This window comes from Staurois parvus, unplaced genomic scaffold, assembly GCF_062004578.1.
Source record: "Staurois parvus isolate SC_StPar_1 unplaced genomic scaffold, SC_StPar_1.0 ptg000006l, whole genome shotgun sequence".
Classification (NCBI taxonomy): Eukaryota; Metazoa; Chordata; class Amphibia; order Anura; family Ranidae; genus Staurois; species Staurois parvus.
This window is the reverse complement of record NW_028317802.1, coordinates 12,748,107-12,892,285: the sequence shown is the minus strand read 5'-3', so window position 1 is coordinate 12,892,285 and position 144,179 is coordinate 12,748,107. Positions and strand designations below refer to the sequence as shown.

Sequence of the window (144,179 nt, the reverse complement as noted above, 5' to 3'; positions counted from 1 at the left end):
GAGAGACTCTAGACTTGGCAGCAGCATGAGGAGGCGGTATATAGGGGCCCATGGCAGATTAGGGGCCTGGCAGCAGCTATGTGAGGCCCGTAATCTGCCTGCACCCTATGTCAAAAAATTAAACACACCAGCAGTGTGAAGAGACCTGAAAGTGGCACATGGCAGCAGAGTGTGGCGATGGAGACAGCAGCAATGGGAGGCCGTACAGGGACCATGACAGACTCTGGACTTGGCAGCAGCATGAGGAGGCGGTATATAGGGGCCCATGGCAGATTAGGGGCCTGGCAGCAGCTATGTGAGGCCCGTAATCTGCCTGCACCCTATGTCAAAAAATTTAACACACCAGCAGTGTGAAGAGACCTGAAAGTGGCACATGGCAGCAGAGTGTGGCGATGGAGACAGCAGCAATGGGAGGCCGTACAGGGACCATGACAGACTCTGGACTTGGCAGCAGCATGAGGAGGCGGTATATAGGGGCCCATGGCAGATTAGGGGCCTGGCAGCAGCTATGTGAGGCCCGTAATCTGCCTGCACCCTATGTCAAAAAATTTAACACACCAGCAGTGTGAAGAGACCTGAAAGTGGCACATGGCAGCAGAGTGTGGCGATGGAGACAGCAGCAATGGGAGGCCGTACAGGGACCCATGAGAGACTCTAGACTTGGCAGCAGCATGAGGAGGCGGTATATAGGGGCCCATGGCAGATTAGGGGCCTGGCAGCAGCTATGTGAGGCCCGTAATCTGCCTGCACCCTATGTCAAAAAATTAAACACACCAGCAGTGTGAAGAGACCTGAAAGTGGCACATGGCAGCAGAGTGTGGCGATGGAGACAGCAGCAATGGGAGGCCGTACAGGGACCCATGAGAGACTCTAGACTTGGCAGCAGCATGAGGAGGCGGTATATAGGGGCCCATGGCAGATTAGGGGCCTGGCAGCAGCTATGTGAGGCCCGTAATCTGCCTGCACCCTATGTCAAAAAATTAAACACACCAGCAGTGTGAAGAGACCTGAAAGTGGCACATGGCAGCAGAGTGTGGCGATGGAGACAGCAGCAATGGGAGGCCGTACAGGGACCATGACAGACTCTGGACTTGGCAGCAGCATGAGGAGGCGGTATATAGGGGCCCATGGCAGATTAGGGGCCTGGCAGCAGCTATGTGAGGCCCGTAATCTGCCTGCACCCTATGTCAAAAAATTTAACACACCAGCAGTGTGAAGAGACCTGAAAGTGGCACATGGCAGCAGAGTGTGGCGATGGAGACAGCAGCAATGGGAGGCCGTACAGGGACCCATGAGAGACTCTAGACTTGGCAGCAGCATGAGGAGGCGGTATATAGGGGCCCATGGCAGATTAGGGGCCTGGCAGCAGCTATGTGAGGCCCGTAATCTGCCTGCACCCTATGTCAAAAAATTAAACACACCAGCAGTGTGAAGAGACCTGAAAGTGGCACATGGCAGCAGAGTGTGGCGATGGAGACAGCAGCAATGGGAGGCCGTACAGGGACCATGACAGACTCTGGACTTGGCAGCAGCATGAGGAGGCGGTATATAGGGGCCCATGGCAGATTAGGGGCCTGGCAGCAGCTATGTGAGGCCCGTAATCTGCCTGCACCCTATGTCAAAAAATTAAACACACCAGCAGTGTGAAGAGACCTGAAAGTGGCACATGGCAGAGTGTGGCGATGGAGACAGCAGCAATGGGAGGCCGTACAGGGACCATGACAGACTCTGGACTTGGCAGCAGCATGAGGAGGCGGTATATAGGGGCCCATGGCAGATTAGGGGCCTGGCAGCAGCTATGTGAGGCCCGTAATCTGCCTGCACCCTATGTCAAAAAATTTAACACACCAGCAGTGTGAAGAGACCTGAAAGTGGCACATGGCAGCAGAGTGTGGCGATGGAGACAGCAGCAATGGGAGGCCGTACAGGGACCATGACAGACTCTGGACTTGGCAGCAGCATGAGGAGGCGGTATATAGGGGCCCATGGCAGATTAGGGGCCTGGCAGCAGCTATGTGAGGCCCGTAATCTGCCTGCACCCTATGTCAAAAAATTTAACACACCAGCAGTGTGAAGAGACCTGAAAGTGGCACATGGCAGCAGAGTGTGGCGATGGAGACAGCAGCAATGGGAGGCCGTACAGGGACCATGACAGACTCTGGACTTGGCAGCAGCATGAGGAGGCGGTATATAGGGGCCCATGGCAGATTAGGGGCCTGGCAGCAGCTATGTGAGGCCCGTAATCTGCCTGCACCCTATGTCAAAAAATTTAACACACCAGCAGTGTGAAGAGACCTGAAAGTGGCACATGGCAGCAGAGTGTGGCGATGGAGACAGCAGCAATGGGAGGCCGTACAGGGACCCATGAGAGACTCTAGACTTGGCAGCAGCATGAGGAGGCGGTATATAGGGGCCCATGGCAGATTAGGGGCCTGGCAGCAGCTATGTGAGGCCCGTAATCTGCCAGCACCCTATGTCAAAAAATTTAACACACCAGCAGTGTGAAGAGACCTGAAAGTGGCACATGGCATGAGAGACTCTGGACCTGGCAGCAGCAGGAGGAGGCGGTATAGGGGCCCATGGCTGATTAGGGGCCTGGCAGCAGCTATGTGAGGCCCGTTATCTTGCAGCACCCTATGTCAAAAAATTTAACACACCAGCAGTGTGAAGAGACCTGAAAGTGGCACATGGCAGCAGAGTGTGGCGATGGAGACAGCAGCAATGGGAGGCCGTACAGGGACCCATGAGAGACTCTGGACCTGGCAGCAGCAGGAGGAGGTGGTATATAGGGGCCCATGGCAGATTAGGGGCCTGGCAGCAGCTATGTGAGGCCCGTAATCTGCCTGCACCCTATGTCAAAAAATTTAACACACCAGCAGTGTGAAGAGACCTGAAAGTGGCACATGGCAGCAGAGTGTGGCGATGGAGACAGCAGCAATGGGAGGCCGTACAGGGACCATGACAGACTCTGGACTTGGCAGCAGCATGAGGAGGCGGTATATAGGGGCCCATGGCAGATTAGGGGCCTGGCAGCAGCTATGGGAGGCCCGTAATCTGCCAGCACCCTATGTCAAAAAATTTAACACACCAGCAGTGTGAAGAGACCTGAAAGTGGCACATGGCATGAGAGACTCTGGACCTGGCAGCAGCAGGAGGAGGCGGTATAGGGGCCCATGGCTGATTAGGGGCCTGGCAGCAGCTATGTGAGGCCCGTTATCTTGCAGCACCCTATGTCAAAAAATTTAACACACCAGCAGTGTGAAGAGACCTGAAAGTGGCACATGGCAGCAGAGTGTGGCGATGGAGACAGCAGCAATGGGAGGCCGTACAGGGACCCATGAGAGACTCTGGACCTGGCAGCAGCAGGAGGAGGTGGTATATAGGGGCCCATGGCAGATTAGGGGCCTGGCAGCAGCTATGTGAGGCCCGTAATCTGCCTGCACCCTATGTCAAAAAATTTAACACACCAGCAGTGTGAAGAGACCTGAAAGTGGCACATGGCAGCAGAGTGTGGCGATGGAGACAGCAGCAATGGGAGGCCGTACAGGGACCCATGAGAGACTCTGGACCTGGCAGCAGCAGGAGGAGGTGGTATATAGGGGCCTATGGCAGATTAGGGGCCTGGCAGCAGCTATAGGAGGCCCGTAATCTGCCAGCACCCTATGTCAAAAAATTCAACACACCAGCAGTGTGAGGAGACCTGAAAGTGGCACATGTTTGAGGCATGATTCATGGCGGATTTAGTCAGTTGTGTCAGGAACTGGTGGTTTGAAATCCAGACTAATCCACGCCTGATTCATTTTCACAAACGTGAGTCTCTCCACACTTTGGGTGGACAGTCGTGTCCTCCGCGGAGTTACAATACCTCCTGCCGCACTAAACACGCGCTCCGATGCCACGCTACTGGCCGGGCATGACAGCCTTTCAAGGGCAAATTCAGCTAGTTGGGGCCAAAGGTCAAGTTTCGTTGCCCAGTAGTCAAGGGGATTGTCTACCTCGGTTGGCAGGGTGCTGTCCAAGTAGGCCCAAGCCTGTTGTTTGAGCTCCTGCTCCAGGTCCACCTGATGCTGCTGCTGCTGCTGCGGCTGGTTAGTAGTTTCCTCACTGCGCTGGTGAAGAAAGCTACTCATCATCGACTGCAGACTGAGGCAGCCGCTGCTGGTGGAGCTGCCACTGCTCCTACCACCCCACCCCTCCCCTGCTGCCATGCCAGCGGAACGCGAGCGCACAGGGCCCACAGTGTCTGAGGATGGACGATGGCGCACAAAGGCAGAGACCAACTGACTACATAGGTGGTTTTTATAGTACGTAATTTTGGCCTCCCTCTCAGCAGGTGTGAAAAAGGCCACCATTTTGGACCGGTAGCGAGGGTCCAACAAGGTGGACAGCCAAAAGTCATCCCTCTGTCTGATGGTTATTATTCGGCTGTCGCTACGCAAGCAACCGAGCATGCTATGGGCCATTTGTGCCAAGGAATGCGAGGGACTCCCTGCCTCCATCTCCACAGCATACTGCCACGGTGCGTCTGGGTCCTCTGTCTCCTCCTCCTCCTCCTCTACCAGATGCTCCTGCTCCTCCACTCCTGTCCGCTGAGTGGAAAAACCACCCATTTCACTCAATAATTCCTGAGCACAAATGTCCTCCTCTACCTCCTCCTCTTCTTCCTGTCCTGCCCCCACAGGGGTCATGTGGCGTTGAGATCTGTGCGCCACGTCTACCGCACCCTGACCAGCCATTGTTAACAGCATTTGTTCCAGGACGTGCAACAGAGGAATGACGTCGTTCATCCCATAGTCCTGCCGACTCACGAATAGCGTGGCCTCCTCAAAGGGCCTGAGCAAGCGGCAGGTGTCACGCATGAGCTGCCAATGGCTGACATCTAAGTTACACAGGGGAGTACCTTTATCCGCTTGTAACATCAGGAAATCGGTGATGGCCTTTCGCTGCTCGTAAAGGCGGTCTAACATGTGTAGGGTTGAATTCCACCTTGTTGCAACGTCGCAGATCAGGCGATGCTGTGGAATTCCGTTCTGCCGCTGCAGCTCAATGAGGGTGTTCTTTGCGGTGTAGGAATGGCTGAAATGCATGCACAGTTTACGTGACATTTTAAGGATGTCTTGCAGTGGGATGGTGGATTTTAGGAACCGCTTGACAACCAGATTGAACACGTGAGCCATGCATGGCGCATGGCACAACCTTCCTTGACGCAGAGCAGACACCATGTTCTTTCCGTTGTCAGTCAACATGGTTCCGATTTTTAGTTTGCGCGGAGACAGCCATCTGTCGATTTCTCTGTTCATTACACTCAGCAGTTCCTCCCCTGTGTGACTACGTTCGCCAAGGCATACCAGGTGCAGCACAGCGTGACACCGTTGCGCCCTGCACATGTGATATGCCGGTCGGGTAATGGGACTTGGCACGGGGGTGGCGGCTGAGGACACGGCGGAAAAAGAGGTGGTAGAGGCGGACATGCTTGCTGGACCAAGGACGTGCAAACGTGGAGGCAAAAGCGTCGTGACCTGTCCAAGTTGCTGGTGCGGCTGTGCCGGCACCACGTTCACCCAGTGGGCCGTAAATGACATGTACTGTCCCTGACCGTAGTTACAGCTCCACACGTCGGCGCTGCCGTGCACTTTGGCAGAGACCGACATGCTCAAAGACTGGCCCACCATCTCTTCTACATGTGAATGCAGGGCTGGCACTGCCTTTTGGGCAAAGAAATGACGGCTTGGCACTCTCCACCGCGGCGCGGCACAAGCCATCATTTCTCGGAAAGGTGCTGAGTCCACCAGTTGGAAAGGGAGGGACTGCAGCACCAGCAACTTGGACAGGAGGACGTTCAGCTTTTGCACCGTCGGGTGCGTGCTCGCAAACTGTTGTCTCTTGGATACGGATTCCAAGAAAGACTGTTGACGGAATCCGAGAAGAGGAGTAGCAGGAGAAGGAGCATCTGAACGAGCGGAAGATGCCAATGAGCGACAACTCCCCTCAGCAGAGGTGTTGGAGCCTTGACTGGCTGATAGAGGGCGATTGACGACGTCGGGTGACGGAGCAAGTAACGGAGCGGGTGATGGAGCGGGGGCTGGGGCAGGCAGAACCGCCGTATGTTTATCACGGTTTTCCCAGGCCACCGAATGGTGACGCTGCATATGCTGACGCAACGCTGTAGTCCCAACATGGGCCCCCTGGCCACGCTTGCATTTCTGGCCACATAGTCGACATACGGCTACGTTTACTTCCTCGGGCGGCTTGAGGAAAAATTGCCACACCACCGAGTAGGAAACTTTGCCCCCGCTACTCTTCACTGGCTGACTGCTACTTCCTCCGTGCGCACCGGCACCACTACTGGCCGTGGTGGTAGGCTGCAGTGGAGCTGGTGCTCTACTCCGTGGACGTTTGGCTCCACTGACACTGATGCGACCCTGCTGCTGTCTCCTGGGCAACCCACCGACTGTTTTGCTCGCTGCCAAGCTGCCACCCTCTTCTCCTGATGATGCGGAAGAAATTGCCTGATGACGACGAGGCTGCCAAGTGCGATCAACCTCCTCATCATCAAGTAGGGTCTCCGCCTCACTACTAGCCCCCTCGGCTGCGTCTGGGTCAGGAGACAGACCTGTCTCTAGACCGGCTACCGAGCCACTCTCCTCGCCAGTACTTGTTCGCTTGGCTGCTGAAAAGGCCGATGTCTCCCCCCGTTCCTGACCGCCCTCTGTTAGCTCTTCCTCACTGTACAGTGGGGCTGAGCCCACAGCATGCGATACTTCGCTTGGTGAGGGAACAGCAAAGGACAGGGGCAGGTAGAGGACACGTGATTTCAGTGGGCTTGGTCCCGGGCCATGCCAACTAACGGTTGTGTCTGACGTACCCACCGACCGTTGGCTGTAGGTGTCAGAGGTGACCTGGGAAGAGGAAGACGACCGAGCCAACCAATCAATGACGGCAGGGTTGTCGGTGGAGACACGACCGCTGGATGACACCGGGAGCACTGGCCTCTGGCTGCGAATACTGCTGCCTCGACCCCTTCCTCTGCTGCCACGTCTGCTCGCTCCTAAAACATTGCCTCCTCTGCCACTCCTCTGCATGTTGTCTGACATACTATTTAATTCAACGATTAGGTGTCCCTGAGTAACAATTCTCTGGCACTCAGTAACAATTCTGTCTGTCCCTGAGTATGAATTCTGTGGCCCTGAGTAACAATTCTGTGTCTGTGCGAGTAACAATTCTGTGTCTGTGCGAGTAACAATTCTGTGTCTGTGCAAGTAACAATTTTGTGTCTGTGCGAGTAACAATTCTCTGGCACTCAGTAACAATTCTGTCTGTCCCTGAGTAACAATTCTCTGGCACTCAGTAACAATTCTGTCTGTCCCTGAGTAACAATTCTCTGGCACTCAGTAACAATTCTGTCTGTCCCTGAGTAACAATTCTCTGGCACTCAGTAACAATTCTGTCTGTCCCTGAGTAACAATTCTCTGGCACTCAGTAACAATTCTGTCTGTCCCTGAGTAACAATTCTCTGGCACTCAGTAACAATTCTGTCTGTCCCTGAGTAACAATTCTCTGGCACTCAGTAACAATTCTGTCTGTCCCTGAGTATGAATTCTGTGGCCCTGAGTAACAATTCTGTGTCTGCGCGAGTAACAATTCTGTGTCTGTGCAAGTAACAATTTTGTGTCTGTGCGAGTAACAATTCTCTGGCACTCAGTAACAATTCTGTCTGTCCCTGAGTATGAATTCTGTGGCCCTGAGTAACAATTCTGTCTCTGTGCGAGTAACAATTCTGTGTCTGTGCAAGTAACAATTTTGTGTCTGTGAGAGTAACAATTCTCTGGCACTCAGTAACAATTCTGTCTGTCCCTGAGTAACAATTCTCTGGCACTCAGTAACAATTCTGTCTGTCCCTGAGTATGAATTCTGTGGCCCTGAGTAACAATTGTGTGTCTGTGCAAGTAACAATTCTGTGTCTGTGCAAGTAACAATTTTGTGTCTGTGAGAGTAACAATTCTCTGGCACTCAGTAACAATTCTGTCTGTCCCTGAGTAACAATTCTCTGGCACTCAGTAACAATTCTGTCTGTCCCTGAGTAACAATTCTGTCTGTCCCTGAGTATGAATTCTGTGGCCCTGAGTAAGAATTCTCTGGCACTCAGTAACAATTCTGTCTGTCCCTGAGTATGAATTCTGTGGCCCTGAGTAACAATTGTGTGTCTGTGCAAGTAACAATTCTGTGTCTGTGCAAGTAACAATTTTGTGTCTGTGAGAGTAACAATTCTCTGGCACTCAGTAACAATTCTGTCTGTCCCTGAGTAACAATTCTCTGGCACTCAGTAACAATTCTGTCTGTCCCTGAGTATGAATTCTGTGGCCCTGAGTAACAATTCTGTCTCTGTGCGAGTAACAATTCTGTGTCTGTGCAAGTAACAATTTTGTGTCTGTGAGAGTAACAATTCTCTGGCACTCAGTAACAATTCTGTCTGTCCCTGAGTAAGAATTCTCTGGCACTCAGTAACAATTCTGTCTGTCCCTGAGTAACAATTCTCTGGCACTCAGTAACAATTCTGTCTGTCCCTGAGTAACAATTCTGTCTGTCCCTGAGTATGAATTCTGTGGCCCTGAGTAAGAATTCTCTGGCACTCAGTAACAATTCTGTCTGTCCCTGAGTATGAATTCTGTGGCCCTGAGTAACAATTGTGTGTCTGTGCAAGTAACAATTCTGTGTCTGTGCAAGTAACAATTTTGTGTCTGTGAGAGTAACAATTCTCTGGCACTCAGTAACAATTCTGTCTGTCCCTGAGTAACAATTCTCTGGCACTCAGTAACAATTCTGTCTGTCCCTGAGTATGAATTCTGTGGCCCTGAGTAACAATTCTGTCTCTGTGCGAGTAACAATTCTGTGTCTGTGCAAGTAACAATTTTGTGTCTGTGAGAGTAACAATTCTCTGGCACTCAGTAACAATTCTGTCTGTCCCTGAGTAAGAATTCTCTGGCACTCAGTAACAATTCTGTCTGTCCCTGAGTAACAATTCTCTGGCACTCAGTAACAATTCTGTCTGTCCCTGAGTAACAATTCTGTCTGTCCCTGAGTATGAATTCTGTGGCCCTGAGTAAGAATTCTCTGGCACTCAGTAACAATTCTGTCTGTCCCTGAGTATGAATTCTGTGGCCCTGAGTAACAATTGTGTGTCTGTGCAAGTAACAATTCTGTGTCTGTGCAAGTAACAATTTTGTGTCTGTGAGAGTAACAATTCTCTGGCACTCAGTAACAATTCTGTCTGTCCCTGAGTAACAATTCTCTGGCACTCAGTAACAATTCTGTCTGTCCCTGAGTATGAATTCTGTGGCCCTGAGTAACAATTCTGTCTCTGTGCGAGTAACAATTCTGTGTCTGTGCAAGTAACAATTTTGTGTCTGTGAGAGTAACAATTCTCTGGCACTCAGTAACAATTCTGTCTGTCCCTGAGTAAGAATTCTCTGGCACTCAGTAACAATTCTGTCTGTCCCTGAGTAACAATTCTCTGGCACTCAGTAACAATTCTGTCTGTCCCTGAGTATGAATTCTGTGGCCCTGAGTAACAATTCTGTGTCTGTGCGAGTAACAATTCTGTGTCTGTGCAAGTAACAATTTTGTGTCTGTGCGAGTAACAATTCTCTGGCACTCAGTAACAATTCTGTCTGTCCCTGAGTAACAATTCTCTGGCACTCAGTAACAATTCTGTCTGTCCCTGAGTATGAATTCTGTGGCCCTGAGTAACAATTCTGTGTCTGTGCGAGTAACAATTCTGTGTCTGTGCAAGTAACAATTTTGTGTCTGTGCGAGTAACAATTCTCTGGCACTCAGTAACAATTCTGTCTGTCCCTGAGTAACAATTCTCTGGCACTCAGTAACAATTCTGTCTGTCCCTGAGTAACAATTCTCTGGCACTCAGTAACAATTCTGTCTGTCCCTGAGTAACAATTCTCTGGCGCTCAGTAACAATTCTGTCTGTCCCTGAGTATGAATTCTGTGGCCCTGAGTAACAATTCTGTGTCTGTGCGAGTAACAATTCTGTGTCTGTGCAAGTAACAATTTTGTGTCTGTGCGAGTAACAATTCTCTGGCACTCAGTAACAATTCTGTCTGTCCCTGAGTAACAATTCTCTGGCACTCAGTAACAATTCTGTCTGTCCCTGAGTAACAATTCTCTGGCACTCAGTAACAATTCTGTCTGTCCCTGAGTATGAATTCTGTGGCCCTGAGTAACAATTCTGTGTCTGCGCGAGTAACAATTCTGTGTCTGTGCAAGTAACAATTTTGTGTCTGTGCGAGTAACAATTCTCTGGCACTCAGTAACAATTCTGTCTGTCCCTGAGTAACAATTCTCTGGCACTCAGTAACAATTCTGTCTGTCCCTGAGTAACAATTCTCTGGCACTCAGTAACAATTCTGTCTGTCCCTGAGTAACAATTCTCTGGCACTCAGTAACAATTCTGTCTGTCCCTGAGTAACAATTCTCTGGCACTCAGTAACAATTCTGTCTGTCCCTGAGTAACAATTCTCTGGCACTCAGTAACAATTCTGTCTGTCCCTGAGTAACAATTCTCTGGCACTCAGTAACAATTCTGTCTGTCCCTGAGTAACAATTCTGTCTGTCCCTGAGAATGAATTCTGTGGCCCTGAGTAAGAATTCTCTGGCACTCAGTAACAATTCTGTCTGTCCCTGAGTAACAATTCTCTGGCACTCAGTAACAATTCTGTCTGTCCCTGAGTAAAAATTCTGTGGCCCTAATAACGTTTCTGTGGCCCTAAGTAACAATTCTCTGGCACTGAGTAACAATTCTGTCTGTCCCTGAGTATGAATTCTGTGGCCCTAACTAGCGTTTCTTTGTCCCTAAATAACGATTCTGTGGCCCTCATTAACAAGTCTGTGTCCCTGAGTAATGGTTCTCTGTCCCTAAGTAACTTCTCTCTGTCCCCAATTCTCGTTTCTGTGGCCCTAACTCTGTCCCTGTCCCTAGTACAGAGCGGTCTGCCTCTGTTCAATGACTGCAGGCAAATGAAGATTTCCAAAATGGCCGCTATATATACCTCGACCATTACACAGTGCTGGCTGGCTGGCTGCTGATTGGCTGATGCGATCACATGTCGTTGAGGAATGCATTATGGGGCAGCGCGCCTTGTCTGCGCGCCTTCCCCGACATCCCCGCTCCGTCGCCGCACATGTCAGCCGCCATTTTCTGAAAAATTTCGATTCGCGCGTCCGAATTAGGCTGTTTTTCGGATTCGGCACGAATCGAAATTTTTCCGATATTCGACTCGAATTCCACTTCGGATACTTTGATTCGCTCATCTCTAGTCACCAGTGTAGTACAGCATCACCATATAACTGGTGCGGTGGTGATCAGGGACACTGACTGGTGACAGTACGAACATAAAAAAAATTATAATTTTTTTTATTTTATTTTTATTTTTAATTACATTTTTTTCTCCTTTTTTACAATTTTCTTGTCATATTACACTATGACCAAAGTTGTATAAAGAATAGGTACACGTTTTGCCCCTGTGCAGTAAGTTAATTCCATTCTCCCCCCTCCGCAGATGCAAACTTACCAAGATCTGATTACAGGGATTGTGTACTTACCATGCCACAAGATCTGTCTCCTGTCCACAACACACAGAAAAGCACTATAAAAGTCCATGGGGTCCATCTCCCTGCATCTTATTGCTGTTTGGCAGCCCTCAGAAAACAGAGCAAATGGCAAAGCACTCATTTAAAGTCTCAATAGTAGAGGAAATGGAGAGGGTTGCTTTTTGTTCCAGTAGAACAGGGGTGTCAAATTAAATTTCATGGCGGGCCACATCAGCATTATGGTTGCTCTCAAAGGGCCAGTTGTACCTGTAAAACTAGACACCCCACCCTCCCCTACATCACAGTACACCCCCCTTACCTGCTGCTGCCAGTTAGAAGTTGGAGGAGGAGCTGGGAAGCAGAAGGTGCAGAGTCTGGGGGAGAATCAAAGGGCTGGAGTCTGCTGAATGCCTAGAACAGGGAAGTTAGAAATGAAGGGGTTTTGCTGCTACACAGAGAAGTGCAGGATCTGTATGAGTTCTTTCCTCCTCTCTGTTGCCAACTGCTGAGACCAGGCGTGGGGGATTGCAGAGATGAGCCTCTCTCGTGCATGAAGAAGTGTAGGATTTGGCGGAGGAGTTCTGTCCTCCTCCCTTCTGCCGACAGCTGAGACAAGGTGGAAAAATAAAGGAGTTAGGGAAAATAACTCACAATTGCTATCCTGGTGGAACATTTTCTTTATGACCTACTCAGCTTTGCAAGAGGAGTAAAAGCTTCAGTGAATCTCCAAATCTGGGGGTTCTGAGCCACTGGTTGTCTGCTGGGATGAATATCAAGGATATGGAGTCTGGTATGACACTACCACAGCAGCTGTTGGTGGATGATCATGTAGGATAGTGAACAAATCATCAGCTTCAGTGCCTTAGTCCACCAGAATAGGAGACAGATGTCCTACTTCCTATTAGGCCTACGTAGTATGTTTGGGGGTACAGTTGCTACTGTCTGTGAACTGTGTATTTTGATTTGCCAAGAGACCAGCCTTCAAGAGGCAGATCATATATATACAGTGGGGATCGAAAGTTTGGGCACCCCAGCTAAAAATTTGTATTAATGTGCATAAAGAAGCCAAGGAAAGATGGAAAAATCTCCAAAAGGCATCAAATTACAGATTAGACATTCTTATAATATGTCAACAAAAGTTAGATTTTATTTCCACCATTTACACTTTTAAAATAACAGAAAACAAAAAAATGGCGTCTGCAAAAGTTTGGGCACCCTGCAGAATTTATAGCATGCACTGCACCCTTTGCCAAGCTGAGACCTGCCAGTGTCATGGATTGTTCTCAATCATCGTCTGGGAAGACCAGGTGATGTCAATCTCAAAGGTTTTAAATGCCCAGACTCATCTGACCTTGCCCCAACAATTAGCACCATGGGTTCTTCTAAGCAGTTGTCTGGAAAACTGAAACTGAAAATAGTTGACGCTCACAAAGCTGGAGAAGGCTATAAGAAGATAGCAAAGCGTTTTCAGATGTCAAAATCCTCTGTTCGGAATGTAATTAAGAAATGGCAGTCATCAGGAACAGTGGAAGTTAAAGCAAGATCTGGAAGACCAAGAAAAATATCAGACAGAACAGCTGGCAGGATTGTGAGAAAAACAATTCAAAACCCATGTTTGACTGCACGATCCCTCCAGAAAGATCTGGCAGACACTGGAGTTGTGGTACACTATTCCACTATAAAGAGATACTTGTACAAATATGGTCTTCATGGAAGAGTCATCAGAAGAAAACCTCTTCTACGTCCTCACCACAAAAATCATCGTTTGAACTTTGTAAATGAACATATAGACAAGCCTGATGCATTTTGGAAATAAGTTCTGTGGACTGATGGGGTTAAAATTGAACTTTTTGGCCAGAATGAGCAAAGGTACGTTTGGAGAAGAAGGGGCACGGAATTTAATGAAAAGAACCTCTGTCCAACTGTTAAGCATGGGGTTGGATCAATCATGCTTTGGGGTTGTGTTGCAGCCAGTGGCACAGGGAACATCTCACGAGTAGAAGAAAAAATGGATTCAATAAAATTTCAGCAAATTTTGGATGGTAACTTGATGCCATCTGTGAAAAAGCTGAAGTTAAAGAGAGGATGGCTTCTACAAATGGATAATGATCTTAAACATACCTTGAAATCCACGGGGGATTACATCAAGAGGCGTAAACTGAAGGTTTTGCCATGGCCTTCACAATCTCCTGACCTCAACATAATTGAAAATCTATGGATAGACCTTAAAAGAGCAGTGCGTGACAGACAGCCCAGAAATCTCAAAGAACTGGAAGACTTTTGTAAGGAAGAATGGGCAAAGATACCTCAAACAAGAATTGAAAGACTCTTGGCTGGCTACAAAAAGCGTTTACAAGCTGTGATACTTGCCAAAGGGGGCAGTACAAGATATTAACTCTGCAGGGTGCCCAAACTTTTGCAGACGCCATTTTTTTGTTTTCTGTTATTTTGAAAGTGTAAATGATGGAAATAAAACCTAACTTTTGTTGACATATTATAAGAATGTCTAATCTGTAATTTGATGCCTTTTGGAGATTTTTCCATCTTTCCTTGGCTTCTTTATGCACATTAATACAAACGTTTAGCTGGGGTGCCCAAACTTTCGATCCCCACTGTATGTATATATATATATATATATATATATATATATATATATATATATAGTTCTTCAGTTAACGCTGGGGGAAATGCCAGTTGTAGAAATACCGTATTTGCCGGCGTATAAGACGACTGGGCGTATAAGACGACCCCCCTACTTTTCCTGCTAAAATTTAGTGTTTGAGCTATACTCGCCGTATAAGACTACCCCTCTTCCAATGCACACCAGTGGCAGGAATAGTGCCCCATCATTGGTATCAGTGGCAGGAATAGTGCCCCATCATTGGTATCAGTGGCAGGAATAGTGCCCCATCATTGGTATCAGTGGCAGGAATAGTGCCCCATCATTGGTATCAGTGGCAGGAATAGTGCCCCATCATTGGCATTAGTGGCAGGAATAGTGCCCCATCATTAGTATCAGTGGGGGGAATAGTGCCCCATCATTGGTATCAGTGGCAGGAATAGTGCCCCATCATTAGTATCAGTGGGGGGAATAGTGCCCCATCATTGGTATCAGTGGGGGGAATAGTGCCCCATCATTGGTGTCAGTGGGAGGAATGGTGTCCCAACATTGGTGTCAGTGGGAGGAATGGTGTCCCATCATTGGTGTCAGTGGGGGGTGGAATAGTGCCCCATCATTGGTGTCAGTGGGGGGGGGGAATAGTGCCCCATCGTTGATGTCAGTGGGGGGGAGGAATAGTGCCCCATCGTTGGTGTCAGTGGGGGGGAGGAATAGTGCCCCATCGTTGGTGTCAGTGGGGGGGAGGAATAGTGCCCCATCGTTGGTGTCAGTGGGGGGGAGGAATAGTGCCCCATCGTTGGTGTCAGTGGGAGGAATAGTGCCCCATCATTGGTATCAGTGGGAGGAATAGTGCTCCATCATTGGTATCAGTGACACCAATGATGGGGCACTATTCCTCCCACTGACACTTGCTGACCCTGTTCTCGTATGGTGCTGCTGCAGCCAGCATATGTGGTTGCAGCAGCACCTCTACACTGACCACTTACCTGCTGGTCCTGCACTCGATTTTCGCGGGGCCGCTCGGCTCCACCCCCTCGCCGGTGATTGGCCGCCTGTGTGCCTTTCCTGAGCTACAGTTCTGGCGGCCAATCACTGGTGAGGAGGCGGAGCCGAGCAGCCGCACGAACATCCAGTGGCCGAACTGAAGGCGCAGCCGCGCTTCCTGGACCGGATCGTCGTGGGACCGGAACCAGGTAAGAAACAGCCGCTGCCCACCCCTGTACTTAGTGTCCCTTCCATTGGGGGAAGGGGGCGGGCGGCGGCGGCAACGCGCCGCCCCCCTAAAAAGTGTCAGTATGCCGTATACCGGCGTATAAGACGACCCCCGACTTTTGAGAAGATTTTTAAGGGGTAAAAAGTCGTCTTATACGCCGGCAAATACGGTAACTCATTTTTTATTCTTGACTAATCTACACTGGCTACTGATTTTTACCTGAAGTTTACACTTATTTGAATGTTGTATTTCATTGCTTTGTTTTGCTCTCTAAAGCACTGTTGCATCTGTCAAACCACTACATCTAGTTTGTATTTTAAAGGCAAATTTGTCTTTATTAGGTTTTCATATAAAATTTTACAGAACGAAAGAAAGATTGAGTACATATATATGTGATCAAACATAAATCTCGAGCGTGGAGATGATCCAAAAGAATAATTATGATGTACTATACTCAACAGTAAAGTCAAAGGATCAACATCAGCTGTCAAAGAGATGGCGAAGACATATTTCCTAGGGATTCATCCCTGAATGAGACACAAGAGACATCGTAGTACATCTCAGCATAATTCACTGAACAAAACAAGACTGAGAGAAAAGATAAATGAATAAAGAATGGAAAGAAAGAAGCAAGCACCAGGAATAGGAAAGGATGGAGGACCCAATGAATCATATCCAAAGCATGGGTGGTGGAGCTAAACAGACAGCTTCAGGTCCATTGGTCCCAATAGACGAGGCCCAGACCTAGTGAGACATAACAGGAGCACACAATTCCCGATGGGTTGAGGAGGAGGAGAAATGGAGCCAGACCGACCACAGTAAATTGTATTTATCATAGGTGTCATTGGCAAACGCCAACATTTCCTCCATTCACATGATATCATTAATTGCAGAAACCCACAAAGGCGGTGGGGCGTTTTCCAAAAGAGGGATATGAATTGGCGAGCCGCAGACAGGAAGAAATGTAATAAACACTTTAAACACTTCTTCTCTGCCGCCATCTCAGGTGAAGGGGTCAAGGACTCACCATAGATTTTGTTATATATATATATATATATATATATCTCAAAGGCTTAAAGCCTATAAGCTTGTGTCAGGTCGCAATCCCACCAGATGTGTAACTTCCTGCCTACCGCTTCATTACAGCGCCAGCAGAGACTGGATATAGAAGAAAATATCTTATGAAGGGAGAAGAGATCCCTATATCATCGAGAGAGGAGCTTAAAATTCTTTTCCTGCAAGTAACAGGAAATAGAAGATTTATGTGCGAAGTGGAACAACGTAGTCCATACCTCGACCGATATGTCTCTACCAAGGTCCCGTGACCATGCCCCAGTAAAGGGAGGGAGTTCAGAGTGAAATGCAATGTGCAGTACCGTGTAAAGGGAAGCTAAAACATGTCTTGGAGGTTCAGAGAGGGAACACAGTCGCTCAAACTCAGAAAGTGAACGATGAGTGTGAGAAGTGGAATGTAAGTGTTTACAAAATGAAGATAAATGTAAAGCAGTCAGCCAGTCCCTGGGGCCTTCTGGAAGGAGTGGAAGACCTGTCTGGGGGTGAACAAAATCATGAGGCACCGGCCATGAAACACAGGCAAAGGGACAGATAACAGAGGATCCTGTCCCTTGCGGGAAGGCAGGATTATCAAATAGAGATGATAGCGGGGAAGGATCAGAGGATAAGAGTGCAATGAGACCATGTTTATACCACAAAAGTAACACCGCCACAGTCAGTGGAGATAGACCAGAGAGACGCTGAAAGTCATGGCCATAACCCCAGGGCAGGGCACGAAGATCAAACTGAGATAGATCTTGTTCTACCACGCAAGATGCTTTACGAAAGGGTCTGGGGAACCAATCAAGCAGCAAAGCCAACAACGCGGCTCTATAGTACAACTCAAAGTCAGGCAAACCCATTCCTCCCCTAAACTTCGGATAAGTAAGCAGCTTATACTTTAACCTTGAAAATCCTTGATGCCAAATAAATCTGATCAATAGAAAGGTAAAAACTCCTGGGTACAAAGACAGGAATAGTCTGGAAAACATATAGTAGCTTTGGTAAAGTGTCCATCTTAAGGGTATTAATGTGACTAAACTAGGGCAGAGATGAGGCACCCCAGGAGGCCAAATCTTTACGTAAACGAGAAAGTAGGGGCAAATAATTAAGTGAGTAAAGAGCAGTGAGATCGTAAGAGATCAAAACCCCAAGATAAGAAATAGCCTTGAAAAGAGAAATTAGAGTGAAGGTGTGATAACACACGGTCGGGTAGAGAAATATTCAATGCCTCCGTTTTGGAATTATTAAGTTTAAAGTTACTAAACAAACCAAACCTGTAGAACTCATGAAGTAAACTAGGGAGTGAGATGACTGTTGTATATAAACAAGAAGGTCATCTGCATAGAGAGAAAGTGTATGATGTGGGGAAGGGGTGCGGATGCCCATAATAGAATCGTTAGCTCCAACAGCCTTCGCAAGGTGTTCCATGACCAAAACAAAAAGTAGGGGAGAAAGAGGGCACCCCTGCCTAGCACTGTTCGATATAGAAAAGGACGAGGAAACCGTGCCGTTCACAAAGACTGATGCTGTGGGGTGGGAATAAAGGGACATGATCTTAGTGATAAACTGCAAACCCAAACCTATTTGCTCCAGGGTAAGGCGTAAAAAAAAATGCCAATCAACTCAATCAAACGCCTTTTCAGCATCGAACGAAAGAAGGCAAGCCTTTAAACCGTGTTGTTTGCTATAAGAGATAAGGTGGATTGTTTTGGTAGTATTAGCTCTAGTTTCTCGACCGGGCACTAAACCAACCTGATCATAATGTATCAAAGCTGGGAGAAAGGGTGAAAGACAGTTTGCCATAAGTTTCGCAAATAGCTTAACATCCAGGTTAAGCAGAGAGATCGGGCGATAGCTACTGCAGAGGGAGGGATCCTTGCCTGGTTTAAGGATGACTGAGATATTGGAGGGTAGAAAGGTTGGAGAGGACAGATGAGAGTCATCAATAACATTAAAGGCTTGGGCTAAAAGCGGGGCCAGCTGGGCAGTGAATGTTTTGTAAAATCTTGGGGTAAACCCATCTGGGCCTGGGCACTTACCAGTTTAAGGGCCCTGATTGCTCCGAGAACCTCTGGAACACAAAAGGGCTCCTCGAGATCCAAAGAGTCTTGTGCATCAAGGACCGGTAACACTGTCTCAGCGATATATCGGGACATAGCCGGGAGACAGGAAGCTGTAGGAACAGCAGCGTTCACAGAGGACAAATTATAGAGTTGAGAATAATAGCGTTCAAAAGCAGAGGAGATTCCTTTGTTATGGAAGATTTTGGTTTTATCAGGCGCCTGAATATGCTGGATCGGGCAACGGGACTAGTTTGTGTTTTACTCTTTGCTGAGTGTGAAAAGGGTTACAACTTGAAATGTTTGCACTTGATGTAAGTGGTGCATTTTTAGGCTACATAGCTAGGGATTATTTGCCTCTATTTTTAGGCTACTGGACCTGGACTGCAAATGCTCATATTTCCTAGTTCTGGATTAATATGGACAGTACAACTATTTTTAACAGGCATCAATGAATATGGGTGCTAATAAAGGGCTCACAGCCCTGGGGTTGTGGCTGCCACTAATTATTACATTTTCTGTACATTTTCTGTATGTGCCAATAATTTCATGTCACTGGCCCTTTAAGAATTCAGAGTACCTGTCACATGGTTTATCTTGTCATCTTGGAGTCCCGCGGGAAACACATGCTTTTCTGGAAGATTCTATGTGACCAGCATTATAAAAGAATGCTATCATCGGCTCTGCGTGCAGTCCCATCTGCACCACAGCCACGCTACTGCCGGGTGCCCTTCCTTGGGCCCAGGCCCGGACTGACCATAGGGCACACTTGGCCGCCAGGCTTGAGATAACTGGGCAAGAGGTAAGCGGCGACTGCAGTCTGGGCAGTCTCTAAGCGGTTTTCATATGAATGTTTTAAGATTGTTTTTAATAAAGTTATTTATTTATATATGCATTAATAAATCAATAAATAACACCATATTTATTACATGTTATTTATTTATCTAGATTTGATTTTAGCCACTTGCCCTCCAGAGGATTTACCCTCCTTTCTGACCAAGCCATGTTTTGCGATACACCGCTGCATTACTTTAACTGACAATTGCGCGGTCATGCAACATTGCACCCAAATGAAATGTATGTCCTTTTTCCCACAAATGGAGCTTTCTTTCAGTGGTATTTGATCGCCTCTGTGTTTTTTGTGCTATGAACAAAAAAAGACCAACAATTTTGAAAAAAAAACTATATTTTGGACTTTTTGCTATAAAACATATGCAGTAAAATTTAAAAAATCAAATGTCGTCATAAATTTAGGCCAAAATGTATTCTGCTACGTCTTTGCTAACAGAAATCCCAATACATGTATGTTAACTGTTTTACGTAAAAGTTATAGCATCTACACATGGCAGTATAGATACTGGAATTTTTCTTTTTTTTATACTAGTAAAGGAGGCGATCAGCGATGTATAGCGGGACTGGGGTGAGAATTCTGACTATGGGGGGAGGGGGGGACTGACCAAAAATATGTGTGTGTAACTTGCGAGCCACTGAAATACTCCTCTGGATTGCTAACATTTATCACATACTCAAACTGTGTAAAAAAGACCATAGAACTAAAAAATGTTCCGCTCCCAATCTCTAACAAACTTATAAATTAGTGACTTCAAATTATATATCCATGAAAAACAAACAATATACCATACATAAATAAATGAATATCAAGTTAAATGTGATGTGAATCAAGTAAAATAAAAAACAGTCCCATTAATCAAATAATAGTCCAAAAAAGGGATTTGTGATGACGTGATCCAAACACACCAATTGTGACTTTTTGTGAATCCTTAAAGCATTAAAGATGTGCGCTCACCTCCTTACAAGCCTAACAGATAGGCTTAATACACTTTTTGTTTACATACATGGAACCTGCTAGAATTTGCTGCAGTATGGAATGGATGTTGGATACCTCCTATGTACTCCACAATGCTTCTCTCCTTATACACTCGTTATCTTTCAGCTGCTCAGCATGCTCTGCTCACTCCTCTTAGATGTTCCTCAGTGTCATGAAGCAAAAAAGAAATGTAGACATAGTGCTTTATCCTTATAAGACTTGCCTTTATTTAAATGCTCAATATATGCACTCACATTGAATAAAATTAAAAAGCGCTTTGGTATTAAAAAATCCTTTGCCTGTGTGTGCCCCGCACAGCGTGTATACTCGCCGTATGCTCTCTGGTGCCGAGTGACGTCGTAGCCCCACCCCACTGTTTTTTATTTTATTTGATTCACATCACATTTAACTTGATATTCATTTATTGATATTCTAAGAGGAGTGAGCAGGGGATCCTGAGCAGCTGAAGGAGGATTACATAGGCGGTATCCAACATCCATTCCATGCTGCAACTAATTCTAGCAGGTTCCATGTATGTGAACAAAAAGTGTATTAAGCCTATCTGTTAGGCTTGTAAAGAGGTGAGCGCACATCTTTAATGATTTAAGGATTCACGGAAAGTCACAATTGGTGTTTTTGAATCACGTCATCACAAATCCCTTTTTTTGGACTATTATTTGAGTAATGGGACTGTTTTTTTATTTTATTAGATTCACATCACATTTAACTTGATAGTCATTTATTTATGTATGGTATTTTGTTTGTTTTTCCTGGATATATAATTTGAAGTCACTAATTTATAAGTTTGTTAGAGATTGGGAGCGCAACATTTTTTAGTTATATGGGGGAAACTGACTGTCACTGACATCCCCAGTGACACTAATACAGTGATCAGTGCTAATAAAAAGCACTGACACTGTACTAATGACACTGGGCAGGAAGGGGTTAATATCTGGGGCGATCAAAGGGTTAACTGTGTGCTCTGTGTGTTTTACTGTGTGCTGTGTCTTGTAAGCATGCTGCTTTGTACTGCTCTGCTATGCATGCTGGAGCTGACAGGGAGAGAGATTTGTATTATTTACATACAGACCTTCCCCCTGTCAGTGTTCCTCGACGATCACCCGGTGATCGACAACTGTAGCCGCCAATGGTGGCGCAGATAAGGCGTGCATGCAGTGCACTTGCCCCCCACCCAGAAATACAAAATCACATATATATATATGTGATTTTGCGCAGCCCCGCCACCCTGTAGCAGTAGTTCTGCTATAGGCTGGTCGGGAAGCAATGAATTTATTAAAGAGGTATTCTACTGTGCAGCCTACGATCCCATGAATGATTCATGCCTAAGGTACATACAATAGTTTTTGCTGATGTTGACCATTTGGAGGTAGCATAATTGCTTAGAGGTGATTAATTTGCCTTGCAGCACTACAGCCCATGGTTCAAATCCCAACAAGTACATTACACATTTGGAGTTTGTATGCTGCATGTCAGTTACATGGCTCCTGTCTAAATTGATTCAGTATGCATGCATGTGAGTTAGTGATCTTACATTATAAGCTTCTTGAGAGCAGGAACTAATGAGAATGTGCAGATTGTAAATCACTGCATTAATTGACAGCACTATATAATTAAAATCAATAAAACCTGTCCTTGGGTAAATACACTGGTTGTATAACTAAAGAACATAAATAAAAATCAAAGAAAAGCATATCAGGCAAAATAAATGATAAAAAATATAATATAAAATTGCGACGCTAATTAAAAACATATAATCATAAAGTCCAATTAATCAGAAAAATTCCAATTATAATGTCCCAAGCGAAGTTCCCATGATCCACCATCACCAAAACACCCAAATGGCTCAGCCTCTTACCAGAAGTTCTGACCGAAACACATCGGTCAATATATACGCTGCTCAAATGAGGGATGAATATTTGCAGATAATGAAACTGGCAATCCTCACCAAGATAGATTTCAATCTTCCTCTCAAAAGAACTTTACAGGCCCTGAAAGAAGACTCCCATCCAGTATTTAGATGAGGATTAAGAGAAGAAGACCACTCATAGTGTAGTAATTCTAAAATAAAATCACCCAGTTTATTACAAGTTACTCGTACATTGTATTGGATAGTTACCAGCATTTGAACTAAGTTTCCAACCAGGAAAATTGCCACCGTCCCTCCAAACGTGTTGATGTCACACGCTGAAGCTCCACCTGACACGTTTCGTCATCCAATTGATGTCTGACGTCCTGTCACCATTTTGCGTACTGCCACCTATGCTACAATTTTTTACAGGTCTTGCTGAGATCCTTAGATGGTCACTGATGATGTAATCCCTGTACATGCACACAGAGTAGAAAAAGGATGTACAATGCACAGCACATGCACCATGCAGTGTACTGAGAAGACAAAACAAAATCACCAGCAGCCATGGATTGATCTAAGTGTCATCTTCAAAGAGGCTGCATTATTGGAGGCTCAAAGAAAAGATAAGCTTCCCAAGTGAGGTATTACAGATTAAAGTGTCATTAAACCCACATAATAAAAAACTATCAATAAAATCTGTATTAAATGCTGTTTATACGCACTAGGTCACTATGGGATTTGTTTTCTGTATTCTGCAAAAATCTGATTGATCCTGCTGTTCTCTATCTCCACCTTCTGTCCATGTTCCAACGCAGTTGGGGATTTTGCAGAGCAGTGTTGGCAGCTACTGCACATGCTCAGCTTTCAATGAGTTTCTATGCTGAGCCTATCACATCCGAGCAACTCATGTGACTATAGAGTCACACATGTAAATGACAGCCCACTCTCTCCCTCCTCCTCTGTGTCCACTAACCAGCTAAACACAATGGGGTGGGATATTACATCTTGATTAATGGAGTCTTCTCCTCCCTGTTATTCTAAGACACAAGCTGGTGGGGCGTGATACAGCTGGAGACAGAAATCCGCCCACCCGATGTTATTGCTAAAAAATTATAAAGATTTGATTTCAAGTATATATTTGTATGATGATTTTAAACAGTTTATTGATATTATGTATTTTTACTCTGTATTCCAAAGGCTGTTTTTTTTTTGCATTATTTTGAACATGTGACCAGCAGCAGAGGACTAGAAGCTCCTCCTGCTTAAGTTTCCCTGCAGACAGGCAAGAAAGAGCTGGGTCACGTGACAGCTGTATATCAATAAGGAAAAAGGTATTTAACATTCAGAACATTTTAGATTCTCTGTTTCCACTTGCACAATTCTTCCCACAAACCACGAACATTTTTTGCGGTACGGCGCTGCATTACTTTAACTGACAATTGCACGGTCATGCAACACTGCACCAAATGAAATTTATGTCCATTTTCCCGCAAATTGAGCTTTCTTTTGGTGGGATTTGATCGCTTGTGCGGTTTTTATTTTTTGCTCTATGAACAAAAAAAGACCGACAATTTTGAAAAAAAAAAACTATATTTTTGACTTTTTGCTATTAAACATGTCCAGTAAAAAAATAAAAAACATCAAATTTGATCATAAATTTACACCAAAATGTATTCTGCTACAAGTTTTTGCTAAAAAAAATCCCAATACATGTAAATGAATATTTACGTGAAAATTATAGCGTTTACAAATGGGGGTATATATACTGGAATTTTTTTTTTATTTACTGGGGGACTGAGGCGGACATTCTGACACTGGGGGGAACTGACTTGGTGTCACTGATATCCCCAGTGACACTAATACAGTGATTAGTGCTAAAAAAAAAAGCATTAACACTGTACTAATTGCACTGGGCAGGAAGGGGTTAACATGAAGGGCGATCAAAGGGTTAACTGTGTGCTGGGAGTGTTTTACTATCGGGCGGTGTCTGTGCACTTCACTGTAATCATACTGCTCTGGATGGCTGTGCAGAGCAGTGTACCCGAGCTGACAGGGAGAACTGCTAGTAAACAAAACAGTGCTCCTCCCCATCTGAGTAATTATCGTCCGACACTCGGTGATTGACAGCCGTGGTCGTGAATGGCGGAGCCTACCCGGAAATGCATAATCACGTATATATATATGGAATTTTGCACACCTGTGCCACCCTGTAGCAGTATTTCTGTTATAGGGTGGACAGGAAGCGGTTAAGATTTATTCCTCTCTGTTATTTTATTCACTAATCATCTCGAGAATAATATGCTATGTTTTCAATACAACCATGCACATCCAAAGGTTTTCAGAAGGATTTAGTACTGGCCTTTAAGATATGTATAATATTTTATGTTGCTGTGACAAATAGATATACTTTTTAATGGTTAGAATGTTTTTTGTCCTTAAAGTGGTAATAAACCGCATTCATTATAAAAAAAAACGTCCCCTGCGAGATAAAGGCATAATGTGCTAGTATGCATTGCACACTAGCACATTATGTAAAACCTACCTTAAAATGAAGCCCTCCAGTGGCGTTCTGTCACCGCTGTAGAGGCCTAAACCTTCACCCGTCTTCCTTCCGGGTTCACAAGCTCTGGCCACAGAGCTGTCTGACAGGCCAGGCCACAATGACATCACTCTGTGCATGCGCGGGGAGTCCCAGGCCATGGCACACAGCTCTGAAGGGCGCATGCGCCAGAATAAATGAAAAAAGAATATCTCCTAAACAGTGCACATTTAGGAGATATTCATTTTACATACAGTTAAGCTTTATTATAAGCTTACCTGTAGGTAAAATTTAAAAACAGAGTTTACAACCACTTTAAGTCCTAAAATATAAAAGCAGGCATAGCTGGACAGGAAGATAGATATATTTGCATCCCAACAAACACAGATTCAAATTCACTAATAAACACCTATCTATAAAATGTTAAATGTTTTCAAAACTAAATCAATGTTCAATGTAGTAGTCTGCTTGTGAAAAAAAAAAAGTTACCAACTGCTGCAAATGAGTACTTGTCTACACAAGCCCCTACTATATTTTGCCTTCAAAACCCTTCACAACGCACATCCACACCTACTGAATATTTCTGACCTCATCCATAAATATTCCTCAAACCACCCTCTGTTCCTTCAAAGACCTATAAATGTTCTAACAACTATATTTTTATTCCATGCATTAACAACATTTTTTTCCCATGCAAAGCTACAGGTTTTCTCTCAGACAACCCCCATTCTGTGGAATTCTCTTTCAGTGCAGTTTCAAGTAAAGCTCCATTTTGTTTTTCATATTTTTTTTTTATCTCTTTGGTCTTTGCCAGTTTCTTTTACTCCCACCCACGTTGATGATAATGTGGCTCCTTACATGCTAGTATAGTAAACAAAATTAAAACACAGACTACTGTATAGCACTGTGCTACCAATCCTGTGTATGCACACCTAGTGCAATAGCCGGTGAATCATATTGAATACACATTTCTGGTGCTACAACAAGATGTATAAAATAAAATATCCCAGCCAGAGTGATGGGTGTGCATGCCTGTTATTGGCAGATCACATGCACCCAGAGCTCTCAGAGTTGCCTGAAGACTTTTTGCACAGAAGACATTCATATCCCAGGAGTCTGCAGAAAGTGCAGTACGTCATTCTTGCGTAGGCAAGAAAGGTGTGAGGGGAAGAAAAAGACAAAAAAGGTTTTTGACCTACCTGTAAAATCCCTATTTTGCAATGCAGTACAGGACATACAATGTGTATTCAGAAAACATGGTTATATGCAGGTTACCTTCAGGTGATTGAACATTGGCAAAAAATGTGCTAGGTTTGCCCCTAATGCATACGCATATAACCCTACCCACTCCATGAGACTCTAGAGCAGTGGTCACTAAATGGTGGACCGCGGTCTGGAACCGGACCGAGGGACAGTCCAGTCCGGACCATACCCACGCCACTGCCGGGTGCCCTCCCTTGGGCCCAGGCCATAGGGCACACTGGGCTGCCAGGCTTAAGATGACTGGGCAGGAGGTAAGCGGCGACCGCGGTCTGGGCTGTGCTAATACAGACCGCGTCTGTCTCTTTGCTGGACTGATCTGTCTCTTTGCCTAGTTGGGTCCAGCAAAGAGACATCCCAATCCAGCAAAGAGATATCCCATCTTTGCTATATATTTGCTGTGTTGTTAGGGGAGCTGTTTTGTGTTAGGGGCGCTGTTAGGTTAAGGGGCGCTGTGTTGTGTTAGGGGTGCTGTGCTGTGTCTTTGGGGTGCTGTGTTGTGTTAGGAGACGCTGTGTTTTGTTAAGGGGTGCTGTGATGTAAATGGGGGCAGTGATGTGAAGGGAAAAGAGGACACTGTGGGACTTCTTTAAAGAGGGGACTGTGATGTATAAGGGACTACAGTGTGAAAGGTACGCTAAAGATCATAATGTACCGGGGGACTGTGATGTATTTCACTAACGAGATTCGGACGTCTGCTGTAAGGAAATTTTGCTGACCGGACCTCCGTAAATTTTAATTCAAGACCCCTGCTCCAGAGGGACCTTTGTCATGTACTGTACTCCAAGATAAGGGATTTGCAGGTAAGTAAAAATTCATATTACCTTAATTGCACAGTACAGAACACAGGACTGCAACACCAAAGCTTGCATCTTTGGAAAGCAGGAGACCAGTGGTGGCCTTGCAAATCTGGGATACATATGATTTATGCTAAAAAGCCAAAAGACACCAATTGATGAAATGAGCTCAGATGGGTAATGGAGGAAACCTTTCCTTAAAGTGTAAGTTTTGGATAGAGTGGAGAGGGATTAGAACACCTGTCAGTTTTTATTACTGTCTGTGCCCCTATTAGGAAGATTAGCCCTCTTTATTTGCCCTGTTTACCATAATCATCAAAAGTGAAAGTAAAAGAAAATCCCAAATTTTGGGTTCACACTGGAACAGTAGCAGAAATCTTCTAATGGTTCTAATAGTTCTGGTGACCCTGGTGACACCCCAGGATTTCTTCACTTTGGAATGATTTTCTCTCACTTTCTGTTTTGGCTATGGGACTGAAAGTGAATGGAAATCTCTCCTATGTGGCACAGATGACAAAAAAAACCTGACAGGTGTTATAACCCTTCCTTACTCTATCCAAAATGAACAAAAACAAAGATGGACTCAGTTTAGAGAACAAAGGCCATGGCTGCAAAATAGATCCTGAAAGCCTGACATGTAGGCAGTGTAACGCAATTTCCGTGTCATGTTTTGGGGCAGGATAAAACAGGAAATGGCTTTTTACAAGAAATCGCTGCCAACTGAGAAACACCCCTAATAGACGTAATGGCGACCAGGAGGCAACTTTAAATATGAGAGGTCCTAGTTGAGATGACAAGGAGACACGGGAGGTCGATATTGGGGATTTATATGACCAAGTCCCTGAAGAAAAGTCTTGATAAATATTTGCGAGAGAAGAGGCTTCAGGAAAAGAATGAACAAGGCAGAGATTTCTCTTGAGTATACTCAAGGCCAGACTCTGGTCAACACCAGATAGAAGAAAGGGTGAAATACAAGTGATTTAATATTCCTTAGAGTTCAGCTATTTGTCTTCACACCAAGCAAAGTAAGCCTTCCATGTGTGATAGGAAGTCTTGTGGCAGTTGGATTTTCTTGATCTGAGTAAGGTGGGAATAACAGGGTCATAAATATCCCTATCCTTTAGGGTTTCAACAACTATGCCATTAAAGCTTACAATTAAGAAATAGGATAGAAAATCAGTCTTTGAGCAGTAAGTGTGGTCTGTTTGGAAGAGGAAAAACCTTGTCCATCAGAAGTCTGGGATTGTCTGTGAACCACGTTATTCTGGGCCAATTTGGTGCATTGAGAATCTCCGGGATCCTGTCCTCCTCTATCTTGCGCAGCAGTCAAGAAAGAATGTTTATCAAAAGGAAGGCATTAACCAGCTTAAACTGAGTCCACAAAATCACCAAAGCATCTACTGCAAAGGCTAGAGGATCCCTGGTCTTAGCTATGAATGTGTTCACCTTGTTGGTGAACCTGATAGCCAGGATGTCCACACCTGGCTTTCCGCACTTTTGACAGATTTTGAAAGATTTTAGGGTGCATAGATCACTGCCCTGGAGTCTAGGTGTTGGAAGCCTAGGGATTGCACTTGCCAATTGTTCACTCCAGGGACGTGGATAGCCGAGAAAACTGGAATATGAGCTTCTGCATCAGTCATTCCTTTTAGGGCACCTTGACTCTGGAGACCCCTTGACATTTCATATAGGTAATAACTTTTAATGACCATATTGTATTTATTCGAATAATGTTTCCGACACTCTGCTTTTGTGTTCAACAGAGTTAAAACATTGCTGCTGATTTTTGTTTGTACTCGGTGGCTGGTGCATTTCACTGCAGTGACCAACAATAGTCAGCCAGCACTGATGGATTCCAGTTGCCCTAATACCATTTTTCCATTGTAGCAATGCCATGATTTCTGGAAAACATCCATATCAAATATCAAAAACCTTCACCTGCTTTGTTCATAAATTTCACAAAATGTTTCAACAGTCCAAGTTTTATGTTAAAGCGGAGTTCCACCTAAAAGTCAGCAGCTACAAAAACTGTAGCTGCTGACTCTTAAAATACAGACACTTACCTGTCCCTCAGTCCAGCGGTGGTTTCACCGGCATCTTCAGTGTGGGACAGCTTACGACTTCACAGCCAGTTGCCCACTGCGCATGCATGAGAAGCACTGCGCTTTGTGAATGGCCTGTAGTCTTATGGGACCTGTCACATGTCTCAGAAGACTATGGGGAGGGAGGGGGGAGGACAACTTCCGCTTCCGTTAACCTAGGTGTTCGCAGCGGAAGTGGGAGCGGGTACCTGTCAAATTTGGGTACCCCCCCGCTCCCCAAAGGTGCCAATCCTCAATGGGGAGCGGGGGACAAAGGCTTAAAGTGGAACTTCCCCTTTTGGGTGGAGCTCAGCTTTAAGCACAGGCAAAAATATCTGGTTCATGTGCCACGTTTTTCTGTCCTGGAACCGAATTCCCATTTATTTTTAATGTGATATAAATCTCTTGTATGGCTGTTCTATTTACATATGTAACAACAGTAGTTGGTATAGTTGCATTCCAAGCAGCAGAGTGACCACTTTTAGATCTCAGATATTCCACGTGTACTTGGTGTACCAGATGTGCTTCAACAACAGTTCCATATTTCTTTCATGTGTGCAGCATAGTCATGTGATATTGAAAATTGCAAAAACAGAATATTTCTATAAAACAGTACACGATAGGTTAAATTGCAGGTTCTTCTTGATTGACAGCATATACAATATTCCAAAAAGTGCTCAGTGAGCAAAATGTTTGGTATCCAGAGTAATCTGATGGCTCTCAGTTCCAGAATGTTGATGGGATGTTTCAGATTCTGTGGGGATGAGGTCCCCTGCACAGTCAAAGAATTTTACACTCCACCTTAGTTTGCAAGGCTGGCATCTCTTGGTGATGTCACCACCATCCAGAGCATGTGAAGAAAAGACTTTCCCCAATTTTTGGTCAGGATTGGAGATCCACCATGTCAGGGAGAGATCTGTCTGGCTGGAGAGAAGCAATGGGTGATTCAAAGATTGGATTTCTTTGTCCCACATCATATGTATGTTTGATTGAAGAGAGCTGGAGTGAAAATGGCCAAAGGGGACTGACTAGAAGGAGGCTACCATCAAGCACAGAACCCTCATGCAGAATCAAACTGAGGGGTGCTGTTTTGACCTGAGGGTCCTCGTGTGGGACCTTCATCTAAGGGAGATAAATTTTGGCTTGGTATGTGTCCTTGATTAGACCTGGGTACTCCGGTAACCTGTGACATGAATGCCCTCCCTGATTGTCTGAATGGTACAAATTGGAAGTGTTGGGTCTCCCAGGTATCTTGTATGTCTACAGAATTGATTTCATCTGGAATTTTGGTACACTAAGAAATCTGTTTAGAAAGTTTAAATGCAGTGTGGACTTGATGCCCCACTTGCTTTTAGGACTTTGAAAAGGTTTAGATAGAAACCCTAAAACCGTTCTTCTAAAGCATGGGTGCTCAACCTGTGGCCCTCCAGCTATGGCAAAACTACAAATCCCATGAGGCATTGCAAGGCTGACAGTTACAAGCATATCTCCCAAAGGCAGAGGCATGACTGAACTTGTAAGGAAGCACACAGGTGGTGCAAACACCTAGAGCATTATCCAAGGTTTATTGTACAAGAAAAAAGACATAAAACATACTCACTTTTAGGAAGGGGACACGTCCCCGAAATGCGTACCACCAGTCGGACACTCTGCCATCATTGTGGGCCATTTATGTGGTGTTAAGGCTTTTGCATCTACTTCATATTGTGAGTATGTTTTTTATCTTTTTTCTTGTACAATAAACCCTGGATAATGCGCTAGATGTTTGCGCCACCTATGTGCTTCCTTTCTAGTTTTGATGATTTCCCAGTCTGAGGCGGGCTGCACCACCAAGCATTTATCCATAGGCTATCATCTCTTTGAACTCTCTGGCCTCTTCTTGGCATTCACCCCCCTTTATTCTAAGGCACTGAAGAGATAGTGCTTTTAATTCAATATGATCAAACTTGTAGTTACGCAACAGCTGGAGAGCCGCAGGTTGAGCCCCTGTGTTCTAAAGGAACCGGTAGTCACCCCATGTGCCTGAAGTTGGTGTATGGTGGTCATTAAATCTGCTTTTTTTCAGTCCAAAGCTTGCAGATTGGAAGGCATAAAGTGAGGAGGGTGCAGAGATAGCAATTCTGTTGTGTACCCCATTGAAATGATGGATCAGACCCAGGTCCAAGACTTCTCAGATCCAGACTGGCACAGCCACCAACAGACATCCCCTCATGCGTGAGAATGCCCTTTCATTTTGAGGAGGGCTTCTTGACAGGCTTGTTGGACTAGGAGTCTAGGGCTTGTGATGAAAGGAGGTGCTAAGCCTTGACTTGGAGGTTGATGCCTGGGAGAACGAAAAGAGCTATTATACTGAGAAGACGTAGTAGCCATGGGAGTAGGCGTCAGTTCTTTCTTGTGGGGCCAGAGTACCTTTTTCCCGGTGACTATCTTGATAAATTTGTCAAAGGATTCCCCAAATTGGCATTAACCATCAAAATGCATGTAGGAACCTTCTTACAAGCAGATTCAGCAGACTAAGCTTTATATCACTAAATACTGCACATAGGCACAGAGATAAGGGACATTATACAGACTTGGCCAATTACATTCTTTAGCGCATCAACATAAAACAATGCTAACGGCATCAGTTGCAATTCTTCTAAGAGAGCATGGACCTCAAAGCCTCTACTTATTTGTCTTTCCAGTTAGCAAAAGTCTGGCAAATAGACATGGCAACAATAGCTGGTTGCAGGGCAGGACCTGTAAGACCAAAGAGTGCTTCCAAATACCTAACAATAAAATCTTTAAAAGGGAGAACATCCTCATCAGAAACTGTAAGGTGTTTACAGTATTGAGAGCTAAATTGGCAAGACCCACTACCAGAATAGCCCATTTCTTCTTAAATTTCTTTTCCATAGGATAAATTTCAACATAAAGCTTATAAGGAGTGAATAACCTTTCAGTACTGGGTCAGTCCTCAAAGTGCACAATCAAAAGGTGCATTTATTGGAAAAGACTTGCAGGACTAAGCTAGTTTTTGTAGCACCCATAGGGACTTGTTTGGACTGTGGAAAATCAGGTGTTGCTTGGCAAAGACTAGTGTAGAAAAAAACCTCATGAAATGCAAGAGAAGGAAAATCTTCTGTGATTTCTGCTACAAAATCAGGGTCCTCAATACTTTCCTCCATAATATACTGTATGTCAAGGCAAGGAGGTTCTGCATCTGAATCCTGAACAGGGCCAGGCGGAATAGAGAATGTGTAACGTCCCTGACCTTGTCACAAATTAGCCTGCAGTTTTTTGTTTGTGTATTCTTGCCTTCTTGCTGCAGTGCTGTTCCTGTTCCATTTCACGTGTGTTTGTCGGTGCTCACCTATGGGCGTTGTCTGCTGTTCTCTGGGTTTTATTTCCCTCCCATCACTTCCTGTCCCGCCTCCTTGTTTGCCTGCCTATATAAGACATGCTCTGTCTAGGCCACTTTCTAGTTGTCTGAGCTCCTGTGTGTTGCTATTGCCTGTATCCTGCATTGACTACTTGTGTACTGACCCTGGCTTCGTTCTCTGACTATGCTTGTTTTCTGCCCATCCTGACCTCGGCTAGTCTATCGGATTTCCGTTTGTCTCCTCCCATTATACTCTGCTCCCACGAGCGGTCTCCTCATCCTCAGTTGGGTGTACCTGGGGGCCGCGACCTGGTCCCAGCTTGTTGCAAGTCCATCCTCACCATTAGGGGCTCTGGTGAAGAAGCAGGCTGGGGCTTAGACTCCGTGCCCTGGGGAACCCCAAGTTGATTATCTACAAAGGCTCTCTACCACGGGTGCTGACAGACCCCTGGAAAAGCTACTAGATGCGCTGAGAACAAAAGAAAAACACTGCTTCAAGCGAGTCAGCCTCACTCTGCCCTAGTTGAATAATCAGGTCCTGGCCCAGCTCGCAGCAGATATACTGGTGTAAAGGAAGTCTGGACAGCAGCACTACTGAAAAACCACCTTTATTGACAGAAATTCTCAAAAACAGTTAAAAACATTTTAAAACAAGCAGCGGAAGATTGAGGTAACCCACTATCATATTTTGCTCTACACTAGCGCTTCCTCATAGAACCCCACTGAAGTGCCTAGACATTTCCAAAGAATTTAGACATAATGGCAGAGGCACATGGCACATGATGAATGCCTGGAAAGGATCTAGAATCAGGTAAGGGGAGTGGGGTCATAATAGGACATTGCCCTGGTACAAAGTAACAGCTATCACCTTCAGTAGTGTTTTGCGTTTCCTGTAGGCCATCTGCAGATGTCATAAGCCATTTTTAACTGAGGGGCTCCCCAGTGGAATACTCACAGAATGGAAGTCAGAATGAATGGGGTTAGCGTGTCTGAATATAGGATCTGTTGTAACCCAGGCGCTGACCATGTTATTGGCTGTGTCTCTGTAGAAGATGGCAGCAGGAGTACAGCAACGTGTTCATTTTTTGGCAGAAATGCGGGCAGGAAAGCCTCATCCAGAAGGTGTAGCACAGGTATCCCCTCCTCTAGAGACTAAATCTACATAAAAGTAGAAAAACCACTGTGCTTCGCTACACTCTGGCTTTACATCACCATCTTCACAAGCTGACTGTAACTCATTATCCTTATGTGCAGTGCAAGGCAATAGGCTCTGCATTGGACTTATTATTATACAGGATTTATATAGCGCCGACAGTTTGCTCAGCGCTTTACATTATGGTGGGAGACAGTAAACGAGACAGTACAGTAACAATACAATTCAATACAAGAGGGATTCGAGTGCCCTGCTCCTTGGAGTTTATAATCTAGGAGGGAGGGGATAGTGGTACAAGAGGTAATAACTGTGGGGGATGGAGTGGTTGGAAGAGTAGAGGATTCCAGTATTAGCTGAGGGTGGGGTAGGCTTCCCTGAAGAGATGGGTTTTCAGAGTGCGCCTAAAAGTTAACAGAGAAGGCGATAGTCTGATGGATTGGGGTAGGGAGTTCCAGAGGATGGTGGAAGCCCTGGAGAAGTCTTGGAGACAAGCATGGGAGGAGGAGACAAGAAAGATGACATCAGAAGACCTGTGATGGTGCAGGGGAGAAGAGGCTGCAGGGACCAGTCTTACAACCTGGATGTAGTCAGGTAGGTAAAAGTGATTTTTGAAAAATATTGCCTATGCAGATAAGGAGCATCTGTGGATGAAAACAAATGTTGCAGCTATGACTAAAGTTGAATAATGCCCATGCTATACAGTAGGTCAGTGTTTCTCAACCTTTTTTCAGTCAAGGCACCCTTTAAAATTATGGACAATCTTAAGACACCCTCTAAAATTATAGACGGTCTTGAGGCACCCCATTCTAAAATGTGAAAAACTATTCTAATAATTTTACATAATGCATTAACATCCACACATGTTGGACACCCAACATCAGAAGTGATTTATTCTTCCAAATCAAATACACTTTTGCACACTGGTACGGAGTAGTATTCCAATGTTTCTCTTCTCACTCAGTTTTTTTCCATCATTCAGCTAATGTGACCCCAGCACTGATGGAGAGGGGCAGGGGAGGGGCAAACAAGGATGCCGTGCAGGGGACCAACATCCTACTTATCAACTGATGATGTAATTGGTTGTTAGTTGCCGGGGGCTAAAAGGTCATAAAGGTGCACAATAAAACCCTATGGCTTTGTGTAACTAAATGCAGGCTTAATCCACCTCTGGCTTGTACACGATGTTTGGAAAATTTTTAGGCATTTTGCCAAGGCACCCCTGAAGAAACCTCTGGGCACCCTGGTTTAAAAAGGCTGCAGAAGGCGAAGGCCATTTGCTTAGCTCATAAAACCTGACCTAAAAACTCCCAAGACATTTCTAGGATGTTGCTAAGAGAAGCCTAGCTATTTCTGTTCATCGTTGCCATCAGAGGAGTGATCTCAGAGCTACTGCATCAGGGGAGAGAAAGTGCATGTGAGGAGGATATCACAGAAAGAACTCACTCCTGTGATGGTGAACAGTATTAACTGAGCCTCTCTCAACGTCCTAGCAGTAAGCAGGGAGTTTTAAAGTCAGGCTTCATAAATGGCCTACATCTATAGCAAGGCATTATTCAATCTTGGTCAATTCTGCACAGCTTGTTTTCATCTACAGATATTCCTTATTTGCACAGGCAGTTTTTTTTTTGTGAAGATGAACTATGCCTTTAATTCATTTGAACAGTGAAAGTGTTTTTTTGTGCTCTGAACTTTCCAGTTTTAAATAGGCACTTGTTGCCATAGCCAGGACCTTACAGCTGCCTGCTGGGAAAGCTATGTTACTGGTGTCCTCCAGGGACATCTCACATGTGCTGTAAGAAACTCACCATGGATAGTTATTGAACATGTGCCACAGTAGATCAAGCACAGACATCATCAGTGGGTTGGCACAGAGTAAGAAATATCTGGCTGCTGATGGTGTTTTTTTTAATCAATTTCCTATCTGCAGGGGAGAATGACCACAGAGACTGCAGAAACCCTGAAACAAAGAGGCAAGTCACTATTACTAACCTATTGCTAGGGATGAGCTCAGGCATCTTCGGATCCTAGTCTGAACTGAGCGAGCCCACCAGGAACCTAGGCCAATTGTATGTTGACTGAGGAATACAAGGTCTGTGTTTACATGTGGCAGAAATTCCTTGGTTGAGTATGAGTGACTCAGTACAGTGACAACTTCCTGGCAGGGTCATTCAGGTGTGTGAAGACTAAGATTCAAACATACCTGACCTCATCTCTACTTGCTGGTTTGGAAATTTCCCGCCCAGGCTACCCACTTCCCTCCTGAGCTACTGTAATATGATGGTGGGACTTTCCTCGTTCTGGGTGGAAGTCATATGATGTTCTGCCAGAATGCGCCTTGCGTGTGGACATGCCGTGGGCGCAATCTGTCACCCGCTGCGTCCACTGGACACAGCCAATGACAGATCACTGTACCGGCATGCTGCCGGTACCACATGATAGCTGTGACCAATCACAGCAGAAGATTGCATAACAATTGTAAACAATGAATGGCTTCCTTTCATGCCATTCATGGTGTACAATTGTGTTGCTAGCTGTGATTTGTCACAGTGATCGTATGGTACAGACAGAGCCAATCACAGTCCATCTGTACCATGTGATTAGCTGTGGCTAATCATAGCTAATAACAACTTACTAAATTTATCGATTTAATTCAGTAAAATGTTTGCTAATAGTAATGAAATTCACAGCTATAAGGAATCATAATGTTTAAAAAAAATCCTGACCACTTCCCCAGAGTAGTACGTTTGTAGAAAAAAAAAGTAATAAAAAAACTGAAAAACAATGGGAAAAAAATCATTAAAGGATAACTGAAAGCAAAACTTTTTTTTTAGTTTTGAATAGAGTGGAGATGGATTAGAACCCATCAGTTTTTATCACTGTCTGTGCCCCCAAATTTTGGGTTGTCCCCTGAAAAGTAATAAACGGGACATCTTCCAATGGGAATACTAGTTCTGGTGACCTGGGGGTCCCCATGGAATTCCCTTAATTTGCGGGTATTTCCTCTCAATTCCTGTTTGGCTATGGGATAGAAAGTGAAGGGAAAGCTAAGCATTGTGATACGGATGGCAAAAAATAATCTGACAGTGATTATTACCCTCCCCTGCGCTATCCAAAATGGAAAAAAAAGTTTTGCCTTTTGTTCTACGTTTATTTATTTTTTTGTACTGTCACCAGTCAGTGTCCCTGATCACCACCACGCCAGTTAAATGATGATGCTGTACTGGACTGGTGACAGTATGCACAAAAAATTTGAAAAATGTTTTTCTTTTTTAAATTTCTTAATTTAAAAAAAAAAAAAAATGACAATAAAATTACAACTTTAAAAACTCACCATGCCTCTTACTAAATACCTTGGACTGCCTACTTTCCAATAAGAGGTCATTTGGGGGATATTTGTACTGACCTGACATTTTCAGTATATCAGGATTGATCAATTTTCAAACATACTGTACAGTGAAGGAAATAAGTATTTGATCCCCTGCTGATTTTGAATGTTTGCCTGCTCACAAAGAAATGATCAGTCTAAAAATCGAATGGTAGGTGTATTGTAACACTGAGAGACAGAATAGCAACAAAAAATTCAAAAGAAATGCATGTCTAACAAATTATGCACTGATTTGCATGTTCATGAGCGAAATAAGTATTTGATCCCCTATCACTCAGCAGGATTTCTGACTACCAGGTGTCTTTCATACAGGTAACAAGCTGAGATTAGAAGCAGTCTCTTAAAGGGTGCTGCTAATCTCATTTTGTTACCTGTAAAAAACTATCGCCAAGCAGCTTGGTATGAAGGTGACAACAGTGGGTGCAATCATTCACAAATGGAAGAAACACAAAACAAGTGTCAGTCTCCCTAGGTCTGGTGCACCATGCAAGAGCTTACCTTGTGGAGTGTCAATGATCATGAGAACAGTGAGGAAACATCCCAGAACTACACGTGAGAATCTTGTCAATGATCTCCAGGCAGCTGGGACCACAGTCACCAAGAAAACAATTGCTAATACACTACGCCAACAAGGACTGAAATCCTGCAGTGCCTGCAAGGTCCCTCTGCTCAAGAATGTACATGTCCAGGCCCGTCTGAAGTTTACCACGGAACATCTGAATGATGCAGAAAAAGACTGGTTGAAAGTGTTGTGGTCAGATGAGACCAAAATCGAGCTCTTTGGCATCAACTCAACTCACCGTGTTAGAGGAGGAGGAGGAGGAGGAGGAATGCTGCCTATGACTCCAAGAACACCATCCCAACTGTCAAACATGGTGGTGGAAACATTCTGCTTTGGGGGTGTTTCTCTGCTAAGGGGACAGCTAAGCACAACTGCACCGCATCAATGGGACGATGGACAGGGCGATGTACCATCAAATCTTGGGTGAGAACCTTCTTCCCTCAGCTAGGGCATTGAAAATGGGTCGTGGATGGGTGTTCAAGCATGACATTGACCCAAAACACACGGTCAAGGCAACAAAGGAGTGGCTCAAGAAGAAGCATTAAGGTCCTGGAGTGGCCTAGCCCAGCAATGGGCAAACTACGGCCCGGCGGACCTTTTAATCCGGCCCGCGGAGCATGATACATTGGCTGTCAGGATGTGTGTAGGCCGGGCAGCGTGACGAACGTGAGGGGAGCTAGGCTCCTCTCACCGTCCGCCCTGAAGACCGGAACGGCGCGGGATACATTGGCTGTCAGGATGTGTGTAGGCGGGGCAGCGTGACGAATGTGAGGGGAGCTAGGCTCCTCTCACAGTCCGCCCTGAAGACCGGAACGGCGCGGGAACACGGCGAGAGGAACGCGCGGAGCAAAGGTAAGTGAATTGACACAGGGGGGACTTGGCTTACTACTTGGGGGGGGGAATAGTACTATGGGGGATGAAATAATATGGGGAATGAATTACTATAGGGGGATGAATTACTATATGGGGGATGAATTACTATGGGGGTTGAATTACTATATGGGGGATTAATTACTATGCTTACTATGGGGGAATATTACTATACTTACTATGGATGACACATACACATCATTCATCTACTCTTGGTCCGGCCCCCGGGTCCAATATATGAACCCATTGTGGCCCTCAAGTCAAAAAGTTTGCCCACCCCTGGCCTAGCCAGTCTCCAGACCTTAATCCAATGGAAAATCTGTGCAGGGAGCTGAAAGTTCGAGTTGCCAAACGTCAGCCACCAAACCTTAATGACTTCGCCCACCTCACCACATCGCTCATTCACAGTGTTCTGTGAATGAATAAACTACAAGTACCTTTGGCAGTGGTGGCAGAAGGCTTGTAGTTCTAAATGAACAGGTGAGCGCTCTCGTAGTTCATTGATCCTTCCTGAAATTCAGTAACTGCCTGTCCATATCGGAGGTACAGGCCAACAGCTGAATGAGTGTCTGCAGGAGCCTAGCATTGCATCTGAGGTCTGTTGATTGCAGGTACAATGCTTTACAGGGTCCAGTATAAAAAAATTATAAATGTAACTTTTTTTTTTTGTACTTGCAAAAAGATGTGCATGAATTTTTTTTTTTTTTTTTACAAAAAATGAACTTATCCTTTAAGCTGTATGGCTGTTGTCAGTTTTATTGGAGGGGATTTTCTTTAAAGTGGAACTTAAGGCAGAAAATTAAGTCTTGCTAGGTCACTTCAGGTTGGCCCCTTTTGCAGGTATAGCCATGTAAAATATTAACCCCTTGACGTCGATTGCACGCAAATATACAGCCTCTCGGCGCCTGGGCCTTGACGGCAAGCGACCGCATATTTGCATGCAATTAGAAAATAAATATGTGCTGAGAGCGTGCGCCCTGCGCGCTCCCAGCACATAAGTCCGCGACTCCCGGAAAGGTCCTGATTTCCCCTTTCGATCAGGACCTTTTTCGATCATGTGACCGCCATGATGGCGAATCACGGCGGTCACATGACCCTAAAACCCCACCCCGCCTCCCGGGACGCGCCGGCACAAAGAGGTTAAAAATAAGTGTCTATACTGTTTAAGATCCAGTAATACACTGTCTCACCCTGCTCTGCACATGCTCAGTTGCTCTCTATTTTTAGGCACTGTAGAATTTGTAGAGGCCAACCTGCTGACAGTCCTAAAATGTTACTAAATCCACAACAGTAAAATCAGTCTGTATATGCAGTAAAGCATGCTTGTTATACTCAGTGTGGAACCTAAGGGGTTAATCATCCACATTTTGTAAAAACCACTGCTTGATCATGACTTCTTTGATTCTCCCCTTCTTCCAGTGTCCCACTCTTATCTCTTATGCTCAGTTTGGTGTGTATTGCTAGGTTTTTTTTTTTTCTTGGGAGAGCACATTTGATCAGCACAGGGCCAATCAGCACTTTCCAGACAGAGGTCAGGGATCCTGTATCCTACAGTAGAATGAAAACTCCTCCTACAAGCTTTAACCAGTGCCCTGCTGGACACTGATAGAAGTCACAAGACTGCTCTAACTGCTGATGAGAAAAGGTATTTAACAGTTTATATTTACTAAAACAATTGCATTTTCATGTTCTATGTACTGTGGAAGACCAAATATAGTGAATGCAGGGTCCTGGGTTTAGTAACACTTTAATGTGGAATTAAATCCTATCCTCTACAACCAAGAAAATTGCTTCTGTTTGACCTGCAAGTGCCATGGTATGCTGCACATGTGATCAGTTATGACAACAGCCATTTGATGGTTTGACAGTTTGACTGAAAGCACAAGTGTGACAGCAATCCCAGCTTTCCAGGAATGTAACTGTTTTTTGGAAACTTTAAATCACTGGGTTTTGTTCTGCTTTACGATTTTCCTGCTGTTCAGGGTCCCTGTGCTTCAGCAAAATGGCAGCCTCCAACAAGAATAACAGTAACAATGCTGGAGGCAATTTGCGGCATACACTAATTTTGGTAGCATAATTATTCATGTGGAATTTATGTTCCTTGCTATAGAACATTATTTTTTTTATCACATTGTTATGGGTAAAGTTTTGCTTTAAGGTGACCGAGTTACATGTATGGCTATATATACTTGAGTACATTCCAGACATATCTGAGCCTCAGAATCAACTTGGAAGAGTGGTGAAAAACATCAGTATTACAGAACAAGTATACTCTCATATGACTGCTACGAGGGACATCAACCAGGGAATTTTGAATTTATATAATAAAAGAACAAATTTCAAGAAGTGGAAACTGTATTTATTTTTTGACATACTCCCCTGCTACATTTATACACTTATCCTAGTGTTTAACAAATGCTGGAAAGCTTTGGCATAGAAAGATTTGTCAGTACACCTGAACCATCCTAGGACAGCCTGCTTCACTTCATCATCATTGTGTTCACCGTTCCCACAGAAAGATTTATCTCTTGTGCAATTTCACAACAGGTTATGAGTCGATTATCCAGGATCAGAGGTGTTCCATGCACTGAATGCTAACAGGAATGACTGCTGAGGGCTGGCAATAGGGTTGCCACCTCATCCCTTTAAAACCGAACACATATTATTTAAACAGTTTCTGTGGCTGATTAACCTCTCCAGAGGATTTACCCCCCTTCCTGATCAGGCCATTTTTTGCGATACGGCTATGTGTTACTTTAACTGACAATTGCGCAGTCATGCAACATTGTACATAAATTAAATGTATGTCTTTTTTTCCCAAAAATAGAGCTTTCTTTTGGTGGTATTTGATCGCCTGTGCGTTTTTTTTGTGCTATAAACAATAAATGACCGACAATTTTGAGAAAAATAACAATATTTTTTACTTTTTGCTATTAAACATGTCCAGCAAAAATTTTTAAAAAATCTAATTTCGTCATAACTTTAGGCCAAAATGTATTGTGCTCCATGTCTTTACTAAAAAAAAATCCCAATACATGTAAATGAATTGGTTTACGTGAAAGTTATAGCATTTACAAATGGCGGTAGATACTGGAAATTTATTTTTTTTACTAGTAATGGCGGCAATCAGCAACTTATAGCGGGATTGCAGCGGGCATTCTGACACAGGGGGGAACTGACTTGGTGTCACTGACATCACCAGTGACCCCAATACAGTGATCAGTGCTAACAAAAAGCACTGACAGTGTACTAATGGCACTGAACAGAAGGGGTTAACATCTGGGGCAATCAAAGGATTAACTGTGTGCCGTTTCACTATGTTGGCTCTGTGTGTGTGCTTCACTGTAAGCACACTGCTTTGTATGGCTCTGCTATGCAGTCATACAAAGCAGTGTGCAGGAGCTGACAGGGGAGAGATCTGTGTTGTTTATACACAGGTTTCTACCCCGTCGGAGATACTTGGCGATCACCAGGTGTTGGCGAGAAATCACGGGCCGGGACCCAGTGACTGACAGATGAGGCCACGAATGGCGGTTCACCCTGTAGCAGTATTTCTTCTATAGCGCAGCGCAGAACTGGTTAAGGTGGTTATTATTATACAGAATTTATATAGCGCCAACAGTTTGCACAACACTTTACATTAATCTCACTTTGTGCCTTATCTGCATTAAATTAGCCCCAGGACCTGTGTAATTAATGTGTTTGGTTTTAAAGGGAAGAGGTGGCAACCCTAGCTGGGAACCACCATGACTGGGATTTTCACTGATGGAGGTATGACCATCTTTGAAATGTTTACACCATTCAAATGTCTTACCGCGCCTGAGAATCCCATCACAATACTGTGCTTGAAGTCTTCTGTAGATATCAGCGGGTTTTACACCTTCATGCACAAGAAACTTAATCACCACACAGCGTTCCATGCACAAACTAACACTGTTGTCTGCCATCTTGAGAAGAGATCTCTGAACAGTAACCCCCGGTTCACATATATGCGGCCGTGTAGGCCATGTTTTGCACAGGCAAGAGAGCCCATTCATTTGAATGGACTCCTGTGCCACACAGGGAAGAAGTCCCTGCTCTTCTTTGGAAAATGCAGCCCGCACAGGAACCTTGGTTCCCAGTACGGTTACGTTTTCCAGTGCGGGCAGCGTGCCATTAGAACTAATGGCTGCCGCCCGCAGGTCCGCATTTCTGTGCGGATGGTTTTTGTGCGGATCCGCAGCAGCACCACCCACACAGATGTGAACTGAGGGTAATGGGACACACTTACTGCTGCATGTCGTACCGCCACGCTAGCATCCCGTTTTATAGCTATAAAATGAAAAGTCCTGCTTTGACTGGAATGCCCCTCATATTAGCCAACAATTCCAATGACGCAATGATTTCTCCAGCTTTCATTAAATAAAAGCCAGGTTCTTCTACTCATTGCATGCCCTCCTTGTAAAAAAGACATTACTAACCCATATATATAGTGTCCTGTTCTATTCTGTCCGCCTCCATAACCTTTCCTCATTTCACACATCACAGCCCCCATCATGTTATACACCCATCCGTGTCCTGGCTTGTCTTGGCAAAGGCTACACAGCCGTCACGTGGCCTGAGGGTACAGGAAATGCAGGCGCTCTCCCGATGGTCGCTGTTAGCACGTGAAGTAGATCCCAGAGCTCATCGATTCGCCGGCAGTGTGCCTTTCAGTGCGCCTGTCCTGGCTGGACAACATGGCGGATGACAAGGTGAGTGCAGAGTGGCGGCTTGAGAGCTGTGTAACCCGTCTAACTTTGTCTTTTACGAAATAGTCTGTGTGAGAGGAAGTCTTGTCTGTGTGTTCACCGGAGTCATGCTGGGGTGTGTTATAGTTAGACTGCCATAGCGTAGGTGATGTAAGCAGTTGTAATGCAGCTTGTGCACTTGGTAGTTTTGGTGACAACTCTTTCATGACGTATTAACTACAGCAATCTGCCAGACACAGGCCCTTTTTTTTTTTTTTTTTTTTTTTTTTAGTTTCCTGCGCCCAAAGGCACCACAAGTGCCAGGCAGATGGCATTTTCTGTGCCACCTAGTCATTGTCACCTAAAGTGCTTGTAAAAGATTATATATATATATATAAATTCAGGATTTATATAGTGCCAACAGTTTGCTCAGCACTTTACAATATAACTGGAGACGATACAGATTCAATACAAGAGGGTTAGGTTAGGAGGGAAAAAAGAAGTTGTGAAAAGAGATTCACAGGAAAGCGGCTACATTTTGGACAGAATGCGATACTCAGAAAAATTTCCACAAATTCTGCTTTATTAAACATTGTTAGTAGACAATAGGGTAATTACCCCGGTTCACCATCACCTCAGTATGAGATAATACTCACAGACTTAAAACCACATCAAGACTGGTCTAGATATCAATGTGCTGCAAAAACAATGACAAAAAACCTTGTCTAAAGCATTTGCAGCATCACCACATTGGTTACACTACCAGTAGGAGGTATATCAAAAATTGTACCATAAGGTATATATTATTATGACATGCTATGCAAAATGGCTAATACAGTCACCATATGAAAGAGACATAACCCTTGGCCTAAACAAGGCAGTATGGGTAAAAAATTATTATTATGGAGGAATAGAGCCCCAGTATTATCTATATGTACTCATAGAATACAACCCTTTAGGAGCACAAGTGAGTGGGACGCATCTACCCTTGATGTGGTTTTAGGTCTGTGAGTATTATCTCATACTGAGGTGATGGTGAACCAGGGTAATTACCCTATTGTCTACTAACAAACAATAACAATAAAGCATAATTTTTGGAAATTTTTCTGAGTATTGCATTCTGTCCAAAATGTAGCCGCTTTCCTGTGAATCTCTTTTCACAACTTCTTTTTTCTGCATATTTTTGGCTACTGGATGGAAGCCATTTACTGGGTGATACAGTACTTTATATATGAACCTCTAACCCCCATTATTCATTATTAGGTTAGGAGGGCCCTGATCTTTGGAGCTTACTAACTATATATATACAGTCATGGCCGAAATTGTTGGCACCCTTGATATTTCTCCAGGAAATCATGTATTTCTCACGAAACGTATTGCATTAACACATGTTTTGCTATACACATGTTTATTCCCTTTGTGTGTATTGGGACAAAACAAAAAAAGGGAGGAAAGAAAGCAAATTCGACATAATGTCACACAAACCTCCAAAAATGGGCTGGACAAAAGTATTGGCACCCTTTCACAACTGCGGATAAATAAGAATGTTACAAGCATGTGATGCTCCTGTAAACTCACCTGGGGCAAGTAACAGGTGTGGGCAATATAGAAATCACACCTGAAAGCAGATAAAAAGGAGAGACGTTCACTTAACCTTTGCATTGTGTGTCTGTCTGTGCCACACTAAGCATGGACAACAGAAAGAGGAGACGAGAACTGTCTGAGGACCTGAGAACCAAAATTGTGGCAAAATATCAACAATCTCAAGGTTACAAGTCCATCTCCAGAGAACTAGATTTGCCTTTGTCCACAGTGCGCAACATTATCAAGAAGTTTGCAACCCATGGCACTGTAGCTAATCTCCCTGGTCGTGGACGGATGAGGAAAATTGATGAAAGATTGCAACGCAGAATAGTCCGGATGGTGGATAAGCAGCCCCAAACATGTTCCAAAGACATTCAAGCTGTCCTGCAGGCTCAGGGAGCATCAGTGTCAGCGCGAACTATCCGTCGACATTTAAATGAAATGAAACGCTATGGCAGGAGACCCAGGAGGACCCCACTGCTGACACAGAGACATAAAAAAGCAAGACTACAGTTTGCCAAAATGTACTTGAGTAAGCCAAAAGCCTTCTGGGAAAACGTCTTGTGGACAGATGAGACCAAGATAGAGCTTTTCGGTAAAGCACATCATTCTACTGTTTACCGAAAACGGAATGAGGCCTACAAAGAACAAAACACAGTACCTACGGTAAAATATGGTGGAGGTTCAATGATGTTTTGGGGTTGTTTTGCTGCCTCTGGCACTGGGTGCCTTGACTGTGTGCAAGGCATCATGAAATCTGAGGATTACCAAAGGATTTTGGGTCGCACTGTAGGGCCCAGTGTCAGAAAGCTGGGTTTGCGTCCAAGATCCTGGGTCTTCCAGCAGGACAATGACCCCAAACATACGTCAAAAAGCACTCAGAAATGGATGGCAAAGAAGCGCTGGAGAGTTCTGAAGTGGCCAGCAATGAGCCCAGATCTAAATCCCATTGAACACCTGTGGAGAGATCTTAAAATTGCTGTTGGGAAAAGGTGTCCTTCCAATAAGAGAGACCTGGAGCTGTTTGCAAAGGAAGAGTGGTCCAAAATTCCGGGTGAGAGGTGTCAGAAGCTTATTGATGGTTATAGGAAGCGACTGATTTCAGTTATGTTTTCCAAAGGGTGTGCAACCAAATATTAAGTTAAGGGTGCCAATACTTTTGTCCAGCCCATTTTTGGGGTTTTGTGTGACATTATGTCATATTTGCTTTTCTGCCTCTGTTTTATATTTGTTCCAATACATACAAAGGGAATAAACATGTGTATAGCAAAACATGTGTTAATGCAATACCTTTTTTGTGTGAAATACTTGATTTTCAGGAAAAATATCAAGGGTGCCAACAATTTCGGCCATGACTGTATATATATATATATATATATATATATATATATATATATATATATATATATATATATAAAATCATTTTTTTTCTTTCTTTTTTTTTAACACCTGTTCTGTGCGAGATCCCTTACCTCCTCTTTGGCGGTCCCCTTGCCAGCACTGTCCACTGCTTCTTCCGAGTGCTCCCCTCAGCAAGCTGGCTGCTGAGCAGGCACCCGTGTAGGGATGTTCCCGATTCAGGCTCTGTGTTTCCATAGAGGCACACAGCACGGCTTGGCCACATGCCCCCCCCCCCTCTTCTCACAGGATTTGTCTGGCAGGAGCCTATAGCACCCGCTACTCTGAGTCTCCTGTGACAAGGGGAAGAGCTAGCTGCAGCTGGGACAGCACTGGATTCAGGTAAGTGTGTAAAGGAGAAGTAGAGCCAAAGCTCGTTTGGTTGTACTTCTCTTATGGCTCACAGGAGTACAGTTCGTTCTGTACTCATGTGACCCATTTTCAGCTGACAGCAGGCTGAAGTCATCTGATTTCGCTCAGCTGGCCCAGGCTAGGGAATGATCCCAACGTGAAAGTTGGGATCCACCCCAGAGTCTGGAGTGGCACCTGGCTCAGCCTCTCAGAGATCTGCTGAGATCCTGAGTCAGCCACTCCCTCCCCCTCCACAGCTCAGTGCACGCGCGGCGGCGGGGGGGGGGGGGGGGTGGCAGAGCAGACAGCTCTCTGCTCATAGCAGCAATGAGAACTCAGTGGATGCTGCACCCACCTAAGTATGAGTTGGCAATTAAAAAAAACATCCCATGCTTCTCTTTTAAGTACAGGGAGAGGGGAACTAGTTTATGCCTTAACCACCTAAGCTCTGGAAGATTTTACCTCCTAGATGACCAGGCCATTTTTTGCTATTCAGCACTATGCTACTTTACCTGGCAATTGCACGGTCATGCAACACTGTACCCAAATTAAATTTATATAATTTTTCACACAAATAGAGCTTTCTTTTGGTGGTATTTGTTTACCACTGTATTTTGTTTTTATTATTATTATATAAACAAAAAAAAAAAAAAACATTTTGAAAAAAAAAATTTTTTACTTTCTGCTATAAAATATATCCAGTAATAAAATCTAATTTCTTCATAAATTTGGACCAAAATGTATTCCGTTACATGTCTTTGGTAAAAAAAACTATATTGATTAGTTTGTGTAAAGTTGCAGCTTCTACTAACTATGGTGTATATACTGGAATTTTTATTTTTTATATTAGTAATATATTTCAAAAATGGACCGTGCTAAGGTCACAAATAGACAAAATAAACTGTGCAATCTTTAACGTGATAATACTGAGCAAGATACAAATACAATATTAATATTCAGTCCCAACATATGAATAATTGGTGCAATGGTGCTGTGTCTTTAACGGTAATACTCCATACTGAAATGACAAGTGCTTCACTGTGTTCACACTGGAGCCCCACATAGATGTAAACTCACCATCGTTTCATGACCACCTATCTCTAGGTAAGTCACACTCACTTTTTTGGGACTGTCCCAGTTTGCAATCCAGTCCTGATGGCCGATATTCTTTCGCCCTTATAACCGAGGTTGTTGGTAGTAACCAATAACTTTCCACTAGATCTGCATCAATGTTAGGCAACTCTTCTCCTCCACAGGCAGTATTTCATATTTTAAGAATAAATAAAAACAAAACCAGACATCCCATAGTGTAAAACCTGTATAAAACTTTAATATGGGGCCAAACAATAGAAATGCCACTCACAAAAATAAGTGCCTTTCCTGGCACTAGGTGTATTCAGCTTTGTATAATATGAATGGGAATTAAGATTGCCGCCGCATTCCAGCATGTGTTCCAAATCCTGGAAGTGACTTCAGCGGAAGTTGTGTCATAAGCCCTCAACTAGTTTCGACCAGTAGATCGTCCTCAGGAATAGAGGCAACCAGTGACTTATAGTGTGGCTGTGATAGTTCAGCGGATATTCGGGCACTGACACTTTGTTGGAACTATCTGCCACTGATACTATTACAGTGGTAATACTATACACTGTTACTGTACTAATGACACTGGCTGGGAAGGGGTAACATCTAGGGGCAATCAAAGCGTTAACTGTGTGCCTGACAACCTGTAGTATGTGCTGCTTTTACTGAGCAATGTGCCTGTTTTTACTCCCTGCTTTGCAGGGAAAAAAAACACAGCTCGTCGCTGCTGCCTGTACAACACAGAGCTCTTTTCTGTCATTCACTCACCCATTTAGCAGGTCCCGACCAAGAAAGCAAGGACCTGCTGGTTGGATTGTGCTGCAGCGAATGACAGCATAGAAATGCCGCACCATGTACATGTGATCTGGAGCAGAAGAGCTGCCAGCCCACAGTATATCTGCATGGGCCGGTCGGCAAGTAGGGAATGCATTAAAGGACAAGTTCACCTTTTGGATAAAAATAATAAATGCACATTTTTTTTGGCAGGTAAAAAAATTTGCGTTTATTATTTTTGTCCAAAGGAGCCTTTAAAGCATTGCACCAGCGATCAGTAGAACGCTGATATCATGCAGGTCTCCTGCAGACCAATCAGAATATCTGCTTGACGTATGAGATGTACAAGCAAGCAGATATGACAGGAAGCTTCAATGAACTACCACGGCGCTCCACAGCGCCGTGGTAGTTCATTGAAAACTACAAGCCCTATGGTTCTCATTCACAGAGCTGTGAATGAGTGAACTCTGTGAATGAGTGACGCGGCTGTGTTGGAGGAGCTCCGCATGGCCATGCCATTTTCAAATCTAACAGATAGTATGGGGAAACTTCTCCCCGCACTATTTGTCAGAGGGAGGGGGTGACGGATGCGGCTACGGAAACATGTCCAGTCCTCCAAGGGCATAGAGATGAGTGGAGGTCATCTTTCCTCCTCTATCTCTATGCCCAGCACCAAGATCGGTTGGTTTCTCAGGTAAGGCTGAGAACCACCGTGTGGCCGCGGGCTGGTGGGGTGCGGAGAGGGGTGGGGTTATTTTCATCACCTGTATCGGTGATGAAAATAACCCCACCTGTAGCTGGGTGGGAAGTTGAAATCCTGGGCAGAGATAAGGGGTGACATGGAAAGCAGGAGTTTTTGTACATTATTTTTATATATATATATAAATTATACAGTATTTATAAAGCGCCAATAGTTCGCTCAGCGCTATATACATATATACACACACATACATACGCACACACCTAAGGTAAGTACTTGCTTTTGACTCGGGATTGGCCTCATTCGGTCCTTTTACAGCAGCAGCGGAGCTCAGACTCAGAGAGAAGCAGCACAAGGAGTCAATCAATTGTATTGCAGTGCCCCTGTATTAACCAAGAGCATTCTGAGGGCAGCAGAGAGCAGAATGACATCAGAGAGAGATGAGCTTATCAGTCTGCTACTTCTCCTTTCCCTGTCAAATCACAGGCTAAGGGAGGGACAAGGCCTGTAAGTGATACCTACCATAGCAGAGAAAATGTACAGTAGGTACATGTCTGTGCTGTGTAAATCTTGGGTTGGATTTTTCTTTTCTTCGGAGTTCAACTTTAAAAATACACTTTAACTATACATGTACAAAAAAAAGTACAATTTCCTCAAATATTTGCTTTAATAAAAAAGTTTAGACTGTATTGATTTAAAAGGGAAATTGATAGGAGAGGAATGAATGGCAATGCAGTGCTGCACATGTGTACAGCATGTTATAGTAATATGTTTTAACACTGGTAATGAGCAGGCAAAGGTGTTTCTCCAGCTTAACACAAACTACATCCAGAAAAGTCATTTCATGTAATGTCATTTCAATGTCTGGCAATGCTTATATGTTTTCTGTGATCTTCAAGCTGTTCAAGAGCTTCTGCAACAAACATGTCTCTGCACAAAAGCACTGCTGAAGAACAGTGACCTACACAAGGACACAGCAAGTGTCTCACTATCTTGTCGGATAGCTTGGGCCTTTTATCTAATAAGTCGAAGAGCAACATAAAAGCACTGTACCCTTTAGTACTGAATTGACTCCTGTAAATTGATAAAAGCTAAAATATAATTAGGCTGCATTCACACCTAAGCGATTTTCTTCTTGAAGCTTATAGCTCTAAAACGCTCAACAAGCCCAATCCCATTAATTTCAATGGCCCCTGTTCACATTTGAGCGTTCTATCGCCTGAAGAAAAACGACTGTCGCTCAAAAAACTACAATTAGGTCCATATATATTTGGACACAGGCACATTTTTTTTTTTTTTCCAGCTATTTACCAAAACATATTCAAGCTATAGTTATATAATGGGTTTGGGCTGAAAGTGCACACTCTCAGGTTTAATTTGAGGGTATGTACATCCCAATTGGAGGAAGGCCTTAGGAATTACAGCTCTTAAGAATAGCCATCCCCCTTTTTCAAGGGACCAAAAGTAATTGGAGGATTGAATCAAAAGCTGTTTCATGTCCAGGTGTGGGCTACTCCTTTATTTCTTCATCAGTTAAGCAGGTAAAAGGTTTGGAGTTGATTCTAAGTGTGGTATTTGCATTTGGAAGCTATTGCTGTGAACCTACATCATGCGTTCAAGTAAAACAGGCCATTGTAAGGCTTCAAAAACTAAACAAATCCATCAAAGAGAGAGCAGCAATTTTATGAGTGGCCAAATCAACAGTTTGGTACATTCTGAGGAAAGAAGAATGCATTGGTTACGATGGCTAATTTTTGTTTACTAGTATTATCCGTGTTCTACTAAATAAATCCTTGAAAGGGTAACATTCAGTAAACCATAGCAGTCTTCATTTATCATACATCGTACCTTAGCTGCAGTCTGGTTGCTTTGGATTATGATACCTTTTGCATCAGTGCCCAGAAGGGGAATATGTCACATGGACTGTATGCAAAAGCTATAAATATTCCTAAACCAAAGGTATCCAAGTATCTTTGAAGTTCTTCATATACTGTCCTATACACTCACTGGCCACTTTATTAGGTACACCTTGTTAGTGCCAAGAAAATATCCCCCACACCATTACACCACCACCAGCCTGAGCCGTTGATACAAGGCTGGATGGATCCATGCTTTCATGTTTACGCCAAAATCTAACCCTACCATCTGAAAGTTGCAGCTGAAATCGAATGCCCATTCTCCTCCTACCTCTGACATCAACTAGGCATTTTTGTCCACACAACTGCCGCTCATTGGACATTTTCTCTTTTTCGGGTCCATTCTCTATAAACCCTAGAAATAGTGCATGAAAATCCCAGTAGACCAGCAGTTTTTGAAATACTCAGACCAGCCCGTCTGGCACCAACAATCATGCTGCGTTCAAAGTCCCTTAAATCCTCTTTCTTCCCCATTCTGATGCTTGATTTGGAGTTCACCACCAGTCGTCTTCACCACCTCTAGATGCTAAATGCATTGAGTTGACTGATTAGCTGATTAGCAATTTGTGTTACCAAGGAATTGAACAGGTGTACCTAATAAAGTGGCTGGTAAGTGTAGGTTTATGTGCAGTCATCAAAAAAGTTTGGAGGATTTCTAAATTTATCGAACGACATACTGCAATATTAACCAAAACGTGACAGGCTTGCATTAAAGTTCAGCCCGGTGTATGTGTGTTTTTTGTTAAACCTCCTCCAAAAATACTTGCCTTCAGTTCAGGGCTGTTCCTCGAAGTATTCCTTCACTACCACACAATTTCCTAAAACTGGGTATACACTAGTAGATATTCATATGAATATGCTCAATACGTTCAGCGGCCTAAATAAATTCATTGAAAAGTAGTTCAAAATATAATTTGCTTTTAACAGTTGATTTTGGAATGAATGGACCTTTCCAAACAAAAATTACATACAATGTTAGAAATTTGTTTGGTTGAGAACAGTTTAACCACAGTGATGACAAAATCTGAAGGCACAGGATGGAAATGTAACCACACAGTGATTTGACCCCACTAATGATTAGAAAATCGAACAAACGGTAGCAAAACTCTACCTATGCCAAGGGTTGTTGTCCCTTTAAGGGAGACAGGTGGATGTATTCAGGGGTCTCACCCGTATAGGGTGAGGATTTCCAACACAGTTATACAAAGGACAGGACTGACTCGCAGTCCTCTCTGCTTTAGTTGTAGCTTATTTAGGATTTTTGGAGGTCAGGAGTCGCATTCGGGTGGAAAATAGGACCTCCACTCCTGACTATGGGGACTCTGGGCCCTACAGGATTAAGCAGTTTCCAGGAAGCAATACATAAGGCAGGAATTTCCCAGTGCAAAGATATGAGGAGTAGGAGTTTGAGAGAGACCTGTCTGAGTGCTGCACATGTGCTGGAAGCTGCCAAACAATTAGGATCCATGCACACTGGGCATTTTAATAACACGTAACGTTAGCTGTGTAAAGTCATGTTACAGTGTAAAGTTTTTCAGCGTTTTTGCATTAGTGTTCTGAGTTTTTTTTCACGTTTGCTAGCCTTTTTTTTTTATCAAAAAAAGTCCAAAAACATCGGTTTGCCACATTTTTCAGCGTTAGTGTTTTTACAGCTAAAAAAAACCCTCTAGAAACCCACTAGTTCGGTGGTTTTTTTTCCAGCTAAAAATCGCCCCTGCCAAAAAAACGCTGATTTCAGTCTACATGTGCATGGACACATAGGATAACATGCTGGGGAATTTACTGTCTGTAGAACAAAACGCCAAAAACAGCAGCTGCAAAAACGTCCAGTGTGCATGAGGACTTCAAGGTGGACTTTGCTAAGCTTGGGGTAATTCCCATATATGAACTTTACATTTCTTTGTTTCCTTTTGTGATGTTTATGTTGAAGATAAGTGGACTTTTAGGTTATGTTTTCTGGAATGAAGCCAACTCCTTGTTGCTGAAAGTATTGTTTGGTAACAGCAGCTACAGGCAGAGCGACGTACATCAGTCTGGCTGTACTAACACAGAGGGGTGCTGCGCCCCATGTGGAGCAATATTCTTTATTGCTCCTGCAAAGTAAAAAAAAAATCCATTAACCCCCGCCAGAGTTGTACAGTGTTACTATAGTAACATTGAACTACTCTGAAAGTTTTTTTTTTTTTTTTTTTTTTTTTTCTTTTTAAGTATTAAAATATTGAGATGATATTGTTATGAGTAAAGGTTCGCTTTAAGTTGCTCGCAAATTTCTAGCTACAGGTTTACAAAGCACTTCATAAAATGTTCACCGGTAAATAAATTACTGTGGTTTAAAAACACATGCACTGGGAAGATATACCTGCAATAAATGATTGATGAATGTCACATTAACTGCTTTATAAATGTGCTCTACTTTTGTAAAACTTATTCATTGCTATGGAATTAGAGCTCTTTTTAATTTGATATAATAGCTACAGATTCATACTGCGAATGGCTTATATAAGGTTTGGACCAATTTCACCCAGAAGTAGGATCCAGCACTATTCAACTCTGTTATCACTAAAAGAGGTATAGACTCCAGAGAGAGGGAGATCATATTACCCCTGTACAAATCATTACTAAGACCTCATCTGGAATATTTAACTTTTTTTTTTTTTTTTTAACTGGATGGACGTTTGTCTTTTTTCAGCCAGACTATGTAACTACTATGTAAATACACCATTTTAATAAAACTAAAACCTGTAGGCCTGATAAAGGTAAGATCTTCTATACAAATATGATTTTACTTTATATCTATTTATGTACAGCAGTAGTATGTGTCATCGCGTACAGATATCCAAAACGATATATGTACCTGAGAGCAAGCCTGTGTGAGAAGACCTGCAGCCAAGCTCCTAAGATTTAATTACTATTACATCAAAAGCAATTTTTCTGCATTCATTTTGGTGCTCATATTTGTCATTTTGATATGGTGATAAACTTTTGAATAGTTGAATAACCTAGGAGATTCTGCTCAACTGTGCTACAAGCCTTGTTTGTCTTCTCCCCTAGTGGAGTGCATGTTGGACCTGTCTTTATCCTGGCATCAGACAGTAGATTTGGTAAATGTATACAATGGTCAATCCATCGGTTTCTAAATATAAACCATCATAACATAAATTGATACAGTGATGTTCACAACTGCACTGTATGAGGTCCGTATGATCTGACGAGTTTTATTAACTTTCGGGTAGTGCCCTTGTGAATGTTAAACACACCTTGGTGGCACTGTCCACACTTATTAGAGGAACATTATTACTGAGTGCTCCGATCAAATCCTTGGTCGGTTGTTCTCACTGTACAAACAAATCTAAAGGCTGATATAACTGCTCCTTCACCTCCTAAACATGGCTAAATCCCTTTTACCTGTATACTGGAGTCAAGTCTATTCCATCTATTGCTCATCGTTTTTGAAAAATAGAGGACATACTGTGTGTCTCATGGAAGAACTTACACAGATTTTCCATTTTCCTAACCATTATAGGAAGATATGGGCCTGTTGGTTTGTTTTCAAAGCGTTTTATCATTTATATTGATGCCCGACAACCTGCTTCATCCACCTCTGGGAACTCGAGCATGCTCCTGCAGCATGCTCGAGATTGGGTCCCCTCCCTTTTTTTTCTTCCCCCTTCTTTCGCCTCCCTTTTTTCTCTTTGGAAGTTAACCATACTTGAAAGTGACTTTTACACTACCATGTCTTGCTGATATGCCTATAATTTATTTATGTCTAGTTTAGGTTTCTTGTGCACTGGTGATATGCATGCGGGATCTATCATTTGGCCTTGCCATGGTCACTTCCCTACTGTTATTGTACTTTCAACTTGCAAAAACTTCTCAATAGACATTAATATTAAACATAAAATGCACACCTGAGTGTAAGCATTTTCAGGCGATGTGGTTTTCTGCATGGTGTTTTTTTTTTTTTTTTTTTTTTTTTTTTTTTTTTCAGGAGTTTTAAACTTTAACATTTTTTGTTTATAACAGATGGAGAGCTAGTTACTAGAAGGAAGATGGTTGTTTAGGCTTGAAAGTCTTGTTTTCAGACACTCCAGTTGAAGTCTGTGGGGTCAAAAATTCCCCATTCTGTTTCAAAAGTAGCTTGTGTACCTTTCTAAACTTCAGGTGTCAAGCTACAGGTTCCTCAGTGCTCCTGTGAAGAGGCACAGCTTAAAAGCATGGGACTTTGTTGAGCATTGTGGAACTTATACTTCTAGCTTCAATGCATTTTAGATATGAATCAGAGCTTAGGTTTGAGGTTACTTTTTAAAGTTGTAGGGTTTGTAAACATTTTTGCTGTAGGTTAATATACTCATGAAGTATCCATTTTGGCTGGTGGTACCTTGTGCTTGTAAAGCACAGATCATTTGTTTTTTTTTTTTTCTTATTTATTAAGTTACACATTTGAGGATACTTTTTACTGATAGTTGGACTCCTCTCTGAATAATAAAAACAGCTGAAACGTATTTATATTATATTTTTTCATTTAATTATATAGATGGCAGGATATATCATTACACATTTACAATTTTCTTTCTTTAATATTCGTACATTCCTCAGGGCTCCCCAAAGTTAAAGGACCTCGTCTTTCTTAAAGACCAGTTAGAAGGCCTGCAACGTAAACTGGAAAATGAGGTGCAAGCTGGGGTATCTCAGGTAAAGTCAAATCTCTCTTCCATGAGAGATCTTCCCATGCAATAAACAATTTTTCTTATGTTTTAAATGGTATATTTTTGAGACAAGTCTTCTTTGTACATGAATCTGTTGGAGGCTGGCACTAAGGTTGGAGAGTCCATACTGGCTCATGACTGAGAATTTTGTAATGGAGTGGGTGGAACCTGATGGGAAACTGAGAGCCTACTTCCACTCATGACCGTTTACCAGCACAGACATGCCACACTCTTGCACTGCATAGATCTGTACTCCAGCTCTGAGCTGGATGTAATTAACTCCAGTTTTCTAATCTGTGAATTGGTGGTAATTCTTTTTAAGAATTGTCCCCGCCGTAGCGTGTGTATAGAACAGGAGGTGGAGCTCTTGCAGAATCTCATTCAAAAGAGAAATATGTCTATATTCATGATGCCCAGACTTCAAAACATATAAACAACCCCAATTCCAAAACCATTGGGACGCTGTGTAAATCTACATAACAGAATACAGTGATCATAAACCCATATTTTATTCACAATAGAAAACCTACCAAATGCTTAAACTGAGAAAATTTACACTTTTAAGAAAAAAATAAGGTAATTTTGAAATTGATGGCAGCAACACATCTCAAAAACGTTGGCACAGGGCATCAAAAAGCTGGCAAAGTGGTACTAACAAGGAAGCGCTGTAAGAACATTTTGCAACTAATTAATTTTATTGGCAACCGGTCCGTAACATGATTGGGTATAAGAAAAGCATCTTAGTGAGAGTGTCTCAAATGTAATGATGGGCTAATGAGGTTCACCAATCTGGAAAAAGTTGTCTAAAAATTTGAAAATCTTAATTTCAGAAGAATGTTCCTCAATGTAAAATTGCATAGACTTTAAAAAATATCCTTTTTTGTAGATGATATATTTAAATTGAAAAAAGCTTAGGGCATCAACTATATATATATATATATATATATATATATATATATATATATATATATATATATATATATATATATATATATATAATTTTTTTTTTTTTTAATACAAAAGCTTTATTCTACAAAAAAATTACACCAAAAGATTGATAAAAAAACACACTAAATTATCAATTTCCCAGATCTGGCATAAAAATTGAAAGTCTATTAAACCTAAAATATGCCTGAAGCTAACCATCCAAACCTTCCTAAGTTATTCAAACTTCAATCTGAAAAATTGTGGTTTTTATGCATGTCCTGATAAAAAAAATCATGGGAAAAGTATGTTTAGTCCATATGTACAGTGGGGATCGAAAGTTTGGGCACCCCAGCTAAAAATTTATATTAATGTGCATAAAGAAGCCAAGGAAAGATAGAAAAATCTCCAAAAGGCATCAAATTACAGATTAGACATTCTTATAATATGTCAACAAAAGTTAGATTTTATTTCCATCATTTACACTATCAAAATAACAGAAAACAAAAAAATGGCGTCTGCAAAAGTTTGGGCACCCTGCAGAGTTAATATCTTGTACTGCCCCCTTTGGCAAGTATCACAGCTTGTAAACGCTTTTTGTAGCCAGCCAACAGTCTTTCAATTCTTGTTTGAGGTATCTTTGCCCATTCTTCCTTACAAAAGTCTTCCAGTTCTTTGAGATTTCTGGGCTGTCTGTCACGCACTGCTCTTTTAAGGTCTATCCATAGATTTTCAATTATGTTGAGGTCAGGAGATTGTGAAGGCCATGGCAAAACCTTCAGTTTACGCCTCTTGATGTAATCCCCCGTGGATTTCGAGGTGTGTTTAGGATCATTATCCATTTGTAGAAGCCATCCTCTCTTTAACTTCAGTTTTTTCACAGATGGCATCAAGTTACCATCCAAAATTTGCTGAAATTTTATTGAATCCATTTTTCCTTCTACTCGTGAGATGTTCCCTGTGCCACTGGCTGCAACACAACCCCAAAGCATGATTGATCCAACCCCATGCTTAACAGTTGGACAGAGGTTCTTTTCATTAAATTCTGTGCCCCTTCTTCTCCAAACGTACCTTTGCTCATTCCGGCCAAAAAGTTCAATTTTAACCTCATCGGTCCACAGAACTTGTTTCCAAAATGCATCAGGCTTGTCTATATGTTCATTTGCAAAGTTCTAACGATGATTTTTGTGGTGAGGACATAGAAGAGGTTTTCTTCTGATGACTCTTCCATGAAGACCATATTTGTACAAGTATCTCTTTATAGTGGAATAGTGTACCACAACTCCAGTGTCTGCCAGATCTTTCTGGAGGGATCGTGCAGTCAAACGTGGGTTTTGAATTTGTTTTTCTCATCCTGCGAGCTGTTCTGTCTGATATTTTTCTTGGTCTTCCAGATGTTGCTTTAACACTGTTTCCACTGTTCCTGATGACTGCCATTTCTTAATTACATTCCGAACAGAGGATATTGACATCTGAAAACGCTTTGTATCTTCTTATAGCCTTCTCCAGCTTTGTGAGCGTCAACTATTTTCAGTTTCAGTTTTCTAGACAACTGCTTAGAAGAACCCATGGTGCTGATCGTTGGGGCAAGGTCAGATGAGTCTGGGCATTTAAAACCTTTGAGATTGACATAACCTGGTCTTCCCAGACGATGATTGAGAACAATCCATGACACTGGCAGGTCTCAGCTTGGCAAAGGGGGCAGTGCATGCTATAAATTCTGCAGGGTGCCCAAACTTTTGCAGATGCCATTTTTTTGTTTTCTGTTATCTTGAAAGTGTAATTGATGGAAATAAAATCTAACTTTTGTTGACATATTATAAGAATGTCTAATCTGTAATTTGATGCCTTTTGGAGATTTTTCCATCTTTCCCTGGCTTCTTTATGCACATTAATGCAAATTTTTAGCTGGGGTGCCCAAACTTTCGATCCCCACTGTATATGTTGATCACTGCCTCTATACTGTAAGCTTCCCAGTCAGAATGTGAGATAATATTAGCAAGAACAAAACCAAAAATGGTTGTTTATAATTTGTTGTAAGTATACAAATATTCAACATTCCATAATCGTTCAGAACTCGAAAAAACGTTTTCTTTCTGTCAGCAATGACCATCCTAAAGGAGAGACCTAAAATAGCCCTTTTAGTTTGACCTGCAAAAGTCGTATTGGCACTGTAGCCATTCAGGAGCAGATGGATGGCAACCCAGCAACTTTGCATATGTTATCTAATTATCTTGTATTCCATATTCTGTTGTTAAATTTATTATGTGAGGCACCCCTACATGGCCCAGCGAGATCAAACTACCATCTTTGAAAAATTGTACATATAATTTCAGATGCCTTCCTAGGCTGCTATAGAGACCAATTATTTAGATATTCATAGATTAAAGTGCCAGGTTATATGTATATATGGATCCATTCAAGGAAAGCCCTGTCGTTTTATACGACTACCAAGCCAGATGCTGTAGTTTAAAGATAACCGCAAACCTAGGCAAGTCCATATAAAACACATAGTAGTGTTCTTGATTCATCTATCACAAGGCAAGATATCCTAGTGTAGGAATGGTAACAAACAGAAGTCAGTCTAAGCTTTTAATTGTCCAGGATTTCACTAGGATAGTGAAATGATCTCCACTTAGGTACATTGAACAGAAGACTGGAGGCAAGGTGAGTAGGAGTGGTGCTTTTTATTTATTTATTTTTTTATGCCCCAATTATACTTACTTGGTGTATGTAGCATCGGTCCCCCACCGGCTCTAAGCTTGAGAACTCAGCAATCACATGACCGCTAAGTGGTGACTGTCAATCACCACTGTCGGCTCAGGCTCTCAGCGGCTCCTGGGTGGAATCTGACTTTAAAGCCAGGAACTCTCACCAGCCTGGATCGGCTGAGTGACTTCAGTCCACTGTCAGCTGAAAATGGTTCACAGGAGTGCAAAACGAACTGCACTCCTGTAATCCACAGGAGAAGTACAGCCAAAAGAGCTTTGGCTGTACTTCTTTAATAATCACTCAATACTGTTTATGGTTTTATAAAAAATGGTCAGATCAGCTTTATTTTTTTTTATATAAATCCCTATATCTGTTTAAGAGCTGAATCATCCTTTCCATCAGCTCCTTACACTGACTTTAATGAATGTGATTGTTTAGTAGCTTGCTTTGAGGAAACTGCAGGGTTGTTTTGTGTGCAGTCCCTGTGGTGTATTTATTGTAAACAAACAGTCACATCATTGAATCCTCTGGAGCTGCATTCATCATTACATGTTGCAACTATAAAATAACCAGTGAAATTCTTAGGACCTAGCCATAAATGACCAATAATAAATTCTGCTGTCCCAACCCAAGTTCTGCCAACTGATGGTCAATGAATACACGAGACACAAGTAAAGAAGTCATGTTTGCAGACTGGTGTATTGTGGTCCCTGATACTGTTATGAGAATTGTTAAAGTAAAATAATTCTGCCAAAGCAGAGCTAAAATCATAAACCCTCTGTGACTTAACTCCTCAGAATACACCTGTCAGTATATCAAGTATCTAAAGTGGTGTGTCTGCACATAATTTTGCAAAACTTCACCTGTATGCCAGAATGTCGAGAGCTGCCTTGTACTCCCAAAACTTCTACTGATTTTTTTTTTTTTTTTGTTTAGGACTAATAGGCAGGAAAAGGGCTAAGCAGCCCTTACTTTATAGCAAACATCAATGATTTGCATAAAACAGATTCAGGGAGCTTCTGGACACTCATTTAAAAGTAAAAAATAAAATGCGATAGTGATTTGAGGCCTGGCATGTCCTTGGTTTAAGTGGTTTAAGACCAGAAGTGCACTTGACCAACATCTGGAGGGATCATACTAATTGCCCCTTGGGATCCATCTAATTGCATTGGTCCAATAGACACTTTTGTTCAACAATACTAAAAACGTATGAATGCGGATTTAATACTGAAGCATAAAAATAGTTATATTTGCACGATAAGACCCTAATGGAACTAATCTGACACAGTTATGTATATCACAAAGTAGGGCATACATACATAGAACATAACTTGACATTTAATTGAATTTTGAAGACCGCTTTATGTTATGTTGGTTGCAGTGAGTGTCACTGTTTGCCAGTCTTTCTCAACCAATAATCCGTGGAATCCTAGGGTTCCCCCAAAGGTTGCCAGGTATTCATTGAGCAACTTATCCCTCTCCAATATGTAACCACTGACACCAGTGATCTTTTTAGCTATTTGTAAGTGGGAATTCCTCCCACTTGCCACCACTGTAAGAAGCATTCTTCCCACTAACCACCACACTTGTACCATGAGCTATTAATATAGTAAATGTTGTTTTAAGGGTTCCCCTGTGTTAAAAATTACAGAAAGAATGCTCTATTCCATACGGGGTGGGAAGGGGGGGGGGTCTTTTTTTTGTTTGTCTTTCCCCCCCATTGGAATTGTGCTTTAAATTTTAAATGGGGCTTCTGTCCTGGACCGTTTTTTTTTTTTTTTTTTGTTTTTTTTTTTTTTTTTTAGAGATTTAGAAGGTGCTCAATATAACAAGGTTAGGTTATACTGGCAAATACATACAGTACATTTTTATTTTTCCTATGTCCTTTTATGGCTATAACATGAATTATACTTTTATTGTTTGCAGGACGGCTCTTTCCTCAGCTCTCCATTTTTAAAGGGATTCCTGGCTGGCTATGTTGTTTCCAAACTCAGGGCTTCTGCTGTGCTGGGCGTTGCAGTGGGAACCATCACAGGAATTTATGCTGCTCAGGCTTATGCAGTACCAAACGTGGAGAAGACTATCAAAGACTACCTTAGCTCTTTAAGAAAAGGGCCTGATTAAGCCAGGAGGAATATGCTGATACTCCATTAACTGCTCTTTCCATGCTTTAAGTGCTTTCTTGGAACTATATTCCATATTGGGTACCTCTAATTGCATACTGTGTCACTACGTGTGCAATTGTCTAAACTGGATCTGCAGCAGGTAGTAGGAATTGGCTCAGCAGGTCTGATAGCACACTGTTAAGTGCTTTCTCTAATTTTCTTTTCTAGATTCAATGCAAATTGTATTTTGGATGAAACGTTACAGAGCAATGCTGAAAAAGTGATGAGAACATTGCTATTGGTACACATTGCATTCACTGGACAATCAGCAAATTGACTTAAAATGTTCATGAATTTTAAATAGCACTTCTAAGTCTCGGCAGTGTCATCTCTACCTTTTGTAGACCAGTATTGCATATTAACTTTATAGCCAGGGAAAATGGTATTCTTTTATCATGTTACATATTAACCCCACACAGTACAGTCCGTAGCTCCTAGAGTATAGCTATTTTCTTTAACTTGAGCTGTGCAAATATTTTACTCTGTATATTAATAAAAGAGATTTGATTCTAATGTATGTGTTTGCATAGCTGTCTCCATGTATTAAAACGCAGGAAGTGGGGTGGAAAAGTTAACATTATATCTGTGAACTGTTCAGTCCAATCCACAAATTGGCATTCAAGGAGTTAGAAGTCATGTTTTCCCATTGACGGCAGTATAAAAGACATAACCATTAAAAACAGTAGTCTATTTAGTGCCTTGCCTGCCTGTGTTCCCTATGATTTGGTTATCTCTAATCTGATCAAGCTGTGATGATTGTTATCAATAATGTAGGGGCAGAGGAATCCTTGAGATCCTCCTCTGCAGATATATTGAGAAGAGTACAGTGGACGATTATGTTAATACTGTCTGTAATCATCTATGGATCTCATGCACCTCTAATATCTATTTGTAGAGTGGATGGGGTGATACCTTTCAGTTCATCAGCAGTTGTCCTTCTCATTGAAGTATTGAAATTTATAATATCTTTGGCATGTCTCCTAATCACAGAGAAGAAACCATTTGATATGTCTGTATCATGGAGGCTTGCTCTCCCCTATGCTTTTCCTGCGATTCTCTACGGTGCTAACAATAATTTGGTGGTTCACATGCAGCATTTCATGGACCCCAGCAGTTTTCAAGTGTTAAGCAACCTAAAGATTGTCAGTACTGCTTTACTTTACAGCATTTTCTTAGGTCAGAGACTTTCCATTCGCAAATGGTTTGCCATGTTTTTGCTGACCGCTGCTGGTGTGTTCTACAGCTATGGTGGTATTAGGGATGTAGAGGAGGCCTCAGCTGCCATGCAACTTTACAACACTCTTCCAGGGTTACTGATAATGCTGATCTATTGTCTAATCTCTGGAATGTCTGCTGTTTACACTGAGATGACACTAAAGACTCAAAAGATCCCTCTAAACTTACAAAACATTTTCTTGTACTCCTTTGGCATTGTAATCAATTTGCTAGCCCACATTTCAGGAAGTCACAATGGTGGTTTTCTAGATGGCTTCTCCATTTGGGTTTTTGTCATTATCATCAGTCAGGCTTTCAATGGTTTGATCATGTCTGTGGTCATGAAGCACAGCAGTAACATCACCAGACTTTTCATCATTTCCTGCTCCATGCTAGTGAATGGACTTCTGTCTTACATAATATTTCAGCTGCAGCTTACTTTTCTTTTCTTTTTAGCTGTCATTCTCATTGGCTTTGCTGTTTATTTGTTCTATGGCATTAGATGAAATAATAAGGTTCAACTGGTGTTTGTGACAGTACTATCCGTTACTTTCTTTAAAAAAAACAACCTCATAAAATGCAAAGTTCACCTATTTCCTACTCCCCTCATTTTTTTTTTTTTTATTCCAGTAAAAATAAAATTGTGGTACAAACCTAAAAAAGTAATAAGGATAAATACCTCGGGCTCTGGCCACTTTTTTTTTTTTCCCTACACAATGGGAGAGAAAGGGGCAGCAGTAGCATACACTGAGGCTCTGTTGCAAGCCCATATACTGACAGAGCATACCACTACAGCAGAGTGAGTAGAGGGATGATCCCATCAATGTGCTACTTTTTCCTTTTTTTTTCTTTTGTCCTGCCAACAAACTGAGGATGTGTATTCACAATGGTTCTTAAAGTGTATTTCCATTTTTGCAGTCAAATTTGAGAAAACCCCACTATGTTTTGCTATATGTTCCAATTCACACAGCATTCATTACACAGATGTCTGCCTCCAGACAGGGCTACTTATAGTAAACACAGTTCCCCACCCCCCCCACCCCTCATAAAAACGAGGGCTACATAGAATTTGTACTTGCTGGAAGTTCCAGAAAATATCATCTTAAAATGTAAACTGCAATTTTTTACTTGTAACAAATATAAAGTAGGTATTATCCCAATTTGGCTGCAAAATTGGAAATAACCAAGTGTTTTGCTATTTAACACCAAGGGTCTATTTGTCATTGTTTCAACCCAGGATACATAGAACTTTCATCCAATTTCCATATAACATTCAATTTAAAAATTGGTGAATCTTAGGTGAAGACATTGACAAATATGTGCTCTTAATCGCATATGTATTTCTATTTTGTAGTGCTGCAAAATAAGGAATCTGTGTAAAATGATTGAACTGTTTTGAATCTGTCTGCTGCCTCTTGTTTTCCTATCATTTAACTGTCTGTAAAATTATTGTATTGTCCTCCCTGTTTTCAGATGTGTTTTTATAGAGCAGCATGAGGAGTTTTACTCACTCTCTCACATTAGTGTGTGATTTTCGATCCTAATTTCTCTGTATTTTTAAATTGCCCAAACATTAGAAGCCTGTTCTAATAAAGACTGATAAAATATATAATTTTAAAGAAACAAAATGTTAAAATGTCACATAAATTTGTGTTAAAAAAAAAAATAGGATGCATTTCCAAAGGTTTAGTTAACTGTGTAGCCATTACATCCTTTGTAAGTGCCAACTGTAAATGCTGTATTTATAAAGCAGAACAGATTGTTCATTTGTTTCCTTGAGCTCCCATCTAATCCACTGCCTTGGTAGCGCAGCCCTTGTGTTCTCAGAGTGAGTATGTCTGCCAAACATGGTAAATGGCCCACAACTTGGGAAGCATATGAATGATATCATGACTATAAAAATTGTCACTTTCATTTATACAATATTTTACATACCTTATACTATACCTTAAGCCAGGAATGTACTATATAATATAGTATGTTTAATATGCTGGTTATGATTAAATATATTAAATCTATCTTGCTGTTTTGCCATTAAAATACAACTTATTTTTCATGAAGCCGTTTGTGTGGTTTTTCTTTTTGTTTGTTTTTTTTATTATTATTATTATTTTTTATGAAGGGGGTTTGTATTTGGAATTATTTAAGTTCCGGCCCAGAGTTCAGCTTTACTGGCAGAGGAACAGCACCAGAGCCAGGGAAATTGCATTATCTTACACAGTAAAGGACACAGGCTGAGTATTCATAGACTCTCTTGATTATAGGCTCATACCTTCAGGCAATTGGCAAAGCTTTTTGGCAGACCTTGTAGGTGCCTCTCCTTTAACCCTACTCTACCTTGTCTTTGTTTTTTTTTTTTCTTTGGTATGCTACTTTCACACTTATTTGCTGAAAAAACGCATGTGTTTTTGCCATGTTTTTACTGCGTGTTTGCCGCGCATTCTGAGGTTTTATTTATTTTTTTTTTGTTTAAAGAACTTGTGACTTAACCATTAGCCGCCCGGCCTATAGCCGTTTGGCGGCCACAAAAAATGCTTCAGCTTTCCGGGTGCACGCCATATGGCGTGCTCCCGCACATGCGCGGTTGCAGAGCCGCGCAGCGGTGCGATCTGTCACCGGCCGTGTTCCTCGGACACGGCTGATAACAGATCTGAGTACCGGCCCCCGTTGCAGGTACCATGTGACCAATCACAGCAGGTCACATGACAGTTGTATACAATGGATGGCTTCATTAATGCCATCCATTGTATACTAATGCCTAGCTGTGAATGGTCACAGCAGGTCACATGCACATGTCATGTAATTAGCTGTGGCCAAATCACAGCTCAGCTAAGCACACACAAAAAAAAAAAAAAACCTGAATGAATCGATTTCATTCAGGTAAATGCTTGCTTATAGCAAAGTAATTCTTTACTATAAGCAAATTTGTGTAAAAAAAAAAAAAAAAATACTGATCACATCCCCAAAGTAGTACAATGTTACTATGGTAACATTGTACTACTTTGGTCATAGTAAAATATGAAAAAAAATCTTTAAAAAAAATAATAAAAAATTAAAAATAATAAAAAAATATATATTTTTTTCATACTGTCACCAGTCAGTGTCCCTGTTTACCGCCATGCCAGTTATATGATGACGCTGTACTGCACTGGTGACAGTATGTAAAAAAAATAGTGAAAATAATTTTTTTAATGTTTTCATTTTCCAAAAAATTATGACAAAAATACAACTTCAAAAAACTCGCCATTCCTCTTATGAAGTACGTTGGACTGTCTACTCTGCAAAAAGGGGTCATTTGGGGGATATCTGTACTATTCTGACATTCTTGGACCTCAAGAAATTAGATTGGCTGAAATTAGATTGACTTCAGGATTGATCAATTTTTAGATCTATACCATAGTTTGTGAACTCTATAACTTTCCTACAAACTAAATAATACATCCTAATTTGGGTTATTTTCACCAAAGACATGTAGCAGAATACATCTTGGCCTAAATTTATGGAGAACAATTATTTATTTGTAGACTTTTATAACAGAAACAAAGAAAAACGTGTTTTTTTTTTCTCAATTTTTGGTATTTTTTTGTAATTTAGCAAAAAATAAAAACCCCAGCGGTGATTAAATACCACCAAAAGAAAGCTCTAGTTGTGTGAAGAAAATGATAACATTTTAGTTTGGGTACAACATTGTATGACTGCGCAATTGTCATTCAAAGTGTGAGAGCGCTGAAACGTGAACAATGGCCTGGGCAGGAAGGTGTAAAATTACACAGTATTGAAATGGTTAAAAACTGCACCAAAAACGCATTTTTGTCAGGCGGTTTCCATTTATTTCAATGGAAGAGGCATTTTTGGGGCTGTTTTTTTTTTAACTGAACAAACCTGCTCCAAAGATGCTGTTTTACATCACAACGGAAGCGCGTGTGAAAACATACATAGGGAAGCATTTTTCTTGAGCTTTCAGGCGCTTCTTTTTAACACAAAAGCGCTTCAAAAACTCCTCAGTGTGAAAGTAGCCTTAGCCTACTAAGGTGATGGTCCTCTTCTCCCTTTCTGAGAAATTACTCAGTTTAACTAGTTTTATTGTGTTAACTTAGTTTATTCAACTCTTCACTGTCTTCTAATACAAAAATAGAAGTAGTGCAGATAGACCATTTAATCCTTGGGATTTGTACCTGGTCCTCACACTGTAGTGTCTGCCTTTTTTAATGTTGATTTGGGCACTGGATTCTGCATGGGTAATCACCTTGGCATTTTGTGCAGTTACCTGCAGGGTATTGTCCAGGACTGTGGCCTATCCTTTTAAAGTCCAGACCCTGAAGACCCCTTTGGGGGTATGCCCACCATTAAGGCCAAAACCTGAATAGGGACTAGTATCCTGGATGGGCAAGACAGGGTCACCCTGCGTCTGACCACTACTGTAAAGGCAGATGTTGTGTTTGCAGTGTATTTTTACAGTGTAAACATTGTACTAAAAATGTAACCGCTCAGTCTCTGGTGTATGACTAGGTGTTACATCCCACCATTGGTCACACACATTATCACCACTTCTGCACAGAGCCCCCCTCCCTTATAAGGTTCTCAGGCTTTTCTTCCCACCCTCTCACCATGAGGACTTTGTTACAGCACATTCTGTACCCTGGTTGCTGCTCTTTCCAGAACGCTTACCCTTTTTCTGCAACCTAATCCATGAGTACCCCACAAGAGATTACCCTCACCTGGAGCAATGGCTGAAACCAGGTGAAAGGGAGCCTCACCAAAAGTTCAGGCCTTTGCTTTGTAGAAGGCCTGCACATCACTCGCCTTCAGAGTGACTATGCTTCCCTTGCTCCAGAGCAGGCCTTAACTGAGCAAATTATTCCATACCTTGCTTCTTTGTGCTGATGCTCCAGATCTAGTCATTACACATTTTTCTAGGATGGCTTTGATCTCTACATGTGTGGCATCTTGTGGATCAAATTCTGGTTAGCTGAAGCTACCTGTAAAAGACATCCCACCTGTATACCCTTTTGAAGGTGGACACTTGACAAATTCATTAAAGAGATCACAGGACTGAAGGCTCTACTTCCACAGTAGAAGACTCAACACCCCCCAGGAGCCTCTAACTCTATAAAAGGGCAGAGCACCTAATCGCTGTACCCAGGCTTCAAATTCAAAAGATATGTTTAGCTCTTCCTATCGACGTAAGGTTGTGCCCACAAAGCCTACCAAATCATCCCCGAACATCTCTTCCCCAATAAAAGGGCACCCTCACTCCTAAGAGTTAAGGGGACAACTGTTGCAGTTTGTTCCTTTTTGAGTCAGACATCCAAACCTGAGGCTTCAGTCAGTGTTTTCAAAGGGGTGCAAAACAGAGTTCAAAACTCCATTTGCTCACTTCTCTGAAAGACAACAAAAATATGCCCAAGAACAGTCAAATTTGTAAAATACCCTAAACCATCTCTTTACCCAGGGACTAGTCTTGCCAATATCCCCAAAAGACAGGTTCAAAGGATTTTATTCAACCTGTTCACTGTACCACAGCCCAACAAGGGTATTTTTCTTTATTTTGGGCCTAAAAACACTTAACAGATACCTTCAAGTTCCAAAAGTTTGTATGTAATCTGCAAGCTTGGTTTTTGCCACTCTGAGACCAGGGCAGTACCTGACATCTGTAGACATCCAAGATGTCTAGTTGCTTATTCGCATTTATCCACTTTATCAGCGTTTTCTGTAATTTGCAGTGGTAGACAATCATTGTCTTTTGGCCACTTTTCTGCTTCCAGATTATTCACAATGATCATAACATCTATTGCCTTTTTAAGAACTTGGGGCATCCAGGTTACAGGTTATCGCTATAACCTTATTCTCAAGGACTCCTTCCTTCCAGCTGTCTGCAAACGTCCACAGACAATTCAGATACTCCAGGCTTTTATTTTTGGTGATCCAGTTTCCAAATATCTGCTTTCTAACCTCTTTGCATGGAATATTTGTCCTGGTCCTGGACACATGCTAAGCAAAGGCTTTCCTTTTCGAGAAGAAAATTCAATCTCTCTTGTCAAAGTGGCATCCCTTGGTAACATTCTGCATGACAGTTCTAGGTCTCTTACTAACCTTCAGGGCTGTTCCCTTCCCTTAATTCAAATTGAAGTCGTTGCAGCACAACATCTTGTTGACTGGAACAAGTATGTTCCTTCTTTCGATTTACCCATGCTCCTGTCCAGCTAAGCAAGGAACTCTACCTTGGTGGATCTCTAAGCCAGTCTCCAAATAGGAAAGTCTGTCCTTCTTTATCAGTTGATAACAGATGACAGTTTTTCAGGCTGGGGAGAAATGTTCCAGTCCTTCACAGTCTAGGGGCGTATGGTCATCAATGGAAGCTAAGCTTCTCATCAATCTCTTGGAGTTCTGAGCAATGAAAATGGCTCCTCCTTTTACATGGGGCATCCTGTGAAGGTACATTGACAATGCCACAGCTCACACCTCAATCACCCTTCAAGGGGGCATCAGGAGGGATATAGCCTTGAAGGAAGCAAGCCAGATTTTCTCTTGGGACAGAAACTCGCTGTCCAGTTATGCCTACATATCACATCCTGGCCTTCTGGTCTTATGTTCATGTCTCTTCAAAATGTTTTCAGGTGGATGTCCAATATTCTGCAGTTGCAAGGTTCTTACAGCGGCACTCATAGTTAGGTCTGTTGATCATTTTTGTTGTTGTTGCTTGGGGATGTCCCAGGGTCTATAAATGCTCAGCCTGTGCCCTATACTGTATAATTAAGATGAAAGGAATTTTTGACGTTACTGTATATTCTGTATAAATTACACTGCTCAAAAAATGAAAGGAACACTGAAAACACATTAGATCTCAATGGGGAAAAATATTATGCTGGATATCTATACTGATATGGACTGGGTAATGTGTTAGGAACGTAAGGCTGTCCCATCATTTGATGAAAATGATCAACCTACAGAGGACTGAATTCAAAGACACCCTGAAAATCAAAGTGAAAAAATGATTCAGCAGGCTAGTAACTTTAATGATAATAAAATGTGTCCATCGCCAGAGTATTGTGCAAAAAAAAAAAAACTGCTGCTCATGCCTTGGTTGTGCTCCTGATATAAGCAGAAAGCTGATTTGAGGAAATGTGGGATAGAACAGGTCCGAAAGGCAAGATAGGAGTTGCAGAACTTTGAGGGCCTTTTTCATGTTGGTGTGTTGTGTTGATGCAGTGCATTCAAATAGCTGGCTGTCAGCACACACAACGTGACATGCAACCTTTTTTCTTACACGGTACACTTCAACTGAGGTATGAATGGGCTCTTATAGAATATACACTAGCCCTTTAAGATAAATAACTGCCAGTATAGGCTGGATACAAGTTCCAAGGCAGTTAGCTCATTTCCAGTGCTGCTGAATGGTTGCTCCACTGCCCTGGATTTGGCATGCACCTTGAGGCTGACCATGGCAAGCTCCATTAGTGCATACATTGGAATATGAAGGAAGTTTATAATAGTTGTAAAACATCTCAGATCAAAAGAGAATTCACCTGAGGATCGGAGCCAACAGATTTGGTTGCTTTTTTCTCGCCTTATGTAATGAATTAATGATAAAAATTAGTTGGGGTATGTAAATTCCAACATTGAACTACTTCTCTTATTTGCTACCTTTTGGTATATTAAAGTGTAACTAATGGCAAAACTTTTTTTTTTCATATTGGATAGAGGGGAGGATTATTATCCCCATCCGTGTTGTTGTCTTTTTTTGTTTTGTTATCTGTTTCCCATTGAGAAGATTTCCCTTCACTTCCAGCTCCATACCCAAAATAGGAAGCGAGGGAAGCTTGGTGTGTCCCCAGACCTAGTGTCATCCATTAGTGTTTTGATATCAACCCAAAATTTGGGATTTTCTATTACATTCACTTTTAGTGATAGTTGTAAACAGGACAAATGAATGGTGAATCTCCTAGGGGCAGCAACAGCAATAAGTTTAGGTTCACACCTATTCGGGTTGCTTTTGAGGCATTTCTGCATTGCGTTTTTGCTGGAGGGGGGTAATTTTTTTTTAATTTTTCTTGTTGCTAGGCAGATTTTAAATGCAAAACGCAACAAAAACGCAATACATGCTTTTCTGCAGCATTCCCATTGAAGTCTATAGAACCAAAAACCAAAATTTTGCGTTCAAGAAAAGTCCCTGACCCTTTCCAAAAAATGCACTGGGTGAAAACGCAGAAATGTGAACATGTCCCATAGGAATTCATGTTAAATGGATTGTACTGTGCTTCTGCAAAACGTGGCAGAAAACACTTAGATGTGAACGTAGGGTAAATGCTGACAGGTGTGTCCTTCTCTACTCTATCCACAATTTAAAAAAAAAAGTTTTCCTTTAAAAGGGAAGTAGGGCTTTTTTTTTCTCTGTTTATACTTACCTAGGTGGATGCAGCACCAGTCCCCCGCTGGCTCTAAGGGTGAGAGCTCAGCGAACACATGATCTCTGCTCAGAGCAGAGAGGGGTGACTGTCAGTCACCGCTGTCTGCTCAGCCCCCCTCCAGCTCTAACTGGAGTGCTAGGCTGTGCAGGGGGAGGGAGCAGTTGGCTCAGACTCTCAGCGATTGGCTGAGAAGATGGCCAGGTACCGCTCCAGACTCTGGGGTGGATCCTGACTTTGAAAGATGTCAGCCGAAAGTGGACATCAGTTCACTATCAGCTGAAAACAAATCACAGAACTACAGAAGGAACTGCACTCCTGTGATCCACAGAAGTACAGCCAAAAAAGCTTTTAAATATACTTTTGAAACTGTTTTGTTATATTTGCTCGGTAAGTACAAAAAAACAGCTGCCAGAAGTCTTGTAAGCTAATAACTTCCTGTTATGGACTGTACATAAGTGACTAAAGCCGGCCATACATGAATCGAAATTCTGCCAGTTCAGCAGGGACCGGCCACATTTAATTCCATGTATGGACAGACTGATTGTGCCCAAGTCAATCCAACAAACAACTTGGGTACAACCAGCCTCTCGTATTTTTCTGCATTACTGAAGACTTGCACTCCCCCGCTGGCAGAATACAATAGGAGTGATGCCCCCATCAACACTGACTATATTGAAAAGGGGATTTTTTTTTTTCCTTCCAAAGAAAATCGATTAATATATGGTTTGCTTATCAAATGAAAGCCTAACTCCAGCTAATATAGTTTTTAAACAGTTACTGTTGTTTTTTTTTCCTTTTTGGAATAAAAGTTTTAATTAAAGGAATACAAGTTGATCATTGTAAGCACCTCTAACTGGCATTTTTGCTGCATAGCTTGGTCTGTTAAAGGAAGTTGAACAATAACAGACTTACTTGCCTGATCAATTGGTAATAAAATTGTTACAGGGGACTGTTTTAAATCGGAACTAAACCCTCCTATCCTTTACAGCCAATGAAGCTGCCATTGTAGCCTCTTTTTGATCTGCAGTTGCCATGGTGCTTCACATGCGATCAGTTATGAGATTAGCCATTTGATGGCTTGACAGCTGGGTTAAGAGTACAAGCAAAAGTGACAGTTATGCACAGGGCATGAGCGTAACCATTTTGGGAAAATGTTAATCGGATAGGTTTAGTACGGGTTTAAAGTAGTTGTAAATCTCACACATGAAACATGAACAAAGCATATCCTTCTATAGTATGTACTTGTCTCAGTCCAAAGCACTGAGTGTCATTTCTGTCTGCTGCCCCATTCCTCTATCTGCATGAGTCACTTCTGACAAGGTTTCCTGACAAAAAAGGTGACAGGGGAGGCACCTCCAGCAGACTGACACCCTCAGCTCTGTTCCTGTGTGCTGTATGAAGGGAGGTGTGTCCCTTTCCTCCAATCCTCTCTCAGAGCTCTCCTCACTGAGCTCTGCAGTGTAAAATTTCAGCTCTCTGTCCCTTTATTTTGACAGTTCAGACAAGCTTTATGAACTTTGAACTGATCAAGAGAAGACTGCAGATAAACAACTCATGTAAGAGGACTTGTTTGTATACCCTGAAGACAGTCACTTCACCACTTCAATACTATTGCCAGATGGCATGATATACTGTATATCACTTATGATTTTGTTCCACTTTGTTACCAAATCAATACAAATATGGAGATTAGATAAGAGAAAATTCAGAAGCCCTCATTTGTCTACATGTTCCAGGCAGGGGCGGACTGACAACTCATGGGGCCACCGGGCAATAGGGGATCATGGGGCCCCTGTGTCCTTGCTCAAAAAAGCCTATAAAAAAGTACCAGGGGCATCTCATGGGGCCCCCTACTGACCCCGGGCCCTCGGGCAGTGCCCGAGTTTCCAAAATGTCAGTCCGTCCCTGGTTCCAGGTCAGCATAATTAGCAGTCAACTAACCTGTTTTGTTTTTTTTATATATACAGTTGTGGCCAAAATTATTCAACCCCCAATGCTGTAAAGGGGTTTAGGGACTATAGTGTACATTTGGAATTGTATTCAGAATCAAATCCTACAAGGACGTTGTAACTACCCAAATGCAACTAAAATGACATCAATTGTTTATGTAATACAGTAGTAAATGGTTCTTATGTGGTTTCTTCATTGCCACAATTATTCAACCCCTTAAAGACTACCACTCTGAAGAACAGAGGTTCATACAGGTGCTTTCCATCAGGTATTGAAAACACCTGTGGATGTCACCGAGCAGCAATCAAGCATAATAAGCACCAATTAGGCAGCTTTAAAATGACTGTGATACTCAGCTCCTTCTAGACATTTACTGGTGTGGTTACAAACATGGTGAAGGCAAGAGAATGGTCCAGGAAGACAAGAGAAGAGGTGATTTCTCTTCACAGGAAGGGCAATGGCTATAAGAAGATTGCAAAGATGTTAAACATACCAAGAGACACCTTAGGAAGCATCATTCGCAAATTCAAGGCAAAGGGCACTGTTGAAACGCTACCTGGTCGTGGCAGAAAGAAGATGCTGACTTCGACTGCTGTGCGCTACCTGAAGCGTAGAGTGGAGAGAAGTCCCCGTGTGACTGCTGAGGAACTGAGAAAAGATTTGTCAGATGTGGGTACAGAAGTTTCAGCCCAGACAATAAGACGCACACTGCGTAATGAAGGCCTCCGTGCCAGAACTCCCAGGCGTACCCCCTTGCTGTCTCCAAAGAATAAGAAGAGTCGACTGCAGTATGCCAAAAGCCATGTGGACAAACCACAAAAGTTGTGGGATAGTGTTCTGTGGACTGATGAAACAAAATTAGAACTGTTTGGGCCCATGGATCAACGCTATGTTTGGAGGAGGAAGAACAAGGCCTATGATGAAAAGAACACCTTGCCTACTGTGAAGCATGGTGGAGGGTCAATCATGCTTTGGGGCTGTTTTGCTTCTGCAGGTACAGGGAAGCTTCAGCGTGTGCAAGGTACCATGAATTCTCTTCAGTACCAGGAGATATTGGATGGAAACGTGATGCAGTCCGTCACACACCTGAGGCTTGGGAGACGTTGGACCTTTCAACAGGACAATGATCCCAAGCATACCTCCAAGTCCACTAGAGCATGGTTGCAGAGGAAAGGCTGGAACATTTTGGAGTGGCCATCGCAGTCACCAGACTTAAATCCGATTGAGAACCTCTGGTGGGACTTAAAGAAAGCAGTTGCAGTGCGCAAGCCTAAGAATGTGACTGAACTGGAGGCCTTTGCCCATGAAGAATGGGCGAAGATACCCGTAGATCGCTGCAAGACACTTGTGTCAAGCTATGCTTCACGTTTAAAAGCTGTTATAACTGTAAAAGGATGCTGTACTAAGTACTAAGATTGAATGTCACTTGGGGGTTGAATAAAACTGATAATGCTGTGAGCACAGAAAAGACATTTGTGGTTATTTCATTATAACTGTTATGTTATATTTGTCTGACCTACAAGTGCCTCTTTAATGTAAATGTAAGCAAGATGACTGAATGATCAAAAGCAATGTCAAACTGGCCAAAACACTCAATTTCAGTGGGGGTTGAATAATTTTGGCCACAACTGTATATCTCCTGCCATCCAATCACTTAAATTGGTGGGTTTTGAGCCACTTTACAGTTTTCCAAAACAGTTACATTCAATTCTTGCCTTGAATGATAACTGTTACAGTTACTACTGTGCTTATGTTAATTCTCAACCAAACTGTCAAGCCTTCAATGGGCTGATGTCATAGCCGATTACATGTACAGCACCAGTTGAAACTTGGCAGATACCTTTGGCACATCTGTGCATGCACCAACGCAAAGAGAGTACAGTGAAGGAGGTCCCATACCTTTTTTCCTCTGTATAAGTGAGCACAGCTTGGCATGTGCACAGATATGCCGCAGAGCTCTGCCAGGTCTTGAAGAACAGTCGGAGACCTTCATCGCATCTGTGCATGCACTGGATTTTCAAAAGTGGTGGAGCCCCAATCTAGGGGGCTGAAGTTTCTCTTTAAGCTTTGTGTAAAATATACTTTGAGCTACTGGAGTCTATAAATACAAAGAGGCTTTTTTTTCAATAGGCTATAAATAGATAACACAATTAAAAGAGAAAAACTCCTACTGCTACCTAAACATTTCCGGCAAAGTGCAATTTCCATAGAGATGTATATTGCACACATAGAACACAGAGGTGTGAGTTCAGTCATATGTAACTATGGATGCAATGGAAAAACAGAATGGTTGGCCATACAAACAGCAATGTGGTGGATGAAATCCTTTATTGGAATCCTTTACATGCAATATAAGAACATGACAGCTCCAAGACAGGGCAGAGGAGCAGTAGATGCATTTCACACGAACACGTGCTTAGTCATGTAATGTAATGACTAAGCACATCTTCGTGAGAAACGTGTCTACTGCTCCTCTGCCCTGTCTTGGAGCTGTCATGTTCTTATATTGCATGTAAAGGATTCCAATAAAGGATTTCATCCACCACATTGCTATTTGTGCTGCCAACCATTCTGTTTTTCCATTGCATCTGTGATCACGGATCGGGCCAGCCCCTGCGTGTCTGTGGAGGGGTTATGGAGATTCGGCACTCGCCTGGAGCAGATCTTTTTCTCTTTCATATGTAATTATGGAGCACAGACTGCTACAAGGGCTTTTTATAAGGGATGTGCTTTAGCCTTAGTGTGATGGAAGAATTCTAAGAATATGGGCTTTATTTATGATGGAAGAGGTTATTATTAAAATGGTGACACTGAAAACATCTCAAAGAATTATGTCCATACATTTTAATCAATAATAATTGGTCTGAATATTTTCAATTAATATGTCTGCATAAGGGCCATCAAGGCTATCCAGCAGTAAAACAAAATTCAGCAATTTTTTGTACAAATATTACTCCAATATACTGGATACATACCCTCAGTGGTTGTTTTATAAGGTTCTCCTGTCTACTATTAGTATCAGGTAGGACCTTTTCTGTCCATAAAATAGTTTTAGTATGGATTCAGCCAAGTTGAAGAGGTATTTTTAGGGATATTGATCCATGCTGTTTGAATGGCATTTTGGAGTTTCTGCAGATTTGTCGGTCACATACTTAGCCCTAGTTCACACTGCTGCAATTTATCATACGTGTGTTCATATGCATTCTGGGAACAATTTCTAAATGCATCTGGAAGAATATAATGCGTAATTACCTAATTCACACTTAGACGTTCAGCAGCGTTTAGCTGCATTTAGTCTAGCTGTGTTTCCACAAACAAATTTCTGAGTTCTGGGACCATTTAGACAGTTTTTTTTGCTGTTAAATGGATGTAAATGCAAGTACATCTAGGTACAGCAGAAATTAATTTGGGAAGTATAAAGTTTGTTTATACTACCCACATCAATTTCATCTGCATATAGTTGTACTTGCGTTTACATGTGTTTAGCTGCAGAACTGTCACCTCATCCTAAAGGATTCCTACTGTGTATAGTGTTGGGACAAGAACATGGATGCTCACGTGGACCTCCATCTCCAAGCTCTTTAATTCAGCTCTACCAAAAAAAAAAAGCTAATGGATGGGAATGAGGAAGTTAATAAAAATAATAAGGTTAACTACAATTTTAACTATAAATTTTCTCATTAAAAATATAATAATGGTTAACTACAAATTTTATTCTGCAATTTTTCTCTTTCATAATAGTTAATAGATTCAAGTTTCCAGTATAATTTTTTTTTTAATTGGCACTACAAACCTATACAAACACAAGTTTGAAACGTTTATACTGTATACAAATGACAAAAATTAATCACTAAAGAAAAAGAATAAAAACAAAAATATTAAGGAAGGATTGAAGGCATTAATTAAAAGAAAGCTTGTTCACAATGAGCTAAATTTTCTTTTAAATTGTTTTTTATTTACACATAAAAGTAATTCATGAAGGAATACTATAATGTACTGTAAGTACTAACAATAGTAGTTTTCATTTATAAAGGAATGCAGAGCAGGACCTGAATTGTCAAACAAAATACTCAGTCCTGCAAATTACACAGGAAAAATGGCCCTATCTATGTAATCTTCAGCGTTCCATTACTGACATTTGCTGTTGGTTTGACAGTCCAATCCAGTACTACACAGTGCACTAAAGACTTCTGCCTCAATGGCATCCCCCACAGCTTGGCCCTGGCTGTGCATGCCATATTTTGACCCTACCATCTACAGTCATATGAAGAAAGTAAGTATACCCCATGTAAACTGTAGTATGTCAACACGTTTGAAACTGCAAATAGATCTTCTGTCAAATAGTGCTTTCAGATAAAGGATCAATTCACACATACCATTGACATTGTGTATTCATTCTTATTATCGAAAGTAAAAAATATGTGTCACATGGAAAAAGTAAGTTCACCGCTACATTAACTACCATTTCAAATCCATCGAAGTTAGAATCATGTGGTCCAGGTTAGGTGCCAATGATTAGAACCAAGTGCCAATGATTAAGGAGCATGCAGGTGCAATCTGGCATTTTTTTAAACCTCATATCTAGGGTCTGGTATTTTCTTTGTAATTGATGTGTGTGTCATCATGCTAAGATCAAAAGTGTTCTCTAGGGTCCTCAGAAAGAAGGTTGTGGATGCCTATAACTATTACAAGGAATTAAAAATGTTACCAAATTTATCATTCCACTGTAAGGAAATAATCTGCAAGTGGCACAGACAACTGCCAATTTGTCCAGAACTGTCCAGCCCAGCAAATTCAGCCCAAGAGCTGACTGATGCTATAGGAAGTCTCCAAGAACCACGAAATTTCATTGTTGGATCTTCAGATCTTACAACAGTCAGTGTCAACGTGCATGCATCTACAATCAGAAGCAGGGGCGGAAACTTGGGCACTGCCCGAGGGCCCAGGGTCAGTAGGGGGCCCCATGAGATGCCCCTGGTACCTTTTTCATAGGCTTTTTTGAGTTTGGGCAAGGACACAGGGGCCCCATGATCCCCTATTGCCCAGGGGCCCCATGAGTTGTCAGTCCGCCCCTGATCAGAAGGAAACTGCACCAATTGAATCTGCATGGAAGGTGTCAGAAAAAAAGCCTTTACTGATTAAAGAGATCATTACAGCAATACTACTGTTTGATGTTGAACATATGCTGAAGACTGATGAAGCAAAGGTAAAGTTCTTTAGCCATAGTTGCAGCAGACACATTTAGTGTAACATGAATAAAGAATTTTAGGAGAAGAACCTCATACCATTTGTGAAGCAAGGGGGTAAAAAGGCCTGGGCAGTTTGCAGTCATCAGGTAAAACTATAAATTCTGTGCTATATCAAAGGGTTTTTAATGAGAATATGAGGCCTTCTGTCAAAAAGTTAAATCAGAAATAGATCTTTTAACATGAGAATGATCGGAAGCTTATTAGAAAATCCACAACAAAATGGCTCAGAAAGAAGAACTAGAGGATTATAGACTGATGTACACAAAGCCCTGATTAGAATCCCATTATGGGGGGACTGTAAAGGTGCAGTTCATGTAAGGAAACCCACAAGCATGGTCAAGTAGTTCAAAACCTAGATGGCAGTTGCGCAAAACACAACTAAGTTTGCTAAAGGGGGCAATACCAGCCTCTAAGGCCAAGGATGCATGGTACTTACTGTATTTTTCTACTTAACACTATTGCATTAGTTGATATTTTTGTTAAATGATTGAAAAGACACATTCCTTGTGTTTTTATTCAAGTATATCAACTGTACATTACTTGTGTGCCTGTTTAAATACTTTGAAAAAGCTAACAGTTTCCATGCAGTGTTGCCAACCATCCGTTATTTTACGGACAGCCAGTAAAAACCTGGAATTTTCCCCTGCCTGTAAATGCCCATAACAGGAGAAAAGTGCCTGTTAAAAATGGCTGTGATGGCTCGGCTCAAAACTGCGCATGCACAGTTCTGGAGCCGCCAGAGTCCGAGACCATTGTGATCGTGTGTTCAGTCGGCGGAGGCTGCAGTGGTTGGTTGCAAGGCAACGGCGTCGGCAAGTGTGATAATGTAATTGTCATGGCACATCTCTTGCCATGGCGCCACCCTATAAAAACCCAGGCCAGGAGCAGAGCGGCTGGTGCCGGACGGATTCGAAGGAGCAGCTGCAGCGCAGCCCTGTGTGGCGTCGGGTAGACTCCACAGGCCTGTAAATGTAAATATAAGGTTATTAGCAGTGCTGTGGGGACATGAGATGGTGCATACTGCACCTAAATGTGAGACTCAGGGTGGGAATCTCTCTCATGTGCTGGTCTCTTGCTCATCTTGCTGTGGGGCCAAAACAGTATCTTTCTGGGGAAAAAGTGGTCTCTCTGTCCTTTGGGGGCAAAACAAAGTGGTCTCTCTGTGGGGCCAATGAGTGTCTCTGTGGGGGCAAAACAAAGTGGTCTCGCTTTGGGGCAAATCAGTGTCTGTGCTCTTTGGGGGCAAAAAAAGTCTTCTCTTTCTCTTTGGGGGAAAAAAACAAAGCAGTCTCTCTGTGCTGTGGGGGAAAAACAAAGTGGTCTCTCTGTGTTTGGGGGCAAATCAGTGTCTCTTTGGGGGCAAATCAAAGTGGTCACTCTGTGGGGGAAAATTAGTGTCTCTGCTCTGTGGGGGCAAAACAAAATGGTCTCTCTATGGGGGCAAAACAAAGCAGTCTCTCTGTGCTGTGGGTGCAAACAGAGTGGTCTGTCTGTGGGGGCAAAACAAAATGGTCTCTCGGGGCAAAATAAATTGGTCTCTCAGTCGGGGCAAAACAAAGCGGTATTGTCTCTCAGTGGGTGACAAAAACTGATAATTAATAATAACTTTCCCTTACTATACTGCAAATAGCATAATGTTTTTTTTCCTTAATATCTACCTTATATTACATTGCTAATTGCATATTGTACTTATCTGTAGCTTAACCGCTTCCCGACCACCCTATAGCAGATATACTGCTACAGGATGGCACGGATGCACGAAATCACGCATATATACGTGATTTTGCAGTTCGAGGTAGGGGGCGTCCGCGCACCCTACCTGCGCCGCCATTCGCAGCCGTAGCTGTCGATCGCCAGGTCCTGGCCGGTGATTACTCTCCGCGCCCGGTGATTGCTGAGCATCTCAGACAGGGAGAACTGTTTGTAAACTAAACAGTTCTCCTCCCTGTCAGCTCGTGCACACTGCTTTGGTTGGCTGTGCACAGCACAGCCATGCAAAGCAATGTGCTTACAGTGAAGCACACAGACACAGCACTATGTGAAACAGCACACAGTTAACCCTTTGATCGCCCCTCGTGTTAACCTCTTCCTGCCCAGTGCCATTAGTACAGTGTCAGTGCTTTTTTTTAGCATTGATCACTGTATTGGTGTCACTGGGGATGTCAGTGACACCAAGTCAGTTCCCTCCAATGTCAGAATGTAACACAGCGCTGTAACGCAAAGCATTACCTGGTCAGGAAGGGCAGTAAATCCTTGGGAGGGAAAGTGGTTAAATACTGAAATTTGCACTTAAATCTGTAATTTTATAACTTTTGGAAATGCCAGTAAAAACTTGTGCCAGTAAGCTTTTGGTGTCATGTCAGTAAATTTCAATTTGGTAGGTTGGCAGTAATGTGTCCATGTGGTGTACTTACTTTTTTCACATGACTGTTTATGTCCCAAAACAAATGGAGGATTGTCAGACCAGGCAATACTGTTCCCAGGATACAATAATAAAAATTAATATAATCACCACTACCTAAATCCACCCTTTTAGAGCAGAATTATATTTTAAAGTTCAAATGTGTGAGCAGGCAAGCATTTTATTGGAGAAGAGATATACTCTGTCTATTCAGCAATAAGACTTTCTTACCTGCCTGTTTTCACAATCATATTTAGAATGTACAGTCTACTGGGCTGGGTATGCTGGAAATTAGGTACATTGCATGCATTGGGGTCAGGAGGCCTGGTCAATCAAGATATTGGCTCCACAGAGGAGGTGAGTATCAGTGGATTTAGTTAAGTTTCTACATGGTGGGGTACATTTTCCCAGACTTCAGTAATCCAGTTTTGGTGATCCTATGGCTACTACATTCTCATGTCCCTCTTCATGGCTGACAGGTGTGGATCCATTCCGAACATGATCTTCTGCCACTGTAATCCTTGCTCGTCAAGGTCGAATATGTTGGGCATTCACAGATGTCCTTCTAAACATTTCTGTTTTTAGTATTTAGTGGACTTATTGTCCACTTAAACTCCTCATTCTCCTCTTACCTCCATAGGACTTCTGTTGACTGGATGTTTTGGGTTTTTTTCTGCTAGGGACCAGTTACCACCATTGTGGGTGAAAATATCAGGCGGTCAATAGTTGGCAAGATGTTGTACTCAATCATACCATCTGCCACCAACAATAATTCCAAAGTCAGAGATGCTTACATTATGCAGCTTTCCAAGTCTAATGCATGACTGAACAAAAATTGAACCTCCACACCATGCCAACAAGCTTTATGTATTGATTTGCTGCAACGTAATTCATTCTTTAGCGAATGCCTTAATGAGCATTTGTTCCAATAAAAGTGGCTATATGTTGAAAGACAGTCTAATTATTATTCAGACGGATTTACCTTACCATAGCTAAATTATACACCTGAAACACATTGGAGTTTTAGAGTTTTGTTTTCTTCTATGATTTCTTTGGGTCTTTTCTTCTATTCTCTGTGATGGCTGAAATCAGAGGTTATGGAAAGTTGAGAAAGCAAGCTATTCTAAAAACATTATTTAAGCTAACAATATACATTAGCAAGCAGGAAAACAGTGAGGATGTATTTTGCTGCCTCTTAAAATGGGATTATTACTTTTCGCTCATGTACTCTACTTCTTTTAACACGATGGGAAAAGGAGTCAGGACAGAATGGGTAATGCATTTCACAGTTGGATTTTGTGTTAGACAGAGAACCTGATTGGCTTTCTCTGTCTGCAAAGTCAATCTGTGCTTCTGCCTTGCACAGAACTCTGCCAAAAGTGAGGCAGTGGACATACAGACGTTCAGGTGACATACAAGAAGACCTAAGAATATTTGGTTGCCATTTTTTATGATGAACTGGCAAAACCTACAGCCAATCCAAAACCAAAAATTCAGTTTTTAGTAAATCTTTACTATTTCTAAAAGTCTTTATTTATGAGATCTGTATAGTTAGGTTTTTTGGGGGTTTGCATACCTGCTCTGACCATTATGATACGCCACTACTCTCCCTGCTTGATTTTGTATTTATTTTATATTATGGAAAATCACAGTAAGAAGGCACAGGACTTGCAGTGTGACAGCTTAATGTCAAAATTGACAGTTTCAGGGTTGGTGACAAATCATTTAACATTGATGGGGTGCTTGGAAAGGTCACCTTTTATTAATATGTTTTAAGAAAGAAAAACTTCTGCTGGAACTGATTAAAGTGATAGCTAGGATAAGGCTTTAAAGCTGATTTCCAGGTTTCCTCTCACTTTAAACCGTTGCTTCACTAATTACTGCACTGGCTCTAAGCGGTCAACCATTGATAGGCAGCTTTGTATTCTGTGAATGAACACAAAGCTTCTTCTTACTGGCTGAGGTGCAGAGGCGGGCTGATGATGTCACAATCTCTGACTCAGCCAATCAGAGGAAGCATTGTATTCATTCACAGAATGAAGATGCCTATGAATGGCTGAGCGCCGCTCAGTCCAACTCTGTTTTGTTCCGGGTGTCAAATGGGAAGTCTGTCTCACAGCCTGAACCCAGCACTGTGTACTGCATGTAGCTAAAGCTACACACAGTTCATATAGCGCTTAGAGCCAAGGCAGCAGTTTGCGAAGGAAATAGTTTGTGTGGACCAGCTTGGTCAAAACTAACTATTTCAAGTGACAGGAAACCTGGAGATCAGCTTTGTGTTTGTGACAATGCTTCACAATTTTGCTGCAAAACAAACAAGGAATTGGAAAAATAATTGATCTACTGGCAGCATCAACGATAGCTAAAATTTATGTTGCAGACAAAAACACTTTACAAACAAAAAACACTTTGTTAATTCTAGATACAAAGATTCATTATGTATTTTTTTATTTTTCCCATGGTTCCAATTTATTAATTGTTGATACAGACAGCATCACCAATGTAATTTATAACAGTATTACAGGGTGAACTTTAGATATATAATGATGTTGAATAGGTAAGTAGTACATTTATTTATACAGATCTGTACAGCAGAGCTAAAAAAAAGAGACAGCAGTGGAAGAAATAAAGGGACAGCTGCAAAACGTCATATGTATATGTGTGGGCTCCTTCAGTGTAGCTATGGGTGTAATACCCAAACAGTTATATTTACTGTATATCTCCACCAATGTTCAGAGGTTCATGAGTGAGTGAGGTGACAGCAAGTGATAAAGAAATGAATCTGATTATCAAATAGATACATAACTATAATTGTGGCTTAAGAAATTATCTGCAGTTCTATGGTATGATCTACAGAGACCCCTTGGTCTCCGGGAATTCATGACATGACAACAGGAGGTGTGAATGTTTTATGGTCATAACCATATGGCCAGGAGCTATTCTGTGCCTTGTTTTTATCTGTATTGCATCTTCCCACATTCGGAAATCTGTTTGAATTAGTTCCACAGTTCAAGACTTTCCAATATCAACCAATCAGGTTTGTGCCTTCTACACTATATATAAGCTATGTAAAACGACAGTCCGGAGGCCTTCTCCTTAAGAGAAGGCTCCCTACACATGTAGTTAAAAAACTTCTTTTTGTTCACCGTTTAAGGCAAGTATTTTTTTATTAAATTCCACAACACAAGCACCCTATCAATTACTATGGACCCAGAAGCAGCTGTATCCGTTCTCCAACTGTAGTTCCATCAGTACTTCACATGTAACAACAACTCTTCAATATGAAAAAAAAATAATGTGATGCAATAGATAACAGCATGTGCTCATGTATTTACCATTCTGTAGCTGCTTGATCTCTGCTTCCAACTCCTGGTTCCGAGCTGAGAGCTGAATTGCATCCTGAATTGTTTCTTCCAGAAGTTTTCGATAGCGATGTTCCTGAGTATCCATTTGTTCTTCCAACATTCCTCGATAAGCATGAAATATCTGGTTGCACAAAAATGGAAATAACATAATAAACAAAATGCTATCCAACAGTCAATATATTGTCTGTAGGTCTTATGGTGGTCATACATACGGCAGTTTTCTTGCCATTCCATTTTTTTATTAGCTTTCAATTCCAGAAACAACATAATGGATTAAGGCAGCCTTTAACCAATAAATACTGTATTCTATCATCAAAAGTGTGAAATAATCTAAACTATAGGGTGCCTTGTGTCTTACATGTTAATATTTTGCTAAAGTGTGCTAGGGAGCCACCACAGGCCTGCTGATTGCAAATTTTGGCTTGGGTAAAAAAACTGCAGTGCAGGTGCACAACTACTTATGAAAAGCAGCTAGCATCAGATTGTAGGATGTGTTGGGGGTGGTCCCTAGTGCTGGCAATGCTGTACTGTAGGTGACGAACGTTTTAGAGGCTCCTGGGTGCTTCCTGCAGCAATGTATTAATTTATGAGTAATTCCAATCTGCAATATCAGGTGCCTAGTTTGCACTTATGCCATTATTTCTGCATATCACCCCAGGCTGAAACATCTAAAGTGGAGTTCCACCTAAAAAAAAAAAATTGTAGCTGCTGACTTTTAAAATTATTATTATTATACAGTATTTATAAAGCGCCAACAGTTCGCTCAGCGCTGTACATAAAGGGGGACAGAACATGCGACAGTACAATAACAATACAATGCGATACACGAGGGGTTCGAGGGCCCTGCTCTTTCGAGCTTACAATCTAGGAGGGATACAGCCACTTACCTGTCCCTTGGTCCAGCGGTGTCTTTACCACCAATGGTTTGACCGGCCATCTTCTCTCCCTGGCACTGGCATCTTCAGTGTGCCTAGGTGATCGCAGCGGAAGTGGGAGTGGGTACCTGTCAAATTTGGGTACCCACTCCCCCCTGCTCCCCAAAGGTGCCAATCTTTAATGGGGAGCAGGGGACAAAGGCTTAAAGTGGAACTTCCCCTATTGGGAGGAGCTCCGATTTAACTTTATGCCTGGGTAAAAAAATAACACATTTACTACATCTTGGAATTCCCTTTAAACATGTTGTCAGTATAGAATAGAAATATAACTTTTGATATGCCAGAAAACTAGTATGATTCCATTTTCCTCATTGCCATGACAATACAGTTCTGAATTCCTAAGCATATGGGGGTTTATTTACTAAAGCTGGAGAGTCTAAAATCAGACTCCCTTCTGCATAGAAACCAATCAGCTTCCAGGTTTCATTGCCAAAGCTTCATTGAACAAGCTGAGGTTAGAAGCTGATTCGTTTCTATGCAGAAGGGAGTCTGATTTTGGACTCTCCAGCTTTAGTAAATAAACCCCATGGTGTCAGCCCCGTGATGTATGGTAGATTAAAAAGAACACAGACCTCTCGTCATCTCCTCCCACCTTCCTTGTCTCCATCTCCCCTCCTTGTGAAGAAGAAAGCACAGGAAGTTATCAGCTCATAGAATTTCTGGCAAAATCAATAAGTAGATTTGCACTTCTCAAATAGATAGAAAAAAATGCTTTCAAGGGTATATTTAGTGGACAAAAAGGGAGCAAATTAGATAAGTTCATTAACAGGGTTTACCTACCCTCGCTCTTGTGTTTAAGAAAAGTCTAACAGCAGACGTCTAACCGTAGACTTATTTTGAGATAAAAGAAGCAAGAAAGAATAATTACTTTGCTGCACTATGAAACTGGAAGTACAGCACTTTTATACAACAATTATAGACTGTTAGCATTCTGTATATACAGGCAAAGACACAACTATTCTCATATATTATATTCAGATTACTAGTTCTGTCACTAGGTGGTAGTGTTCTTTGTTCTTGTATAATGTAATGTTCTTCTTAACGAAACTACATAGTTATGATGTAATTTCCTGTCTCTATGTTCCTGTTAATTACCATTAAAAGAGGAAGGGCTTAGCTACATGTCCAGCATCATCTTGACAGATGAGCAGGGGCATTCCTAGGCAGGTATGGGGGGTGCGTGCCTCACCGGGTGACACCTATCGCACGGGGTGACACCGAACCCGTTCCACGAAAAGGTAAGTTTTAAAGCAAGCCGACGATCCCTGCAGGATGGATCAGATCTGCGGATTGAGCATAATGGATCGGAGTCCGATCCATTATGCTCCTCAATCCGCAGATCCGATCCATCTTGCGGGGATCGTCGGCTTGCTTTAAAACTTACCTTTTCATGGAGAGATCAGTTAACTCCATATAGGATGCAAGCCGACGATCCCCGCAGGATGGATCTGCGGATTGGGAAGGATAATGGATCGTACTCTGATCCACTATGCTCAATCCACAGATCCGATCCATCCTGCAGGGATCGTCGAAGGGGGTGTCAACAAGTGTTACTGCACCGGGTGACACAAACCCTAGGGACGCCCCTGCAGATCAGTCATATCTGTAGCAGCTTTTCAACATGGACAGACTTGATTACATTATATTAACATATATTTTATTGTATTTTTATGCCTAGGTTAGGCTATTTTATTTCTCGTTCAAACAATTTTCACCAGATGAATGATAACCTGTGTCCACTTGGTAAGAGCATGTGCATCATACCTCCAATATATGCTGCTTTTGCGCATGTGCTTCATCCTTATAAAACTGACATAGTAATTCCAGATCTTTTTCAGCTTCATTTCTTTCTCTTCTTAGAGCTTCCATTTGCAAAACCAACACCATCTTCTCACTTTTCAATTGCTGTAATTCCTGCTCGGGTGTCCAGTTCTAGAAAAAATAAATTAAAATAAATTTAAAAAAAAAATCAATTAATTAATTAAAAAATAAAAATTAAAGTACATAAAAATTAGATAAACCAACTAATTTCTGTGCTCACCTCTTTTATTCCCCCTACCCAATAGCAGCTACTGTAGATCCCAAAAGAATATTGACACGATCCCATACAAAATACAGCTCTTACCCTCAAATCAATGCATAAATAAATCAATCACTCCAATCAATAATGAAAAACAGAAATAAAAGTAAAATTTAACTTTTATAAATTGCACAAACCAATTATCTTTAGTTATCTTCAGTAATGCAACTTAAAAGGTGAAACTAATATATGAGATAGACTCATTACATGCAAAGCAAGATAGTTCAAGCCGTGATTTGTCATAATTGTGATGATTATGGCTTACAGCTCATGAAAACCCCAAATCTCCGAAAATTTGAATATTGTGAAAAGGTGCAATAGTCTAGGCTCAAAGTGTCCCACTCTAATCAGCTAATTAAGCCATAACACCTGCAAAGGGTTTCTGAGCCTTTAAATGGTCTCTCAGTCTGGTTCAGTAGGAATCACAATCATGGGAAAGACTACTGACCTGACAGTTGTGCAGAAAACCATCACTGACACCCTCCATAAGGAGGAAAAGCCTCAAAAGGTAATTGCAAAAGACGTTGGATGTTCCCAAAGTGCTGTATCAACGCACATTAATAGAAAGTTATGTGGAAGGGAAAAGTGTGGAAGAAAAAGGTGCACAAGCAGCAGGGATGACCGCAGCCTGGGGAGGATTGTCAGGAAAAGGCAATTCCAAAGTGTTGGGGACTTTAACAAGGAGTTGACTGAGGCTGGAGTCAGTGCATCAAGTGCCACCACACACAGAGGGATCCTGGACATGGGCTTCAAATATCGTATTGCTTTTGTCAAGCCGCTCCTGAACAACAAACAACGTCAGAAGTGTGTTACCTGGGCTAAAGAAAAACAGACCTGGTCTGTTGCTCAGTGGTCCAAAGTCCTCTTTTCTGATGAGAGCAACTTTTGCATATCATTTGGAAACCAAGGACCCAGAGTATGGAGGAAGAATGGAGAGGCACACACTGCAAGATGCTTGAAGTCCAGTGTGAAGTTTCCAGTCTGTGTTGATTTGGGGAGCCATGTCATCTGCTGGTGTTGGTCCACTGTGCTTCATTAAGTCCAGGGTCAATGCAGCCGTCTACCAGGAGATTTCATGCTTCCTTCCGCAGACGAGCTTTATGGGGATGCTGATTTCATTTTCCAGCAGGACTTGGCACCTGCCCACACTGCCAAAAGCACCAAAACCTGGTTCAATGACCGTGGGATTACTGTGCTTGATTGGCCAGCAAACTCGCCTGACCTGAACCCCATAGAGAATCTATGGGGCATTGCCAAGAGAAAGATGAAAGACATGAGACCGAACAATGCAGAAGAGCTGAAGGCCGCTATTGAAGCATCCTGGTCTTCTATAACACCTCAGCAGTGCCACAGGCTGATAGCTTCCATGCCACACCGCATTGAGGCAGTAATTGCTGCAAAAGGGTCCCAAACCAAGTACTGAGTACATATGCATGCTTATACTTTTCAGAGGTCCGATATTGTTCTATGTACAATCCTTGTTTTATTGACTGCATGTAATATTCAAATTTTCTGAGATTGTGGATTTGGGGTTTTCATGAGCTGTAAGCCATAATCATCACAATTATGACAAATCACGGCTTGAACTATCTTGCTTTGCATGTAATGAGTCTATCTCATATATTAGTTTCACCTTTTAAGTAGCATTACTGAAATAAATGAACTTGTGCACGATATTCTAATTTTTCGAGTTTCACCTGTATAGTGCAATTTCATATAATACTGTATATGAATTAATTAAAATAACTATACGTCCATAAACCACATCAGTGTCCTTTTGATGTGTTCAAATTTTCACAATCAGTGATGCAGTGTGCTAGTGCTTCACTACCTCCAACATACAGTGTACCCCAGTGACTCAGAATCACACTCACCAGATATACAGTATATGCCCTCTTATACAACCCCAATTCCAAAAAGGTTGGATGCAGTGATTTGAAAATCTCATAAACCCACATTTTATTCGTAATAGAAAGTAAATCATCAAATGTTTAAACTGAGAAAATGTACCATTTTAAGAAAAAAGGGTAATTTTGAAATTGATGGCAGCAACAGGTCTCAAAAAAGTTGTAAAAGGGCTACAAAAAGCTTGCAAGGTGGGTGGCACTAACAAGGAAGAACTGGAAGAACATTTTGCAAATAATTAAGTTAATTGGCAACAGATCAGAAACATGATTGAGTATAAAAAGCATTTTACAGAGTCAAAGTATCTCAGAAGTAAAGATGGGCAGAAGTTCATCAATCTGAAAAGCTACCAGATACCAATATCAGAATATTGTCCCTCAACATAAAATTGCAAAAACGTTAAATGTATCATCATCTATAGTGCATAATATCATCAAAATATTCCAAGAATCCGGAGAAATCTCTGTGCTCAAGGGACAAGGCCGAAATGCAATATTGGATGCCCATGATCTTTGAGCCCTCAGATGGCACTGCATTAAAAACAGGCATGAATATGGTGCACATCACAACATGGGCTCAGGAATATCTTCCAAAAATCACTGTCTCTGAACATAATTTGCCATGCCATCCAAAAATGCAAGTTAAAGCTCTATCACACAAATAAGAAGCCATATCTGAACATGATTCAGAAACGCCGCCATCTTCTCTGTGCCAAAGCTCATTAAAAATAGTCTTTTGGAAAGTGGAGAACTGTTCTGTGGTCAGTTGAATCGATATTTGACATTGTTTTTAGCAACCATGGGTGCTGCATCCTTTGGACTAAAGAGGAGAGGGACCTCCTGGCTTGTTATCACTGCTCAGTTGAAAACATATGGAATGGGCAGCTTGCACATCTAGAAATTCACCATCAATGCTGTAAGATATATCCAGGCAGCATATGCTCCCATCCAGATGACATCTTTTTCAGGGAAGGTCTTGCATATTTCAGCAGGACAATGCTAGATTGCATAATGCATCTATGACAACAGCATGGCTTTGTAGTAGAAGAGTCCAGGTGTTTAACTGGCCTGCCTGAAGTCCAAACCTTTCATCAATTGGAAATATTTGGCACATCTTAAAATGAAAAATATGACAAAGAAAACAGTTTTTTTTTGAGCAGTTAGAATCGTATATCAGGCAAGAATGGGGCAAAATTCCTCTCCCAAAACTCCAGCAACTGGCCTCCTCAGCTCCCGCACATTTACAGAGTGTTGTTAAAAGAAGAGGTGATGCAACACTGTGGTAAACATGGCCCTGTCCCATCTTTTTTGAGATGTGTTGCTGCTATCAATTTCAAAATTACCTATTTTTTTTTCTTAAAATGGTACATTTTCTCAGTTTAAACACTTGATATGTTTTCTATTTTCTGTGTAATTAAAAAAAGGATTATAAGATTTGAAAATTGTTGCATTCACTTTTTATGTAGATTTTATACAGCGTCCCCACATTTTTGGATTTGGGGTTGTAAAAAACAGTCAAAATTAAATGATGCTAAAATATGCAGGGATGCAGAAACTTCCTGGTTCCGAATATACTACTGACCTCTTAAGGACAGTTGAAAAGTGCTGAATAATGATAACAAATACACATGGACACAGAAATTTCTTGGCTCCTTACATGTATCCTTACATGTATCTACATAGCCCCATTAAGGAAAGCATAGAAAGGAGAGGAAATAATAGTTGGCTAGGCAAGGCACTTTTATGACACAACGCATGTGGGGGACGTCTGCACACACTGACGTTGGAAACTTGAAAGCGCAAATATAATACAAATACAAATTGTATGCTCATAAGTCACTGTGTGACAGCATTGAGGTAAATTTATCAGTTTGCATTTCCCTTCCCAGAAATTGCTGCTAAACTCTGTGAAGTTCCTCTTCAATCAGCGTGATATAGTGGAAGGGGTGGGCACACCAAAAGGATATGTGTATTTTACTACAAGGTCTCATGCACACAAATGTAATTAAATTACACCTGTCAACACTGAATCTTGCCCCAAAAACTGTCAGAAAGATGCAGTGTAAAAAATGCATGTAATAACGCTTACCGTATGTATGCATGTTTATGCATGTACAATGTAAATTCATTCTAGTGGCTAGAAGAATCACATATTCCAGCCACAAGAATGAATGTACACCTGTACATGCACTTGTTAGCACATGTTATATAAATTTGCATAAATGACTCCAAAATATGCACCCTGAAATGTGAGACTGACTTTTTTTTGCAGATCAAAACACAGTGTTGAAATGTGCTGCTAAACACTGTTGTTTACATGGACACAGCTATTATAGAGCTGTGTTTAGATTAAAGAAAAAAATGACATACAGATTTTAACAAGGCATTTAGATCTGTACTTAAGCCCCTTTATAAAAAAAAAGTTATCTGCCAAGGGATTGTAATTGCGTTCATTCAGTCGGCAACGACAGCAATTTTTCTATTATGACAAGTTCCCTTAAAGTGGAGATAAATCCATCAATTTAACAGTTTCAAAAAAGAGTTAAATTCCCAGAACGTGCCGGGAATGCTAACTGTCATATTTGCTTGTGCTCTTAACTCCTTCATGCCAAGCATACAGAAATATGCGTCCTCTAGGTGGCTGGGCCTTGACATCGAGCGGCCGTATATTTGCGTACCATTTGTAAACAAACGTGCTGAGAGCGTGCGCCCTACGCACTCCCAGCACGTGTCGGCGTCTCATGAAAAGGTCCCGATCTCTCCTTGCGATTGGGACCTTTCCGATCATGTGACCGGCGCGAAGGGGTTTAAGTAGAACTCCATGCAAAAACTTCTTTGCATGTTCTTGTTGCTGATTTCCTACTTTTACTGAATATGTCATCCATCTTCTGGTTCATTCAGTAGTTGCTCTGAAATAGCCTATTCATTTTCAAATAAAACTGTTTTTCCTTTTTAGTTTCCTGTTTCTAAAACCAGTGGCTGTTATGCATCCTATTCCCCCAACCATATCCCTTTGCACATCCCTTCTGTAGTTCTTTCTCCAAGAAGCAGTGTTGTAATTCAGCCCCACCTGCAGTGGTGGGCGGACCGGGACTCTCAGATACATTCAACATGTACAGGCCTAGTGTACCCACCACATTCACTACAATTCCCTGTGGTTGATGGGAACTGTAGTTTCACTTTACTGCAGAGAGAGGATATGACGTAATCCCTGTTTTTACACTAGAGCAGATGCTGGTTTTTTTTTTTTTTAATTACGGAGATGAGGTCATGAAAATTCAATTAGACTTTTCTCCTAAATGGTAAGGATTTTCAAAATTGTATTAACTGTTTAGTGTTTTGTGTAGGGGGTGTACCAATAAGTGATTTTTTTTTCTCTCCTGAGGTTCTTCATATGGTAAAATGGTTGGGGTCATTAACTGATCATATGTGCAGCATCATTGCACTTTAACCACTTCCCTTCTGGCCCATGTCTATAAACGGTCGGACGGGAGCACTGCCGAAGCGAGTTGACGTTTCTAAACATCACCTGCATTCACTGCCTGTGCGCACTAACTGGGAGTGTGCAGCACCAAACACCGATTGCTATATGGGACCTCTGTGTGAGGTCCCGATTCATGTGATCACTGATTGGCCAATTAGTGATCACATGAGCAGTAGTAACAAGATGTCACTTCCTGACATCATTGTTTACTACTTGTGAAATCTATGAATAATCACAGAGGTCACATGGTACAAGGCTATTCACAACAGCCTTGTACCATGTGGCAAGCTGTCACCAATCACAGCTTGCACAGTATTTCTCAATGGCTGTAAGAATGCAGCCAGAGAGAGATATAAATTATTGCTTTTACAGCCTTTATGGTTGTAAAAGCAATCAGTGTAAAAAATAGAAATTAATATTATAATAATAATAATAATAATTGCTTTTACAGCCTTTATGGGTGTAAAAGCAATCAGTGTAAAAAAAGAAAAAAAAATCTTCAACACCTCCCACAAGTAGTATAGTGTCACTATTCACTGTACTGCTAGGGTGACAGTATGTTAAAAAAAAACATAAATAATAATATTTAAAAAAAATGTAAAAAAGTTTTTTTTTAAATTATAATTTTTGGTTATAAACTAATTTAGTTTTTTTTTTTTACCAAAAAAGATAGCTGAATACATTTTGGCCAAGATTTATGAAGAAAGATTATTTATTTGCAATATTTTATAAGAAAACACTTTTTTTCAGAATTTTTGGACTTTTTCATTTATATAGCAAAAAAAAAAAAATCCCAGTGGTGAATAAATACCACCAAAATAAAGTTTTATCAGTCACAAAAAAATGCTAAAAAAAATCACATGGGTACAGTGTTGCATGACCGCGCAATTGTCATTGGAAGTGTGAAAGCACTGAAAGTTGAAGTTGGACTGGAAGGGGGTGAAAGTGTCCGGACTTGAAGTGGTTAAGGTCAAACAGAGACTAAGATGGCAGCTTCCTTGGCTGAAATGAATAGGAGAGTTTAGTTTCCCTTTGAAAAACATGAACTTAAAAAAAATAAACATTGACCCAAAACCATTATCATTTCCAGATAGAAACATTTAAATGCATTGTGGCCATGGCTGGCAAGTTCCTCAATGAACATCTGCCCAGAACTGCAGTTTCTTGTCTAGTTGTTCTGTGTTTATACCCTCCATTTAATATTCAGTGTGTGTAGTTAAGGCTACAGTGGGCCCACGCAGCAATGCAGCCACACAATGACCAAAACTGCCATAGTCTGCGCCTCTATAGGGCTCTTTCTATACAGTGGTAGATGGGTATTTCATTTTCAATTATGAACATGTTTTATTAATGGTGAAAATGTGTTTATAATTCTAGACTCTGCTGCTCCTCGAATGTAGTGTCAGTAAAATCTTTACAGACATCTTGTTCGCAGATGCATCATGCTGAGCCAGTGTGCTAAATTCCCGAAGCTGTGCATATCTCCATAACAAAGCTGTCTTTTGTTTCTACAAAAACGATTTATATTAGCTTTAAGCTGATGACAGTGTTGGTCCAACAATGGAAGAGAGATCATTTTTAACAATAGTCCTGTAATACGTTATTTGCAGAACACTAAATCAGCACTGTAGGGAGTTGGCTAAATCTACAAAGAAAATATGTGAAATATATGTGAGATGATCTACCTGACAAAAAATATACTTCTGTTCAGCCGGTCTTTTAACCCAGCACTGCCTGTCAGACATCACAAGGATCTGCTGATACTGCTTCAATCACGCAGCCCCACGAATGGCAAGACAGGGCTGTGGATGGATTGTTAAGTGAGCATTGTTTGGTTAAAGGACCATATAACTATAATATTTATTTATTTCAGGCACTTGTATAGCGCCGTCCATTTACACAGCGCTTTACACATATATATATTGTACATTCAGATCAGTCCCTAACCCTCAAGGGGCGTACAATCTAAGGTCCCTAACTCACATTCACACATGCACATACTAGGGACAATTTAGACAGCAGCCAATTAACCTAGCAGCATGTCTTTGGAGTGTGGGAGGAAACCGGAGCACCCAGAGGAAACCCACGCAGGCACAGGGAGAACATGCAAACTCCAGGCAGGTGGTGCCGTGGCTGGGATTTGAACCGACAACCCTTGTACTGCCAGGTGGAAGTGCTAACCATTTAGCCACTGTGCTGCCCATTACCACTTGCCCTCCAGAGGATTTTCCCCCCTTCATGACCAGGCCATTTTTTGCATGACGGCACTGCGTCACTTTAACTGATAATTGCATAGTCATGCAACACTGTACCCAAATGAAATTTATGTCCTTTTTCCCCACAAATGGAGCTTTCTTTCAGTGGTATTTGATTGCCTCTGTTTTTATTTTTTGCGCTATAAACAAAAAAAAGACCGACAATTTTGAGAAAAAAACTATATTTTTGACTTTTTTGCTATTATTTTTTTTTTTTTATACTAGTAATGGTGGCGATCTTATATCGGGACTGCAGTGGGCATTCTGACATTGGAGGGGAACTGACTAACTGTCACTGACATCCCCAGTGAAACTAATACAGTGATCAGTGCTAATAAAAAGCACTGACACTGTACTAATGACACTGGGAAGGAAGGGGTTAACATCTGGGGCTATCAAAGGGTTAACTGTGTGCAGTTTTACTGTGTGCTGTGTGTGTCTTTCATTGTGTCAGCACATTGCTTTGTATTGCTCTGCTATGCAGAGTAATACAAAGCAATGTGCAGGAGCTGACAGGGGAGAGATCTGTATTGTTTCTCTCCCCCGTCAGTGATACTCGGAGATCGCCGGGTGCAAGCGGGGAATCACCAGCCAGGACCCGTTGATCGACAGCTGAGGCCACCAATGGCAGCGCAGCTAGGGCACTTGCATGCCTGCCTACCGGGAAATGCAAAATCATGTATATATATATATATATATATATATATATATATATATATACAGTGGGGCAAAAAAGTATTTAGTCAGCCACCAGTTGTGCAAGTTCTCCCACTTAAAAAGATGAGAGAGGCCTGTAATTGGCATCATAGGTAGACCTCAACTATGAGAGACAAAATGAGAAAAAAAATCCAGACAATCACATTGGCTGATTTGGAAAGAATTTATTTGCAAATTATGGTGGAAAATAAGTATTTGGTCACCTACAAACAAGCAAGATTTCTGGCTCTCACAGACCTGTACCTTCTTCTTTAAGAGGCTCCTCTGTCCTCAACTCATTACCTGTATCAATGGCACCTGTTTGAACTTGTTATCAGTATAAAAGACACCTGTCCACAACCTCAAACAGTCACACTCCAAACTCCACTATGGTGAAGACCAAAGAGCTGTCGAAGGACACCAGAAACAAAATTGTAGACCTGCACCAGGCTGGGAAGACTGAATCTGTAATAGGCAAGCAGCTTGGTGTGAACAAATCAACTGTGGGAGCAATAATTAGAAAATGGAAGACATACAAGACCACTGATAATCTCCCTCGATCTGGGGCTCCATGCAAGATCTCACCCCGTGGGGTCAAAATGATCACAAGAACGGTGAGCAAAAATGCCAGGACCACACGGGGGGACTTAGTGAATGACCTGCAGAGAGCTGGGACCAACGTAACAAAGGCTACCATCAGTAACACACTACGCCGCCAGGGACTCAGATCCTGCAGTGCCAGACGTGTCCCCCTGCTTAAGCCAGTACATGTCCGGGCCCATCTGAAGTTTGCTAGAGAGCATTTGGATGATCCAGAAGAGGATTGGGAGAATGTCATATGGTCAGATGAAACCAAAATAGAAGTGTTTGGTAGAAACACAACTCGTCGTGTTTGGAGGAGAGAGAATGCTGAGTTGCATCCAAAGAACACCATACCTACTGTGAAGCATGGGGGTGGCAACATCATGCTTTGGGGCTGTTGCTCCGCAAAGGGACCAGGATGACTGATCCATGTACAGGACAGAATGAATGGGGCCATGTAACATGAGATTTTGAGTGCAAACCTCCTTCCATCATCAAGGGCATTGAAGATGAATTGTGGCTGGGTCTTCCAACATGACAATGATCCCAAACATACCACCCGGGCAACGAAGGAGTGGCTTCGTAAGAAGCATTTCAAGGTCCTGGAGTGGCCTAGCCAGTCTCCAGATCTCAACCCCATAGAAAACCTTTGGAGGGAGTTGAAAGTACGTGTTGCCCAGCGACAGCCCCAAAACATCACTGCTCTAGAGGAGATCTGCATGGAGGAATGGGCCAACATACCAGCAACAGTGTGTGCCAACCTTGTGAAGACTTACAGGAAACGTTTGACCTCTGACATTGCCAACAAAGGATATATAACAAAGTATTGAGATGAACTTTTGATATTGACCAAATACTTATTTTCCACCATAATTTGCAAATAACTTCTTTCCAAATCAGCCAATGTGATTGTCTGGAGTTTTTTTCTCATTTTGTCTCTAATAGTTGAGGTCTACCTATGATGCCAATTACAGGCCTCTCTCATCTTTTTAAGTGGGAGAACTTGCACAATTGGTGGCTGACTAAATACTTTTTTGCCCCACTGTATATATATATGTATGTATATATACGTGATTTTGCGCGGCCCTGCCACCCTGTAGCAGTATTTCTACTAAGGGGCAGCAGGAAAGCGGTTAACTTCCAAGTATTCTTTTATGTTCAGCCAGTCTTGTTATCCGGGGTGACTATTGGATAAATCTGAGAATCTCTATTTAAAAATTAGAGACCTGTACACACATGCTCGTGCCACTGACTGAAACCAACGGTTACAATTTTTATATATATACGTTTTTTTATACAACAGAGGTTACAAATATTAAAGTGGAACTTCACTTTCTCAATCAACATTGACTATTTTTAATCCTTATGCTGCTATCATTAGCAAATAGATAAAGTATATTTTACGTACTTGTTTTAAACTTATTTTTTTTTTTTATTTCTTCCATTATTTCCTAGTTTCCTTGCCTACACACATGAGGTCATGCATCCCAGCAGTCTTCAGGAGGGGAGGGTTCTCAGCTCAGCATAAGCCTGAGCTAAGGGCAGATGGATTCCAGGAAGTAAATGATACATAAATCATCTGTCCTTAGCTCAGAAATGCCACTGACAGAAATACCAGAAAGTTTTTCAAAATAATTTCTCAGCAAAATAAAGCGTGAAGGCATGGATGGATGGGGAGATTGCTTTGAAAATTAAAAAGCATTTTTGGTTTGTGTTGTGCAGATGCAGTGTAGTGCCATTGTAAATTTTCTGTAATGACCCTCAGATGATTGACTAACCTCTTGTGTGTACCCATCTTGCTCCAGAACTGTCATTTCTTTATGGATCAGAGCTCTGTGCTGTTTCTTCAGCCACTCTCTCCTTGCCCGTGCCATGGAGAACTCTAACTCTATGCCCAGACATTCTGACAATGGTTTCTGCCATAAAATAAGAAATGTATATATTTTATAAATAAATATTTACTACAGGGTGCACCTATGACGCATGGTTATGAGAGTATTGTAGGTTTACTAAAGAGAAAGAATAGCAGAAGCTGTTTTCCTTTACAATTTTTGTCTTTGAATGAAACTTTACAATAGAAATATACCTTGTTAGTGGCCATCTGTTGATTGTAGCAATGTCTGCAACTAGATTTTTCAGTTTCATTGTCACTGTTCTTGATTGAATTTTTCTCCCCTGGTCAAAAAGAGTTTTCAAAACTATCAGTTGGGTTTAATGACATATGAGTCAAGTGAAAGCAATTTGTACATAAATATATTTATGATTAGCTAGTAATTCCAGTTTTGTCCAAGGTATCTGGGTTATGTAACAAGGTGATTGACAAACATAATGCAGATTTCACATGTATTATGGTAATCAATGGGTGTGTTGTGATACACCAGCAACACAGACAACCTCCTGCCTAAAGACAACTGAGAACTAGATCAGTTTTATTTAGACATTTATATCTTATATTGAGTACTTGAGCATTGGTATTACAAGTACATATGTTCCATATTGTCAAATAATACAAACAATAAATGCAGATTTTTTTTTTCAGATGTGCAGTTCCCTCTTAAAATATTTGATAAGAGTCTACAGAAACAAAAACTAAATAGTACTACACATCTCTAGAATCATACTGTAATAACTTCAAGTGGATGTAAATACCCAGTGAAGTGACAGGCCTCGGATGATACACAGAGATTAAACAAATCCTCTTACATAAGCTGTACCTGTTTATCTACAGCCATCTTTCTCCTACATCCATTCAAAGTGCAGAATCTACACTGGATCTCTCAGCTCTGAAAAGCAGGGGGTGGAGAGCTGAAGGTACATCAATGAGGAGAGCTCTGAGAGTTGATTGAAGGGAAGGAACACACCCCCTTCACACAGCACACAGGAACAGAGCTAAGGCTGTCAATCACAGGCTGTGCTCTCCTCTGTCACTATTTTTCCCATGGTGTCAGGAAAACTGGTCAGAAGTGGCTCATGCAGATAGCAGAGGAACAAGGCAATGGCCAGAAATGACACTTAGTGCTCTGGATTGAGACAAGTACATACTATAGAGGGATATGCTTTGTTCATATTTCATATTTGTGGTTTACAACCACTAACAGTCCAGCCAACACGCCATATCAGCAAGCTCCATTAAATCCAGAAATCAGGATCCCTTAATCCCTCTATATCAAAGCCTGAATCAAGATACTCCACCACCAATATGCATATCATCTAAAGTACATCTACAGTAGATTAGCCAAAATACCCTTTAGGTTTTCAGTGTCCCAGATGGATCTGCTTTTAATTTATTTCATCATCAACAATCATAGTGTGGCAGAAATAGCTCAAGTAGGAATAGTTGTCAACATAGGTCACATCAAGTAATACTTCCATGTAGCTACTTCTACTTAAAGTCGAACTAAAGCAGGAAAAACATTGCCAGTAGGTAGTCTTTTTGGTAAAAGATACTTTATATATTTATTCTGCCAAAAACTCCCAGCTCTGGTAGTAATTTTTTGCTTTGTGTACACCCTCAAACCACCTCTGGCATCTGGAAGCAAGATGATGGAACTCCAGTGAGCATGTGTAGGAGATACATCATCATTGGCCACCCAATAGTCAAAGAAGACACTGATCCAGAAGAAACAAAGGAGAAAATGTTAGCAATGGAAAAGAGCAAATCAAAAGATAAGGCTGCAATGCAAGGATATATGGCTGCCTTGTCTACTGCAATTCTGCTTTAACCCAAATTGCACACACATACACCTCTATGGAATTAGAAGAATATGTATCTTTTGCAAGAACACTTTGTACAGACTGAATTCATATACAGGCGTACCCCGGTTTACGAATTTAATTTGTTCTGCGGGACTTTTCGTATTGCGAAAAATTTGTAAACCGAAACGCGGTTTCCATAGGAATGCACTGAAAACCAATTAATCTGTTCTGGAGGTCAGAAAAAAATAAAAAAAAGTCTTATCTGTTCAAAACTCTTTATGAAGTATACTTTAAAAGCATAGTCCAGTACAGGAACATGATTAAAAAAAATCTGAAAAACCAATTAATCCGTTCGTATTGTGAAAAAAATTCGTAAACCGAGGCATTATTTTCAGTGGATTTTCATTCGTAAACAGAAAATTACATTAACCGAGGTGTTCGTAAACCGAGGCATGCCTGTATGTTTATCAGTGGAAGCATCTATTAAAGATAAATTATGACCTAAGAAACTTCCTTTGTGGTATACCATTTAAAATACAATATGACACCATAGTAACTGCTATGGTGATAGATAAAACGGAATATCAAGAAGACACTCAGCAGGAGAAAACACACTGGCAGCTAATGCTAATGACGAAATGGATTTACAAGAAGCCAGCTAAACTGACTCCAGGCATCTGATGTGTAATCTACCATATCAACAGTACTTACTAAGTAGAACAGATACAGTAATACATATTTAGGAATCAGTGTCTATGGAAGTGCTACATTGACATCACTATTACAGTGACCCGACCAACATGCAGTGTGTTGAGGAGCACCCGGCTGTTGATTTTAGCCCCGCTTGACAGATTATATAAATCTCTATATTTTGTCCACCAAAACAAAAATTAAAGAGAAAATATCCTGCATTTCCCTAGTTTACTTCGAGTCATTGTGAAACTTGTGAAACTAGAATTAATCTGACATCCTTTTCTCACCTATAACTTGCGTTAACACATTTCTGGGATAATACTTGAGATCCAAGTTTGTGGTTTTCACTGTATGAATTATCTATCAGACAGTGCACCCAACACTTGCTAGATAAGTGTTACAGAAATGTTTGTTAAAGCTCTATCTGTCTTGTCCTGATTGTAACTGTGTAATTCTACTCTGAAAAAAAACAGTTCCAGGTATAATACAATTTAATGTGTCAATCTGTCAGTAAATATTATATTGACTTTTACAATATTTTCTTTATCAGGGCATGTACTCATGTAGCAATACCCCCTTTGGAGTTGCAATAGATTATAGCCTTGCACAGCTAAGCAACACGCATTTTCCATTCAGACTTGTATCTTTTATTAGGGGATGATAAAATTGGATAGGGTAAGAGGTTCACAGGATGCCCAATAGAAATGGAAATGAGGACAAACTTCCTGAAACTATTTACAAGTATTTACAGCGAAAATCCTTTTCTGTTGAGCTAGCCAGCCTCTCCCTATGTACCACCCCAGACTCCAGATCCTCCTCTATCCAGAAGTTCTGGGTGAATCCCTGGGTGGGGGAACCAGTGCCTGCCACTACTGTGTGAACAGTCCTGCATTAAAAGCTAATCCAGTTTCCCACCAGAGTGCTCCTTTCCCCTTACTGGTCCAGGGGGTGCAGGTTTACTCACTTGGTCCCTGCTGTGCTGCTGGTAGGTCTGTGGCTGCTACCAGGCCTTCTAGCTAGGTCGCACAGGTGGCCCTCTCTAAGGGGCCGGTGAAATCCCACATTTTCAGCCTTCCAAGGTCCTCTGCCTGCAGGTGAGACTCTCTCCATCTGTGCCCCCTCACAGGCTCCTGCCTCCAGGCTCTCACATCTCTCTTTCTCTTCCACCCGAACTCTCCTGCTGTTGAGTAGGCTCAATCGCTTTTAAGGGTTGTCCTGGCCCCTTGCCAGGAGTCCTGTTGTGGATTGGCCATGCTCACTCAAAAGTGCAGATCAGCCACTGCTTCTAGACCTTTCCCAAACATTCCATAACAGGGGGAAATTTCAGAGGGCTGGTCTGCAGAACCTCTCAGCTTTGATGACCACAAACTGACCCCTAATAGATATTACTCCCAGGCTGCTGCTCAGCGCTAGCTAACAATTGTAGTCTAGCTCCCCCTAGCTACTTAGGAGGGTGCTACATTCACTGCCCACTAAAAACAGCCATGTCCTCATTGGCTGGGAGACAGATTTAAAAAAAATGGAATTCCCTACCCCCCCCCCTCTCAGGACATTATGCCTCTGTCAGATTCAACATGTTTTTCATGTTGTTGATGTCTGTCAAACAAAGTTGGCTGCACACACTGATGTCAAATCAGCCAATCCCTGCTGAACCAGCTGAATTTTGATCAGTGTAAGGCCAGTTTAAAAAAACACCCAAAACTCCCTGGTGGACAGGAACTATGCTGGCTGGCAGAGGTATCCCAATCACAATATTGGCTGAACTGAATAATATGGTCTTTGGCAGTTAAGTTTAATATATGCATTTAAATGCAAACTTGATTGTTTGTCTATAGTTCAGTTTTAATATGAAGACCCGTTTTTGTGTGGGTGCCTACATTTGTAGCTTTCAAGGTGAACAATCTAACAGACCAGGTTGCAAAACCCAATAAAAAAAAACTACTAATCCCCTGTGCTAAGTGGGAGAATGCCTGGCCATACCTTACTCTCTGCCCCCTTCTCCTTTGACATAAATGTTTATACCAGTAATTGAGTTAACATGTACAGTATATGAAGAACTCAGCATTGCTCAGGATTTAGATGTCTTGCTGTCCTAGGCACACCAGAAAGATGATGCCCATCTGTACAAGCTCCATCCCTTGTATATTTAGCACCCTTAGAGTAGGATGCTAGGCAAATTTGGTGTTTGGCTCTTTTTGTAGTCAAGGGAGCAGTGATTGTTTATTTTGGTCTGCTCAGGGTTTCACAAGTTGAGAGTTTGATTGCTTCCCCCTGCCTCCAGAAGAAGCTTCCAGAGCATAGGGAGGGAGTTTCAAATGATCAGTTGAATATTTATCATGCCCCAATCCCCTGGGAAGGTGTATCCAGAAGGTGGCTGAGGATGTGATACATGTGCAGGTGGTCTGAGCAGATTGTTCTTTTTCCTCTCTAGAAGGGTTCCAAGCCTTAGGGGGCTGTTGTCCCTCTGAAGCAGCCTGTGGACTGTGTAGCTGTTATTTGAGATCTCAGCAGTGGCAGAGCTGAGAGCCTGAAGTGATTTTCTTGAGGAATTGGCTGTGGGAGCATAAGGGATCTGGTCTACAGAAGGACTGCCTCCCTCACTGAGCTGTGTCTGGAGGAAGCTGGAAGGTGTGCAGCTGTCCTGGGGACTTGTGAATACTGACCCTGAATTGTGATCCCTGGTGGCTGCGTGCATTTGGGATGTAAGCGCCAGAGGTAGCTATGGACTGAAAGGGTTCTCTTAGGATCTCAGAGTACTTCTTCCATAGCATTCAATAGTACAATACCATTCCTCAGTGTCCTCAGCAGAATCTGTTTATAGGAGCATAGTGAAGACTGTTACTGTGCAAGCGTTTTGCACGAGTATCCCATGCCCTAACCCCTCTCCTGTTAAAAGTTCTTCAAGCAATAAATTTCAAAAAGACATCCCCTAGACTGAGTTACTGGAGCCAGTATGCATGAACTGGTGCTTGTGGGGACGGCCAGACTCTGTACTATTTGGGAAGAACCAGCTATTACCAGCGACCCCTACGGGGGGTAGCACTACATATATTGTAATTATTTTAGTAAAAATATAGCTGCCATGCAGGCAGCATAGAGCATGCTTTATGAGCAGAGCAACATTTTAACTGTGAAGACCACAAAACAAGAAAAAGAAGAGGCAATTTCCTATTTTATGAACAAAGAAAAGAGAATTGCGACTCCTCCCAACATCCCCTGCACCACCTTCCTCTCTATAGTTCTTTTATCAAATTAGGCAACACATGTACAGGGTTGGCCAAAAGAGGGGAAACAAACTAAGGGAAATGGCATTCCAGTTCATTTCCACATTTTGATGCTCTCCCATCCAACCCTACTTCCCTAGGCACTGGCTGACAAATGTTGTGGTATATACACCTCTCAATATAAAATGCCACAGTGCCCTGATTCAAAAGGTGGAATGCCGGTTCTTTCAATAAGCTCATTTCTAAAGAAATATTGTAGATAGAATCTTCATTAAAGCAGTAGTAAACTGCAACCAGAAGCTCACTCCTGCAATCAGCCATCACCTGAGGCTGATTGCAGGAGGTGTTTTTAAGGAATGGCCAGACCTGCAGTCAGTGCCTTGGTGTATGTTTCCCATGAGCCCCTGTACCTGCATCCTGTCTGCTTCCTGCCTGATCCTGACTCTGCCTTGATCCTGACTCTGAACAAACTCCGCCTGTCCTGACCTCAGCTATTCCTGACCACTCTTCCGCTCGCTCCTGGTACCCTGTTTGCCCGTTTGCTACCGACCCGGCCTGCCCGACTACGTTTGATTGTATATATGGTTATCTGTTGGGTGTGGGTTGTTTGCACTGTGTTATGTTTACCTTGCACTGCGTTTGTGTTGTTTAGTCTTCAATAAATTGTCTTATTTACACTATACCTGAAGCCTGCATTTCCCTGTGTCGGTCCACACACCTCTGGTCATACCCGGAGCCCTGACAGTGCACCACATACTATGACAGACGTACCCCAAAACAAAGCCCTCCAGGGGCATGCTGTCACCACTGACAGGGATTCCTTCTTCCCCCTGTCTTCTTTTTGGGTTCGCAGGCTCCAGCTTTTTGAATGGCCAGGTCACGATGACTTCACTCATGTGTGTGCAAACAGCACAACTCTCTCACTGGAATGCAGGACCTCCATTAAGAGCGCAGTGATGTAGCAGATGCTGCTAAAGCAAATATCACCTCAACTGTGCACGATAAGGAGATATTTACTATACCTGCAGGTTAGTCTTAATATAGGCTTACCTGTAGATATCAATTGTATATAAACTGTCTGTGAGTCTGTTTTGTGGTTGCAGCCAGAGGGTTTCTCTGACTAGAGCTTTAAGGTGGTGTCAGCAGGGGGTGGGCTTCCAGAGTGGATTCAGGCAAGACAGGGAACCCAAAAATTACTCAGCGACCCCTGAGGGGGTAGTGCTACAGCTATGATTTTGGATTTCCCATCACTTTGTCTCGGTGACTATGGTCATAGTACAAATAGAAGGTGACCTCCCCAGCAGAGACATAGACAACAACAAAACTTCACAAAGGTCTTACCTTTCTTCAATCCAAATCTTTTTGCCTTTACATACACTAGATATCTTATATCTAGGCTTAAAACAGGCTTTAAGCCCTGTTTACTCTAATGTAATTTCTCCTGCTTCTCTCATTGCATTGCAATGTATAATAATACATGTTATTCTTTATGGTGCCGGTTTACATAAATACAACACGGTGCAGAGTGATTTTTGAAAAGGTGCAGGTGCTTCCTTTTGGCCCTATAGACTTCATGGTGGAGTTGATTCACAAAAATGGGATAGTGCAAAATCTGGTGCAGCTCTACACAGAAACAAATCAACTTCCAGGTTTTATCGTCAAAGCTATTGAACAAGCTGAAGTTAGAAGCCAATTGGCTTCCATGCAGAGCTGCACCAGATTTTGCACTCTCCAGTTTTTTTAAATCAACCATAATGTGTTTTTTGCCCCATAGACTTCATTGAGAGAACATGAAAATGCTTGTGTGTTTTGATGAATTTTTGGCAGGGTTTTATGCTTAACAACTAGTTTCCTTGTAAAAAAAATAAAAAATTAAGCACGAAAATGCATACAAATGTGCATAAAAACACATGATCATGCAGTAGCACTAGCGGAACTTATGCTAAGGGTTAAATCATGTTTCTTTATTCCAAATTTTGATTAATATGTCAGGTAAGGGCGCAATATTCATTAGGCTTTGGGAGTCACAAATCTCTAGAATTACGCAAATGTGTGACACATCATGCAGGTCTTGACATGTATCCAATGACAACAAATCGCACAGAGCCCTTTCTTTGAAAATGTTCATTATGCCTTGCCTCTAGAGTTAGAGTTAGAGTTGCCAGCATTACCTGATGATCAAGGCTGTACTCGGACAGGCTGCATTCAGCCACAATTACCTGTCCCTAACTGCAGGGACCTGGCATTCAAGTTGGAGGAATCTGAAAATTCCTGCCACTTGAATTTGCAGTGTGTGCAGTTTGTGCTAATCGTGCAGTGTAAATGAGGCCTGATACTCTGTTTGAATTAGCCGTGTTTGTGGCAGGTATATACATCAAATAATACTATATTATTGACGTGTACAGAATAGTAGGTTGGGCAAAAAAAAATTTTTTTTTATATTTAGGCACAATTAAGGTGTATCTAAACCCAGAACGAAAAATGTAGCAGCATTAGTTGCTTTTTAGGCTTTCTCCCTTTTTTCTCACTTGGTGATCCTGTGAGTAACACAATTCCTTACTGTACAGGTGCTACTCGGACTCACTCCACTGTATCTATGGAGGGAGCCATGGTTGTCACCCAGACTGAACTTCAAAATCAAACATATTTGAGTTTGTTCATCTCCATTATAGGGAGCTGATAGGTTAGTTGGTTACACAAGAAAGATAACATTTGTTTTCATTTCTCCACTCAGAATGTAACAAAGACACTCCCTAAAATTCATAAAAACTGGAGCAGACATACACTATATTGCCACATGAACTTTAATGGCATTGCAGTCTTCGTCCATAAGGTTCAATATTGAGTTGGCCCACCCTTTGCAGCTATAACAGCTTCAACTCTTCTGGGAAGGCTGTCCAGAAGGTTTAGGAGTGTGTCTATGGGAATGTTTGACCATTCTTCCAGAAGTGCATTGTGCTGTCAGGCACTGATGTCGGGCGAGAAAGCCTGGCTCACAGTCTCTGCTCTAATTAATTTCAAAGGTGTTCTATCACGTTGAGGTCAGGACCCACCCCAAACTGGCTCCTCCATGTCTTTATGGACCTTGCTTTATGCACTGGTGCGCAGTCATGTTGGAACAGGATGGGGCCATCCCCAAACTGTTCCCACAAAGTTGAAAGCATGAAATTGTCCAAAATGTCTTGGTATGCTGATGTCTTAAGAGTTCCCTTCACTGGAACTAAGGGGCCAAGCCCAACCCCTGAAAAACAACCCCACACCATAACCCCCCCCAACCTTTACCCTTGGTCGCCAAACTCAGACATGTCCATTGGATTGCCAGACAGAGAAGCGTGATTCGTCACTCCAGAGAACACGCCTCCACTGCTCTAGAGTCTAGTGGCGGCATGCTTTACAACACTGCATCCAACGCTTTTGCATTGTGCTTAGTGATGTAAGGCTAGGATGCAGCTGCTCGGCCATTGAAATCCATTTCATGAAGCTCTCTGCGCACTTTTGTTGTGGTAATATGAAGGCCACATGAAGTTTGAAGGTCTTTAGCTATTGATTCTGCAGACTGTGTGCTTCAGCATGCGCTGACCCCGCTCTGTCATTTTACGTGGCCTACCACTTTGTGGCTGAGTTGCTGTTGTTCCCAGTTGCTGCCACTTTGGTATAACACCACTAACAGCTGACTGTGGAATATTTAGTAGCAAGGAAATTTCAAGGATGGACTGCACAGGTGGCAATCTATCACGGTACCACGCTTGAATTCACTGAGCTCCTGAAAGTGACCCGTTCTTTCACAAATGTTTGTAGAAGCAGTCTGCACGCCTAGGTGCTTGATTTTATACACCTGTGGCCATGGAGGTGATTGGAACACCTGAACCCAATGATTTGGAGGGGTGTCCCAATATTTATGTCAATATAGTGTATATTGCGAAAGGGTCTCTCATGCATTCAAAAAGTGGTGCAGATTGTACATCTAGCGCCCTGGGTAAAGATGCCAATTGGTGCCGTACCCCTGGAAATATATGAGCATTATGTGTCAGTAAAAATTCCCTCCCTCCTCCCCCCCAAAAAAAATCAAGCACTAATCTCACTTACCACCTAAGCATAAATTCCCTTTGCAAGCCAAAATTCTCCCCAAACAAAAATCCTCCTCTCCCAGGTCAAATCCTCTCCCTCCCTAAATCCCCCTTCCTAGAACAAATCCTCTACTCCTCAAATTTCTCCTCTACACATAAATTCCCCCCCCCCAGCACAAATCGCCCCAAATCCCCTCTGCTAGCACTAATCCCCCCCCCCCAAATTAACCCTCCTAGCACAAATCCCTCCAATCATCCCAACTAGCAGAAATCCCCCCCCCACTATCCCCCTTCCTAACACATCTCCAACCTCCTAGTAAAGATCCCCCCTCCAAATCATCCCTTCTAGCACAACCACCCCCCCCAAATCCCTACTGCACCCGGGGCAGCTAACCCTCGTACCCACCCCTAGTCACAGTTCCACAATCACCAGTTATGCCTCCAAATAATACCTGAATCTTTGTCTGTTCCATTCAATTCACTGTCTTCATTCACTTGCTTTCTAGTCTGGTTAATAAGCTGGACAATCCGTTGGTGAGGAGATGAATCCAGTTTAGACTCTCTCACGTCTTCTGATAACCTACTGCACATGCAGTGCTGACATTCCTATGGATGAATAATATTAGGTGTTCTTATTTCACTGCCTCCAGACTCCCAATGTTCACAAAAGATTTGAATGCACAGATCAGGTTTACAAGCGTGAAATTCTTTGTTATTTAAATTTTTTTTCTAGGAAATTATAACAGGGGTTGTTCCTCTTGAAAGTATTACTACCTATTGACCACCTTGATAACTGTGAGGTTTTATGAATTGTAAGTAATTGTCAAACAACTATTTAATGAAATGGAAAAATAATTATATGTTACATGTATAAACTGAACATTTCAATGAGAAAATGATCAATAGACGTAATAGTGAATGGGGATAAAATGATAAATACAGCTTTTTGATGCTATAGTGCTTATAAATACTCAGAAAGGGGTGCTCACAAGCACTCAGAAAGGGGGTGCTCACAATACTCATAAAGGGGTGCTCATGTATTTGGAAGGGGTGTTTCAAGGGGTTTTCACAAGTACTCATAAATGGGTGTTCACAAGTACTCAGAAAGGGGGGGGCTCACAATTACCCAGGGAGAGGTATTCACAAGCACATTGGGACGGGTATTCATTAAAACTTGGGAAAGGGTGTTCACAAGCACTCAGGAAGGGTTTTAGAGCAGTACTGTATTCAGGCATCATGTGGTCCTACACACTACTGATAAAAATACCCTTTTTAAGGAATACAGACGTCTGGACGGCGGTTCCTCTTATCGTGACCTGCCTCATTGGCAGGAAGTCGAAACCGCCATGTTCTTTCAGGGCATACTGGACAAACGGGTGCAGCATACATCATAAACCCCCACTATTAGGGATAACTAAGGCAACGATATAGGATCATATTGTTAATAATAATACCTTGTCACCACGGATAATTCTACACTCTAATAATAAACTGTGACAAAAGCCTGCATTCTGGGGACATATTCCACCAACATAAAACAATTACAAGTACTAAAAATAAATACATAAATATAAATACATGAAACATGGTTATTATAATACCCCTATATACATATTATTATATAATACTTATATTACCTACACATCCTTCATCTAAACCAGGGGTGTCCAAACTTTTTTCAAAGAGGGCCAGATTGGATGAAGTGAACATGGTGGAGGGCCGAACATTTTTCCGAACATTCTTTGAACCATTACAATTAAATGCAGATAAATTATTTTATGCCAAGTTAATTGCAAACGACATACTTTTCATTTCATAACATTAAGATCAACTGACAGCTGAGTTTTCACAATGTATTGAAAATAAATTTTAAAAAACTTACCTGCACTAATGTGAAGGGTGAAAAAGGTAGCTGGAGCTGAAGTCTCTGCTCGGCAGCCGGGAGGGGAAGAGAAACACACTTCACGCTGGAAGCCCGGCCCTGACATCACTGCCTTCTGTCGCTCCCAGCGCGGCGCAGTCACGCATGCGCACTGCTCTCAAGCAGAAGACTGTCTGCCACAGAAGGGAGGGCCGTGCGACAGCCGCATTTACACAGACCAGGGAGAACGCGCTGCAGTCAGGCATGCGCACTGCCCTCTGCTCTCAAGCAGAAGACTGTCTGCCATAGAAGGGAGGGCCGTGGGAGGGCCACATTACACAGAGCAGGGAGGGCTGTTAGAGGGCCGTATTAAACCGACCCCCGGGCCGTAAATGGCCCGCGGGCCGGACTTTGGACATGCCTGATCTAAACCAATACTATATGTAAACATTATATTCTCTTAATCACCCCTAATGCCATTCCGTCTTCCTGCCAATGAGGCAGGTCACGATAAGAGGAACCGCTGTCCAGACGTCTGTATCCTTCAGAAGAAGTCCAGAAGTGATGAAACGCATCAGAGGACGTGAAGTCTGGTGTAATTCCACAAACCGGAAGTGGCTGAGCGGCCATTTTGACTATTGGAAAATCTTGAATAACGTTCCAGGAAGCTGCTCAGGCTGAGTCATGGGCACATATTGATGTTTTATACTATCCTCAATGTAAGCATGAATATTAAATGTTTAATTACCCACTACACTGTGCTACATGGGCTTTTCTCTCTAATTGCATGAGGATGATGGAGTGATAAGGGCTTCCCTTAAGGATTGGAACCCCATACGCAGCATTCTGGAGTAGGAGTCTGAGAAGTGACTACAACACCTGAGTGTTTTTTGTTAAGGCTTGAAATTACTCTTGAGAGGGTAATTGTATGCATTTGTGCCCTATATAAGTGTTCACAGAGTGTTCACCTTTATTATACTTTATTATTTTATTTATTTATTTTATTTTAGTTGAGTTATTTATTTATTTTTGGTTTATGAGTGTACACTGTTTGTCACATTTATTTATATTTATTTATTTTTATAGTGTACACAGAGTGATCTCACGATTCATGTGTTACTCACGTTTTGAATCTTGGTTTGTTTTTGCACGTATTTGTTATAAGTATATACTTATTGGTTGGCAAAGTATATACCAATTTTATTGAGTTAATACACTATTTTAGTTTCAATTTTTTGAGGTACTCATCTGATCTGGATTTATGGGAATATTGAAATTGGACACAGAGGATTAATTTATTTTGGACTTTATTATTTTATTATACGCATTGACTGACACAAAAAAGGTTTTTTTATATTATTCACTTTCAAGGGTGAAAGTGTGACTTTTTTGGACTATTTGATTTTTACACAAGTTTGGTTTATATAATTTGTATTGATTTGGGATTCCGAATACTGATTAATTTACCTTTTGTAAGAGCTCTGTCAGCAGTCTCTGGCAGTCTTTTGTTACATGTGAGCAGTCTCTGGCAGTCTTTTGTTACATGTGAGCAGTCTCTGGCAGTCTTTTGTTTCATGGGAGCAGTCTCTTGTAAGTGAGCAGTTTTGGAAAGTCTCTTGTAAGTGAGCAGTCTCTGACAACCTTTTGTAACATCTGAATAGTTTCTGAGAGCCCTTTGTTATATGCAAACCAGCCTTTCTCAACTAGAGTTTCTCCGGAGGTTGCTAGGGGTTCCTTGAAAGATGGGCAATTTCTTCCCCCTAAATAGGTAACCACTAACACCAGTAATTTTTTATAGCAATCTGTAAGGGGGGATTCTTCTCAATGACCATATCCGGTATATAGGGAGCATTCTTCCAAAGGGAAATCACGCTAATGTACTGTGAGTTGTAGATACGATATACTAATCATTAGCAGAGGTTCCCTAATACTGGAAAGTTATTTCAAGGGTTCCTCCATGTTTAAAAGGTTGAGAAAGTCTGATGCAAACAGTTTGGGACAGGCTTTTTATAGATGGAGTCTCTGTCAGTCTCATGATCAGTAACAGTGGATGACAGGTAGGGGTGGGTATCCTGCAACTGAACAAATTAATAAAAACATTTTGCGCTTGAAAAACCATTTTTTTATAGCAGCCCTTTTCTTGAACAAATTACTGGAGATAAAACCATGCCTATTAGCCATGCCCACTAACAGTAAGCCAAACCCATTTGCCTCAGTGTGTTGCTTCATGGTTTACCTTTTGCAGGGCTAAATGTAGTTTTTGGCTCTGCTGTACTCAGTGGAGTAATAATCTATTTTCTAGGTCTAGCCAGGTTTCTCTAAGCTTGGTGATTGACTGATCCTGTCTGCCTCTGGCAGGAGAGTCGGTCACTGAGTTAAAAATATTCATATCATCTCAGTCAATCCCTGGTAGGGGGCACCCAAAAGGTGGTTGGGAAGGAGATAAATGTTTGAGAGGCTTGTTTAGCAGTCATTCTCCTTGGGCTGCTGCCCCTGGTAAGCAGCTGGTCTATTAAAAGAGCTGTTGTTAGGCCTTAGCATGCTGCTAAAGGATTTGTGCTTGAGAATCTGTCCTCCTGTACCTGTTTTGCTTTCTGCAGTATCCTGCATTTTCATCCCTCTCTCTTGTTAAGTACTGCAATACATCTACAAAAATACATCTCCTAGACTGAGCTTGTGTTTTTGACGGTGTGCTTGGAGCTGGTGTCTGGGCCTAGCAGCCTCTGGACAGGTAAGAGAGACCTGGATCATTTCTCAGCATCCCCTTTGGAAGTCAGCACACTTATTTCCTCTGATAGAGGTACCTGCCTACCTCCAGCCCCTGCCTGAGAACAGTCATTCTGATAATTGCTGCCCCCGTCTGTCTTACTATCTGCAGCACTACAGAGTCCTGAAGAGCACACTATATAGCATTTCCTATGATGTCACCATTGTCCTACCCAAATTCTGGCTGCACAATTGCTGCTAATCTAAGCTGGAAGAAATTTAGATATTAAACATAGTAGTATTTTGAAAAGCTGCCAAAAAATGGAGGGAGCTACAGAAAGAAAACTAAGGAGAGAGAATAATGTTAGAATCTTTTTTTAGTATCTTTTTTTCATCTCCTCACCTCGTGATGGCATCTTTTCTTTTCTCCAAGCTTTTTTGATAATTCTCTCTTTTCTTTCCAACTTAGTTTTTTCACCATCTGCACAGAATGGAATATTAAAAGAATGAGCATTTTTTTTTGCCATTACTTGATATGCTGCAACTAAGAACAAGGTGAGTTATTTCCTCAATAATCACTAATCCTAGTGTGCGGGGAATACAAGCTCTCAAAGCAGAGAAATCATTGTCTTAGGCAATCTAACAAGAACCATCGCCAGACCATGAACAAGAACCATCGCCAGACCATGAACAAGAACCATCGCCAGTTAAATGTCTTATACTGGAGTCTCACTGTCTGAAGCTTTGATCATAAAAAGCTGCAACATGGCAGGCAGTGACCGATCACAATGTTAGGTTGGGGAGGTAACCATACTGATTACCAGCAGTAAAGAAAAGTGGGGTTACAGGCCTAGCTATGATGCATTGTGGTCTTACTGTATAGGCTACCACTGCACTGCAAAAATCGTTTTAAATCATTTTTTTAGTGCACCACAACCTATTGGAGTTCATTTCATGCATTACTATACATCTCATGTTACATAGTTAGTCTGGTTCAGATATCAAAAATTGTGATGTAACTCCAGTAGTGCATTCAACCCTATTCAAGGCAGTTTCTTTCGAATAGAGGTGAGCCAAAGGACGAACGCCCACATTTCTGCCCTTACAGCCCCCTGTTCAGCAGAAGCTGAGCATCATATATGGAAGTTGTATTTCTACTGCTTCTAGATATGATAGCTTCCACTGTCACTGATGTCTAAGGAAGCAATGAGTGCTTGTACCTGCTGCATTATTAGGAACTGATGATGTCACCAGTAATCCATGGCGAGTAAGCAAAGGGGGCGGGGATAGCAGTGACACCACTGGATATAGTTGGGCAATGATGTCACCACTATTCCTACCCCTTCCCTTATATAGCTGACGACAGCTCGGGAAGCTGTCATTTGACTAGTTATACTATCAGTATATATATGCAGGATCATCAGGATTTTTTTATGGCAAGTTGTCGGGCAGCAAGCATAATTAAGGGGAGGGGTTAATTGGCTACAGGTGCTCCAGTTACTATATAACTTTCTGTAGAGCACACATTTGTGCCTGGCATATTTTGCTGGCTGGAAGCTAAAAAGAGTGGGATATTTGAGTGGAGAGTAAAAAACAGTTTTGCTTTTGATTTCTGGTGATTGCTGGTGCTTGTATCATTTTATTTTCTTCTTTTGGGGTCTTGCTAGCAGCTTTTACTTTTTAAAATCATCTTTTCTGTCACTTTTTAAATAGCATTTTTTTCCCTTTCCTTCCTTCAGTCTGCTAATTAAGGGGAGGGGTTAATTGCCCACAAGTGCTACAGGTATTATGTAACTTTCTGTAGAGCTCACTCTGAGCCTTCTCATTCTTGAGATTGCCTGTATTTTACTTGCTGGACTTTGATCAAGTGGAGCTTTGATGAAGTGGAGTTAAAAACAGGAGATTTTAACAGGAGTCTTCTAATCTGTAAGTGACATCTGAAGTTTCTTATTGTAACTGGGATAATGAGTGCTAGCAGGGCTGAAGGTTTGTGCAGTGCACAGTGTGCTGCATGTATGAAACAATGGAACAGGATGGATTCCGCTGCGACAGATGTGAGCGGATTGCCCTTCTGGAACCTCACATTAGAGATCTGGTGGAGCGAGTTGCAACACTGGGCAGAACCAACAACCTTGAAAGGGGTTTTCTGCTCTCTGAGCAGGTAGCTAATGGGATTTATGTGGAGGGTGGAGGGGCTAGTCAGAATTATCAGGTAGGAATATGGATTACTGTAGCAAGAGGGAGTGGTATGGGCTCACAGAAAAGGTCAGCCTTGGGTTTGAGCACCCAAACAGATTTGCTAAGTTGACTGAAGATGTCACTGCTATCCCTAACAGCCGGGAGGGCAGACCATCTGGGAGGGGTGGTGAGGGTAGTGCAGGAAGGCCTAGACAGTTGGTGGTAATAGGGAATTCTATAATCAGAAGGTCTGATAGGATAATTTGTTGCCAAGATCGCCTTAACTGAATGGTTTGCTGTCTCTCTGGTGCCAGGGTTCTGCATGTGGTGGACCGGGTTGATAAATTACTGGGAGGGGCTGGGCATTGTTGGAATCAATGGCATAATACATGGAAGATGGAGTCTCCTTAAGAATCAGTTTAAAGAACTAGGCTGCAAATTGAAGGGAAGGACCTCCAGGGTGATATTTTCTGAAATATTCCCTGTGCCAAGCGCAACACAGGAAAGACAGGGGGAGTTTAGAGAACTGAATTCACAGCTAAAGACCTGGTGTAAGAGGGAAGGATTTAGTTTTCTAAAGCACTGGCCTGACTTTTCATTGGGGTGCAACCTATATGCTAGAGATGGTTTGCACCTAAATGGAAGGGGGTCTGCTGTGCTGGGGGAGAGGTTTATGGGACGGCTGGAGGAGTATTTAAAATAGGATCAAGAGGGGAGCTTATGAGGGGAGATTATAATGGGGCAGACAGATCAGACAGGGGTCAGTCCTTATTAGTAGGTGGAATGGGGAAATGGCTATGGCAGGTGATAAGAAGGTTCCCGTGTTACAAACAACCATTAAAATTGGTACCATTTGTACAAAAATAAAAAAACATGCAACATAAGTGTGCAAAAGGTGTCAATGAATTAAAGTGTTTGTTCACCAATGCTAGAAGTCTGCCAAGCAAAATAGGTGAGTTGAAAGCTTTGGTGCATCAAGAGAACTATGATTTAATTGGTATTGCTGAATCTTGGCTTCATTCTTCACATGACTGGGCCATTAATATTCCTGGCTATGTTCTCTTTTGGAGAGACAGGGTAAAAAGAAAAGCTGGTGGTGTCTTTCTCTATGTGAGAAATGATCTCAAAGTGAGTGTGAAAGAGGACCTAGTTGATGGAGAATGTGATGAGGCCGAAGCATTATGGGTGGGTACTGCACACAGGGGTGTGTACTACAAAGGTAATCATTGGAGTTTGTTTTAGGCCACCCAGTGTTAATGAGCAGGTGGAGACACATCTAAAAGGTTTCAAGGGCTGGGACAGTGCTAATAATGGGGGATTTTAACAACCCAGAAATTGACTGGAGTAATGATACTGCAGGAACAGTTAAAGGGTAAAAATTTGTAAACCTGCTACAGGACAATTTTATGGTACAGTTCATAGAGGTCCCAACTAGGGATGATGCTCTGCTGGACCTGATAATCTCAAACTAAGCAGAGCCTATTACTAATGTCCATATAAAAGAAAATCTGGGTAACAGTGACCATAACATGATTTCATTTATTGTTAGCTGTAAACAACAAGCACATATGGGAAAAGTAAAAACACTCAACTTTAAGAGAGCTCATTTTAAAAGGCTGAGAGCTGCTCTCCAGACTTACACTGGGAGGGAATATTGGTATCGGTGAACACAGGACATAAATGGGAGTTTTTAAAAAAGACTGTATGTGAACACACTGCAAAATAAATTCCCATAAGCAACAAGTTTAAAAGGCTAATAATGAAACCTATGTGGCTTACGGCCAAAGTTAAAAAAGCTATAAATAATAAAAAAAGTTTTTATAAAATATAAAAATGAAGGAATGCTATCATCGTTAAACATTACAAAGAATATAACAGAATATGTAAAAAGGAAAACAAGGCTGCAAAATTTAAAACAAATGACAGATTGCAAAAGATAGAGAAGGACAACCCCCCCAAAATTCTTAAAATATATGAATAGTAAAAAGGTCAGGTCTAAGCATGTGGGCCCTTTACAAAATAATCTAGAGTGGGTGACTTGGAACAAAGAGAAGACAAATTTATTAAACACCTTCTTCAGCTCTGTGTATACAAAGGAGCATGGGGGAGCTCTTGTCTGTAATGGGCATGGTATAGACACAGCTCCAGATGATCCACATTGGCTCACAATTGATATGATCCAGAAATATTTAGACTGTATAAAGGTGAATAAAGCACCTGGACTGGATGGCATACATCCATGGGTCCTTAAAGAATTGAGCTCTGTCATTTCAAAGCCATTGTTTCTAATTTTTAGGGACTCTTTAATGACTAGCATAGTACCACTGGATTGGCGTAAAGGTCAATGTGGTGCCAATATTTAAAAAGGGATCAAAATCTTTACCAAGTAATTAAAGACCTGTTAGTTTAACTTTTATAGTTAGGAAGATACTGGAGACTTTAATAAAAGACCACATAGATGAGTTCTTGCTGGAAAAACATATTTTAAGTAGCAGACAGCATGGATTCATGAAAGACAGAAGTTGTCAAACAAATCTGATTTCTTTTTATGAGGAAGTGAGCAAAACCTTGGAGAGAGGGGTGGCAGTGGACATGGTATACTTATATTTTGCAAAAAATGTTTGACACAGTTCCCCACACACTGCTATTGTGTAAGGTAAAGTCTACAGGCTTCAAAAAATCTGTATGTAAATGGATAGAAAACTGGCTAAAAGACCAAATTCAGAGAGTATTGGTTAATGATTCATGCTCTGAATGGTCTGGGGTTGCCAGTGGTGTACCCCAAGGTTCATGTTGGGACCCTTACTTTTTAATATATTTATAAACGATATACGGTTTGGGATTAAAAATACAGTTTTAGTCTTTGATGACACCAAGCTTTTCAGGATGTCTCCAATTTACAAGTTGACCTCAATGCACTGTTTAATTCGGCAACTGTGTGGCAAATGAGGTTTAATGTTGATAAATGTAAGGTTATGCACCTGGGGACTAAGAATATGCATGCATCATACATACTAGGGGGAGTACAACTGGGGGAATCAATGGTGGAGAAGGATATGGGAGTTCTGGTAGATCATAAGCTTAATAATGGCATGCAATGCCAAGCTGAGGTTTCTAAAGCAAGCAAAATCCTCTCTTGTATAAAAAGAGGTATAGACTCCATAGAGAGAGATATCATTTTATCCCTGTACAAATCATTAATAACACCTCATCTGGAAGAGGCAGTTCAGTTTTGGGCACCAATTCACAAAAAGAATATTGGGGAACTGGAAAAAATGCAGAGAAGGGCAACCAAACTGATAAGAGGCATGGAGGAGCTCAGCAATGAGGAAAAATTAGAGGAACTGAATTTATTCTCTTTTGAGAAGAGCAGATTAAGGGGGGATATGGTCAACATGTATAAATACATCAGTGGTTCATATAGTGAACTCAGTGCAGTGTTATTCACCTTGAGGTCATCACAAAGGACAAGGAGCACTCTGCGTCTGGAGGAAAAGAGATTCAATCCAATATACAGAAAAGTTTCTTCACAGTAAGAGCTGTGAAAATGTGGAATAGACTCTCTCAAGAGTTAGTTCTGGCCAACTCAGTAGATTGCTTTAAAAAAGGGCTCGATTAATTCCTAGATACACATAATATAACAATAATATAATTAATATATTAATGGATATTAATATTTATAGGTAAAGTTGATCCAGGGAATATCTTATTGCCTTTGAAGGGATCAGGAAGGAATTTCATCCCCTGCAGGAGCAAATTATATCATGCTTTGCTGTTTTTTTTTTTGCCTTTCTCTGGATCAACTGTGGGTGTAGGATTATAACTTTTTATATATATATGGTTGAAATAGATGGGCTTTTGTCTTTTTTTCAGCCAGTGTAGCTATGTAACTATTATGATTGACAAAGGACTTACAAGGGACTTTTTTTTTAATAAAGAATGTTTGTGTGATAGAAGACCAGGAATGGGGGAGGATATGCTGTTGGCTGATGAAGGGGAGGATTTTTCTCTCCAAAAATGAGTCCCAGAATTCTTTGTGATCTGAGCAGGAAGGAGCAGTAACCTTCTGTGTAGAAGTGTCTCAAGTAGCCTCCTTCACTCCTCTGTGCAGCAGCAGTGCTCTAAAATGAGTTGTCAGTCCGCCCCTGCATCCAACATAGGCTCTAGACTGTGTGTTACGCCCAACCATCCGGGACACACTCTGGTATAGTATCCTGATTACTCCCCATATGCTCCTGAGTGCAATTCCAACTGTATTTGCTTTTATGTGTGCCTAATCTAATAAAGCTTTGTTTTGCTAAGAGGTTGTCTTGCACTCTTCTCGGTCTATGTTTTCTGCATTTTTTGATCTCCCAATCCAGTTTCAAATGGCAGCACAGCTCTTAGCTAGTAACAGTGGATTAGTATTTAGCACACAGCATGACCTTAAGGATGTGTTACTTACTTTGAAACATATTGTTTGATAGTTTTATACATTGTTATTTTGTATATGTGTTTTTTACTTTCATAGACCTCTTGCTAACACCTCCTTGTGTTTCATAGTTGATGGCGCTAATTGTGCATGATAAGAGATCTGACTTCAGGGTCTGTTCTGTGCGCCTTTGGCATTTCTTCTTTTTTGTGTTATTTGGAGCCCAGCATACTTACACATTATTGCAAATACTCTAAGGAACGTGGCAAATTTAGTTCCCCTTTAATGAATCGCTATCTTGTTTTATTGCTACTCTGTTCAACATTGTAGGTTAACTGTTAATGTTTAAGAATAACATGCATTATTTTCAAAGTAAATATAAAGCATTTACTTCTCCTCCACAATTAAAACATGTATTGTGTTATCCTGGACTTTGTTTGCCATTCTATGTGATGCTAGCATGGGGTTCTATAGAGAGTAATTAGAGTTTATAAAAGAAGAACAGCCTGAGTATTGAAAAGTCTGTTTAACTTATGTAAGTAGGATGGCACCTTTCAAGTAAAGCAGTTCTTGTGTGCCATTTCCCTTTCTCCTGAATACTGTTGCCATGGTAATCCACCTTTACAGCCTTTGTCTAGAAACAATGTCTCCCTGAGGGGCACCACCAGACCAAGCAGAGATACAGAGCTTTATGATCTTATACACAATGTTCCTAATTAAACACATGAACACTAATCATTAGTGCAACCTGCAACTGGCTGCAAGAAAAAACAAAACATGGATATTATATTGTGATATGCAAAGTTAAAGGGGAGAGGTGGCCTCCCTGTGTGTTGCTGTATCTTAAAGGCGTTGTTATGAAAATTCCTGTTAAAGAGCCAGTAAGCTTAAAATATGAGTTATACATAAAATAGCCTAACATAGTTCTTTAGACTTTCTAGACTAGCTGTTCTCAACCAGGGTTCCATGGAACCCTGAGGTTCCTCCAGAGGCTGCCAGGGATTTCTTGAGTTGTGGTTGATTGACCTCTTACTTGATGGTGCCTTCAATATTCCTGGGTCAACACCACTTGGCAGAGCCAACTGCTTGAACCCAATTATCTTTTTAAGCTGTCTGTTATAGGGCCATGCTGACCACATTCTACTTCCAACTAGCCACCCATGTAAAGGACATTTCCCCACTCACCACTTTGAATTGGTTTTTGCAAGGGTTCCCTGAGACCTAGGAATCATTACAAGAGTTTCTTTGGGGTAAAAGCATTGAGAAATGCTGCTCTAGACCCATGCCCATAAACACCTTAGTCATGGGGTCACGTGTTTCTAGGATATTTTTTTCCACGCTTGAAACTTCTGGATGACCATACCCACTCTGTGCCCCCTTTATCACTCATACAAAATGTGCCCTAGTGTCCCCACAAAAGGTCTTGAAGACAGCAGCTAAACCTGTCTTCTCTGACATACATATTACTCCTTCACTTCAAATCTGGTAGGGTGACTGTGTTGGACAAGTCTGTGATTACCAGCAAAGCATATGCTGGAGCTTCACGCCCAGTGCTGGGACAAGGTCATCTAGCACCCAGGGCAAAGATGCCAAATAGTGCCCCCCCTCCCCAAAATGTATGAGCATTATGTGTCAGCAAAAATCCCCTCCCCCAAAACATTTGAGCACTAATCTGAATGCTTACTCCCAAGCATAAATTCCCTTTGCCAGCCCAAGTTCTCCCTAAACAAAAATTCACCCTCTTCTAGTACTTCTGTCAGCTTGTAGGTAGGAACTCTACATGCAGTGCTCCCCACCTCACATGATACCACAGCACCCACAGCAGCCATCACTCCTGCCCACCCCTTGTCCTGGTCCTGTTCATGCCATGCTGTCCTCCTGCTGGTGCTAGCATGAAGGTACTATATTTACTATGTATGTACTATATTTATGAATTAAAAAAAGACAATTCTTCTACTTTTATTATGGGGTGCAGGCTGATATTCCCCTGGTATGGAGCAGAGAGCATGCCTTGATGATAACTGCTCACATGCCTATCAAGATGCAAAGCTGCCAGGTATAGATCTTTTTTCAAACTTGGTGCCCAGTAAGGGTGCCAACATAGACATTTATGTGGAATCAACCTTACTCCCTTGGGGCATCATGTACCGTATATTACTACACCTTCTTTAATGTACAGGTAGAAGGTCCAGATTTTTGAAAAGCAGAGACCTCAAATTTCCTAGTCGTACATTCACTTTAAATGTTTTACATATTAAGGTTGAACATTCACCTGCATCACATTTGCGTTGTGGTAAAGGCTCTGAATGATGTTAGAAATCTACCTGGTTTCCCTATCAGTTTTACAAAAATGACTCATGTCATGAGACATTTTATGCTAAATAAAATAGTTACCAGGGGCTTTCATCAATAGAATCATTAAGAGAAGGTCAGTTTAGAAATGTTTGTTACCTGCAATTCTTTTACAGTTTCCGCTAGCTGTCTCACTGCACTCTCTTCCAGAGCACTATCTGCCATTAGTTTGGATCTCTGGTTCTTAATTTGGCCTCTCAGCTTGTGAGCAGCTTCTTCAGGATTCCAGATATTTGCAGAGACTTTTTTTGATAGTCCTCTAACCCGATCAGCAACCGACAGAGCAGACACAATCTCCTTCCCAGACAGTTCTGCAAATACAGCAGAATATTTTGATTTATATCCAGAGCTCCACTCGTTATGTACACATCATAGTTTATCAAAAGAATTCACAAAAATAAAACATGCAGCTACAATAAAAACTGGCATATTATAGGCTTGATTTACAAAGGCAACACACTAGATTAAAGTGTTACTAAACCCACAACATATATTATTAGTCTGTATATGCAGTAAAGCATGTTTGTTATACTCACTGTGGTACCTAAGGGGTTAATCCTTTGCATTGTGCAAAAAGTCTGTTTGATCTTTTCTTCTCTGTACCTCCTCTTGTTGAAATGTCCACCTGATACAGACTGAGTCCATAGACACATGCACCTGCTCAGTTTGGTGTGAATTGCTAGAGAAGTTTTTTTTCTTGGGAGAGTGCATGTGATCAGCACAGGGCCAATCAGCACTGTCCAGACAGAGGGTCAGGACTTTCACATCCTCCTTGAGCAGAGGTAGGCAACCTGTGGCTCTCTAGCTATTGTGGAACTACATTTCCCTTGAGGCATTGCAACATTACAAAACTGACAGTTACAGCTATGACTTGCAGAGGCATGATGGAACTTGTAGTCCTGCAACAGCTGGAGAGCCGCAGGTTGCCTATCCCTGTCCTAGAGCAGAAAGAAAACTCCTCCTACAAGCTTTAACCAGTGCTCTGCTGAAGTCACAAGACTGCTCCAACTGCTGATGAGAAAAGGTATTTAGCAGTATATATTTACTGAAATAATTGCATTTCCATGTTCTGTGTACTATGGGAGACCAAATATAGTGAATGTAGAGCCTGGGTTTAGTATCACTTTAAGTCTATTCATGGATGATACATCTGAGAAAACACAAAAAACTAATGGGACTTTACTGGTACAAAAAGCGGACAACCTCATGTTACTGTATAAAACATGTTTATTGAAACACATCTTCCAAACATTTTACATAAAAACAGTATTTGGCTAGTCAGCTCAATAAATCACAGCATTATGTATTATGACATCTAAGTCCTCCAGAGGTCGACGCGTTTCGCTTATTAGCTTCCTCAGGACCCTGAAAAATTGGAGGCAAAGAAGTCCGCCAGCGGGGAAAGACACAGGCAGAGGGTGATTGACACTATACGGTGTATTATAGGAACCTTATGTGGATGATCTTATTGACTGACACAGAAGAGTTACTGGACATTAAAGCAATCTATTGATAAGGCACAATTAGTGTCCGATGGTGGACCTTTCTTACATCTACCTTTGTGATGGGATAACCAGATTACTTTGTGGAACATATGTATAGGATGCATTACATGTCAAGGACATCGGCACGTGGATAGATTTGCTGTCTGCCTCTTTTGTCAGGTTTGATTTCATTGGGCACGAGGGGAGGTGGCCTTGTGCATGGATGTTCATCCATGACCATCTTTTGACCACTGTGTGGATGCTGCTGCCCTATCACCGCTCCTGTTGACATTTAGAACATTGGACTTCTTTGCCTCCAATCTTTTGGTGTCCTGAGGCAGCTAATAAGCTAAACACGTTGACCTCTGGAGGACTTAGATGTCATAATACATAATACTGTGATTTATTGGGCTGACTAGCTAAATACTGTTTTTATGAAAAATGTTTTGAAGATGTGTTTCAATAAACATGTTTTATACAGTAACATGAGGTTTTCCACTTTTTTTACCAGTAAAGTCCCATTAGTTTTTTGTGTTTTCTCATATGATGTATTAGGGATGAGGTACGTTTGCAGTCTGGTTCATATAATCATGGTTGATACAGTTTTTTTCATTCAACAAAAAAACTGACATGATTCCACCATCCAAGCACTCATTGTGCATGGAGGAATTCTCCCCACTGAGCTATTGTATTCTGAAAGCAGGGAGCCATCCCCACATTCAGAGTACACTGATCAGTGTTGCAGGCTATAGCCTGCAGCACTGATCGAGTGGGGAAAATTTGACAGGGTGGTTGTACATAAGTCAGTCAATCAGTAGATCGACTTCTGTACAACCTCCCTGCCCATACATGGATCAAAACTCGGACAGTCCCTGCTGAACCGGCCTAATTTCAACCCATTTATGGCCAGCTTAGGGATCTTTGTTTTAAAAATATTGAGAATTATTTTCAGACGGGTCAAATGGTCCTTCCCCTTGCATAAAACATCTTAGATTCAGCCAGATACAGCTGTGCTCAAAAGTTTGCATACCCTGGCAGAAATTGTGAAATGTAGGCAATGATATGGAAAATATGACTGATCATGCCAAAAACTGTCTCTTGTTTAAGGATAGTGATCATGTGAAGCCATTTATTATCACATAGTTGTTTGGATCCTTTTAAAAATCATGATAACAGAAATCACCCAAATTGCCCTGATGAAAAGTTTTCATACCCTGGAATGTTTGGCCTTGGTACAGACACACAATGTGACACACACAGGTTAAAATGGCAATTAAAGGTTAGTTTCCTACAGCTGTGGCTTTTTAAATTGTAATTAGTGTCTGTGAATAAATAGTCAATGAGTTTGTTAGCTCTCACATGGATGCGCTGATCATGCTAGATACTGAGCCATGGGGAGCAGAAAAGAACTGTAAAAAGACCTGCTTAACAAGGTAATCTTTATAAAGAAAAAAAAGACTATAAAAAGATATCCAAAGCCTTGAATATGCCAGTCTGTACTTTTCAATCACTTATTAAGAAGTGGAAAATTTGGGAACTGCTTCATATCAAGCCAAGGTCAGGTAAACCAAGAAAGATTGCAGCCACAACTGCAAGAAGAATTGTACGGGATACAAAGAAAACAACAATACCATCCCCATTGTGAAGCATGGTGGTGGCTCACTGATGTTTTCGGGGATGTGAGCTCTAAATGCACAGGGAATCGTGTGAGAATTGATGGCAAGATGAATGCAGCATGTTATCAGAAATACTGGCAGACAATTTGCATTCTTCTGCAGGAAAGCTGAGCATGGGACGCTCTTGGACTTTCCAGCATGACAATTACCCTAAGCACAAGGCCAAGTTGACACTTCAGTGGTTACAGCAGAAAAAGGTGAAGGTTCTGGAGTGGCCATCACAGTCTCTTGACCTTAATATCATCAAGCCACTCTGGGGAGATCTCAAACATGCAAAGACCAAAGACTTTGCATGACCTGGAGGCATTTTGCCAAGACGAATGGGCAGCTATACCACCTGCAAGAATTCAGGGCCTCATAGACAATTATTACAAAAGACTGCACGCTGTCAATGATGCAAAAGGGGGCAATACACGTTAATAAGAACTAAGGGTATGCAGACTATTGAACAGGGGTCATTTCATTTGTTTACATGTTGCCATATTTTGTTTTATGATTGTGCCATTCTGTTATGACCTACAGTTGAATATGAATCCCATAAGAAATAAAAGAAATATATTTCACCTGCTCACTCATGTTTTCTTTAAAAATGGTATTATTTTACCAATTCTCCAACTTTTGAGCACAAGTGTAGTGTTTGTAAAGGGTAACCTTGGTAAGATAGTAAAGTGAACCTATGCCTAATTTTACATTTAGTTTTAGTAGCACAATTTAAAGTGCACAGTATGTCTAGGCAGAATATTAATAAAAAAAATACTCATATTCAATACATGTACATGTCTTTTTAATTACACTGCAACTACAGGAAAATACCTTTCAGAAATCCAGGGAGATTCTAACACAAGACAGTGCCTCTGCTGCAGTGAAATCCCAAGCAGTATTATAAACCTTGCCTGAGTTCTCTCCTGCTAGACTACAGAACACCTTCTACTTTCCTCATCTCCATGACATATGGCAGAGGTGTTCTATAGTTCAACAGGAAATAGCAGGGCTGACAACACTACATGGGATTTGAGTGCAGAAGAAGCAGTGTTGTTAGCTTAAACAAGTAGTTAGAAGTTCGCTGGATTGCTGGCAGGATCAACAGGTATTTTTCTGTACTTGCAGCATTTCTAATTCGACAAAGCATTGGAAAATGTGTACACATTACAGAGATGTACTGAGTATGTTTTTTCCAGACATACACTTTCATGTGACACAGCAATCAGTAAAAAAATAATGTACCTTTAGCTAATAATTCCTATTTAGAAGAAGCAGAAAAGCACTGCAACATTTTGACAGTGCCTAGGCACCATTTGTTCTAGTCTCAAAACAGCCTATTAGGACTTACCCTGCCCTGCTTCTGATTACTAGATTACATTTACAGTGTTATCAGGGCAGGGGTCTAGGAACTTGGGAAGAGCAGCATATTAGAGGCCTGTGTTAATGGTTTTTGGGCTTGTGTTGATAGGCTCAGTTTGACATCAGTTTAAGATGCCTCTGAGAATTAATTTACAGGTCCATTTGACTTCATTATGACCTGCATTTAACCTGTTTAAAGCAGGTTTTGCATGTCAGTAGACTTGTATGGTAATGCAAACTGTGCTTGAAACAAACTTGTTCACAAAGACCCTAAAGCTTGCCCTTCACCACTACACAGCTAATTAGAAGGAATGACAAATTGGGACTAGGCTAAAGACTGTGAGTAAGAAAAATTAATAATAGCGCCTATGGTCAAAATTATATAACTTACTAATAGTGTACCAGCTGCAAAAAATCACCATATATAAAGTGTACCAATAAATAAATAATTTGCGCTAGTAAATGTGTATAAAAAGAAATCATCAAATCATAAGTCCAGAAAAAAATATATATATGCCAATACCACAAAAAAAAAAAAAAAAAAAAAAATTAAAAAAACTTTTAAGTGCAAAAAACTTTTGTGCAAAAAAAGTGTCTAAATATGAAAAAAATTTTCACCAAAAAACCTTGATAATATAATGGCAGATCATCCATAAATATATCTTCAGAAACGAAAACTCTGCAACACATCGATCCTCATCGATCGAAATAACAGGATGAAAAACTTTGTAGTTAATCGAAAATCCACTTCTCCAATAGATAAAGGACCACCTTCAAACGTATCCATGGGGGGAAATGCCAAGCACTCGAGAGAAACAGAAAGACTTCATGGTGCAATATTATAAAAACCAATTCCTTTATTAGGTACTCATTGCACTTACTCAAGAGGTGTCCCAGCCGACACCAGCATCAACAGCATAACAGCAATCACATAAATGAGCCTGGCTACTCAGCACATGCGCAGTAGCTGGCAGCCAAAAACGTAATGACGTCACATCAATCAAGCTCCGCCCTACGCGTTTCGTCATCGACGTCCTCACGGAGCGGATCCGCTCCGTGAGGACGTCGATGACGAAACGCGTAGGGCAGAGCTTGATTGATGTGACGTCATTACGTTTTTGGCTGCCAGCTACTGCGCATGTGCTGAGTAGCCAGGCTCGTTTATGTGATTGCTGTTATGCTGTTGATGCTGGTGTCGGCTGGGACACCTCTTGAGTAAGTGCAATGAGTACCTAATAAAGGAATTGGTTTTTATAATATTGCACCATGAAGTCTTTCTGTTTCTCTCGAGTGCTTGGCATTTCCCCCCATGGATACGTTTGAAGGTGGTCCTTTATCTATTGGAGAAGTGGATTTTCGATTAACTACAAAGTTTTTCATCCTGTTATTTCGATCGATGAGGATCGATGTGTTGCAGAGTTTTCGTTTCTGAAGATATATTTATGGATGATCTGCCATTATATTATCAAGGTTTTTTGGTGAAAAAATTTTTCATATTTAGACACTTTTTTTGCACAAAAGTTTTTTGCACTTAAAAGTTTTTTTAATTTTTTTTTTTTTTTTTTTTTTTTTTTTTTGTGGTATTGGCATATATATATTTTTTTCTGGACTTATGATTTGATGATTTCTTTTTATACACATTTACTAGCGCAAATTATTTATTTAAAGACTGTGAGTGCTACTTAAAGCAGTGACACTTAAAGTGGACCTCCACCCAAAAAGGGAAGTTCCGCTTTATGCCTTTATCCCCCGCTCCCCATTAAGGATTGGCAACTTTGGGGAGCAAGGGAGAGCGGGTACCCAAATTTGACAGGTACCCACTCCCACTGCAATTGCCTAGGCGATTGGAAGTGGAAGTTGTCCTCCACCCACTCCCTCCCCGTTGTCTTCTGGGACACGTGACAGGTCCCAGAAGACTATGGGGCCATTCACAAAGTGTAGCGCTTCTTGCGCATGCGCAGTGGGTACCCGGCTGTGAAGCTGCAAACTGTCACAGCCGGGTGCCCACACTGAAAATGCCGGCACCAGGGAGAGAAGACAACCAGTGAGGACACAGCTGGACCGAGGGACGTGTAAGTGTCTGTATTTTAAAAGTCAGCAGCTACAGTGTTTGTACCTGCTGACTTTTTTTTTTTCAGTTGGAACTCTGCTTTAATTTACGTACTACTTACAGTTACTATTCACAGCCAAATTTTCTTTCATTATTGAAGGTTGTCTGAGCCTAGTCCATTTAAACAATACATAAACCCAACATTTCATATCCCCGATATGTGCCTGCTGTACCATGTACTTGTATAAAAAAGTATCCTGCTCTCTTGATATTGCTTCCTTTGTGTGAAATCCCTGGTGTCCCTGCCAGTCCATCTGTTTTCCTAATAAAAACTTACTACACTAGGCATGTGCTCTCCTCCAATGATCTGACTTCTGCTACCATGCCCCCCCCCCCCCCACACACACAGACACACACACACAGACACACACACAGACACACACACACAGCCATTGACTGGAAAGACCAGTGTACTGCTGTTTCTCTTATGTAACTGAGTACAGAGGGTATTTTATCAATGATTAAAAAGGGGAAAAAAAGTATATATAATGTTTTATATCTATACACATATGTTTTGTCTTTCATTTCCAATTTAAACTGAATTGGTTGTATTACAAGGTGAGGGTTTACAATCACTTTAAACTCCAATAAGTGCATTAAAAGGAACTCCTTAACGTCCTGTTCTTGTGACACCGGGACAAGAAATGGGGGCATACTTGTCACTGGGACAGAGACACAGACAGTGAAAAAAAAAAAAGAACACTTTGCCACCCAAGGGAATTGGTCTTTAGGCCCATTGGAGGGATTGCCCATTTCTTCCTGTCCTCATGATAAAATCTAATAGAGGATCTAGATATCAAGTCACAGCAGTTATTAACCAAGAATGAGGAGTATACAGAATTGATTACAGACAGAACACAGACAGACGGCACATATATACACATAACTAGCAAGTACTGTACGTAAAATGTAAAAATCACTTTCAGATGAATGTTGTGATAAAACATAAACCCTAATGCATACTGCATATAATGGCACTTACCTTCAGTATTCATGCAGGCAAGCAGAACAGTGTAAGTATTCCCTTCTAAGGCCTCTTTTAAAAGGAGTGGAAGAAGCCTCTCTTTTTTATCCACATCGGGTTTCTCTAACACATGCAGCAGTGGCCATGTACTAGGTAGAAAGCAGCAACAATGAAAAATCAGTATCTTTTCTTCTGGGTAAGGGAACTGACTGTATTGTAATTTTATTTTCAAAATACTCAGCATCATAATATTGTATAACATATCACGCACATGAGAGAATCAAACAGACGTGAGTCAACCAAGCTGAGTTTCAAAACTGGATCCCATCACAAATCAAGCTGAAAGCATACTGTTGGACAAATGTACCCTCTACTTTTAGTTTCAGGCCAAAGTAGGGAAAAAAACTCTAATTGTGCATGATTCATTTGGTATTTTACAGGGTAAAACATGCTATTAAATTGTTGGAAAAGATGCTGAATATGCCTTCTAAAACTAATATAATAACTAAAACACATATCAACACACATATCATATTTTAAAAAACTACCCAAACCCGGATATTTCTTGTTGGCCAGCAATAGAAGGAATTGGTAAGGGAATAAGCAGAAGGTAAATAGATGTGAAAAAGACAGGTTCAGTTTGAAGTGATAAGTATAAAAATGTATACCTGTTGATCTAATAAAAAAATTTGAGCTGTCCTGTGTCCTCTTTATGCAAGCCGCAGATTATACAATTTTCTTTCTTTCCACCACAGATGGAAGGAAAGAAAATTGCTCAAATTCCCCCTTCAACACACCCAGTATCTCTCCTGTAGTGCTATTGTGTTCTATCAGTGGGGAACCTCACATTTCGGCAGAACACAATGATCACTGTTAGCAGCTATAGCCACTGGCAGTAATCGCATGAAAACGATCTGAAAGGCTGGTTGTACTGAAGTCAATCAATTTATCAACTTCAGTACAACCAGCCTGCCCATAAATGAATCAAACAGCGGCTGGTACCCTGCTGAACTGGCCAAGATTTAATCTATCTATGAACAACTTCACTTTTCCTGTGTTATCTTAGGAAGTCTAATGCACCCCCACAGTTCCTATATTGCTCTACAGAACAATTATTCTCTAGGTCAGTGGCCTCCAAACTGCGGCCTGGGGACCAGATGCAATCCTTTGCCTGGCCCTTGGGGAACTATTCCTTCCACTCATACGAGGTACTATTCCTCCCAATGACACCAACAACCAGGCAATAATTCCTGCATCGACACCAACATTGTTTATTCCTACTATTGTCAGGACAATTTCTATACACACTGGCCACAGTCTTTCTCCCCTAAAGTCTGTAAACCTGACCTTTGTTTGGAAAGTTTGGAGACCCAAACAGATTCTTCAGATCAACAGGTATTTTTCTATACTATCAGGGTCCTCAACTCCTTCCCACGAGCCACATGCTTATCTGTGGCCTCTCGGCGGGTAGGCCATAATGCTGAGAGGCTGTATGTATGCGTACCCAAACAAAAACAGAACTGTGCCAAGGGCATGCACCATGCACGTTCCCAACCTTGTTACCAGCAGCTAACGGAAAGCTCTCGATATGCTACTTGCAATCGGTAGCTTTCCGATCATGTGACTGCTGTGACAGCCACTCACGGTGGTCTCAAGATCACAAACCCTGCCTTCTGGCATCTAAAACCCCTTAAAGAGCTGAGGAGCACTGGCAGCAAGGGGTTAAAGGAATAAAACATAGGGAAATGTCCATGTATTGCAGATATGTACTGCATATGTTTCTTTAGTATTTTGCCTTGACATACACTGTAGTTACCTAGTATACTTTCACGTTAATAATTTATTTCTCCCCAGAATTGAATTACATTTAGTCAGATGAATACAAGTTTCAGTACTTTAATGTAAATTGTTTTACCTGCCACAGAATTCTGTTCAGCAAGAATTGTGATCATGGCAAACTGCACAGGCAGGTCTGTAGACTACCCTGTAGTTAGACAATACGGTTCAGGAACCCAGCCTGTGATTGGATAATAAAGGAGCAGCTACACATTGAGTGCATTTCTGTCCTCTCCCTTATCTGTATGGCCAGTTTTAAGATGGCCATACAAAAGTAGATTTTTGAACAAATGTATGTACAAAAATTCACACTACATTTGTTGACCTAACAAATGTCGTTGGAAACTTCTCAGCACGTTTTCTGGGAGTGCTCTTTTACTCAGGACCTGTTGAGGGCCTTGGAACCAGAACTCAAGAACTTTGTGTCGCAGACAGCCATCACACACTTTGGTGTGTTGAACGGACTTTTCTGTGGGACTTTTACCCTGGAGGACATTGACGGTGCCTGGTGGGTGCTGTGTTGTTTCAAGGACACTTTATGGTGCACTAGGAAGCGCCTCATCCACCAGTGGGAGAGGATGTCCATTGAGGACTGTTGCAGACTGGTCCACAGTCTGCTCAGAGACTATAACTTGATGGACTTTAAGGAGGAAGAGGACGTCTGAAGATTTATCCTTCCCCCTACTCTCCCTTGTGTGTCTTTGTCCTTTCAATAAAGCTTCAGGCCTGTGAACTCTGTTTCCCCTCCCTCCACTCTCCTTCCTATCCCCTCATCACACCCGCTGCTTTTCTGAATTGATTTTGTAATGTTTTGCATGCTACAGTTTTTGCTGCGGTGCCATGTAGGATGTGTGGGACAGGGGTCTAACTCGTCACACCACTTTAGGCATCACACCGCTGAGTGAATGTATTTTTTGTATGTTTGGAACTGTATTGTTATGTGGTTTATTCATGCGCTGCGTCGCAGTACAGGGTGGGATGTACCCAGATTAAGTATCTTGTTTTTTTTATACTTATTTAAAAAATAAAGTATATTTAAAAAAAAAATGTAGTTGGAAACTACTTCAAAATTTGTTTGCTTTTAACATTTAATTTAGTAAACAATATAGTTTCCTGAACGAAAACCAGAGTCTTAGAAATGTGTTCATATTAGAAGAAATTTCCATCCTGCACCTTCAAATTTTCTGGTCACTACAGTCCTAAAACATCTCAAACAAAAAATTTCAAACCAAATTCTACAAGTGTATCTCCAGCTCTTCCAGTAAATAAATTACACAGCTGGGTTCTAATGATTTTTTTCTATCTGCTTGAAGTTCAGCTTTAGGTAGCCAGAGCAGGAACACACATACCCTGTGTGAGTTTATGCATTGGTAAGCCTTTCAGTTGACTCATGTAAAATCATTAGAATATCTAGCATGACACATAACTAAGGACCATTTCAAACTGGAATTGCACTGGAAAGTGATTTGCAATCCTGTGTGGTTCCCATGCTGTGCAATTGTGCAGCCCATTCATTTGAATACACTGCAAATTACACTGGATGCAAAAAAAGGTCATGAATGCACTGCTTTTCAAAAATGCAACACAGCAAATCGTATGGTGCTCTGGTACTATGTTTGTGATCTGCGTTTGGGGTGCCATCAACATTACATTGGCAACCGCAGCAGATCCCAACGGCAGTGTGTTTTGAGGGCAGTGCAGGAAACACGCATGGAATGCATCCTCAAGCTGCAAACAGACAAGTTCTTTGTCTTGCAGTCTCAAGAGATGTCCAGTGTTGTTATGTCTCCTGTTTAGAAACCTCTCAATAAGCTGAAAGGCAAACAGTGAAAAAACATTTTTTCAATATCCATTAGAGTTGGATTACAAGCTAACAATTATTAACTAAGAAGCCCTGCCAAAAAAAAAATCTCGTAATGTATATGTCAAGGCAATATGTAAACAAATATTTAAAAAAAAAAAAACATATTCAGTACATCTCTGTAATACTGTATGTATACTATATTGTCAAAGTATTGGGATGCCTGCCTTTACATGCACATGAACTTTAATGGCATCCCAGTCTTAGTCCGTAGGGTTGGCCCACCCTTTGCAGCTATAACAGCTTCAACTCTTTTGGGAATGCTGTCCACAAGGTTTAGGAGTGTGTCTATGGGAATGTTTGACCATTCTTCCAAAAGCACATTTGTGATGTCAGATGAGAAGGCCAGGCTCCGTCTCTGCTCTAATTCATCCCAAAGGTAACATAGCACAGGGCAGACCAGAACTCCTGGACTCAAGCAATCCGTCAGCCTCCTAAGTAGCTCGCATTAATGCCACACGCCACCACGCAAAGCTGATCTAACTCTAGTGCTACCCCTGTAGGAGCCGCTGGATAGATGCCCATGGTTCTTTTCCCAATTGTTGCCCTGGGTAACTTGGATGGAGATAGGGAACTGAGTGGGATACTCCAAAACTATGTACAAACATAAGGTCACTCTTTCTTCTGTAGAACTATGAGCCAAGTCCTTGCACAAGTGAATGGCGGACTGAACCTTGCAGTAGTAGAGCAGAGCCGTTTCACTGAAAATGAAATAGACTAAACTCTTCAGGATACTAACCACAATGTCCCCTTTAAACACAGCTGACTCTTTAGCACCAGAGGGTTTTGTCAACGGCACACAGTTTCTTGGATCTGTCACACTAGCCTGTACTCACAAATGTCCTTAGATGATTGGTTGCCTCCTTCCAATATCTTCCAGGCACTTTCTCCCTGTGATACCAGATTAGATCCTTAGAAAACAGGCCCCAGTCAGCTTCAACAACATCCAGCAAACATTGGCCCCCAGCCAGCACAGCTGGGACCGTGAAGAGCAGCAAACGCAAGACAGCACCCTCCTCCAGGCTGTGATCTCCTCCCCAGGGACAAGATTCTTCTGTTCCAGATCTCATACTATTTATACACACTCCCAGCAACCATCTGTGCAGAAGGTTCTAGTTTGCAGGAAAAGCAATCAAACTTACAGCCTAGGAAACACAGAACAGACCTAAACACACACTGATTACAGTGAGCCCAGAACTAAATTTACCTAATCGTAGCACCTAACTAGGAGGGTGATACATAACGATAGTCATACACAATCTAACAGATTCCTCTATCCACGCTATACAAAGCATAGAAAACTTCCCCATTGCAGCTATTGTATTTTGACAGCTGTCAGGGCCTGAATTTGATTGGATACAGCCACTGTTTGGCCAACAATTTTCCACTCAGCTCTTTTGATTTTTCGATCAAAGGATGCTAGATAAGAGGGTGGTGACATGGCCACCCAAATAACAAATTTTGCTCTGTGTATGGTCAACGTCAAGTGGATCTGCACCCAAAAGAGGAAGTTCTATTTTAAGTACTGGTCCCCGCTGCCCATGAGGAATTGGCACCTTTGGGGAGAGGGTACCCACTTCTGCTGGACCGCCTAGGCAATCGAAAGCGGAAATTGTGCTCTCTCCCTCCCCGTAGTCTTCTGGGACACATAACAGGTTCCAGAAGACTACGGGAACATTCACAGTGTGCAGCACTACTCGCGCATGCGCAGTGGGCACCAGGCTTTGAAGCCTCAAGCTGTCACAGCTGGGTGCCCACACTTAAGCGTCAGGAAGTGGCTCATCTTAAGTGCATGTATCTCCACTAACTCAAACTGCCACTAATTCAACTATCCATCCATTGGTGAGATTTGGCCCCCATTAGCGCTGTTAGACCTCTTAGGATTTGGGGTCTAACTCTCTGAAGAGGATTTTACCTATGAATTGTGGGACACAGTGATTTTGTAGAACTATACTTTCTGAAAGACTTTTACTGGCAATGTTAATTTGCACTGGACTATTTTCTTTTTTCTTCACCTTTTTCTCTGTTTTTTATAGTGATGGCATTTTTGGTTTGTTTTGCAGCACATATGAATTGATTGTTTATAACACACGTATGGGATTAAAAGTTTTTATAATATTTGGATAGTGTGGATAATAGTGAGTGCAGCTGTCAATGTTTGAATTTGGTTTGATGATACTTTAGCAATTTAGAGTATGATTTGCATTTTTTCTAAAACTGAGAACTTGCTTAGGTCATCTTATAGAAGTCACAGAAAAAAGGAAGGTTATCACCAACGTGACAATGTTTACTGTTTGCGGAAACAGTCTTTTAAATTTGTAAGTGACTTTGGTAATCACAGCCAATGTGTAAAGTACAGCAGCAAGTACATATGACCTTATGACCATTTTACAGTGGCAATTTGTTGTGTGAAATTGCTAATGCCATATCTTTATAGCTCTGAAAAACCGGTATGCCAGTTTTTAGCTGCCAAGAACTTATCAGATCTTACAAGGCAGTAAGAAAATACCTTTGCTAGCCAAATGCAGTCTACAATCACCATTTTCTCTTGCTGATATTCACCCCCTATATGCATCACAGGGTTTTGCTAACTAACATGAATCTGCAGGCCATATTCACTTTTTTAAAAATGCCCTCAGATCAATAGATAACTAAAAATGTAGTCAGTGGTTTTGAAGGGAAGCATTTCTTTTGTTTTTTTAACAGCTTGCCATCCGCCCTATAGCAGAAATACTGCTACAGGGTGGCACGGATGCACAAAATCACGTATATATACATGATTTTATAGTTCCGGGTACCCGTGCCGCCATTTGCAACCTCAGCTGTCAATCACCAGGTCCCGGCTGGTAATTACTCGCCAGCGCCCGGTGATTGCCGAGTAATACCGACGGGGAGAGAACTGTATGTCAACAATACAGTTCTCTCCCCTGTCAGCTCCTGCACACTACTTTGTATGGCTTCTTCAGAAGTGTAAGGACACGAAACGCGTTAGGGAGTTGCCCCTAACCATTGTGCATATACCACCTTGATACAAGGCCAGCGGCCATATTGGATTCAGATGTAAGTTCTTTCTTTTAAACCTGCTTATGCTGTTATTTCTTGGAATAAAGACCTACTACACCATTGGAGGCTTTCTCTGGGCTCTTCATTCCTTGGGAGCCTGTTTTTTGAAGGTTTATCTGTGGCTTGGATTTGTGCATGACCCTTCCCCTGGTGGCTGTGACTGGCATATTCGTAGACTTGAGGGTCTACCTGGATGGATGACACCTAGTGGCCTCTACGCTGATGACACCTATCCTTGCAGTATTACACATCCAGAGTACCAGGAGCAGGTCTTATATGCGCCATGTGCATTAAATTGCGCTATCTGGTTAGTGCAATGTTTGTCTATTTTCACAATTACAAGAGTCACAGTTTCCCTCCAGCACTTAACTATTGAATATTTGCACTGATCACTTTATTCATCTCACCATATAACAGACTCCGTATCTTTTATATGATCCAGTGCGTTTTATTAGTCCAATTTTTCCATATGTGTTCATTTTACTTGCGCTGCATATTTATGTGTTTTATGATTCTTTTATTGGGTTCTTGAGGTTACCTCTATATGCTAGCAGCTTTTGCATTATTTACCCAGCGCTCAGTTACCAATTTTACAGATAACATCATATGTTTTATAGGCACATAGGTTCCTAGCATCCTACAAAGTTTCTTTATAAATGGTGGAGACTATCCAGGTACGTCTTTTTTTGTTTTTGTTCCCTTCACACCAAACAGTCAAGACTAGGGAGAAGGTGAGAACTGGTACTTTCAATATAGTTCTGGCAAAGTCCTGGATTTTCTGTTTGAACTTGTGGGCAAAGGAACATGCCCAAAAGTGATGATGGAGGTCTTCCCGTATCGTTCATTCTTGCCATGGACACGTTTCATCCCCTTTGTAACCTTTAGTCCTCAAAAAGGATCTAGTGAGGAGCCATTTCTTTACCCTAGCCTCAGCACATGTACTTACACATTCTCAGTGGCCTGCAGAGACTTTTCACCTAGTTCAAAAATCTTGACTACCGATCGTACATAGAGAGATCTTCCGTCACTGCTTGTCTCACTTCTCTCCGCTGTCAGTTCAAATAATGTGCTAAAGTGGAAAAAGTCTGCTCAGTGAAAACAAAACTAAAGAAATATTAAAGCAAGAAGAAATAGAAGATCTTCTAGGTGCATAAAATAACAGCTTGTGAGATAAAAGTACAACTCCATTAGAAACAGGAATGAACACATTTCCACACCCTAGTGATATTTATTTTTTGTAAACTGATAAAATAAATGGATGTAAAATAACTGCTGCAGTTTTGTCAATGACCACTATTGTGGAATCGTTGCATTTTCTGGATTGTGAAATGTAGTGTACAATGAAGGAAATAAGTATTTGATCCCCTTCTGATTTTGAATGTTTGCCCACTCACAAAGAAATGATCAGTCTAAAAATCGAATGGTAGGTGTATTGTAACACTGAGACAGAATAGAAACAAAAAATTCTAAAGAAATGCATGTCTAACAAATTATGCACTGATTTGCCTGTTCATGAGGGAAATAAATATTTGATCCCTTATCATTCAGCAGGATTTCTGGCTACCAGGTGTCTTTCATACAGGTAACAAGATGAGGTTAGAAGCAGTCTCTTAAAGGGAGTGCTGCTAATCTCATTTTGTTAGCTGTATAAAAAACACCTGTCCACAGGAGCAATCAAACAATCAGATTCCAAACTCTCCACCATGGCAAAGACCAAAGAGCTGTCCAAGGATGTCAGGGACAAGATTGTAGACCTACACGAGGCTGGACTGGAGTGTTACAATACACCTACCATTCAATTTTTAGACTGATCATTTCTTTGTGAGTGGGCAAACATTCAAAATCAGCAGGGGATCAAATACTTATTTCCTTCACTGTATATAATATTAGTGGCAAACTAATCCCCTATAGTTCATCCCGCCTAAAATATTTTATATTCTAAACTTCAGCTAAAACATCGCCAGAGCTGAAATGACATAAGTGGTCTTTTTGTCCCTCACATTTCAAATTACACACCTGTAGTCATGCTGAACTTGTGGAAAAGACCCATAGGCTTAGATCTAAAGGGACAATTTATTAATAGGAGAAGTGATGAGCAGTCCCATTCACAATCTCACCCAATTCCTTTCTTCTAAAAGTAAAAAGGGAAATGAATCCTAAAGAAATGTGTATTTTTTTCTTATATTATTATCATCACCTTTCCATCGTCTGCCAAATGTACTGAGAGGCAAAAGGCCTCGTTTACACATGTGGTGCCTTCTGAAGGGTGATCCACATTGGAATCACTCTTCAGAGGGCATTTGGAAAGTATATTGAGTAGGCATTATATCGCCTCCTCACCATCTGTTTCAAGCCCTTAAAGTAGAAACTTTTTATTTTTTTCATTTTGGAGGGTTATAACCCGTCAGTTTATTTTTTTGTCATCTGAGTCCCATTGGGGAGATTTACCTTCACTTCCTGTCCCATAGCCAAACCAGGAAATGAGAAAATATCTGCAAATTAGGGCACCAGAACTAGTGTCCCCATTGGAAAATTTCCCCTATATTCCTTTTCTGGGGACAACCCAAAATCTGAGGTTTCTTGTACTTTCACTTTTGATGACAATGCTAAACAGGACAAATAGAGAGGGTGAATCTCCCTACTGGGGACACGGACAGCAATAAAAGCTTATTAGGTATTCTAATCCATCTCCACGATATCCAAATTTAAAAAAATAAGTTTTGCCATTAGTTATACTTTAACCCTAGGTTCACACCAAAGCGTTTTCTGCCACGTTTTGCAGAAACGCAGTACAGTCCATTTAACATGATTTCCTACGGGACAGGTTCACATCTCCGTGTTTTCACCCGATGCGTTTTTTGGAAAGGGTCAGGGACTGCAAGGAAAATAAAAAAACGGTATTTTTGCTTGCACATAATTGGATGATAAAAATCAGTGGAGCTTCCCCTCATTTCAGATCTTCCCCCTTAAATCTAGTGCAATTGCACTTGCAATACACAGACTATTTGTCTTTACTAAATCAAACCCTTTGTGCTCTGTATTAAGACAAGTACACACTATTACAGGAATATGCTTTGTTCAGATTACATCTCAGAAGTTTACAACCACTTTCAGTCAGGATATGAATTCACTCAAAACCTAAAGCAGAACTCCAGTAATTTGAAAATTAACCCCTTTCAAGCAGGTTTTTTTTTTTTTCAAATAAATTGCCTAATACATACCAAATTGAATATACAGTATAGCCAAACCGTTTGGTTATGTTATGGAATGGTTAACACTATTGGTAATCTCTATTTTGACATCTATGTCTGTGTGGGAGAGATTTCCCTTCACCTCTGGTTCCTGAAACACAGCAGGAAGTGAAAGGAAATGTTCCCATAAGTATGGAAAAACCAACAGTTGTTACTGGTACTGATGTGTCATTGGAAGATTTCCCCTTGCCTTCTGTTTCAGTGACAACCAAAAAAATTCTCATCACTTTATATTTGCTTGTATCAGGTATTATTACCCATATGGTAGAAAAATACATTTGAAATATATTTTAAAAATATTCTTCCCAAATATATTGCCATATATTTGAAATGCTACAATTTTGGCCATATTCTGAAGAAAAAATCTGAAGAATACATTTAAAAAATATATATTTTTAAAAATATATTTTATTAAAATATATTCTTCAGATTTTTTTTAACATATAAAAAAGTCATTTTAACATATATTTTTACATATATTTGAAAATGCATTCCAAAAATGTAGATTTGTATTTTTAAAGACATACAGTGTATTTGAAATGTATTTTTAAAAATGTCTTTCATATATTTTGTAATAAAAAGCATTTCAACATACAGTGTATATATATATACATTTCAATATACAGTGTGTATATATATATATATATATATATACATATATACATATTTATTGAAATATATTTTGAAATTTATTGAATATGGCCAAAATTGTAGCATTTCAAATGTATGGCAATATATTTGGGAAGAATATTTTTAAAACATATTTAAAATATATTTTTCTTCCATGTGGGTATCCCATAAGGAGAGGTCTTGCCCTTTCCTTGCCAGGTAATGGTGTTGTCATTTTAAGTACCTTCTGAGGATAGCATATAAATATTCAGGTGGGAAGCGTTAAGGCAGCTGAGTGAATCAGATGTGGGCAGCGAGGGTGATTTGCATTGCGGGGGGCAATTACTAAAATCGATCCCCTGCAGCAGCTGAAAGCTGGTTTCTTCTCCTCTCCCTCCCACTGGCTTTCAGCTGCTGCAGAAAGAGCCATTCTATTAACTGGCCCCTCCTCTACCGCACCTAATACCCTCCCTGTGCACCATACGTTTCCCCCTGCTGCCAAGGTTCATCTGTGTGCCCCCACAGTGCTGCCAGCTTCCTGTCCCTCCTTCCCATTGGCAAACTGCAAGCACACCATAGGATCCTTTAGGATGGAAATGAGGGGAAGGGTCTGGTAAATGATACATTTATCAGTCCCTTCCTTTCCTGAATGAACACAATTTGGTACCAATTACTCACTGTGTTCATTCATACCTGAACCATAGTAAAATGTGTTTTTTTTTGGGGGGTAGGGGGGCTGTCAGGCTGGCTGTATGGGACCCAGTGGTTTCTAACAGCAGTCCCGCTCATGCTGATGTAGTGTTTTGTGATTGGCAAATGTGGGTCTCTAAATGCTTATGACTGGCAACAGCCAAAGTCCCCAGAAGTTTGACTGTCAGACATGACCCTATAGGGCCTGTTTACTAAAACTGCAGAGTGCAAAATATGGTAAAACTATGCATAGAAACCAATCAGCTTTCAGGTTTTATTGTCAAAGCTTTATTGAACAAGATGAAGTTAGAAGCTGATTGGGTACCATGGACAGCTGCACCAGATTCTCAGTGCACCAGTTTTAGTAAATCCCTCTCTATGGGGGAAGTGGGAAGCTAGTCTTCCACTTAGTTGCACTATAGCAATAGTCCCCAGGAAAGCAGAGAGGGTGAATCACTACAATGGGTGCTCAGACAACAGTAAAGACATTGCAAAGCTTCTAACTCTTCTCTGATTTATCCAAAACCCCAGAAAAGTAATAGCTTTAAACTACCAATAGAAAAAGAGAGTGCTCCACCCCCTAATCTTCCCTGCGTCTGCTTATCCAGGATCTAAAATAAGTGATTGGAACTGTAGATGAGCTATAAATAAATTATCACAGGTAAAGTATATCACATTTTATTTAAAGCTGATGATTTTATTTATTACAGGTACTTATATAGCGCCATAAATATACGCAGCACTTTACATATATTGTATATTCACATCAGACTCTAACCTTCAAGGAGTGTACAATCTTAGGTCCTTAACTCACATTCATATACTAGGGCCAATTTTGACAGGACACGATTACAGTAACTACCAGCATGTCTTTGGAGTGTGGGAGGAAACTGAAGTACCCAGAGGAAACCCATGCAGGTACAAGGAGAACATGCAAACTCCAGGCAGGTGGTGCCATGGTTGGGATTTGAACCAACGATCCTAGTGTTGCCAGGTGGAAGTGCTAACCATTTAGCCTCTGTGTTGATGAATTTACATACCTGTAATTTTTGTCTTCTAGCTGCTCTCTTCCACAAAGATACAAGCTGTAAGCATCCTCTGGCCTGCCAACAATTATTTCACTGGCCCCATCAACGGTCCTGAGAAGTCAGTATGTTTTTTTTATTTTGTCACTTTATTGATTATTTACAATTGATTGATTGTTTATTGAAAATCAAGATACTGAACTACTTCTATACAAACAATATTTACACAGACAGAAAAAAAAAAAGCACTTATGATGACAGCTACGACTTAACATGAACAGTAGATAATCAGCAAGCAGAAATGACATTGTTAAAGTTAGACAGTTGCATGAAGGAATTTAAAACAATTGCAGCATTTAGGAAAGATTCCCTGCTCATCTGCACATCATTTTTCACTTATGGCAGTGTCATGAGTTAGATGCAAACTATTGACTGCACATAGACTATTGGTATTAGTCTACTGCAGTGGTCTCCAAACTGCAGCCAGATGCAGCCCTTAGCTTACTTTTATCAGGCCCTTGGAACACTATTTCATCCACTGGTACCAACAATGGGACATAATTCCCCTCACACCAACAATGGAGCACAATTTCTCTTAAAGACACCAATGATGGGACACAATTCCTCCCACTGCCACCAATAGTGGGGCACCATTCCTCCCACTGACACCAATGATAGGGTACTATTTCTCCCACTGACACCAATGATGAGGCACTATTCCTCCCACTGACATCTGGGATGGGGCATTATTCCTCCCACTGACACCAATGATCGGGCACTATTCCTCCCACTGACACCAATGATGGGGTACTATTCCTCCCACTAAAAACCAACAATGAGGCACTGTTCCTCCCACTGACACCAATGATAGGGCACTATTTCTCCCACTGACATGAACGATGAGGCACTATTCCTCCCACTGACATCTGGGATGGAGTACTATTCCTCCCACTAATACCAATAATGGGGCATTATTCCTCCCACTGATAACACAGATGGAGCATTGTCTTTTCCCACTGACGTTGGGACCTTTTCTACTCCCAATGGCCACAGTCTGGCCCCCCTAAACGTCTAAAGAGCAGTGAACTGGCTCTTTGTTTAAAAAGTTTGGATACCCCTGGTCTAGTGCATATAGTATATGTGATTTCTTTTACTTGTTAAAAATATTTGTATTTGCACTCCCTGCAACATCCTGTAGCCAAATGGTAAGGTATTATTCATGTGGGCTACTTTAAGTGGTTGTAAAGGCTCAAGGTTTTTTATCTTCATGCATTGTATATATGAAGGTAAAAAACCATCTGTGTGTAGCAGTCCCCCAGCCCCCCTAACATTTACCTAAGCCCCATCCTGATCCAGTGATGTATACGAGAGCCTTGGTTTTCTGGGGACCCTCACTCCTGATTGGATCCTGCTGCTATCTATCACAGCCAGTGAGTCAATCAGGAGAGGGGCCAAGTCATGGCTCTGTGTGTGAATGGACATGCAGAGCCATGACTTGGGAACATGCTTGCTTGGGTGCCCCCATAGCAAGCTGCTTGCTGTGGGAGCACCCACCAGGAGGGTGGTGCTAGAAGCACCAGCGGGGGACCCAAGAAGAGGAGGATCTGGGCTGCTCTGTTCAAAACCACACAGCAGGTAAGTATGACAAAAAAAACAACACTTTAGTATCACTTTAAGCTTACACCCATGTGAAGGATGAGTTTCCATGCATCCCTGTGCAGGTAGTCCCATTCATGCCATTCATGCCAATTGGGATGCAGTGGCTGCATGCACACAGTTGCTGCTCTCAATTTGACATATGTGTGGCTGTATGCAGATTCGGGCTCCTGAACAGAGCATTTTGCTTTTATTTGTAGTGCTATTATCCCCACTGAGCAGACGGATGACAGGTCCGTGTCCGCTCTGCTTATGCAGAGTGGACACGAACACAGCCCACTTTCTTATATGGGTGGTCGGATGTCAGTTTACATGTTGCCGTCTGTCTGTTTACACCTGGCTGCCATCCATTCCATCTCAAGTAGTGCAGAGACTTCTTCCTTGCATGTCCCAGGGTACTGGAGTCCATTCAAATGAATGGGCTCTCATGCCCACGCAAATCGCAGCCCGCACGAATGCACAGATGTGAACCAGGGCTTAGGTAGTTCAGCTCTCCAGTATCTACCGAAACCAGAAATATCAGTTTTGGTTGAAATGACATTTAATGAGACACTCAAATATTAGCGTTCCTGTCCAAGTACTTACATTCCAAGAGCAGAAACAAATACTGCTGTCATCTCTTCATTGAGAGGATTGAGTAAATCCATGGCTTTTCCATCTGGAGCAAACTGAATATTTATGGAAAAAATCAATATACATACAATATACAGAAAGGCTGCAATAAGGTATGTAGAGATATGAAATCAGAAAAGACACAGAAATTCAGATAACAGAGTTGCTTTGTTACATTTTGCTTACTGTTAGTTATGGTGTGACTTCCATGTTATTACATACTTGCTGCATGTTTTACTCATTGGATTTTGTAGACAAATATATGTTAAGCTAAAGGAAAATCAGCTGAAAATGGTCAGTTCGGCAGTTACCAGTCAACTTTTGACCCATGTGTACAGCTTCTCGTCTGACAGAAGCTGGTCTCATGACTGGCTTCCGTCAAATGAACATGCTGGAAACCAGCATCTGATCAATGTTTGCAGCCAATGGCTGCCAGTGCCGATCACAGGGGGGTAGTCCCCCTGTCAGAACACAGAAGCACAGCAGGGAGATTGGCGCACTAACATCAGATGTGTTAGTAGAGCAATCCTGCTGGGTTGAACAAAAAAAACTTCCCGTGGATGCCCAGAATAAGGGTTCATGCACTGGTACTATAAGATTGTAAATGCTAGTCTTATAATTATCACATTCAACAAGCATTTTCATAGCAATAAAAAACAGCCTGCACAGAGTCGCCAAAAGTCAACTCAAAGCAGTACATAACCAAAAATAAAAAAAGATTATATATTGCACCTTACAGTCATTACATGTGGTGACTGCATAAGTTTTCTTTTTGTGGCGTGTTTTTTCCTCTATGATCTGGCCAGTAACACACCTCCTGTTATAGAGTGCCTCCACTCTGGATGAAGAAGCACAGGGGGAACCTTATGACAGCAGCATTGTCAGTCTGGGGGGTGTTAGATGTACTAGCAGATTTAAATACACTGACAAATTGAAGCTAACACTTTTTAAGCGGTTTCAGCAACAGTTTTGTTCCTTTTGGGCTAAAGGTGTTACATAAATAAATAAAGGTTG

At 41.7% G+C, this 144,179-nt stretch overlaps 3 protein-coding genes across 3 annotated transcripts; 2 read left to right on the top strand and 1 right to left on the bottom strand.

The window, feature by feature from the left end:
• The first annotated feature begins 42,854 nt into the window (after positions 1–42,854).
• SURMIR (SLC35A4 uORF mitochondrial inner membrane regulator) lies at positions 42,855–61,788 on the top strand. The gene is made up of 3 exons (XM_089661796.1): positions 42,855–42,989; positions 55,365–55,460; positions 61,037–61,788. Exons 1-3 carry the CDS (start codon positions 42,975–42,977, stop codon positions 61,232–61,234), a joined length of 309 nt encoding a protein of 102 aa, XP_089517922.1. The 5' UTR covers positions 42,855–42,974; the 3' UTR covers positions 61,235–61,788.
• Positions 61,789–61,925: 137 nt separating this feature from the next.
• SLC35A4 (solute carrier family 35 member A4) lies at positions 61,926–64,550 on the top strand. Its single transcript, XM_089661703.1, has one exon. It carries the CDS (start codon positions 62,028–62,030, stop codon positions 62,994–62,996), a length of 969 nt encoding a protein of 322 aa, XP_089517829.1. The 5' UTR covers positions 61,926–62,027; the 3' UTR covers positions 62,997–64,550.
• A 12,231-nt stretch (positions 64,551–76,781) lies between these two features.
• LOC149474352 (uncharacterized) lies at positions 76,782–143,200 on the bottom strand. The gene is made up of 13 exons (XM_089661620.1): positions 143,139–143,200; positions 140,913–141,011; positions 136,269–136,391; positions 135,372–135,374; positions 128,581–128,711; positions 121,087–121,298; positions 112,450–112,527; positions 107,932–108,085; positions 97,886–97,974; positions 97,578–97,715; positions 86,563–86,730; positions 83,834–83,984; positions 76,782–81,580 (listed from the first exon to the last, which is right to left on the bottom strand). Exons 1-13 carry the CDS (start codon positions 143,198–143,200, stop codon positions 81,540–81,542), a joined length of 1,449 nt encoding a protein of 482 aa, XP_089517746.1. The 3' UTR covers positions 76,782–81,539.
• Between the last annotated feature and the right edge of the window lie 979 nt (positions 143,201–144,179).

Coding starts and splice junctions, on each gene's coding strand:
- SURMIR (XM_089661796.1), top strand. Junction 55,461..61,036: donor TGCAAGCTGGGGTATCTCAG/GTAAAGTCAAAT, acceptor TATTGTTTGCAG/GACGGCTCTTTCCTCAGCTC.
- SLC35A4 (XM_089661703.1), top strand. CDS start 62,028: ATGATTGTTATCAATAATGTAGGGGCAGAGGAATCCTTGAGATCCTCC.
- LOC149474352 (XM_089661620.1), bottom strand. CDS start 143,200: ATGGATTTACTCAATCCTCTCAATGAAGAGATGACAGCAGTATTTGTT. Junction 121,299..128,580: donor TGCCTGCATGAATACTGAAG/GTAAGTGCCATT, acceptor CTGTATTTGCAG/AACTGTCTGGGAAGGAGATT. Junction 81,581..83,833: donor GATCAAGCAGCTACAGAATG/GTAAATACATGA, acceptor CTCTGATTTCAG/CCATCACAGAGAATAGAAGA.